At 40.5% G+C, this 144,179-nt stretch overlaps 3 protein-coding genes across 5 annotated transcripts; 1 reads left to right on the forward strand and 2 right to left on the reverse strand.

Moving 5' to 3' along the window:
• Window positions 1-1,817: 1,817 nt before the first annotated feature.
• Window positions 1,818-82,199, forward strand: LOC124147931 (unconventional myosin-Ia-like). 3 transcript variants are annotated; one of them, XM_048384272.1, is made up of 29 exons: window positions 1,818-2,011; window positions 20,030-20,169; window positions 22,765-22,830; window positions 23,311-23,449; window positions 24,008-24,111; window positions 24,667-24,778; window positions 24,972-25,113; window positions 26,150-26,267; window positions 27,169-27,310; window positions 33,183-33,254; window positions 38,469-38,616; window positions 39,250-39,472; window positions 44,233-44,397; window positions 45,497-45,624; window positions 46,653-46,713; window positions 47,822-47,877; window positions 50,640-50,789; window positions 51,768-51,885; window positions 57,534-57,785; window positions 60,409-60,491; window positions 61,084-61,156; window positions 63,432-63,586; window positions 66,920-66,992; window positions 68,748-68,906; window positions 71,574-71,766; window positions 72,516-72,610; window positions 74,622-74,766; window positions 76,684-76,773; window positions 80,059-82,199. In XM_048384272.1, the coding sequence occupies exons 2-29, from the start codon at window positions 20,044-20,046 to the stop codon at window positions 80,187-80,189; spliced, it is 3,519 nt and encodes a 1,172-aa protein (XP_048240229.1). In that variant the 5' UTR covers window positions 1,818-2,011; window positions 20,030-20,043; the 3' UTR covers window positions 80,190-82,199. The 3 variants fall into 3 exon arrangements, with proteins under 3 accessions (XP_048240229.1, XP_048240274.1, XP_048240185.1); XM_048384228.1 differs by lacking the exon at window positions 1,818-2,011 and adding an exon at window positions 2,066-2,612; XM_048384317.1 differs by lacking the exons at window positions 1,818-2,011; window positions 33,183-33,254 and adding an exon at window positions 2,064-2,612.
• Window positions 9,252-9,809, reverse strand: LOC124146766 (histidine-rich glycoprotein-like). The gene has a single exon (XM_046517223.2). The coding sequence runs from the start codon at window positions 9,807-9,809 to the stop codon at window positions 9,252-9,254; it is 558 nt and encodes a 185-aa protein (XP_046373179.2).
• A 4,434-nt stretch (window positions 82,200-86,633) lies between the features above and the next one.
• LOC124146776 (FMRFamide receptor-like) lies at window positions 86,634-92,463 on the reverse strand. Its single transcript, XM_048384374.1, has 2 exons — window positions 92,386-92,463; window positions 86,634-91,888 (listed from the first exon to the last, which is right to left on the reverse strand). The coding sequence occupies exon 2, from the start codon at window positions 91,841-91,843 to the stop codon at window positions 90,566-90,568; it is 1,278 nt and encodes a 425-aa protein (XP_048240331.1). The 5' UTR covers window positions 91,844-91,888; window positions 92,386-92,463; the 3' UTR covers window positions 86,634-90,565.
• Window positions 92,464-144,179: the final 51,716 nt, after the last annotated feature.

Genomic DNA, 144,179 nt, shown 5'->3' on the forward strand with positions numbered 1-144,179 from the left:
AGCTGGTCTAAATGTCTCATATTGAACGAATATTTTATCTGGCCATGTCACAGTGACACTATGTGAGTACACCTAACCTCAGTCATGTACTAGGTAATCTAAGATAACAAAAGCTATGTTGACTTAAATCCAACAAAACCAGTCTAAAAGTTCACATTGCAACTAAAGCATGTTTGAACTGTCACTGATACATTATATACTAGAGCAGGAGAGGTTTGCGTAACAATTTACTGATATGTTTTTGTTTTGCCTCTTTGGGGTTAAATAAATACAATGTCCATTTGCAAGTTAACCGGATATTTGTCCACACGAGAAAACAATATGGCTCAGGGGTGAAACCTCAGCATTTTGGTTGAAGCTAGACACTGGTGGAGCAATGATTGATATCTTAAATTTTATCTTCAGACATTTCTGAGACAAAATAACTCTTAGAACTAAATAGCAGTTGTTGATGCTGTTGGTGTACTAGCCGGTTTAGAACGTACACGGACAGTGTTGTTGATCCTGTTGGTGTACTAGCCGGTTTAGAACGTACACAGACAGTGTTGTTGATCCTGTTGGTGTACTAGCCAGTTAAGGACGGACACAGACAGTGATGTTGATCCTGTTGGTGTACTAGCCAGTTTAGAACGTACACAGACAGTGTTGGTGATCCTGTTGGTGTACTAGCCAGTTTAGAACGTACACAGACAGTGTTGTTGATCCTGTTGGTGGACTAGCCAGTTTAGAACGTACACAGGCAGTGTTGGTGATCCTGTTGGTGTACTAGCCAGTTTAGAACGTACACAGGCAGTGTTGTTGATCCTGTTGGTGTACTAGCCAGTTAAGGACGTACACAGGCAGTGAGTGATTTCAAACGATGTTCTTCAGTTCTAGAATAATGACATCTTGAAGATTATGAAGAGTGCCATTTGTGTATATACATATCTTCGAGTCTTTGAGTACACAGTCGTATTATCAAACGTTTCAGGTCAATCTACATTTTGGCTTGTTTAGCCAAATCCTAAATCGTTGATAAACCTTTTTGCAGACTAAACCCATTTAATATTTCAGTCATATGAAGTACCAATCAAGGACTAGTAATGGAGTGTGATGTTGATAATTAAATCTAGGTCTCCCAGCAACTTAACATGTAGGGCAAAAGAATGATATAAGATTGCAACCTGCCTGTTCCCGCTTTACTACATGCACTCGTGTAAGAGGTGACTAACGTGATCGGGTGGTCAGGCTAGCTGACTTTGTTGATGCATGTCCTCGTATCCCAGCTGCGTAGATCAATCAAGATGTCAATCACTGGAATGTCTGGTCCAAACTCGATTATTTACAGACCGCCGTCATACAGCTTGAATATTGCTGAGTGCAGCGTTAAAGCACAAACAAACATGTACATGTATCTGTAATCAAAATTAGCACAAAGGTCAGTGGTTCCAGGGTATCAATCGGAAACAACAAATACAATACCCTGTTACACCGAGGATGGTTACGCATATGTTACTGATGCACTGAGAAGACCTCATGGGCCATCGTTGAAAATCAGTGAATACTGGCGATAATAATGTTCAGTCACAATGAGTTTGTTCGTGCGTGGCGTTGCGACATATTACGTCTTGCATACGTAAACAACCACAGGCCATTAGACACGTTATCATGTATAGCTGATCTTACCACTGTAATTCTGATGCTGCATAAAAAATGGTACTTGGAGGTGATGTAAGGTGAAATTGGGTGCAACGTCGTGTCCCATATTACTTCACGAGTGTAGCGACGTGCATGTAAGTGTGTTTGTGGCTGCATGGGGCTGCTTGTACTAGTCCGGACTTTTGCAGTTTAACATGGATACCCCACTTACAGACATTACACTGGCCCCGAGCCGTGAAGACTTTGTTTTATCGCTTTAACCCAGGGTAACAGCAAATATCTTTCAACGTCTTTTGGTATGACGCGGGCAGGGGATCGAACCCCCGACCTACCGCTCTCCTGGAGGACACCACTTCACCACGGAGGCTGTTGGGTACGCAAGAATTTATGATTATCACTGGGGTGTGAGACGTCAGCAGCGACAAGGGAAGCGCTGAAGACTGGTATTATTCACGAAAAGGGTGTGGTCTGATACGAATATATTACAAGCTTGTATTAAAAGATGGTCAAATTGATACGGTTTAAAAAGTTACACGGCTGAAAGTGACGTTTACACTCTGCGAACCATGCCACTTGGAAAGATGATTATGTATCCCGAAGTGGTAAAAGAATACCCGATATAGCGCTAGTATTTGCCCCGGCGACAAAGCACTTCCTGGTTCATGAAGGTGTACGACGGAGGGGGGTACCCAGCCCTATGGATTTGTAACTCGATCGCGGTGACAGGCGATAAGCTACACCTGTATTCACATCAGTAATCTCGCACGAGTTGCCCTACCTGAGCAGCGCAGTAAATAATGACCCAGTTTGATAATAACATTACGTCTTCAAAAGATGGCATGTGTTGTCTGACATGATCGGAACGCTAGTGAATTGATTTTGTACAGGTCACCTATCTACATCTGTGCTGTGTGGATTTTGTGATACATTACTGGACGACATATCTCCTGCATGGCGGTGTATGGACCCGTGAGGTAGGAAGTGCGAATCAGGTGGTGTAGATTGCCTCCAAATATCTGCGACACTCGCGCAGTTAGTGAGACACGTGTCTTGTCGATTACTTTTGAAATCAATATTTTAAATCACCCTGACTGATGGTTATCCAGGTTAGAAAGACAGACACAGTCAGTGTAGCTGGGACTTAGTCCGTCACACAGACCCAGAAACCAATGTATCCAATGCAGGCCATGCAAGTCTATAATAGTTGGCAAGTCTAGATTACTATTGTTTTTGGAAAATGAAGAGAGACTGGGCCTCTATTTGTTATATTGTATTAAGATAATTTAACGTTGTTTTCTGTAAAATATTTACGTTTCAGAGACTTGATTTTAGTCTTGCTGGGACTACGCGACGGGTCTTTTGTTAAAGGCGTACTCACGTCCCAGCTACCACTAAATATGCACTAATTTGACTCGCTCTAAACCATCAGCCGGATGTCACGAGCCGCTAAAGTTCATCCAAAAGAAGGTTTATGATGTCTCTATGTTCATGGGGAGTTGATAGGTTTTCTTACGGCCCGTGATCAAGCTGTAAACCTAACAACGAGACCGAAACATCATCTAATACAGAGAATGCCTGAACATATTTTATTTCATAATTAGAATGTACTTTTCACACCTACTCAAAGGCAAACGGCATTTATTGATACCTGACAATTATTATTATTATGATGATATGGACTACATTGCTTTACATATTGATCTCCTAGTCGTGTACACTGCCATTTCTAAACTAGTGTCCAAAAGAAACGATACCACCTGTTTGCAACGACATAAAAGAAAAACTAACCAATGCAGAAGTTTAGGATTGGTGTTATGCTTTTGAGAAATCCTTTCACAACATCTGTACAAAAATTTCATTTCAATAAAATCTGTACAACCAATATGACAAGCCTTTAAAGATGGGTGGGGTCGAAAAATGAACATTTCGTTAGAGCACTGATCACAGAAACAACGGGAAATGTCACACCACACGTCTCAAAGTCAAGTCAGTAGCGGGTATGTCCACCGTGAGCATCAATACATGCCTGAACACGCCTACGGACTGATGACGGCACACGGCGACGTCGGATTTGCCGATCGAGGTGGTCCCATAAGTGCTCGATGGGATTCATGTCCGGTGAACATGCGGGCCATGGCAAAACCTGTACGTTGGCGTTGGCAAGGAAGTTCTGTGTCAATCTTGCTGTGTGTGGCCTTGCATTGTCATGTTGGAAAAGGAGTCCACGAGGCTGTTGCTGAATAAAGGGCACCACAACAGGCCGTAGGATGTCATTAAGATAACGCTGTGCATTCAGGTTTCCACGAATTACGACAAGCATCGTTTTGACGTCACCACATATGCCACCCCAAACCATTAACCCTCCACCTCCAAACGGCCGGACCTGTTGGATACAGTTAGGCGCCAAACGTTCACCAAATCGTCGGTATACAAGCTGCCGTCCATCGTTTCTGAAGATGAGGAATCTACTCTCATCAGAGAACATAACACGTGCCCAGTCCCGCCGTTGCCAACGTCGAACTCGCCTGGCCCAGATCAGTCTGTTGTTCCGGTGTCGAGGCGTCAGGAGCGGTCCGCGGTAGGGATGACGTGGCCGGATACCATACTGCCGTAGTCTCCTGTAGACGGTCTGTCGACTGATCCTGTGTCCCAGTGCTGTAGCTGCCGTGGACGTCGCTGTTACGGTGCGGTTCCTCAGGTGTAATACCCGGATGTAACGATCTTCACGGGACGTGGTTACTCGTGGTCTTCCACTCCTGGGCCTGTCTGACGTCTGACCTGCCTGACGTAACCGCTGCATCAACCTGGTGATAGTGATGCGTGCGCAGCCCAACCTTCTGGCGACGTCGACGTGTGACGCTCCTTGTTGGACCATTCCAACGGCTCTCTCTCTCTCGATGGCTGTCAAACGTGGCATATCTTGTGTTCTTTTTGTTGCTGTGATATCAACGTGTCTGATCAGCCGTTTTATACAGTTTTTCTGCACGTGCAGAACATGCTAGAGAGGGAAATGTCACTTTCACGAAATTTACGTTTTTTTCCGGAAGTGATCACGTGTTCCCGGTATTTTTTATCGACTACGCTGTGTTTGGGATGTGCAATACGAATTGGCATGTTTTCATACTTGACAATTCACTTAGTAAAAAACAATTTTGAAAATAAGTTGGTATCGTTTCTTTTGGACACTAGTTTATTTTCATAAGAAATCTCTTCTAAAGGCGGAGTGCATTGCACGATTCCGACTATATCATAAGCATGTTTTTATGAATCACTATCAAATAGTGATAATACCAGCTATTCGCGAAAAGGTGAGCTTATCCTGCCCCACCGGCCTCTCTCTGACATCCTTAAAAGGGAACGAAAATAACTAGACATTTCACTTTTAAAACAACTATAGAAGACTAGGTGACTAGCGTGTGTTACCACAATTACCCGTTGCTCTTGAGTATACACATTACTGGCTGGCTGGCCTTGGCTCAAATAACTCTGTGGAGTACAATGTTTGTTGTGAACTGGACCGCCTCCGTGATGCAGTGGTAGAGTGTCCGCCCGGAGAGCGGAAGGTCCGGGCCGCGTCATACCAAAAGACGTTAAAAGATGGTACTTGTTGTTACCCTGTTTGGCGCTCGGCATTAAGGGGTTAAAACAAGGACTGGTCGGCTCGTAGTCAGTGTACTGTGTCTGAGTGGGGTATTCATGTTAAACTGCGGTATGGTATCTCAGTGAGCTAGCACTATAAATCGGCATCAGTCCGGACCAGTACAAGCAGCCACACACACACACACGTGCATGCATGTCGCTATATAAGTGCAATAATCTTCACCTCACCTCACCACCTTGTTGTGAACTGCCTAAACTATTGGAATATAACTTAGAGGTGATTATTCTTAGAATTATTTTCTTACTTGTTTGCTTCCAATCGCCACAGACCCGTGAAGATCCGGGGTAGAATAGGTCTTCTGCAACCCACCCTTACCATAAAAATCGACTATGCTTGTCGTAAGAGGCGACTAACGGGATCGGGTGGCAAGGCTCGCTGACTTGGTTGATGCATCGTATCCCAATTGCACGGATCGATTCTCATGATGTCAATCACTGGATTGTCTGGTCCAGACTCGATTATTTACATACCGCCGTCATATAGCTGGAATATTGCTGAGTGTGGCGTTAAACAACAAACAAACAAATCCTATCGCCACAAACCTTTTTTGACGGTTAATTTCAAACCAGGATTGGGTTGATAAAGCTCAATATAAAAACATCGTCTTAACATAGAATACGATTTAAATGAAACTATCTATTTTAGTAATATATTTGAGTGCTAAGACTATTTATATCTCAAACCGGCGTGGTAGGTAGCCTACTGGACAAAGGTTTTGCCCTTCATGCTGAAGACCCGAGTTCGAATCCCCAAATACACGATATGTGAATCCCTTTCTTGTTGTTCCCCAAAGGATTATAGCTACAAGCGACATAAAACTATACTGCGTGATTTAAATACGTGTCCGGTATTAGGGTTCTGCAATCGGTATGCAGCTTGTCGAGTACAAAGTCTAGAAATATCTTTAAATATAACTGACACAATCACTACATGAGACCCCTACATTCACTATTGCACAGCTTATCGATAGGGCCCCAAGCATGGGTGTTGAACTACTTCGCTATGCCATAAATATGAGGATAAGAGCCCAAGTCCAAGTTACTCGTGCCAGGACTAACATAAGTAGGTGTGAGGGGCCTGAAGCCTGAAGCAGCGGGTTTGTTATTCGATATTTCTTTATTCAGTGAGTGAGTTGGGTTTAACGCCGCTTTTAACAGTATTCCAGTTATATCGCGGCATGTCAGCTTAATGTGGGAGGAAAGCCCGAAGTGATGCAGGTCTCAGACGTTTACCACTTCGGTGAAACCCACGAGCACGGGTATGGTGCTGACAAACCTAGAAACATAATTGGGGCGAACCGGGATTCGAACCCACAATCAAAGGTTTCTGGCGTGCCCAAGGGACGCAACTCTGCACAGCGAATCGCGACGCCTTAGACGACTGGGCCACCCGTGCCCCCTCTTTATTCAGAAGCACTTAATAAATAAACAGCTTTTGGATGATGATGTAAGACGAACCTGCTGTCATATATTAAATGAGTTTCAGTGTATTTGACCACATTACTGTAGCTGTTTAATAATTATGCAGCCTTTGAATAACGAACCCGGTGCTGGCTTGTTTTTCGTTATTCAAAAGTACTGAATAACTAAACAGCTTTTGGATGATGATATAAGACGAACCTGTTGTCATATATTAAATAAGTTTCAGTGTATTTGACCACATTACTGTAGTTGTTTAATATACAGCCTTTGAATAACGAACCCATTGCTTACTTCAGGCCCCTGTAGTTGTGTGCCTAGAAAATCGATATCTTTGTATCACTTGAATCGTGCCGTTTCCTGTGACTTGTGTGTGCTTATATACTGTGATTATCTTATGGCAAAATGGATTACATTATTTGATTACATGAGTAAACAAAAAATGTGCCTGAAATAGGCGAAGGTCAAGAGATAGTCAAACATTGCATATGCATGGATGGAAAATTAAAAAAATGAGTTTGGAAATATGTTACTCTATAACGTAAGGCCATATCAGGAATGTTTTTGAAACGTTAAATTATTATGACTTTATTGTCTTTTTTGTATCAGCTAGACATACAACCTCGTGTTATAAATATCAGTAAACATCTAGTAGGCGTATAATGCTCCTAATCCATCATGTCTGAAGGCCATACGGCAAATAAATTCTACATTACTCTTCATTAGACGAATAATCCGTTGAAATGAAGACGAAGATACGTCGTGGTATTTGTGCTGTCTGCAGGGTGTTCCTGTCGATGTGTGGGCGTTGAGGCAGTAGGTGGTGTTTAGAGGCGTTACGTAGTAATACGTACTAGGCGATTCGAGTTATGCGGCGTCACAAAACGTTATTTGGTTTGAGTGATGTTACGAAGCGTTGACTTGAAACTTGTAAACCCTTTTCTTTCCCACTAGGTCACCTACCTCCTCCCTTTTGTCTTGAACACGTGAACAATTAACCTGCCTTTGCATGTGTTTGTGACGGTGCAACCTGTGGGGCAGAATACGCTTACATTTTCGCGAACATCTGGTATCATTACTATTTGATAGTGATTTATAAACATATGCTCATGATATAATCATCGACTCTGCTTCATGCAGAGACTTTTATTGGATATGGAAAGGGTTTTGTCGTTTTATTTTCTTTCTTGTTTAACGCCGCTCATAGCTGGAATACGGCTGTCTGTTAATAATTGAGTCTGGACCAGACAATACAGCGATTGAGCATGGATCTACACAATTGGGATACAATGACATGCATCAACCAATCAGCAAGCCTGCATAACCACCCGATCCCGTTAGTCTCCAACCCAACCAAAGGTTGCTGAAGATCAATTCTAAACCGGATCTTCATGGCTCTCTTGAACATGTCAAGCGCTGGTTAAAGATAAGAAAAGACATCTTGGTCAGAATAAGGTTCCTCGTATCCCATTTTTTCTTCCCGAGGCAAGGAGTTAACAGACTTAAATTTTCAATTTCCACACTTGCCGAACTAGGCTTGAATTTCGGATTTATGTTTTGGCTGGTCTATGTATAATCCAATCAAAATCACGTAATCGACACCTTGTTCCTAAACTGCCGTGCAGATTTCGGTCGATTACAAGATTTGCAAAGCATGTGTACCGTCAACTGAGCGTCGATTGCTATTTTCCGAACCTTTTCATATTTTTAATCATGATGCTCAAGTAATTCCAGTGCTGCACTTCGCGAGGTAAGAACCGTTTTTGAACAATATAAATCTTAAGTAAGGATAAGATTTATTGATGCACAACTTCTTTATTACAATTAGGAGCGACGTTCTAACACCGTTATCAAGCAAGAGTACATAACAGGCTTCTCCACCTCAGTGTAACTACATCTCATATACTGCTCTATTGTATAAACACTGCCTCCTACCTGTATATGTACTTGTCAACCATACTCTGTACATCACTTGCTTGATAACGGTAAATCTTATCCTTACTTAGTACTCTGACTTCTAAATGCCTCTCAAAGAAATATAATTCTTGATAATCCATCAGATCGTCTTGACTGGGCGCTGTCATTTCTTTTCAGCAAACGCAAGACTAGTAATATGATAGGTCAATAGGAGGCATAAAAGTGACATAACTCGTAATAGCGACTGGTGGCGCTACTATCAAGCCACGAAATTCCAGCCTAGTTTATAGCCTTTTTATAGTCAGTTAAATACATTGCCTCGGGAACATGTGTTGTCTTAGGAACAACTTATTAGGGAATGCTTGGCCACAGTGACAGCAGAGTATAGGGCTACTGTGGCGTGTGACCATCTGGGATTACCAAATCCCAGCTGTGACCTGATGAGATTGAAACGGTGATTATTTGGTCAGAATGGTTGAATAGTCTGGACAACCTGACAACACCAAATCTCAGCTGTGCGCTTTTTATTCATCCCGTCATCGTGTCCCACGTCATGGATCAATTATGACAAAATCAACCAATTACAACTAATGTTCTGCTTGCTCTTGGCTGATTTATCAGTTTGAAATAAAATCAGGCGTTATAACTATCATTAAACGTCTCAGGCCGTTGAGGTAGAGGATGTGGTCATGGTGGAGGTTGCGGTCGTGGTCATTGTGCTGGTTGTTGTCGTGGTCGAGGTTGTGGTCGTGGTCATGGTCGAGGTTGTGATGGTGGTCGTGGTCATGGTCGAGGTGATGGTCAAGGTTGAGGTCATGGTGGTGGTTGTGTTCATGGTCATGGTGGAGGTTGTGGTCGTGGTCGTGGTCGAGGTTGTGGTCGTGGTCATGGTGGAGGTTGTGGACATGGTGGAGGATGTGGTCTAGGTTGAGGTCGTGGTCGTGGTCGTGGTTGTGGTCGAGGTTGTGGTCGTGGTCATGGTCATGGTCGAGGTTGTGATGGTGGTCGAGGTTGCGGTCGTGGTCAAGGTTGTGGTTGTGGTCGTGGTCGTGGTCGTGGTCGTGGTCGTGGTTGAAGTTGTGGTCGTGGTCATGGTCGAGGTTGTGGTCGTGCTCGAGGTTGTGGTCGTGGATGATTTTGACGTGCGGTATAAAGTAAAAAATATAAAGTTGCATCCTCGGGCTACTATCAAGCAAGGATGAATAAATATAAAAACGTGCATGTCTATATAGTACTAATATGCTCTCATGGTATTTCTAACTGGGGCGTATAACTTTGTATTTAAAGTACTTCATTTTTAAATTTTAAAGCAGACACCATAATCAACGTTGAACTGTTAGGAAACAATCCGGCTGTAGTGGCTTCTACGATAAAAGTTATCTGCAGTATCTGAATCATGACAGAATAATGCATTCTTAATAGCAGGACCAATCAGTAAGCGAGCAATGTTCCGGGACGGACGTCACCCCAGTGAAAGACCACTCCAAACCAGAATCTCGTTTAACAAGAACACTAACTGCTTAATTGATAACAGTCTAGTCTTGCATTTCAGCCATGATCCGATAAGAATGATATACGTGAATACGCGTGTCCACAACTGACATTTTAAAGAGAGCCCATTTCAAGTCTAGACGTAAGAAAGAAATGTATGTAGTTGGGTAATCATTAACCGCTATATCAATATGACTTGCGAATTTAAACAATTCAGTCAAATAGAGTGACTTTTGGGGACTTGAATCAAACATAACTGGACCAATTTGGCTCGAATATAATCCCTCTTTTATAATGAATGTTTGAATCATCGATATTTATTACCAGCAATGTAAGCGGAATAGGTAATAACTGTGCCTTTCGGCTGACAGCTCTTCATGTGTATTCAAAGATGCGTCATCCTTGGAGTATCATCACTTGCTATTATGCAGTCTCAGCAGCAGTCGGTCGGTCAAAACCCGTGTAACTACACATAGCATTAGATATACGGTGAGGTGAGGTGAGGTGAAATGGGGTTAATGTCGCGTCCAAGATTACCTAGGTACATAATAGAGAATTTAGAATGATAATAGAATAATTTAGATATATATCTTTTTCAATCTATTTAAGCCAGAAGGGGAAAATTTCAGGGGGACGCTTTCAGTTCTTCTTTTTCGTTTGTTATTATATCCTTTGACCACCACAGCACAGATCCCCAACACACTTTACTAATCTCCTTGACAAAGAGGAATCCAATTCCTGGGATCCGGTTGTCCTTGTCGAGTCCTTCTCTTGCATGTCCTTTCGACTTGACAAGTGCAATATTCTTCACCTAAAACGTGGCAAGGCAGTAAAAGGTGGTTCGGTTGAATTACAAGGGGTGTGATTGATTGATAGTATTTTGGAAGATCAGGCCTACGCGTATTTGGGAAGGCAAGTTCGAGACAAACTTCTGAATGTCCACATTCAAGAAAAGCTTAGGACAGAGTAATTATAAATCTGGTTTATAACAAACTCTGGAGATCAGAGTTCAATGCTCGAAATGAGGTCAAAGCCACAAATACCCATGCTGTGCTTGTTTTTTCGTATTCCTTTGGAGTGGTTGATTGGACGAAACGTGATTTCCCGAGTCTTGGCAGCCACACAAGAAGGGTCATGTCTGATGATATAAGTCACCACACTCGTTCCAATCGCAATCGTTACATATGCAAATTTAATTCTGGAAATTGGGTTTTCATTAGTGTTGATTTATCGGATGTACTTCTGGCGATGTATGTTGAGACTCAAGGAATTACTCAGCTATTTGTAGGAGAGAATCTGATCTTTGATATTGATATGGCCGATGGCACTGTACTGCTGGACGGAACTGGTTGGATCAGCCAGGTGACGTCCTTTTACAAACCTCTCATCATGAGATCTAGAGTTGGTTCTTCTGAGGAGAAGCCACTATGTAAATATTGTACATAGATTGTGCAATAAATTTAAATATTGATCCCTAGCCCAATTTTATAATTTATTGTTCCGAATAGTCACATTTTATATGGTAACATGCTAGTTTTAAATCTATATATGTGATAGTCAAGTGATTTAACTGTCCTTTGTCGACAGATTTTATAGTCCATATTTATATATTATTCCTGTACAACTTGATTTAGTCACGATATGGCTGAAATACTGCCGACGTGACTATACATTTTAACTCACTCAATTTAAATATTGTTCACCTTGTCAGTGGGTGAATTATCTTGCCACAAACATCATGTCTTAAACAGCGTGATGACTCTTATAAGGTAAGACAAGACTTATCCCAAGGGAAATTCATTTTTCACAGATGATTAGCACTAAAACATGAAAAGAAAATATAAGACATTAAAACATGTAATAAGAAATAAGAGACTTACTATTATAACCACAGGTTAACATTATCGTCTTCGCCAGGCTTTTAGGGAGTCATGGAATAGAAAAAATTCAATGTCTTTTTGAATAGGCCCGTGGTCAGCCTTCCAAATATTTCCCTAATCACCCGATCTTGTCCTCTTTGTTAAAGACAGTGAGAGTGTTTGAAGTAATTGACGTATCCGCCACTTTGACAGTAACGTGATTGCAATATTCAGAAAAATCGGGAAAAGTATGCGGACCTCGCTTTTGACTCCCCTTTGTGTTTGGTGCTCTCAGTTTGGTCGCCCCGGGCTTCATGGCGCAGATTAGGTAGGTATCCGGGAGAGGGTGGCTTGTGAGTGCAATGATAGAGGTAGGGTATAGACGGGGACAGGTGTGGGATCATACTAGTAGTCAATTATTAATACCGTATTCGACGTAATAAGCGCCCAGGGCCCTCTTAAAATTAGAAATAGGGGGCTCTTATTAAAATATTATTTTGTCGAAAAAAAAAGAGTTTAAAGATAAATTCCGTGGTTTATGCTGACAGCCTGAAATGTTTATATACGGGAGATATATTTTTCTAGATTTTAATTGCCCAAAATTAAGGGTGCATATAACACACGAGTGCGTATTATACGCGAATAAATAAGTCTTGTGTACATTGATCAATCGGAAAGGGTGCTAATTGGGATTGTTCACGAGCCAATATATTAGCAAATATCGCCGTGGGCGCTTATTAGAGCGGGGCACTTATTACGTCGAATACGGTAATACAAATCATGTCTGAGCCTTTGTGAATATTCATGGCCCTGACTCATATATTTTTCCAGCTCACTGTAAGTGGCAGTGAAGCATGTTGCTAGAAAGCCCTGTTTTACCATGAACACATACACATGTTTGTATATTGTAATCTATAAATAATTTTGCATTTGTTACACCTTGGTAAATGAATTATAATCGTACAGGAAAAGGTGCAGCAGCATCAATCAATCCGGTGATTGTGTTCTTGACTGATGCCATGGCAACGAAGAAGATAAAGTGTCATTGTGCTTTATAGGTTACCCGTCTCATCAGGTCACCCTGCACGGTTTTGTTACCACGGCGTGTAGTCGCGCGAATCACAGCATTGTGCTCTCCTCGTCCACGTGAAAGGAGATATGTTTGCCTCATTCGTATGCGCATTAGTACCCATCAATGCAGGACGCCACATGATCGTATGTCAACAATTAGATTCGACATTTCTGTCACGAAGGTAGACAGAATAACACGTATGTCCTTTCGTCTGAATGTATTATTTTACAAAGACGCCTTCTCTTAAATTAAAAATGTTGGAAAAATCATCCAATTTGTATGCGTAATGTTCCAGCGAGAGATTATTTTAATATTTCAAATCTAAGTAATGGATTATAGCCCAATGGACGCATGGGACGCAATTTGCTATGCAGGTTTGCGTCCTTAAACCTTTTAAGGATTCCTCAAATTCCTACCCCCCTCCCCTCCCCACCTAACCCCACACGTCGTGATAAACAAAATACTAAAGAACGTCATCCACCGCATGTTTGATGGCTAAACAGAGTGGCACAGTGAAGCAGGTATTGTCATGATCATTTTGTATTGGTTCACAGATACCAGACATTCAGCCTCTTAACGTTTTCATAAAGATTCTAATGTTGGGGTCTGATCCAATTTTCCATTGTTTGTCCGGCAGTATGTACAACTCAAAGCGCAGTAAAATGAAACGCCCACAGTTGCCCTATAGTATGTTTCTTCACGTATAACCCAATACCAGCACATCAAATACCACTACATTAATGGAAAATTGTACCCTCGACATGAGACAGATCTGATACTATCAGTCAGTACATCGTGACACGGTGGTGGTGTAAGCTTACAGAGCTCTGTGGTGATGGGGTCTTGGCGTGTCTGTCTCCGATTGTCGGGGTTACATATTGTAATGTTTTACTGCAAGGGCGTCAGTTAGAAACTGGGGTATTCTCATTTATAAACGAAACATATGGAACGTGAAAGGTCCCGTGGATGCATTTGAAGAAAATTATTTTGTTTTTTTGTCAACACACCGCTTCTGTAAATTGTCACATCGGGAATATTTATTTTACATTTTCACTCATGTTAAACATAAGAATAATGATACTACTAATGATGATGTTGATGATGACACTACTACTACTACTACTACTACTACTACTACTACTACTACTACCTCGCGGCGACAAACGGGATCGGTTGGTCAGGCTCGCTGACTTTGTTGATGCATGTCATTGCGTGGATCGATGCTCATGATATCAATCACTGGCTTGTCTGGTCGAGACTTGATTATTAACAGGCCGCCGTCATATAGCTGGAATATTACTGAGTGCGACGTTAAACAACAAACAGCAACTACTACTGCCACTACTACTGCTACTGCTGCTACCACCACCACCACCACCACCACCACCACCACCACTACAACTACTACTGACTATATGTATATCAGTAAGATGTTGATGCAAATGAACCTGCACATACATATTATAAAAGTACCGCCTACCGGTTACATCATCGCCCCAGGGCCTCGTTCCTCAAAGCGATCTCAGCGCTACAGTGATCGTAAGCCTATGTAAAGTATGGGACTTACGATCACCTTAGCGCTACAATTGTTTTGAGGAACGGGGCCACATACTGACTGACAATTCACCATAATTCAAGGTACTGACAGAATGAATCTCAAACCTTCCTTTTATCATTTTCGGCATCAATATGGCTAGCAACGACGAACACTCGTTAACACTGAGGTCTAACAGTGTGTTATAGTTCACTGTTCGTATTAAAATTGTATTAAGTGTTATTTATGTAGCACAAACGCTTATGAGTTTTATTAATAACTGTATAAAATAAATTGAGAAATTTACAGAAATTCCAAAATCTTATACTGCAATCCTTAAAAATCCTTTTGAATAGTGTTTGTGGAAACAGCTTACCAGTGATTACAACACATCTGCTTCAATAGTTGCATACAGAAATCAAACTAGTGACGTACCCACACAGATACCCCATTTGCACTTGTAGCACAGGAAAACAATTATCTTACATACCAGATACAGACAGTCAAACAACTCACTAAACGGAGATATTTTTGAGTAAATATTTTTGACAGACAGACATGCGATTAGGAGAAAATGTTCATAATTGGGTTCTTTGATGAAGTATGACAGGTATTGATTCATGACATTTGAAGAGCAGTTGCAGCTCTAATGATAAAAAATCATATACATTAGAACGCCGTCATGTCGATCCTAGTTGTGTGGGCCTGATTAACCGGTTCATTATTATTTTGACCTCTGATAAAGTCGAATCGGACTATCGAATTTCGGTTGTCTCGATCTTATCTTGTAGTGCCAAATGAAAATGCTAGCAGACAATTGATCTGATACGACGAACTGAAAATATATGAACATTCCGATTTGTACTGTAATTTACTTTAGTTCACTAACGTCACCATTCCTTAAGTGAGTGAGTGAGTTTGTTTTTACGCCGCTTTTAGCAATATTCCAGCAATATCACGGCGGGGGACACTTGAAATGGGCTTCACACATTGTACCCATGTCGGGAATCGAACCCGGGTCTTCGGCGTGACGAGCGAACGCTTTAACCACTAGGCTACCCGACCGCCCCCCATTCCTAAAGTGTTATGATGTCTTTGATAATATGTGTGTGGGCGTGTTGAATGCTCGGATAAGACGAATGTTTTCTCAGATTATTTCGAGTTCGACACAAAGGTGTATGAAAAAATCACTGACATAATACTTGAGTCTACAGATGATTCCTCCTTATACGTTTGATGTCATGATAAAACTGCAGATATAACATGTGACTTTGTTATCGCGATCCATGTGTATCAGTTTGGTCAAATCATGAACGAAGGGTGTCTTTTATGTTCGGTGTATTTTGTTCTTACAACTTGCGTTGCAAATTTTTTTTTCAACCAATCACTGATTGTGAATACCACCATAATGAAAGTACACGTACTGTGTGTTTCGCTTGTGACAAGATGCTCCTCAGACAAGTATCTACTACAAACACTAATAGACCCGTGAAGATCCGGGGTAGAATAGGTCTTCGGCAACCCATGCTTGCCGTAAAATGCGACTATGCTTGTCGTAAGAGGCGACTAACGGGATCGGATGGTCAGACTTGCTGACTTGGTTGATGCATGTCATCGTATCCCAATTGCGTGGTTCGATGTTCATGATATCAATCACTGGATTGTCTGGTCCAGACTCGATTATTTACAGACCGCCGTCATACAGCTCGTTTATTGCTAAGTGCGGCGTAAAACAACAAACCAACCAACCAACAAACACTAATACCTGGTTGACATTTAAATAAAGTTCGTAAATGCATCGTCAATAAAGACTTAACGATTGGTTGAAGTATCGATGGATTGAAAGTGTCCATGATCAGACAGCAAAAAATCAATGACAAACACTCCGAAAATGTCCATGGTTGACATTTACACAAGCCATAGTTTCGATAAATGAAATGTGTTAAACAACAAACATACAAACCAACAAAAAATATGAGTAAAATATTATGTGGGTAAGCTCACTTCATCTGCGTTGTGTTTCTGTTAATTTACACTGAATGAAGCGTCGTACAATCCTTCCTATCTATTCAGTACAATCACTTTGTATAATGATGCCTTTCAGCACTGTCAGATAGTTCGGACGCCTCTTTCAGTGACGTCTACAAAATGCTGCCATCTCTCTCCTTTGGTAGAGACTTCCACAGTTATATTTGTTTCAGGAAAATAGTGAAAGACACAGGTAGTATACAGGATTTTAGGTCACTGATTCGAGAATGTTATTGGTATGGTGTTACGCCCGTGTGTTCAGTATATTGATACTGTAACTGTGAAACTGTGAAACTTGACTGTAGCGTTCCCACTAGTCCTGCGCCATGACTGTGGAATATATATATATATTTTCTTTTCTAAAAGCCTAGGTAAGTCTAGATCAAACTAAACCAAGTCTAGTTTCCTTCATTCCACAACAGAAGAGGGAAGGTTCTTTTGTAGAAAAAAATAAATTTATTTTAAAGAAATGTTCCCACTGAAATCACTGATATTAACAAATGTGAGGTTTAACGAATCAGTGCGCAGGGTTGACTGAGTAATGTCACTGTCTATTCATATACGCGTTCCCGGTAGCAACTGTCCTGAAAGAAGGCTTTCCGAATTAGCGGCGTCCAGTATAAAGAGGGTTTCTCTGTCTCCCTGTCACATGACACTCTGTTTGGATGAATGAAACATTCATGATAATATCAGGGATAGAGTGTACCGAACTGTATGGGTGCTCACATACAGTATCGGGTTTTTGTGTCGCTGAGGCGTGACAGAAACCTATGACAGAGGGTTCGAATCCCAGATTTGCCCTGAATATGTTTCTGGGTTTGTCAGCACCAAACCCGTGAGTTCACCAAAGTTGTAAACGTCTAAGACCTGCACTTCGGACTTTCCTTCCACTCCGAACTGACACGATGTATTATAACTGAAATACCGTTCTGCAGTACAGCGTTAAACTCACTCACTCACTCACTGAATTACTTTTTCGCGGAAACAAAGCATAACTGTTCAACTGGCAATCATTCAATCAAGTTATCATATAAATGTATTCAAAATTTACTTTGAATTTGAGCCAAATCGTATTTGCATTCTAAAATATTTTATGGAAACAATTATATGAAAATATTGTGGCGTTCTTTACAATAATTTAATGAATAGTGTTTAGCAATGTAAAGCTTAAAAGGAAATTATGGGTGGATGGTAACCACTGACATTTATACTCACTCAAAAAGTATAAAATTCAATAAATATGCATCTATTCTGTACCAGTGAACATCCGGGTTAGAATAGGTTTTCAGCAACCCATGCTTGTCATAGGATACGATTATCTTGACGTTAGAGGCGACTAACGGGATTGGGTGGTCAGGATCGCTGACTTTACTGATGCAATTGCGTAGATCGATGTTCATGGTGTCAATCACTGGATTGTCTGGTCCAGACTCGATTATTTACAGACCGCCGTCATATAGCAGGAATATTGCTGAGTGCGGCGTTAAACAACAACCAACCAACAAACCACTTTCAGTTCTTTTGCGTTTGTGATTAAAATTCCTTTCACCACCACAGCACAGATCCCCAACACACTTTACTTGACAAAGAGGAATCCAATTCCTAAGATCAGAGTGTTCTGTTTGACTCGATTATTTACAGACCACCGTCACATACTGGACTATTGCTGAGTGCGACGTTAAACAACAAACACAACTTTTATTCTGAAATAAATGCATCTTATAATACATATTCATATCAAAGACATCTCAAATTTAAGGTTTAAGGTCGTACCATTTTATTTGTTGGGAGCATGATACTCACACACAATGATTGTTTAGTACTTTCGTTTAACCGTAAAAAGCGCTTTCGGAATGCCACGGCTCGCTGAACATCAATGTCTACTGGCCGTGGGTATGCTGCATTAGATGACGCAAAACGAAGTTCCCAGACATTTTAATGTTCATCGAGACACACTATCATCTCTGTGGAGACATCTCTGTGGAGACATCTCTGTGGAGACCTTATCCATAGCAGTGCAATACTTTTGGCCGGTCGTCCACGAGTGATGTCACTTCAAGAAGACAATTATATTCGGTTGGTGCATACACGGTATTGATATCAAACTACTACATTAACAGTTTGGAGAAGTTGAGATCAATTAGTGGCAGAACCGCACACAACCGGTCGGGGAAGCACAACATCTGGCCCCGACGTACAGCAATACGCCAAAGTTTGTTTCCACGTCACTGTCAGGCACGCCCGGGGGCACGGGTGGCCCAGTCGTCTAAAGCGCCGCGATTCGCTGTGAAGAGTTGCGTCCCTTGGGTACGCCAGAAACCTATGATTGTGGGTTCGAATCCCGGTTCGCCCCGATTATGTTTCTAGGTTTGTCAGCACCATACCCGTGCTCGTGGGTTTCACCAAAGTCGTAAACGTCTGGGACCTGCATCACTTCGGGCTTTCCTCCCACATTAAGCTGACACGCCGTGATATAACTGGAATACTGTTAAAAGCGGCGTTAAACACAACTTACTCACTCACTCACTCAGGCACGCCCAGCTTGGTGTAGACATCATCTGAGGTTCGGGAGACAAGACTGGGACGGTATACTGTTTACAGATGAGTCCAGGTTTCTCATGTACAGCTCTGATGGTCGTGCAGCGGTCTACAGGCGACGCTAGCCTTTACAGGTCTTTAGCGACGCTTGCGTTACTCAACGTCGTCAGCAGATTTTGATGGTGGAAGTGTAATGGTATGGTATGGGTGGCATCCCAACTTATGAGAGAACACTACTCATCATTGTAAATGGAAATTTGAATGGCGTTCGCTGCCGGGACGAATTCGTTCGAGATCATGTTCTATCCTTTGTACAAATGTAGGGTCGTAACGTCACGTTGCGGCAGGATAATGTCCGCCCGCACGTTGCACGTGTTGTAAGACTTCTTGAGGCAGCATAACATTGCTGTACTGTCATAGCCGACTGTTTCACCAGACCTCTCCCCCATAGAACATGTCTGGGATGAGATAGAATAACGCCTACGACAGGACCAGAACCACCCGGTATTGCTAGCTCAGTTAGACCAGTCTTTGGTTGACATTTGGAACCACATCCCCCAGGCTGTTTTCCATCATCTAGTATCTTCGCCTTTATCACACCTGTTTTTGACATTGTTAATTGAGTTGTTACACCCCCCCCCCCCCCCCCCCCCCCCCTCTCCGACCTTTTCTATGGCGTGTAACTCTCTCAACTGTTATGGGTTTTGTAAATGAATTTGTATGATAAAAGATTGATGAGACACACGACCAAATATTATGTTGTTATTTTCAATAACATAACATTTACAACGCTTTATATGAAGCACCGCTACGTTTTTTCAGCAGTATGTATTTACGTGTAACGTTAACAATGAAATACTTCCTTATCAACAGGTAGTGTGACCAGTATGGCTGGGCCAATGGCAGCGCAGTGGGGTCAACAACCCACTGATAACCTTTCAACCCTAGTTGACCCCGACCTTAATGAAGTGATAGGCATCCTACATCAACGTTTTCAAAATCAACATATATACGTAAGTATCAAAATCAGATTGCTTCTTGTATTAATTACCTTGGTATGTACCATCAACCCTGAGAGGGGCTTATTCTCGTACAGTTTCAGTGAGTGAGTATGGTTTTCACCGCTTTAAACCATATTTCAAATACCGTATTCGACGTAATAAGCGCCCATGGTCCTCTCAAAATTAGAAATAGGGGGCTCTTATTAGAATATTATTTTGGTGAAAAAAACAGAGTTGAAAAATCGTAAATTTCGTGGTTTATGCTGACAGCCTGAAACGTTTACATACGACAGATATATTTTTCCAGAATTTAATTGCCCATAATTGAGGGTGCATACAACACGAGTGCGCATTATACATGAATAAAGATGTCTTGTATACATTGATCAATCGGAAGGGGTCCTAACTGGGATCGCGCACCGTGGGCACTTATTAGAGCGGAGCGCTTATTACGTCGAATACGGTATATCACGGCGGGGGAACACTGGAAAATGGGCTTCACACATTGTACCCATGTGGGGAATCGAAACCGCGGCCCAATACAGTTTCAGATGAAAGCTGGTGGTCGTAGAGATGGAATCACGGTATCATAAAGCCGTTCTTAAATTCCACATCCTTCGTTGGTACAAATCCGCCATATTTACGATTGATTTACTCCTTATTGTTGGTCTGTTTCACAAAACAGCAATACAACTGACGTATCTTGATACAAGCCTGCAATATAAACGAGGAAAGCTATTTTCATTCCTGAGGTAGTGATATTACGTCTACATCTACCGTCACAGTAATCGGGTTCACTCGGAGTATTCCGATGCTTACCTATACTTGGAGCAGCAATGGAGGAGTGATATCGCATGGTTTCACTGCAAACCGTGTAACGCCATATCCGCCGCATGTGTTTCGCGTAACGCGACCCTGTTTTTGAAGACAGCTTAATCTAGTAATTTCTAGAAGTTAGGTATACACAGAAAACTGAAACAATTTGAACGTTTCCCGACTCCCTGCCGTTAGTCTTGAATCACGATATAGTCACGTGTCCAAAACTGGTTCCAATATGGATTCCTGCCTTTGCTGGCCGAGGTCATTATGGACTTTAGACGAGCCGAGTGCCTTGTAGGTAATTTCATTCGTCAAATCTCGCCCCTTTCCGAATTGACTCGGAATGACACGATTGCTGACTATCAACAAACGACTCCACAATTTTAAAACTCGCTATGTTGATCAATAATAATCTCGTGGAGGGACATTTATCTGCAATAGAGTTTGACACCCTACGAGAAAGTAACTGTGATATATATTTTTCACTGTTGCGATCTGCCTTCCAACAATCGGAAGAAGGAATTATTCACGGAGCGCCATCCCAACTTATCAGTAACCCCTTTTCGTAACCGCAAATTGACGATCGTTGTCAGATTGAATTTACCCCTGGCCTTAGGATTCTCATTACCCCCGTGGTTTAGATACAGGTCGTAAGATACTAAATCCGTACGTCACACGTGTTTCGTACACGGTTGACCTCGTTTTATTCGTTTTGATTGGATAACCATGACCTCTGTCTCACCGGAACTACTTTATTCATTCATAAAAAATCGCGAGACGTCATTCTATTTGCAACTACAATGCAGATCTGAAGCAATCCCATGAAAGCGAGAGACATTTACACACACTTTACTCAAGCAAACAAGATAGTCATACGCATCAACTTCGCACTGCATTCTGTATTAGTTGTGCACAGAACTACTACAGACATTATATAATCGAGCTGTATCAATTTGCAATGTACTACTCGCCATTGATAGATCGGGGGTCCCTATGAGCGCGACGCACCCAACCACTTTCTCGACTTTCAATTTGATTTAACATATAAGGATAAGCGTGGTGAAATGAAATCAGCTTTAACTATGTGGGTGTATATCTAGACCTACGTTGGATGCTCTGGTTGTGCCATCAGTGTCCCCTTCGACGCGTGTTTTGTAGCCTTGTGTCGTGAGGTGTTTGTTCATGACTAAACATACACGACTGCACACCAGATCACTCAAAACGAAGAGTTCCGATACAAATCATTAAAAAACTCCATTGCTGTAAATCTGACTTCTGAGTTTGTGGCCAAGAACATCCCAAATGCGAACAATAACATTCCCTAGCGTGAAACGCTGTGAGTAGATCACGGTTGTCTTTTCATATTCCGACGAATATTTATTCTTATATGTATAATATATATGTATGCTTTCGCTCGGTCAGATACCATAGAAAGTCCACTCGTGTCGTAAAGACGGTATCTAACGAGAATATTTGTAGTATCCTCTATATACTGTACCTACGAAATATAGTAAACAAGGTTAGTTTGGTGTTTGCAAGAAACCGACACTTACGGAAGTCTTACCATTGCTTTGCGAATTCGTTTTATATCCTGAAGGCGTTTCATTGTAGTGTTCAGGTATATTGGACTTATGTATGGTATTATGAAATATGTGCTATTTTAATTGAAGGAATATGTTCACAAATATGTTTATGAATTATGCAGCCAAGGGCCTTTTCCCGGCCTACGATAGAACACCGAGCACACAAGCTTTGAATAATTGATAAGCCTATTTTATATTCCCACAGACAACAATCGGAGATATCCTCTTGTCCGTGAACCCACAACAGACGATCCCTCTCTATGGCTCGCGGGTAGGTCCTGTTGGAAGGAAGGAGGTACACCATGTATTTAGGTTACTATAGATGCTGCAGCATGTTGCCTTGAAGACAAGTAAAAGGCAACTCATTGTTTATCGTACTGGGCTCCGTTCTACAAAGCGGCAAGGGCCCCGTTTCACAAAGCAATCTAAGCGTTACGATGATCTTAAGCCTAGTATGTTTAAGTATGGGAGTTAAGATCGCTTTCCACATAGCTATCGTAACGCGCATACTTAACATGCCTATTACGGAAGTCATTGCGCTAAGGTCGCTTTGTGGAACGAACTCCTGCTCAACAAGTGATAAACGATATCCACAGTCAATGAAGCGTCAATTTGTGATGTATTGAACGCATCTAATTCTCACCGAAACATCGGCGTTTCATGCTTACAATCGTTGGACTTTATTGTTTTGTGTGAATTGGAGTGATAATCTAATCCATGAATTCTGAAACATCAACGGTTGGTGCTACAGGTTGGAGATTTCTACAAAGATGTGCCGTCCGCCCTGTCTCAGCAGCCTCACATCTTCATGACAGCATGTCGCGCCCATCGCTACCTTCAGATACACAACACTGACCAGGCTATTGTTTTGTCAGGGGAAAACGGGTCAGGTGAGTCCATGTCGCGCCCACCGCTACCTTCAGAAACACAACACAGACCAGGCTATTGTTTTGTCAGGGGAAAACGGGTCAGGTGAGTCCATGTCGCGCCCACCGCTACCTTCAGAGACACAACACAGACCAGGCTATTGTTTTGTCAGGGGAAAACGGGTCAGGTGAGTCCATGTCGCGCCCATCGCTACCTTCAGATACACGACACAGACCAGGCTATTGTTTTGTCAGGGGAGAACGGGTCAGGTGAGTCCATGTCCCGCCCACCGCTACCTTCAGATACACAACGCAGACCAGGTTATTGTTTTGTCAGGGGAGAACGGGTCAGGTGAGTCCGTATCACACCCATCGCTTCCTTCAGATTCATAACAAAAACCAGATTAGTATCATTTCTGGGAAAAAAACGAGTCAGGTGTTCATGTAGTTTTCCAACGCCATCGTCTGTCATGTTCTTAAAATGCGCTAAACATGTTATTACACAAGTGAATCATAAACAAGCGTTGAAGAAGAAGTTGAAGAAATGAAATTATAATAATTCAATGTCTTAACCCATTCCAGGAAAAACAGAAGCTGTGAAAATCCTAGTTTCCCAATTCGGGCGCCTGTCGACAGTCGGGTCACAGGATCCTCCACAGAGCGATGTAGCCAGTCTCCTGACCGAGGTTCACATATTTCGTTTATATAAAGGTTAGGGCACGAGGACCTGGTGCCGAGGATGCAAACTAACCATTTCAACGATGAAATACCAGGGGTCCGAGTGCTCTAACCTATTTATTCATAAAAAATCGATGCTAGAAATAATGATGTATTCGCTTAATTCACTTTCAACCACACATGAGCCATCATGGTATATACTTTCTTGGCTTTGAAGGCTCTGTATTTGATTGCTCAAGGGTGAACGTATGGGGCACTTTTACTCGATACTGTCAACTCAGCTCTTGTTGGATTATTTGGAAAACCAGACATTTCACATCTTCCCGAGGCAAGAGAGTTAACTGACTATAAAAGTCCAGTGGAAACTGGACTTTTAAAGTCAGTTAACTCTCTTGCCTCGGAAAGATGGACATTTCACTGCATATGATTTGTTTTCAGTGGTGAACATATGTAAGAAATCTTTATTCTTTTAAATTTTATCTACGTTTTTGTCTTAAAACATTATAACATTTCAAAATGATTTTAACATTTATTTCAAATGACCGACTAATTAACATATGCAGGCAATGTCCTTGTTGGAAGAGTTTGGCAACGCGGACGTCGGTATCAACCGCAACTCCAGCAGACACGGCAAGATGGTGGAACTCGCGTGGGATGACGGGAAGCTAGTCGGAGGTATCACGTGATTTTAACGTTGAAACGTCTTTGAGGAAGGAAATATCCCTTTTACACAATTTGCAAGTTAAAGACGATACCACGCTGAACTCGGTGGTGATTGCGCAAGTGATACGTAAATTGAAGCATAACATCCCTCAAATTCCCATCCAAGTATTATGAAACAGTAATTATCTGCTCTTGTGTTTCATAGCCGAAATAATGGTTTTGGGTCTGGAAAAGAACCGGGTGATGTTCTCAGAAGACGGGGAAAAGAATTTCCATGTTTTCTACAGAATGTTGGTTGGATTTGATCAGGAAATGCGAACACGGCATAGACACAATCAGTCCTACAGGTGAGTGAGTGAGTGAGTGAGTTGGTGAGTGAGTGAGTGAGTGATCGGGTAGGTGTGTGGGTGTGTGGGGAGGAAAGTAATGCTTAATGGCGCATCAGGATCAACTCTTCACCGTGATAAATGTATATCATTGTTCTACGTTGAACTTGATAAGATTGAAAATGAAGTCCCACAGGTAAAGTAAATACCGTTCTGACCTTTGACTATGATGAATGACGTTTCCCATGCACACATGTTTTTTTCAAAAACAAGATTGGTTTCTCAAATCCTGTCAAATTGTAACACGATTCGCAACGTTCGGATGCTAACGATTACCAAGAGGACAAAGAAAAATACATTGTATGTCTATCACTTACATCTTGCCCAAAGAAAAAGCTTTTTTATTGTGCATCACACCCACAGTACGTCCACAGGAATATTCTGTATACCGCCCACCTTCTAATCAATGCGAAGGTTGCATCGAAAAAGGTTCATGACTTGCTTCTGATATCAAATCGATTTACAGTTTTAAATTCCAACCTTTCTTCGATAGACTAATATATATCTTTTCTTGGCAGATGTAAGCATCAGATAGTCGTTAGAATGTAGTTGTGATAGGTTTTATCCTTGGAAGAAATGTGCTTTCTCCTGGTCGTTCAGTATATAATTGCCATGGAAATCTTATATGAAGCAAATTACGCTGTTTTTCTGCAAAACATATGTTTCAACGACATGTATCTTATCCCTTGTGGCTGTTCTCGGGAGCACGTTGACTATAATTATAAAAAAGCTATAAAATTCGCTATGCAGAGTTTCGCGCCTTACGCATACCAGAAACCTATGATCCTGGGTTCGAATCCAAGATTCTCCTTAAGCATGTTTCTTTGATTGTCAGCACCATACCCGTGCTCGTGGGTTTCACCGAATTGGTAAACGTGTGAGACCTGCATCACTTCGGGCTTTCCTCCCACATCAAGCTGACACGCCGTGATAAAACTCAATGCAGCTTAAAACCAAACTCAGTCATTCTTAATTATTTTATAAATCTCCTATTCAGGATCCTCGAGCCCATTGATGGGGGGCAGATATACAGAGACATGGCTGATGCGGAAGACAACGAGGTCAAATACAGATACCTCCGCGAGTATCTCAACACACTCGGCATAGAACATCAGGTAACATAGAAGCGAAACGCTTCTAGATGTTTTAAACCACAATGGGACATCACTCGTCGTCAGTTCATGATGATATAAAATATTTTGTACTGTTTAAAGCGAAGCTTAATAAGTAAATATAGAATGTTGAATTATTGAGAACTTCAATTATTTGTTCCCTGGCCTTAGCTGGTAACCTATTCTAAAGAACCTACAGTGATTTCACCAACTAAATGTATTCAAAGTGGTCAGCCTTGTGTTATGTCTTCGAATATATACAGGTGGATAGAAATAAGAGTACACAAGGAATGACGGACTCAGTTACTCTATGTCACATAAGGTATAGATGTGTTCACAAAGGTACCTCGCAATCTCTGGATTTCATTGGGTACACTTATTATGAAAATTCCTTATGTAACCGTCCCATAGTTCTTTCTATGAGTATATATATGATAGAATCGATGTATAGAAACAAAGCTAATGGCTGATCTATTACCTCTTCTATTTCGAAACTCTCGATGTTTTTTCAATTCCCGCATCTTATTCGACATAAGGATGGTATGATACAGTTGATTAAAAAACGTAATACTACACTAGTGTGTGTGAAGGAACGTCTGCAACACATAGTTGTTTATAATACTCAGTGTCATATTGTATATTTATTTACTTTTTTTAATGTCATAAGTATCTCGCATTTCAGACCATTTTCAGAATTCCATGGAAGGATATATCCACAGTAGTTTGTAAAAGAGGCTATGATGAGGATCGATTAATACAGGCATGACTCGGCTTGGTGTGTGTTATCGTACTCAGTCGTTGGGTCGTTTCTTTTGCAATTAACCACCAGCTAAACTCGATTATTTACAGCCTTGTGGATATAATTGGGCATGAAATAATTCACTTACTTGATTCACCTGTTTAGACATTCCGATCTGGCCGACAGACAGCAGGGACCGCCATATTTGAAGTTTTGAGTGCATTGTTGCATCTTGGGAACATTCATTTCGCGCCAGATCCGGAATCAGATTCAGCTTTTGTGGCAAACCAGGCGGAAGTTGAGGCAGGTGAGACGTCAGAGAATGTTTGAAAAGTACAATAAATTACGTTTATAACGAACACGCTTATAACGAACTGGCGGATATAACAAACTGTTTTTTGTCCCAGCCATTTGCTGTATATATTTTTATCGCGAGTTACGGTTATAACGAACTAAAATAAGTGGACTCTTTGAGTTCGTTATAACCGTAGTTTACTGTAGTACAATTGAAAGCTGACGTTAAAACTGTCTACCAGTGTGATCTGTTAATTTGTTTTTTGATAGAAGTTATCCACGTTTCAACTATTTGTTTCCGACTGGAGAATATTAGAATATTAAGCTCATAAAGATATACATCTAGAATGTCATTGGAATGATGTTTTATATAGTTGTTGAAAATGTCGATTAATATATATATATATATATATATATATATATATATATATATATATATATATATATATATATATATATATATATATATATAAAATGTCGATTAATATATATATATATATATATAATGTCGATTTATATATATATATATATATATGGGGCGATCGGGTAGCCTAGTGGTTAAAGCGTTCGCTCGTCACGCCGAAGACCCGGGTTCGATTCCCAACATAGGTAAATTGTATGAAGCCCATTCCTGGTGTCCCCCGCCGTGATATTACTGGAACATTGCTAAAAGCGGCGTAAAACCAAACTCACTCACTCACTCTTCGGAGGAGACTTCAGATGCTTCCACTCCTATGACTGTTGAGTAGTCCCTGGCCGATAACGGTGAACCCAACACTCATCCATGGAGAAGATCAGTCGGTCAACAATCAGCTGAGCCTGCTTCGAAACAACGTGTATTTTCACGAGACACGCTGTACTTGTGTCGTTTCTGATCAGGAGTCGGAGGCCCTGGAACCTAGCATGCCCAGGTCATTCCTCAGAGTGTTCTCAACTCCTCGTGTCTTATTGTGGCTAGTCCTCGATCAGCCATTATCATATCGACTTTTTCTTAGTGAGGTCAGTTAAAGGTCTTCCTGGCTGTGTCATCTTCGAGGCGCTCTCTTCCACTCTAGAATTCCGCTGCCAACCTCTTAACAGTTGGAGAGGAAGGAGCATCATGACACATGTATAACAGCGCATTTGTCAAGTTTGTTCCTTTTCATCAACAGAAAATGGAATATCTTTTTGTTTGTTTGTTTGTTAAACGCCGCACTCAGCAATATTCCAGCTATATGACAGCGGTATGTAAATAAATCTAGTTTGGACCAGACAATCCAGAGATTGACATCACGAGCATTGATCGACGCATTTAGGATGCGTTGACATACATCAACCAATACGTGAGTCTGACCACCCGATCCCGTTAGTCGCCTTTTACGACAAGCATAGTGGCTTTTTTACGGCAAGCATGGGTGGCTGAAGACCTATTCTATCCCGGATCTTCACGGGTCTGTAATATGTTCAGAAGTCAGTTTTATGCATGCATACATATGCTGCCTGTATTTGGTAACAAATGCAGCCTTTAAGCAATGGATGTTTGGTTTGTTGTTTAACGCCACACTCGGCAATATTCCAGCTATATGACGGCGGTCTGTGAATAATCGAGTCTGGACCAGACAATCCAGTGATTAATGTCATGAGCATCGATCCACGCAATTGGGATCAATGACATGCATCAACCAAGTCAGCGAACCTGACCACCCGATCCCGTTAGTCGCCTTTTACGACAAGCATGGTCACCTTTTACGGCAAGCATGGGTTGCTGAAGACCTAAGCAATGGAAGTATTGTACTTAATATGTGCAAACTGTTACGTGTGCATTGTCCATCCTTCGTAGTTTGGCTCAAAACTTTTCAGCCTTCTCTCATACTATCTCCCCGAAGAACTTTAATTATCGAGTTGTACACACGCATGATAAGAACGTCTGCCGATGCCATTACCATCTAAACGTCGACTCTGTGATGTCGGCTTAGTAACAACCTAATCAACACGAAGGAGTCACTTCAAAACACATCCCTATGTCTACAGGCGATCACCTTCGCGCCCACATCATATATCATAATCACATTCGTCTGAAATTCCAAGGAATGAGGTGTCTCTTTTGAAGATTAGTTGTCCCCAGTAATAACACCAAGTGACGTCTCTCGGTTAGCGGTGCGTCAATTAACGCTTGGACTCGCGCGTTTCATGAGGAGATCTTTGAGTGACGTCACTGACGTCTTGCAGGATGTGTCCCAGACTGATATAACGTCCTTTATGTTGGAAGTGCCGAGTTAATTGAAAAAAGAAATAATACCATACTTTTTATCGTCATTTGATCGTCTAGCTTCACTGATCCCTGTAGGCAAGTATTTGGGTAATGGACAGATTTTTGAAACAAGGATGTATGTGTTGTGTATTTATGGATATTCTGAAGTTTATATCTAGCTGTCAAACATCTATTTTGTATACATTAATAGGGAACCTCACCCGAATGTCTTTTGATATCAAATATATCAACACGAGTTGATAAAAGTGGAAAACTCCGAGGCTTGCTGAATGTTGATATATTTCATATGATAAGACACGAGGGTGTCATTATTCCAACTTTTTCGGTTTGTAGACAGTAATAAGCAGTGTCTTAAGTGTAAAAGGTACTGCTAACAGTTTCAGTAGTTTCATTTGATTGTGACCTCATGGTAACCAATGACATCTCAATGGTCTGCAAAGCATTGTGATGTAATTTCATTGCAGCGATATCTACAATGTAGATATCGCTTGATCTCACCATAGCGATATCTCCTGTGGGAGCCAGTTTTGGATGATAAATCGCAGTTATTGCTGGTTTTTGGTGACTAACTTTAAATCAGGTCATTTTGTTAGCTGATAATTCTCTTTGCATAAGAATCGGATTTTTGACAAAATTAAATCCATAATCATAAGAATTTCGGCCAAAAGCAGAGTCGCTTGTACGATTGTACGATTCCGACTACATCACGAGCATTATGAATCACTATCAAATAGTGACGATACCAGGCGTTCTTGAGAAGGTGAGCGTATCCTGCCCCACCGATGGCACCAGTCACAAACACATGCAAAAGCAAGTCAAGTGTTCACACGTTGCCTCAGTTCAATCTCAGTTTCAGATATATAGATGACCCCATTTCTTTCCACAATGCCAAGACAAATGAGTTCACCTAGTGTATCCACCAAAGTTGAAACTAAAAACAATAACCGACATGCCACTTTTGGAGTCTTATCAGGATCCGTGCGTAGAAATTCAAAATAATGTCAGGCTGTACGACAAGAAGGAGGATTTCTATTTTCCAATCGTGAATTTTCTCTTCATGTTGCGCAACATCACATCAGCTCCAGCTTAAGGCGTCTACATCTCTCAATTGCTTAGAAACTTTAGAGCATGAGAAGTAGGTCTTCAGCAACCCATACTTGCCATAAAAGGCGACTATGCTTGTCGTAAGATACGACTAACGGGATCGGGTGGTCAGGTTCGCTGACTTGGTTGATGCATGTCATCGTATCCCAATTGCGTAGATCGATGCTCATGATGTCAATCACAGGACTGCGTGGTCCAGACTCGATTATTTACAGACCGTTGTCATATAGATGGGATGTTGCTGTGTGCGGCGCTAAACAACAAACGAACAAAATCATTTTATTCAAATTTCACGGACAAACTTACACCTTACTTCATACAAAATAGGCTTTTCCAAAAAAGGTTTCACCATCAAAATCTGGTTAAGTCATTCCACAATGTTTATGGTAGACATTCAGAGGAATTTACTTAACACTGATCCAATGTTATAACCCTACTTATGACGCAATTGCTATGAACCTTCGGTGACTGACGGTTGGTACGGGTAAAGTAGGACATGTTCCCTTTTCTCGAACACCTGGTGTTATCGCTCAACCATTCGTATTATTTTCCTCATTTTCTTGCCTCTCATACCCTATGGAATTTGATTCGGCAGATATTTGAGATTGATTATTCTTCGGCGTTGTCGTTTTGAATTAGCAAGATGTGCCTACATCTTAATAAAATACCATAATAATTGTATTCTGCAATTGAGAATTTCGGGTTTGCTAAGCGCTAAACATGTTACGACTCGTTTTAATTCTACTTAGAGCAAAAAAATGACTCAATTTCCATGTTTTGAAAATTCGGTTAAAAAGTGTGCATGTTTAAAGCCTTTCAGCGTTTCGTGTGATACAATCATTCACTTTTGATAATACGCCAGTCGTTTTAAAACTATGCCATATTTGCAAAATATTGTAAGGGTTCCATACAGATTGTTGGGAAGCATTTATATGAAATTGTCGAGTGAAATGCATTGATAAAATGCTTTAACATGTCAATGTTTACAAAAACATATTCCCTCAATTATGATCGCTGAAGGATGAACATAAGAATCAATATTCCATTTACGATCCAACACTTTTCGACATTCGCATTTACTTCATTTGTTATTTCTCCTTCTCGAGTTGGGTGCATGTGTGTCCTTATCATGGATACTATATATTGTACACTGGTTCGATAGGAAGCATATCATAAAAATATTAAAAAATATTCACTGTATATATGATAGTTTTATCGATACAAAGACCAATTGATACATTTAATATCACAATCCGATATGTATATGTAACCGATATAACATCGCAGGAACATCTTATAATAAAATCAACATATCGATCTATGCCTATTTGTTTCTGTTTATTTACATGGCTACAAACTATATCTATCTATCTATCTATCTGTCTATCTATCTATCTATATCTATATCTGTCTATCTATCTATCTATCTATCTATCTATCTATCTATCTATCTATCTATCTCTCTCTCTCTCTCTCTCTCTCTCTCTCTCTCTCTCTCTCTCTCTCTATATATATATATATATATAGTTTGTAGCCATGTAAATATATATTTTAGCAGAGTTCATTCAAGCTCTGTTTTCGTACAGTTAAATGCCGTCTCAACATTGATTATTTTAAGAATGACATTATATGGTAAAGATATTGCTGCATTTGTGTGTTGTGGTATCGGAAATATCCCTTATAAAGAATAAAAAGATGTATAATGTTGGTCATGTCTCGCACAATGCATGTTTTTATTCCTGATGAATTATATTTACGATACAGAGACACACTCGGCTTATAGGCTCTATTTCAGTTAGCAAATAGAAAACCAAAGTAGGTGACATAATAATAATAGGCTATTTATATTGCGAATATTTCCACACCACTCAGAGGCATGCTCAAAGCGCTATTTCTGAGGAAGTCATAATAACATTATCACTCACGTTCATACACATATATGACGCCGCCGTGGTCAATTGGATAGAGCGTCTGCCCTAGAAGGAGTGAGTGAGTGAGTGAGTATGGTTTTACGCCGCTTTTAGCAATATTCCAGCAATATCACGGCGGGGGACACCAGAAATGGGCTTCACACATTGTACCCATGTCGGGAATCGAACCCGGGTCTTCGGCGTGACGAGCGAACGCTTTAACCACTAGGCTACCCGACCGCCCCCTATAAGGAAGGAAGAGAGGAAGGACGATGGTTTGATTCCCTGGCAGCGTCATACCAAATGATGTTAAAAGATGGTACTTTGTACGTATGACGTAACTGAATTTTAAAGTGACGTCATTGCCGTTGTATCATCCTGAAGTGTGATTTCAGTTAATATTCATTCTCTTATATAATCAACAAAAACAGTTAGGGATCCCGAATATTTTTTGTGGATAGTTTTATGAAATTGGCTGCTCGGTCTTCACAACACAAAATATCCACAAGAATAATTATGACCCCTATCTTTTCGTGTCAAATATATTTAAACACACGACAATCACTTAATACAACCCTTATTATATTTATAAAAGTACATATGTGTAATTTATTTTTTAGCTGCCGAATTGTTGGGAGTTCAAGCGCAAGACATTTCCGGGATGTTGTTGACTCGCTATGGATATTCAGGAAGTAGGTGAAAATAATCATCATCATCATGACAATAGTCCATATACAAGCATACAGCTCGAGACCCAAAAAGCATGCTCAATGCACATGACATAACATTACCCATGTCAAGTGATCGGTGATGATGCATCCTTAGCTCCGAGGAGAATACAAGCTGATTTTTAGGAGCGAGGATATTTGCATTTACGTTGCCATCCCATCCTACCGGGTACCACCTGAGAGCGAGGTGAAGAGAAACGCATTGCGATAAGGTCGCTTACCTTAGGGGAATCAGGATGTTACATGGCCTGTGGTTCAGTGAGGTGTATCATCGAAGCCACGACATTTCATGAGACCAGGCAAGTTTGCCAAGAACGGTTACCCATCCAACTACTCTTCCCCGCCAGCGTTACTAAACTTCAACTGATTCGTGACCTTTGTGTTATTCACGGGACAACAATGCGTTTTAAAGTCTGAAGACAGCAAAAAACAAAATGTCTACCTGGTTTTCATGTATTACATAATGTGCCTTTTGGGGTGAATGTAAACTGACCACAGTCTAAATGTGCTTGCAAGTCATAAAAGCTAGTTCATGATCATTTGTTCGCTCATCCCATTTCCACCGTGATATGGCTGGAGTAATGCGAAAAACCGTGTAACTCACTCACTTCATCACTCACCAATTCATACGTGAACTACTCACTTACGAACCTTCATGAACTCATCCATGAACCCACTCACTCATGAGCATACTGAATCATGAACTCGCTCGCTCATGAACTTACTCATGAACTCACTCGCTCATGAACTTACTCATGAACTCACTCGCTCATGAACTTACTCATGAACTCACTCGCTCATGAACTTACGCATGAACTCACTTGCTCATGAACTTACTCATGAACTCACTCGCTCATGAACTTACGCATGAACACACTCGCTCATGCACTTACTCATGAACTCACTCGCTCATGAACTTACGCATGAACTCACTCGCTCATGAACTTACTCATGAACTCCCTCGCTCATGAACTTACTCATGAACTCACTCGCTCATGAACTTACTCATGAACTCACTCGCTCATGAACTTACTCATGAACTCACTTGCTCATGCACTTACTCATGAACTCACTCGCTCATGAACTTACTCATGAACTCCCTCGCTCATGAACTTACGCATGAACTCACTTGCTCATGAACTTACTCATGAACTCACTCGCTCATGAACTTACGCATGAACACACTCGCTCATGCACTTACTCATGAACTCACTCGCTCATGAACTTACGCATGAACTCACTTGCTCATGCACTTACTCATGAACTCACTCGCTCATGAACTTACTCATGAACTCCCTCGCTTATGAACTTACTCATGAACTCACTCGCTCATGAACTTACTCATGAACTCACTCGTACATGAACTAACACTCATGGAGTCATGAACACACTGACGCATGAACTCATTCATGAACCCGCCCACTTTTGAACTCAGTTTTCACCCATGAGGTCCCTTATCCCATGGTTGATCACGTATATCACCCGGAGGTTTTAGCCACGTGTTCCGGAAACCGTATATTACAAGGGTTAACTTAAGGTATCATACCAGCACGCACCTACAGGCATCTGTTATGTTGACGAATCCCACTTGTGACTCGAAAACAAATTAAAACTTAACATAAGTGAATAAATATACAAACACTTTTACAAATTTCAATTGCACTAACAATAATATTAGACGTTAGTGACATCTCCACCACAAGACGGGTGTACTGCAGCAACCTGCATATGTTTTATCTGGTTTAATTGACACAGTCGCTGCAATTAGCTGTGCAAAGTTGTGCCAGGGTGATCGTGCGTTCGAATACCATATTCGTGCTGATTCGTCCTTGATTTGTCAGCAACACACCGTTCGCGAGGGAAAACATGACTGGAAAAAGCCCATCACAGTTGTCACTTTGAACCTTTTTCTTTCTCAAAGCTGTTAGCTGTAAGCTGTAAAGAAAGAATGAATATTGTTTTACGCCGCATCTGCAATTTTCCAGCTAATTGCGGTGAGAAGTAGTGACATCTGGGAATCGAACCCCGCGACCAGCAGATCCTGTCAGCGATCATGCTGCACATAGATAGACGTCCAGCCGGGCCCTTGTAACCATATTGTGTACACTAAGTGCTGAGTCGTCCTTGATTTGTCAGCAACACACCGTTCGCGAGGGAAAACATGACTGGAGAACCTGCACCACAGGTGTCTCTTTGAGCCTGTTTCTTACATAAAGCTGTTATGCCCGGATATAACTAAAATATTGTCCGCTGGTAGGTTGCCGAGCAGTAAAGAATGAATGAATATTGTTTTTCGTCGCATCTGCAATTTTCCAGCTATTTGCGGTGAGAAGTACATGTAGAGACATCTGGGAATCAAACCCCGCGACCAGCAGATCCTGTCAGCGATCATGTTGCACATAGATAGACGTCCAGCCGGGCCCCTGTAACCATATTGTGTACACTAAGTGGATTTCGTCGCTGCTTATCAGTACGTGTGGTTATTTTTGTGTGCGCGCTATTATGTAATTGGTTGTGTAATTCGATTTTTATAATTTGTTGATATTGTCAGAGCAGTATCATTTTGTAAGCATTGAATTACATTAATAGACAATGTATATTAAAGTTGGAAAAATAGTAGGCCGAGATATTTACGCATGAGCTTTATGTGAGAGAATGATTTAGTTAACCTTTTATATCAGCAATACTGCAACCATATAGCGATACAAGAGAATAATTTGTAAATACATGTCGACAAAAAGGACTCACAGCAAAACAAACAAATATCTCCATGTTACTGGAAGGATTTTTTTAAATCAATATTTAAATATATAATAATTAAGACCTATAAATTAAAACCAGGCAATGACAACCAGCAACCAAAGCCAGACCGCATGACTGGGGACCTTGGGACTATTTTTCTACTTGTATGATTCCTCAAGTGATTTATGCCATCACGGCTACCAGTGGTCAGATGTCATCACGGCTACCAGTGGTCGGATGTCATCACGGCTACCAGTGGTCGGATGTCATCACGGCTACCAGTGGTCAGATGTCATCACGGCTACCAGTGGTCAGATGTCATCACGGCTACCAGTGGTCGGATGTCATTATAGCCAGATATTGTTACAACAAACATGACAACCAAGTGCTGAAACACTTGTCGACATCACGTACGTCCGAAGACCTTTATATACGAAGAAGCCGACCATTTCTAATTCTTCGCGAAGTCGTAGAACACACTCTGAAGTATCAGTGTTCTTATTAAACTTGACAACTGCTCAACACACTCGCTTTTTATATACAAACTCCGTCAACTGAAGAATTGTTTTACAACTGTTATTTCTGGTATAGAATGGTCACAACCAATACGTTTGATAACTCTCATTTTCCCAGTAGTGATATTTGTTTTGGAATTTTAAAAAAAGCTTGCTGTTGTTGATAGGCGTTTTTGGTATACGAATAGGAGAATTCCCATAGTATGGTATGAATAGGAACATCGCTGTCTCTCTTCCTTAAAATGAAGGTGTGCAAGCTGATCATGGTGCATGACCTCGATCGCTAAAGCAAGACCTATCCTTACCATTTACACATCAACCTCAACGTTAGATCCAATCGCAGTTCTATTATAAGGACGATGTCCTTTAAACCAGCTTGATGTAACCCATTGTGTCTAAACTCTCCCCAAAATCGCCTAAAATAAAAAAGCTAACATTTTATTGAAAATCGATTTGTCTACTGTAGACATATTTTCTAAAATAATTAGGAGATTGTGCTCGGGCACAGGGCTCTTGAGATTTGGTTAATTAGATGTGGAGTCCGTGCTCTCTTTCATCTGGTGGAAATATTCTATTGAAGTCTCAACTTTGACCGAGGTACACTACATTTCAAAAGTTCCTTCCCATATAACACAAAGTAGTGTCGTGATACGTTCATGCTAGTGCCGTGAAGATGCAGTGGCTCGAAAATGGCGCAACTGGTTGAATTGACGTTGTCAGTAAATGAGGTGTCGATAGACTTGAGTTATTCTATGTCCGAGATGTCTACGGCGTCAGTGACACTGGAATCCTGCATCAGTTACCACTCTGCTATCTGACGTGTTTTCAAGGTTGTTATTGTCCAGTTGCTGTAAACGTATAATACTGCAGAGCTCCAGATAAGCTGCGTATTTGCGTAAAATACGCATAAAAAATGCAGAAATACGCAGTAAAATCAAATCCAAGCGTATCAAATACGCAACGAACATTACAGATTCGCTACAAAAATAAAACTTGTGCGTATTATCAAAATATTGTGAAGTAACCCTGCGTATTCGATATACAAATCAGCATCTTATTTTGAAATTATAAACGGACATTCCGTCAACCTTGCCAAACTCCACGATGACAGTTACATCATGATCATTTGCCATCACACTTTCTTGTGGAAGTATCGTGGTATTTTTGAGTCCTATAAAGCTCTCGAACCCACACGACACCAATTTGCAGGGACTTGATGAATATTGTTTTTAAATATTTAACTTAAATACCCACATTGTGTAAAAACTAGTGGGTAACAGAAATTTGAATACCCAGATAGAATTACTGATACCCAATGATTTTAAAATGCATGGGTAAAATACCCACAGCACCAAAAGCTTATCTGGAGCTCTGAGTATACATTTGAAACCATGGCGGGTTCCTAATCTGTTATAGATAAGCTTATTCAAGGCAGAAATGTACTTACTATAACGTCATGCCGATAAGTGAGAGTCTTGGTGGCTGGTCAGCCATGATGACCTACAGATGCCCACTATATTTCCCTCTTACGACAACGTGAAGTTCTTTAGGATATCGTGAAGGTATCATATATGGTTACAGGTTATGATGGATCCTTGTCAGAGGTGATAGATGCATCTGGTATTGCTTAATATCACCCACCCAAGTAGCTATGGATTATAATCTCATACGACAAGCAATGGCTTTCTGGACCAATTCTACAACTGGACATATATGTTAACCCGCGATGCTTCTTCAGTGGGGATTGGATGATCCAAACGGCCGTGTATAAACATATTTTTTTAGGACCCTCTCTTGGTCGTGTTCCATATTCTCATACACATGATATATAATGACCATTGTGGTTATATATGAAGGAAATTAGACGCAATTATGTTGCTTGTGTGACCTTTCTCATTATTTCTGTTTGTACCTACTCCAGGTCAGCGGGTGATGTACCGGAGGGATACAAGCGGCGCCAGTCTTACCAGGAACAGTTTTGTTCGGCACATCTATTTCCAGCTCTTTGATTGGCTGGTTAAAACAATCAATAAGAGACTTGCTCCGACTGGACAGTACAGACACAATTCGTAAGCTACAATTTGTAGATTTACATGATAGGTCTTATGTTATCTCCTTTTAAAATGTATTCTCCCGATTCTGTATATAAATATATTCTAACTATGGAACTGATTGTTACGGCTAGAAGGAAATACGGTTTATTTACGTAATTCCTGGTTGTGAGTAGGTTATCCTGCATATTACACATTTTCTTGCAAAAGAGATCATGAAGAAAATATCTTAATTTTTATATTTAATTTGTTGCAAAATGCATTTTAGATACACTTACATATTAACATTATGTTATTTATATACTGATAATTGTATCGCTACCAAAGGTGATTGGTTAGTTGAGGCAATATGACGTTATACCTATATGACATGACACGATATGACGTCATCATTGCAGAGTAATAGTAGTTGGGCACGGTTGGCAGAGTCGTTTCATCGGGAAACTCTCCGTGAAGATGTGTGTCCCTTAGGCGTGCCATAATCCTGTGATCGTGGGTTCGATTCCCAGATTCGCCGTAATGATGATTCTTGGTTTGTCAGCACCATCTCCGTGTTCGTTGGTCTCACCAATACACGTCTGGGATTTAACAGTATGTACTGTGCTGTACAGTGCTGTACTGCGCCACTCACTCACTCACTTTGCTTCATAGGAAACAACTTAAAACAGTGGGAATTCTGGATCTTCCCGGGTTTGAGAATTTGATGACCAACAGTTTAGAGCAGCTTCATTTTAACCTAGCGGAGGAGAGGCTCCAAGATCACGTGACTGAACTTGTCTTCCGGCGAGAGTTCCATGACCTTCAAACTGATGACATCAAAGTTCCTGATACCAAATTCAGAGACAACTCAGAGGTTCTTGATGCTTTCTATGATGTAAGTAGCGTCAGGAATAAGTATAAGTATATGTTCAGTATATATTAAATACCTTCACCTATGTCAGGTGTGATGGGAAGTCCAGTTCACTGAGGCGCCATTTTCCCCCTTGCAGATCCGTTGGTCTTGTGTTCGAACCTCGAATACTGATCCTTGGTTTGTCCGCGCATTATCTTTGGTTTCACTAAACCGATCGATGATTACAACCTGTGTCTGGACCGACATTAAGATGACACGCCGTGATATAACTGGAATTATGTTTAAACGACGATTAATCACACCTGAATAGTAATAGCGACAAAACCATTTTAATATATAATCATAAGATTATATATATAAGAAGAGTCTATTTTACGATTCCGACTATAGCATAGTCATTTGTTTATGAATCACTTTAAAAAAGTGATGATGTGTGAAAAAGGTGTGCTTATCCTGCCCCATTGGTGGCACACGTCATAAACACATGCATGGGCAAGTAAATAGTCACCTGAAAAAGATGTAAGTAGTATAGGTACATTATGTCTGATGAAAACGGGCTCATTTCAATCTGTACAGCCCGAAATCTACTAATATGTCAATAGGATTTCAACATGGAAGTGAGGTGAGGTGAGGTGAGGTGAGGTGAGGTGAGGTGAGGTGAGGTGAGGTGAGGTGAGGTGAGGTGAGGTGAGGTGAGGTGGGGTTTAACCTCGCGTTCAAGATTATTTCACTTTTGTGTGCAGCCACTCGTACTTGTACATGATAGCGCTAGTCCACAAAGATACCATACCACAATTCAACATGGATAACCCACTCAGACAGAATATATTGAACAGACCAGTCCTTGTTTTACTCCCTTAACGCCGACTGCCGGGCAGCGTAACAATAAGTACCACATTGTAACGTCTTTGGGATTGACGCGGCCAGGGGATCGAACCCCGACCTGAACCGCAAAAGAAACGTCACCCCCAGTAACATTGCATGAAAAGTTGTCATTTAAATATCTTGGTAATTTTTGTAAAAGTTTCTAAAATTTAACATTACCGTGTCCGGAAAAATGAAATTTGATGATGAAAAACCCCAAAGCAGATGACAATAAAACCGATCGCCTAAACGCATCACGGCAACAGCCATGGTAACCCGAAGCACGTGAGTTCCGTGGAAATTGAAATGCAAATGCGTTCCCCAACTTCTTGCCTTATAAAAATCCAAGAATCCAAACAGATCTCCATACAGATCGGATAACATTCATTCGTTATTGAATTGTTATCACATGCCAAGATTGACAAGAAATCAGCGACACCAGGCCCTTGGACGATTGCAAGCTGTACAAACAGCCCGGCAAGTAGCCAATGCATTTCAAGTCCTCGTAAGGACCATATACAGGCTCCAACACTACAGATGACCGACCACGTAGTGGAAGACCAAGGGTCACCACCCGACGTCAGGATCGTCAGCTTGTGCAACAGCTTCTTCAAGATCGCTTTGTTACTGCTGCGGAAACTGCTCGACAGACCATGGGGACATTAGTGCAGACACCGTGCGTCGACGATTGACAAACAGACACCTCCACTGTCACAGGCCACACCGAGGACCCATTCTGACACCATGTCATTGCCGGGTCCGTCTTCAGTGGGCAACACAGCACCAGCATTCTCAGAGGAGAACCGTTACTGTATCTCAACAGCATGATGGCAGAGAGAGTCCGGCGACACCATGGGGGACTTTATTCAAATGCTTGTGTTGTTGAGAGGGACTCGTGGGTTGATCCGAGCATCATGGTGTGGGGTGGAATTGGTCTTGCACGCAGCGTCGGGCCTGTGGTCTTCCAGAAAATCTGTCCAGGGAGAGGCCATGGTGTCACAGCAGTTCGGTGCATTGATCATGTGTTGAGACCACACGCCATACCTCATTTGGTACGTCGCCGCAAGCCGTTTCAGCATGATAACGCCCGTGGCCACATTGCGAGAGCAACAAGGGACTTCCTCCAGCAGAATGGCATCAGAACCATGCAGTGGCCTGCCATCAGTCCCGATTTAAATCCCATTGAGCACCTGTGGGACGAGATTCAAAGTGGCGGCACGTGGTCCTGTGCACAGCGCACAAATCATTTGCAGTTAAGCAACGTCGGTCTCGAAGAGTAGTTGGATGGGTGACCACATTCAGCAGCTTGACTCCTGAGAGTTTCTAGGGCTTCGGTCCTGCCCCCACACTGAAGCACATGTACCACATGTGGTGTCCCCTTAGGCAAGTGACTTTGTTCGAAATGTGCCTCTGTTAACCTTCTAGCGCCTCACAGGCAGCTTGGGTTGTATACTCCCCAGGGAGCTGAGAATGAAAATCGAGTGCTCACTGATCCAATGACCGGGGTAATAATAGTGTAGCGCCATGAGCATCCACTTGGTAAATGGAATCTTGCGCATTATAAATGCACTTATTATTATCTTTATTAAAGACGGCTAAATGACATCCGACCAAGGCCGACAACTGCAGCTGAACTGCGTCAGGCGTTCTTAAGAGTGTGGGCTCAACCGCCTCATCAAATCCATGTATCGACGTTGCACGGAAGTCATCAATGCACATGACCGACACGCGAGACACTGACTTGTGATGTCATTTTCTCAGAGACAAGTGTTGTGTTTCACTTTAAGAACATTTGACACTTTAATTTCAGCCTTGATGATCAGTTTTCCCAAGTTTCATCTTTTTGATATGTCTCAAAATATGTTTACAGTGTTTGGAAAAATAAGGTTTCTCATATATCTATCCATGGTGACGTTTCTTTTGCGGTTCAGTATATGTGTTTCTTGAAACTGCCCCTCTCCAGCATCTATTGCCCCGCGTCAGTGGCCTGGTTATCTAAAACCTTCCAGTCGTTTTTTCTATCGATTCTACACATGGCGACCAAAGAAGATTTGTTAAGTCTTTTACCGTCCAAACAACCAACCGATACTCAAAACAGTAGTCCGTTCCCCTGTCACCATATTTCTTGTTAGAAAGCAATTTGTTCAAAACCGCCCTGAAATTGTCTTCTTAAAAAGTCGTGAATCAAATTGGTTTTGCATGAAAAGTGCAAATTTCCGAACCATTGTAGCAGGAACGTTACTCGAAGACAGCATTACCATGATTAAAGTATCTGTCTGAAGTTTTTTACTCCGGATCCAATTGACAAAGTCGTTTATTTCGTTTCTGATATCTGCGAAGTTTTACATGTTAAACGTGGTTTTGCATTTGCCGGTATTAGGGTATTTGTAAAACTTACATGGTACGTTTAAATTTGTTTTTGGACGACTTGTGTAAGGCTACATTAAGTGAGACACCCTAATATAAAACAATCTAACCCCAATGCTGAATGGAAGAACATATTCTTTTTAGAGAATTAACAAGTTTGTGTATAAAACGTGCTCTTCGCGGCCCCATCAAAGGGAAATAGTTCTATTTGCACGCGCATGTTTACCTATATCCGATTGAAAAAAAATGAAACGCATTAAGTTGTTCATCAAGGGTGATATAAACGAAATAGAGTGACTCCTGCTTCTTAGGAAATCTCATCTCCAACACAGGAGTAGTATTTGTTATTCTTGGGGAGGGTGGGGGCTTAGGGCCTTGGGGCCTGGGATTTGGTTTTGAGAACAGGTATTTAAGTACACCTGCACAATTAGAGGTGAGGTGAAATGGGGTTTAACGTCGCGTCCAAGATTATTGCACTTATAAAGCAACATGCATGTACGTGTGTGTGTCTGCTTGTACTAGTCCGGACTGATGCCGATTTATAGTGCTAGCACACTGAGATACCATGCCGCAGTTTAATACTTTAATAGTTTAAATACCCCACTCAGACACAGTATACTGACTCCGAGCCGACCAGTCCACGTTTTAGCCCCTTAATGCCGAGCGCCAGACAGGGTAACAACAAGTACCATCTTTTAACGTCTTTTGGTATGACGCGGCCGGGGATCGAACCCCAGACCTTCCGCTCTCCGGGCGGACGCTCTACCACTAGACCACGGAGGCGGTGGTATTTTTGTAATCAGATATTTTTGTAATTAAAACTATGAGTCAAAATATTTTCTCTCTAAAAAACATTGGAACAATGTCATTTTTGTGCCAGACATGTTTTCCCCAACAATATGAAGCATAATTATCTTTTTCGATGAAATCCCAGAGAATTGAAAGCAGGCATAGGATAATTTGACAAGAAACTTGCGTTCTTGTATAAACATGTTATTTAGATCACAATAATAAGGACATACAAAAGTAAAATAACTTTCATTTTCTATAGCGGAATGACATATTGGGCATAATCTTCTTCGATTTTTTAGTTGATATTTTTCTTCCTTTATCACGTGATCTAACAATCCAAGCTTAAATTGAATAAATGGACGTCTGAGGGTTTTTGAGTTTAATATAGATAAGTATTTGTTTCTGGTTGAATAAGACTGCGTTTTATTCATGTGGACATGTCTTGATATTTGATAACCCAAGATGTGAAACGCCGCGATATAACTGGAATACTGTTAAAAGCGGCGTTACACCCAACTCACTCACTCACCCAAGATGTGAAATCAGCCAGGAAACAGGTGAAGTAATTTTACGACATTCCACAATTCGTTTTGAGGATTTAAAAAAAATAATCTAGCCTTTGTATGGCTGCAGTACTGTGTTGTGTACTTTTCAAACCCTTCATAAATGGTGATAGTCTTCACACAAATCATACCTGTGACCACCATGACGTCTGTCGTGTTTAATAATGACACAAAACTCTTCACATTGCTTTACAGAGCAACATTGGCTTGCTACGTCTTATGGACGAGAACACCGACCCGAGTCCGAACGCCGACATGGATCTGCTGAACGACATCAAAAGGAGACATAGCAAGAAGTCCTCAGTGGTGAAGACGGATAACACTGGTCAAACGTTCATGGTCATTCACCATCGGGGCCAGGTGAGCTTGCTCTCGAATGTGTGTTCCGTGTATCGGAATCCCTTCAATCATTTGCAAAAAGAATACGGTTAACTGATGATTATGTCATCTCAAAATGGATACTTCCCGGGAGAGGCCTTTAATTTGGACACATCAGCACTAGTCATGCACGCTACGTCTACGTTAATTTTGAAAGAAACAAATCTTGCGCCAGAGAAAGAAGCTCGTGGGTGAGGTGAGGTTAAATGGGGCTTAACGTTACGTCCAAGATTATTGCATTATATAGCGACGTACATGCACGCGTGTGTGACTGCTTGTACTAGTTCGGACTAATGCCGGTTATATAGTGTTCCCACTCAGATACCATGCCGCAGTTTAACATGAAAACTCCACGCAGACACTGAATACTAACTCCGAGCCGACCAGTCCTTGCTTTAGCCCCTTCATGCCGAGCGCCAGACAGGGTTACAACAAGTACCAACTTTTCATGTCCTTTGGTTTGACGCGGCTGGGATCGAACCCCGGATCTTCCGCTCTCTATCCGTATATAGGTAAACGACAGGAAGATGAGAGAGTATGGTTTTACGCCGCTTCTAGCAATATTCCAGCAATATCAGGTCAGCGTACACCAGAAAAGTGCTTCACATATTGTAAACATGTGGGTCGTCTTCGGCGTAACGAGTGAACGCTTCAACCACAAGGCTACCCAATAGCCTCCTGATTGAGTGAGTGAGTGAGTTGGGTTTAACGCAGCTTTTAACAGTATTCCAGTTATATCACGGCGTGCCAGCTTATTGTGGGAGGAAAGCCCGAAGTGATGCAGGTCTCAGACGTTTACCTCTTTGGTGAAACCCACGAGCACGGGTATGGTGCTGACAAACCTAGAAACATAAATGGGGCGAACCGGGATTCGAACCCACAATCATAGGTTTCTGGCGTGTCCAAGGGACGCAACTCTTCACAGCGAATCGCGGCGCCTCAGACGACTAGGCCACCCGTGCCCCCATAGCCTCATGAAGGATGACGTGAGTTCTAAAGATAATAAGGGTTAGGTGTGCATATCCTGATTTTTGTATTATTACCGTTCACGTGTGCTTCAAAATATATGTTCTTCAAACAGGTTATATACAACATCGAGGTATTACTGACAAAGAACAGGCCGGTCAGAGTACGCAGCTTTGACGCTCTTCTGGAGTACAGCCAGAACCCTTTATTGCATGAACTCATGTCCACGCCACACGATGGAAGGTAAGCAGCCATTACCAGGACCCACCATCTGGAATCCAGATTTAGAGACTGAGAAGTTGACCATATAAATCCTCTCACACTGAAAACTTAACTGCGCTGGACGTTTTAAATTGTCATCAGTTAAGATATCCCGTCCACACCAGCTATATTCCGTTCAGGGTTAAATAGATACACGTAACTACATTCCTTCTTTATTTTGATATAAAAATATTTTATCAATAATGATGAAGAGTGTAAGTTATTAAAGATTCCTGAGACAGTTTCTCGAAAAGGTTTTAAATTATTTTTTTTAGTTAATTGTCAAAATGGATGAACAGTACTTCAAAAACTAATAGAACCAAATGAAGGATTCTTTGAACTCACATACATTATCCTCTGTTCCAAGTTCACAATTGTCAATAAAGAGTATTTCCTTGTGCGATGGGTAATTTTTTACTTGTATTCTTGTAATTTGTAAGATATGAATTTGTTTTGAAATCTCCGTTAATGTGTCTCTCAAAGACCTCAAAACTCCAGAGACCATTCGTCATACATTTCCATCATCTAATTGTGGTCCAGGGATTCCTGTTTTTCTGTTGCACATGGTTTCCGTTTCCTTGTAGTGAAGAACATCACCAATATCTGTTATAACGTCCTGGGCATTCAGATGTTTAGGCACACTCTGTATATTAATTTAAAAACCCTCAAATCTTACTGCGGTTAATGATACTTATTACATTTATGGACGAAAGAAAGCCAGTGCTCTCAGAATGTCATTGTTTGCCGTTGTGTAGAACATGTGAATGTATCATTGGTTTAGGAGGAGAATTGTCAAGTTCCACCTTTGTTAGGTTAATTCTTATGTTGTTTTTACAGGTACATAAATATGTTCTATGCTTCATAGCATTTATTCACATGATGGAGTAAGTATATACTCCGAAACGTTGTGTTCATCATATTAAATTTTTTTTGCATACATAAATCCTCTTCATTATTTGTATCACTTCTTGATGCCATTCAAAGACTTATCATTGGTTGTACTGTGGCAGTTCACATTCTCGTCATCCGGGCGACACATCTGATGACCTCACGTTAACACAGACATACGCGGTAAGTTTAGAGAGTCTTCATAGTAAAGCAATCTTCTTTGATTGCATTTGGTTTTATTAAGTGTCAACTGTGGGGATTCCGGGGCAGATTACGCCCTCATTACTCTATCCTTGTACATGTTATTCAGTAGGGGTCGACTAACATAATGAGAATCATTGCTCATAATAAAAATCACTTGGTTGTCTGGTCCAAAATCGATTGTTACAGGCCGCCGTCATATGGCAGGGGTACGGCTAAGTGCGGAGTAAGCCAACAAAAAACACACGCTTTCTTTTTTTAAGACAATTCTTTGATTTGACAGGGATACCATTTTCGCGAACACCTGGTGTCATCACTGATTTTCAGTGATCCGTTCGTACAATCTCCATCACCATTTTGCTTTTGATGCCACGTGAATCTATTTCGGCAGATAATCGACACTGTTCATTTTCTGGCGTTGATATTCGAATTTGCTGACCTAGCTTATAATATGTCATCGTGCCTCTAGACTTTGCTTGTTGCTTACTGTCAACCACTGTAGTGCCAGCCACAGACTCGATTATTTAAGTGCCGTCGTTGTATACATATGTTGCTGGAATAATGCTGGCCTCAGGGCAAAACAACATTCACTCACTCATATCAAACTATGCACGACAGTTGAATGCAATCGTTGGCGTTAAGGTCAGTTTAATCCACCATGTTAACACACACTCATTCTCGCATATCTCGGAAGAGCATTCACATAATTATATGAAAAGGAACAGCTAATGTTTTGGTTGGTAGATACAACACCTATATATGAATATTATTTCGGAGTAAAAAATGTTGTGCTTTAGATATACCAGCACGGCCCATTCTCGATGTGAAAAGGTAGGTCTTGACAATAAATGAAGCGGATATTCCAAGAAATCCAATTACGATTAAAATTGCAGGATAATCCCTCATGGCATGTTAATCCTTACAATGGCCCCGGAACCTGTCAATCATCAAATATCCGTTTCTTCAAGCAGTTATGTCTTCTACATCCGGCCAGAAGTCCCTAAGGGTGAAGTGATGGCCTTCGGAGCCTTTGCAGCTCTATCGGAGCTTCATGTCCATATTGACATCATGGTGTTTCTGACCTTTCCAGGCAGCTCTGAGAGGGATGTTCCGCCGGCTAGAAGGACGAGAAACACAGCATGTTTGGTACGTTGAAGTGGTCTCCTGTCACATACCTGGTTTTCACTCGGACAGCACTTCATGCACATATGCGTCTGTTTTCTTATATTGATTGATCTCGATGTCATTGTGGTCTTTCCGTCTAGTCACCTACGCTAGGCACGCATATTTCTTGCACAGCATCGTGGGTTCAGTATTTGAAATTCATCACTTATTTTCTTCAGGGCTAAATGAAAAACGGAACCTTCATTTGCGATATGGTCTTCATATAATTCAAGGCACTACGGTGAATGATTTTTTTCACATTTCAACAGAACTGTACACATACTGGTATTAATGTTTGATGTCCTCCCCCATAAAAGATTTTGAGTGAAACCTCTTTAACCCACAACACCGGCTTAACGGCTAAATGTACTGGACAGTGAATTCCGTTAGTCTGGGCAATCAAATAACTCGATCATCGAATCATGGTTTAGGGTATTGTCCTTTAAATTAAAGGCCGTCCAGAAGGATGTGCTAGATTGGATGTGCTACCGGACTAAAGGGTCCGCACTAACGAGGTTTCCTTGTACCTAAAGTGTCAATTCCCTAGTCAGATTCCCGCACCACTCGGTGTACATTCTGCGAAAGCATGGTAACAAAACCAATATACGTTTTAATCATTCCCCACAGCGGAGAGACATTTACACATGAGAAATTACTGCTAACCGATTGAGCATTGCAAAACTGTTCAAGGTTCTCAGGACAATGTACTTGAGCAAATACAAATCACGGAAGTCGTGGGGGACTCAGATTGGTCTATTTTGGTATATGAAATGAGAATTCACTGTATTTGTAATATTTGCATACGTTTTAGTGTGCGTAAATAGAGTGGAAGCAGAACAGGGAAGTGAAGAGTGTGTTTTATATCATCATTCTATTCACAGTGGAAGGGTCTGGATCTCATCTGGCCGACTCACTATACATGCAAATTGCAGATTTGGACAATCTATGAAGGCAATGTGTCACATGTTCTTTAATGTGCAAAAACTGAGTTATGGAGCGTGGGGAGATTCAGCCGATCGACAGTTGCAGATCGTGAGGAATTAATCTTGATTACAGTAGCGATTACCGAGGGGTCAGGCCAAAGGGCTGTATTGAATGTCTGTCTGTGGGAGATATTTAGAAGAGAATGGATTCAATTCACAATCAAAAGATCAATTCTTTCAAATTAGAGAAATACTGTCCGGTTCACCCCTTGCTATAATGATGGTTATTTATTATAATGTTAGATAGCACGGATTGCCAAGTCGTCTAATTTGCTGTGCAGAGTTGTGCTCCTTAGGGATGCGCGAATCCTATACAGTTTAACTATAAATCATGAGACGCCAGTAATACATGGAAGTGTGGTGTTCTGTTCCTATGAGATTGCCTCCGTAACTTGTTGTTACCCTGTCTGGCGCTCGGCATTAAGGGGCTCAAACAAGGACTGGTCGGCTCGGAGTCAGTATACTGTGTCTGAGTGGGGTATTCATGTTAAACTGCGGCATGGTATCTCAGTGTGCTAGCACTATAAATCGGCATCAGTCCGCACACACACACACACACACACACACACACACACACACACACACACACACACACACACACACACACACACACACACACACACACACACACACACACACACACACACACACACACACACACACGTTATATAAGTGCAATAATCTTTGACGCGACGTTAAACCTCATTTCACCTCACCTCTGTTCGTATGACAACATCCCCAGCATCAAATATTGAGTCTCCATAGGACTCTATCAAACGCTTATAGTAGTCTTCAATCTGAATGGACGTCTGGAGTACTGTTATAACGGCGTTAAACCACTCACTTACTCCATCTGTCCATAGATTAGTTACCAGACACCGTGAATTTCCGGGAAGTATGGGCCCCTGTACATTATGCTTGTCGGAAGAGCCGACGTACCTGCGTGACGTATGGTTATACAGGATGGGCTGACTCGCAGGGGCATTGTACCCCGACGTGGAACGTTGCTTATGATGTCAACAAGTTAACAGGCCACTATTGTATTATATGTTGTATGTAGTTGTTATACATCCGAACAAGCTTTACTCTTGACGATGTTCGTCGACGCTACTGTTCGAACTAATTCCACTGTCGATAAATAAAAGTCGTGAAAAACATAACAGAAGAGCTTCATGGTCCTGCTGAAACATTAAACATTTAAAAATAATTAATTAACAGTTCCCATTATTTTTTATTTAAATAGATCAAGAAATCACGTCAATCCGGACTGTACCATGACCTTTGACATCATCCGGATTAACATTTTCTTTGTTTCTTGTTAAACGCCGCAATGGTCCAACTATATGACGGCGGTCTGTAAATAATCGAATCTGGATCCCACAGTCCAGTGATTGACATCATGAACAACGATCTACGCAACTGAGATACGATGACATGCATCAACCAAGTCAGAGAGCCTGACCACTCGATCCCGTTACTCGCCAAGCATGGGTTGCTGAAGACCTATTGTAATCCGGATCTTCCGGGCTCGGATTAACAAATGCAGTATTAACATATGAGGTTACGTCGTAGTAACCCTTTAATTATGCGTAGATATAAACATTAATTCGGATTATGAATTTCAAATTGCGGACGAACGACTAGTTAGGATCGGCTATTCTGACATACATCTTCAACAGTAATTGTCCGGTAAGGGGAGGTTTTGGACTAACGAGGTTTCACTGAGGTTAGTTGATGAACTAGTTTACTGTTGCGGTGTAGGTGCATCCGTCCCAATATGACGTTACAACCTGGTGTGTTTGACGTCGACGTCGTCGCAAGACAGTTGACTGCCATGAACGTCGTTGAAGCTGCTCGCATCAGGTCCATGGGCTATCCCGTCAGGATCTCCACCAGAGACTTCATTGATCGGTTTGTGCCTTTCGCTCTTCCCAGCACACTAGGTAATGTAACGAAATGAACTTTTCTTAGAACCCTAAACACTGGTTATTTAACGTTACATAACGATGGGGACGAGAGCCCTGTGATGAAACAGTGCTACAGTCGGGGCCGTAAAGAACCTATCAATTTTTTACCGGCCATTAAAGTGATTCGGAAACAGACATGCAGCTTGATTAGATTAATCCGAATCCCGTGTCCAGGTTTAGGGCTGGTAGTGGAGACAGGGTATACTTCCATATAATTCTGCAAACTCCAGTTCAGATTGTTTCTGAAAACTTTCAGGACTTAATTAGGCGAAAGAGTGGGCGGGGATCCCATGTAACGAATACTGATTGTTGTGTATGTTTATTAACCGAAAGACTTTGAGCTTTTGCCCTCATAACACAACATAAGTGTCACGGTTTTATTACAGAGAGAGTTCCCCAACCTCGGTAAGCGATACATCGCCCCCAACGGGAGCCTACGTAATATGTTGCGTGGCATGACGCCTCCCATGCGTTGACTAGTTTCTGGAATGTCATTTGGATGAAACAATATTCACTTCACTATCCATTCTATTTAATATAGTGAAATCGATACCCATGCTGGGGTTGTCCCTTTGTGTAACATCATCTTTCCACAACGAAGGGTTTCATAGCTTTAAATCAGTTTTCTCATAATAGAAACCAGATTAGAAATCGAAAAAAACAACCCAAGGTTGCTCATATAATCTTTTTTTTAATTTGTTGACAGCTCTACCCTTTTAAAATGGACCTTAGTTTTGGGTTTTCCAATATGTATTTTTTGGGTATTGATTATCTGCCTCGTGAGACCAATCATGCCTCCTACACGTGTTTTACGTTTTTGCAAGTCTTTGATTACAAAACACATATGTCTGGAATCAATGGACAGATGGGAAGACACAATCTGGTAATATGTCTAAATTAAAACTTCAGTTTAATCTTCCAGCTATAGATTTGTCGGCCTCCCGCTATCTGCCCACATCGACTCACCACAGGGGGCGTGCCACCGGATAATTAGAAAAGCCGGAATCCCTGACGGAGGGTGGCAGGTCAGACAAAGGAAGGTCAGTATGTCAGAGTCTGCATGTGTGAGGAGTGAGTATGGTTTTACGCCGCTTTTAGCAATATTCCAGCAATATCACGCGGCGGACACCAGAAATGAGCTTCACACATTGTACCCATGTCGGGAATCGAACCCGGGCCCTCGGCGTGACGAGCGAACGCTTAAACCACTAGGCTACCCGACCGCCCCTTAAGGGAAGTAGCTCACAAAGCATGTGTGAGGAAAGCGCGAAGTTATGTTTGTCGAAGATATTTATTACTATGGTGGAACTGTAGGGCGCGAGTATGGTGCTGACAATACATGATTACAACCAGGACGAATCGAGGTTTTGAAACCACGATAATAGGATCCTTGCACGCCCAAGGGATTTTACTCTGCACGGCGAATTGCGCACTCGAGTCCACAGCATTTGCCGAAATGCATTCACTTAACTGTTCTGTTGTGAAGATTAAAACAGACTTCTAGTTGTCATCACTTCTACCGAGTAACGTCATTAAAGGACCGTCTCTGTGGTCTTGGTGGATAGAGCGACTGCCCGGAAGGACAATATTCTTGAAGACGACGTTAAACCCCATTTCTCCTCTACTTACCTCATTTAAATAGCCCATAACATCATACTTTCTTTGCGTGAGTGAGTGAGTGAGTGAGTGAATTTAGTAGAAACGAAGCCTTAAACAGTATTACAGGTATATCACGATATGTGAGCATCAGAGAAACATTAGAATATGAGACAAGATGGTAAAATTTGTGTTAAAATGATAACCTTCAGTAATATTATCGTGTGTACTGTGACGAATGAAATCGACATGACCTTAGTAAACAAAAATGCCGTCGCTATATGGCTGAAATAATGCCGATGCAACGTTAAATTTTAACTCACTCAGCCAAACAAACACGACAAAGCTCTATCCATTATCTCTCTAAATACATTGTGCGAGTCCAACTACATCAAAAGCATATGTTTTATTATTCACTAAAAATAACGATCATACCAGGTGTTCGCGATAAGATGAGCGTAAGAAATTGATACCCTATTAATACCACAACGCAATAAATCTTATAGTGTACAGCTCATAAATGATACGGACCAGTGAAGATCCGGGCTAGAATAGGTCTTCAGCAACCCATGCTTGCCGTAAAAAGCGACTATGCTTGTCGTAAGAGGCGACTTACGGGAACGCGTGGTCAGGCTCGCTGACTTGGTTGATGCACGTCATCGATCCCAATTGCGTGGATCGATGCTCATGATATTAATCACTGGATTGCCTGGTCCAGAAGCGATTATTGACAGATCGCCGTCATATAGCTGGAATATTGCTGAGTGCGGCGTTAAACAACAAACAAACAAACATAAATGATACGATGTATGAAATCCGACCAAGCCAGATAGTGAGCTAACGAAGGTTAGACTCTAGATTGTCGTAAGAGGTTCACAAAGACTCGCAGAGTAACAGACAGCGTGAAGTCGGAGGAGCATATCATGTCTCGTAGTAGAGGGAAGTAAGTGGGTGTTGTTCGGCTTACCATGTCGGGTAGTATTACAGGGAAGTAAGTGGGTGTTGTTTGTCTTACCATGTCGGGTAGTATTACAGGGAAGTGAGTGGGTGTTATTTGGCTTACCATGTCGTGTAGTATTACAGGGAAGTAAGTGGATGTTATTTGGCTTACCATGTCGTGTAGTATTACAGGGAAGTAAGTGGATGTTGTTTGGCTTACAATGTCGTGTAGTATTACAGGGAAGTAAGTGGGTGTTATTTGGCTTACCATGTCGTGTAGTATTACAGGGAAGTAAGTGGATGTTATTTGGCTTACCATGTCGTGTAGTATTACAGGGAAGTGAGTGGGTGTTGTTTGGCTTACCATGTCGTGTAGTATTACAGGGAAGTGAGTGGGTGTTGTTTGGCTTACCATGTCGTGTAGTATTACAGGGAAGTAAGTGTGTGTTGTTTGGCTTACCATGTCGTGTAGTATTACAGGGAAGTGAGTGGGTGTTGTTTGGCTTACCATGTCGTGTAGTATTACAGGGAAGTAAGTGGGTGTTATTTGGCTTACCATGTCGTGTAGTATTACAGGGAAGTAAGTGGGTGTTGTTTGGCTTACCATGTCGTGTAGTATTACAGGGAAGTGAGTGGGTGTTGTTTGGCTTACCATGTCGTGTAGTATTACAGGGAAGTAAGTGTGTGTTGTTTGGCTTACCATGTCGTGTAGTATTACAGGGAAGTCAGTGGGTGTTATTTGGCTTACCATGTCGTGTAGTATTACAGGGAAGTAAGTGGGTGTTGTTTGGCTTACCATGTCGTGTAGTATTACAGGGAAGTAAGTGGGTGTTGTGTGGCTTGAAGTCGAGTTATTTATAATGAATTGAGTGAGTGAGTGAGTTGGATTTAACGCCGTTTCTAACAATATTCCAGTTATATCACGGCGTGTCAGTTTGATGTGGGAGGAAAACCCGAAGTAATGCATGTCTCAGACGTTTCCCACTTCGGTGAAACCCACGAGCACGGGTATGGCGCTGACAAACCTAGAAACATAATCGGGGCGAACCGGGATTCAAACACACAATCATAGGTTTCTGGCGTGCCCAAGGGACGGAATTCGGCACAGCGAATCGCGGCGCGTTTGACGACTGGGCCACCCGTGTCCCCTATTCATAATGAAAGAGTGAGTGAGTATGGTTTTACGCCGCTTTTAGCAATATTCCAGCAAAAGCACGGCGGGGACACCAGAAATGGGTTCACACATTGTACCCATGTCAGGAATCGAACCCGGGTCTTCGGCGTGACGAGCGAACGCTTCAACCACTAGGCTATCACTAGGAGTTCACAGCGGCCAAACGATGCAAGAGCTACAGTTACCAGCTTGAAATTCACACATCTGTGGGCCGTTGTACAAAACAACCTTAGCGCTATGACCGTCGTAAGCCTATGTTAAGGTATGGGAGTTACGATCACCATAGCTCTAAGACCGCTCTGTACAACGGCACCCTGGAGCAGCAATGATCATGATAAGCATCAGTGTAAATCATGGATTTAAACCTTCTTATACGTATGAGCTGTGAAAAAGTCAGGGACAGGGAAAATCAAACAGAAAAATATTTCTAAAATTCTTCATCGATTGAATAAATACCCATTTTGTTATGAGCATATTCTACTTTTCAAAATGAAATCGTGTGGGCATTTCAATAAATTGGTTTCAACCATTGTGCTAGAACAATCCCTATTGATCTTGACTAACAGTATATCTTTTTTCTAGTGTATTGACGATGCTACTATGTTTAGTATGTTTCTTGGTCATGATTCTTTATAACAGCGTCCTGCAGCGTTGCAATCTTATGATCGACCTAATTATAATAAGCTTCTTGAAGTGTTGATCTTTTCATAAGAAAAAAATTCTGCGTTTTATTTATTTGTTATTTTTGCAATGTGCGTTGACTTACACATTAGTCAGTTAATACACCGTCTTATAAGAAAAGGCACCCGCGATAATTTAAAACGATGTCGACACGTAAACGGAAATGCAAAGATACAGGATACAATACCGTGAATAAATGATTCTTTTGGATGAAGAGCTAGTGGGCAAACACGCATGTGCGTGGGCTCAATCAGGGTATTTTGCTGTTGGCGAAAACAATATTTACTTAATATTTTAATAAGTTAAAAACACATGTTCTCTAAGATAAAAACTAAAGTTGCAATTGGATCATCGTTGCCTCCTTTGATCAAAACAATTTCTTTGGACCGGTATCCTTGGGCGAAGCATTATCAAGTATCCGCGATTTTCTAGGCATCTAAATCTTTTTAATCCAATCTGTTTGTTCACAGTATTAAGATTCTATTTATATTGCTGTACATATCAGGTGGAACCGCAGGCCGATCTGGGAGGTAATAAGCTGTGATACATGCACTTTTACTTTTGACGATATATGATTTACTTTGTTTGTTTGTTTGTTTGTTTGTTGTTAAACGTCGCACGCAGCAATATTCCAGCTATTTGACGTCGGTCTGTAAATAATCGAGTCTGGGCCAGACAACCCAGTGATTGACATCATGAGGATCGATCCACAATTGGGATACGATGATATGCATCAACCAAGTCAGTGAGCCTGAACACCCGATCCCGTTAGTCGCCTTTTACGACAAGCATAGTCGCCTCTTACGACGAGCATAGTTGCCTATTACGACAAGCATAGTCGCCTTTTACGACAAGCATAGTCGCCTTTTACGATATACACCAGATTTATCAGTGTAGTAGTCCTTCCTGTTAAAACTGCACACTTTTGTTATACCTTATATACCGATTGTGTATCATCAACCAAGCTATTCATAATCAATCATCTACCTACCGATTGTGTATCATCAACCAACATATTCATAATCAATCAACTACCTACCGATTGTGTATCATCAACCAACATATTCATAATCAATCATCTACCTACCGATTGTGTATCATCAACCAATCTATTCATTATCAGTCATCTACCTACCGATTGTGTATCATCAACCAATCTATTCATAATCAATCATCTACCTACCGATTGTGTATCATCAACCAAGCTATTCATAATCAATCATCTACCTACCGATTGTGTATCATCAGCCAAGCTATTCATAATCAATCATCTACCTACCGATTGTGTATCATCAGCCAAGCTATTCATAATCAATCATCAACCTACCGATTGTGTATCATCAACCAACATATTCATAATCAATCAACTACCTACCGATTGTGTATCATCAACCAAGCTATTCATAATCAATCAACTACCTACCAATTGTGTATCATCAACCAATCTATTCATAATCAATCATCTACCTACCGATTGTGTATCATCAACCAATCTATTCATTATCAATCATCTACCTACCGATTGTGTATCATAAACCAACATATTCATAATCAATCATCTACCTACCGATTCAGTATCATCAACCAATCTATTCATTATCAATCATCTACCTACCGATTCAGTATCATCAACCAACCTATTCATTATCAATCATCAACCTACCGATTGTGTATCATCCACAGATATATCTATAATAAATAATCTACCTACCGATTGTGAACCATCTACCACCCTATTCATAATCAGTCATCTACCTTCCGATTGTGTATCATCCACCAATCTAGTCATAATGAGTCTTCTACCATCTACTCTATCTATAAAGCCATCCAATACCCGTTCATCTACCACCACCCGTTCCTCTTCCTACTATCTCACGTATTGGGGGCACGGGTGGCCCAGTCGTCTAAGGCGCCGTGATTCGCGGTGCAGAGTTGCGTCCCTTGGGCACACCAGAAACCTATGGTTGTGGGTTCGAATCCCGGTTCGCCCCGATTATGTTTCTAGGTTTGTCAGCACCATACCCGTGCTCGTGGGTTTCACCGAAGTGGTAAACGTCTGAGACCTGCATCACTTCGGGCTTTCCTCCCACATTAAGCTGACACGCCGCGATATAACTGGAATACTGTTTAAAGCGGCGTTAAACCAGACTCACTCACTCACTCACTATCCCACGTGTTGCCCATCAACTAATTGTATCAATAACCCTGCGTGCAATCCTCCGAAATGCATCATCAAGGCCCGGGGGTGTTTATGTTCGTGTTGGCAACAGTATTCTTTATATTTTAATGAATTTTCAGGTAATGTTAGCTTGGTGGCACCAGGACTATTTGGACACAGCACTAGAACGGGCTTTGCGTCACGTGATCTTTGTACAGAGTCGGCTGCGAGGCTACGTTGCTAGGCGAAAGTTTTACAGAATGAGACGATACTTCCGAGAGGACAGGGACGAGTTGTCGAACTTTCTTGATGACGTCAGTAGTCATGGCCTGAGAACGTACCACGCATGTCAAGCCCAAAGCGACCATAACACCAGGGAGATTGAGAGACAGGTAGGATTAATATAATCGGCAAGTGGTATTCAGGATACAACAGGCCTACAGTACATCACACATCCAATCATTGATTTACGCTTTTTGTTTGTATATTGTTTGACGCCGCAGTTAGCGGTTTAAATAAATCACGATGGCATGTAACTTATCGAGCCAAACATTTGGTCGATAGCATGATCAACGCCCCAGAACGTCGGCCAAGTCACAGAAACTGGCCATCAGATCCCCACCCTGCATTTACGACAAGCATGAGACACCAGGGATCTATGACCTGCAATCTCCACAGTGAACTGTATCTACTAACCTGTGTGGTGATCCTAGGAAACGATTGTTATGTGGAATTGTGTCTTTAAAATGGTTCGTGACTTAACTGATAGCGAAAGTCGTGGGTTAAGACAAGTGATGATGTTTTTCGCCGCGTCCGCCCAAGTCAAATACTCTGTCTTCATTGAACCTAGAAGGAGAATTACTGATTCTTAGAAGTTCCAGCAAAACAGATTTGCTTCAAAAAAAAGAAAGAGCAGAGAGTGATGTTTACCACAACGACAGTGAGACCCTTCTAATTATATCAGCGTGCTAAAGAAACAGTTGTAGTAGTTTAAAAATGCATTCTTCTGATTATTGAAAGGGTTTTGTTGCTTGTGTTCTTTACGTCTTTCGACAGGGCTTTTTTATGGCAGTGCCTGCACGTCAAGGTATACTTTCTCTCTGTATGTGAGCGATATGTTGTTAGATTGTGTGATATCATATTTTTGTTTTCATCTATTAAGGTTCCGCTTTGATCTTTTGGAATTGATATCATCGCATGCATGAGATGAAGACTTATGAATAGGAGATGGTTGGGAGGTGTGGGATGAATGGCGATGTGATGGTGGCAATGATTATAATTAGGTAGTATTGTCAAAACTAAGTGAATAATTCCAAAAGAATTATCAGTAGTTCAATACTGAAGAACCCGATCATTGTCCAAAGAAGGATTCTATCACGGCTTCCGGTCAGACTACGATGTTTTTCACAAGAGCCGTTTTGAAAAAGGATAGGGTGTTTATTGTTTTCTGGCTTAATTTGGATATCGTACCATGATGGTGTGTATTGTATACACGTTGTTTGTCTCGCGTTTACGATTCATCGTGATATAGCTGTTAATATTACTGACTGCGGCGTAAAACAGCATTAACTCATATCACATCATGGCCTTGGGGGAGTTCACATACACGGAGCACAGAATGTAAACATGTCAACCCAGATATCACATCATGTCCTTGGGGGAGTTGATACACGGAGCACAGAATGTAAACATGTCAACCCAGATATCACATCATGTCCTTGGGGGTGTTCACATACACGGAGCACAGAATGTAAACATGTGAACCCAGATATCACATCATGTCCTTGGGGGAGTTCACATACACGGAGCACAGAATGTAAACATGTGAACCCAGATATCACATCATGTCCTTGGGGGTGTTCACATACACGGAGTACAAAATGTAAACATGTCACCCCAGATATCACATCATGTCCTTGGGGGTGTTCACATTCACGGAGCACAGAATGTTAACATGTGAACCCAGATATCACATCATGTCCTTGGGGGAGTTCACATACACGGAGCACAGAATGTAAACATGTCACCCCAGATATCACATCATGTCCTTGGGGGTGTTCACATACACGGAGCACAGAATGTAATCATGTCACCCCAGATATCACATCATGTCCTTGGTGGAGTTCACATACACGGAGCACAGCATGTAAACATGTGAACCCAGATATCACATCATGTCCTTGGGGGTGTTCACATACACGGAGCACAGAATGTAAACATGTCACCCCAGATATCACATCATGTCCTTGGGGGAGTTCACATACACGGAGCATAGAATGTAAACATGTCACCCCAGATATCACATCATGTCCTTGGGGGTGTTCACATACACGGAGCACAGAATGTAAACATGTCAACCCAGATATCACATCATGTCCTTGGGGGAGTTCACATACACGGAGCACAGCATGTAAACATGTCAACCATGATATCACATCATGTCCTTGGGGGAGTTCACATACACGGAGCACAGAATGTAAACATGTCAACCCAGATATCACATCATGTCCTTAGGGGTGTTCACACGAACGGAGCACAGAATGTAAACATGTCAACCCAGATATCACATCATGTCCTTGGGGGAGTTCACATACACGGAGCACAGAATGTAAACATGTGAACCCAGATATCACATCATGTCCGCGCCCTGCCAATGTTCTAATTATGTACTGGCGTATGTGCTATGGCTTTGTCTACTCGTTGATCTGCTGAGTGAACCAAGTGTTTGAATTCAGGAGAAATACAAGAGCGATATATGCTTAATTATATTATAATCTAGCGAAGTGGTTTCAGCTCTGAGATCCGTTTCCAAACAAAACGCCTTTCCAGTACCTAGAACGTGGTTTTGTAAAGTTTACGTTGACGGTGAGATTTGAACCACAATAGATTAGCGGAAATAAATGTTTGTATGGGCTATTAAGATCGCATGATGTCAATGCCCCAGGGGAGACTTCATTAGAACGCGACTGCCAAAGTGTCCGAAGATGTTAACCTCATCTGCTCTTATCTGTTCAGTACACCGGTCGAGACGGCGGACGGAGACAGGCACGCCACCACAGCGACCGCTCAGAGCGCGACTCCTACTACAGCAGATCTGGGTATGTGTTCTAGCAGGCATCGCCTGCTTGGCGTGAAACTGCTGCTCTCTACCGTCTTCTCGTTCCTTGAACTACTACTACTAAACTACTACTACTACTACTACTACTACTACTACTACTACTACTACTACTATTACAATTACTACTGTTGCTGCTGCTTCTACCCTTGCTCTTACTACTGCTACTGTTGTTTCTACTACTACTACTACTACTACCACTAATAATAATAATACTGACACTACTTCTACTGCTGTTACTACTGCTACCACTACTACTACCACTGCTGTTACAACAGAGTAGGACTAGATCTAGTAGTAGTAGTAGCAGTAGCAGTAGCAGTAGCAGTAGCTGTAGCAGTAGTAGTAGCAGTAGCAGTAGCAATAGCAGCAGTAGTAGTAGTAGCGACAGGTAGAATGGTATCGGGTAAAGTGGGAACACATGGAGCAGTAGCAGTTCTCTTCCTCCGCCCCTTCTCCCCTTCTCCTCCACCCCTCTTCCTCCCCACGTCTCCTACATACAACGTGTTTGTGAAATGTATCCAATAGTTTCCATGGCTTCCATGTAGTTGAACACCACCATGTTGGGTTTCCAGGTACAGAGGCCAGTCGGAAGTATACAACGGCCATATCGACCAAACGTTGGACGATTTCACTACATTCAAGCAGGTACCAATCAGCTTCTTCCTTGTGTATTGGTACAGGTGAACCACTGTATCTTTGAACAGGTTAACGTGTCAGATTAATTAGTAGTCATCTGACCGTTTCATTGTATATATGCATCGGTAATTCAAATTGTAGTCAATCCGTCCAATGAAATTGGAATCAGAACGTTATCGTTTCTGGTACACAGACTACATGAAGTTGGTTGGTTGTTTAACGCCGTTATCAGCAATATTCCAACTATATGACGGCGGTCTGTAAATAATCGAGTCTGGAACAGACAACCCAGTGATTAATATCATGAGCATCGATCCACACAATTGGGATCGATGACATGCATCAACCAAATCAGCGAGTCTGACCACCCGATCCCGTTTGTCGCCTCTTACGACAAGTATATGCGGCGTTAAACAACAAACAAACAAACAAACCTTCCTAATCCCGACACGGTTCATTGGTAAAGAACACCTTCTGTATATGTCAAAGTTAACGTTTCTGTATGTCAAGAAAGGTGAATTTATCCTTATTTTTGTGTGCCACATGTCTGGGTGTACGCAATGCAATATATTATCCCCCGCCACGAAATGGAAGAGGGATATAGGAATGGGTGCCGTCCGTCTGTCTTTCCGTCCTTCCGTCACATTTCGTTTCCGGAGCAGAACACAACATCCATTAGAGATATCTTAACCAAACTTGGCACATAGATAGGTCTAGTGGTGAACTGGTTCCTTTTGATAGTTTAGGAGTTTTTTTACGAATGTTTCCTTAGCAAGAGAATAACTCGGAAACCGTTTACATATTCTACAAACACATCTACGTAGGGTTGTCTGAGAACCGTTACCATATTGAGATGTATATGGTGAATTATTGTGGAAACACAATTTACAAGTGGCATCGCAGTGCATGGTGGTAACATGGTATGTACAGTAGGTACCGGTAACATGAACAGGGCACCCGAACCTGCCTACTTCCTCGCAGTGCATGCCGGTAACGTGAACAGTGGCACCTGAACCAGGGTACCAGTAACATGAATCGTGTCGCCCGAACTAGCCTACTTCCTCGCAGTGCATACTGGTAACATGAACAGGGGCACCCGAACCAGCCTCCTTCCCCGCAGTGTAAGTTTGTTGGTGTGCTTGATGTTTTGTGTTTCACAGAAACACACATCAATGATTACAGTGAAAGAGACCTGCAAGGATATCAGGTCTACCAAGGAAACACTACACATGGTATTGCTGTGTATGTTACAACAATTTTCAAGTGTCCAGCTATGTGATGTAATGTTATCTCGCAGTATTGAACAACTTCCTTTCTTGTTGGCAAGTTGTGCATTGCTTGTGTGTATGTTCCTCCAAAAGTGTCATGGACACGGTTGTCACGTTCACTCATTTCATGCAGAAACATCAGGATCTCTACAAGCAGCATGAATGTAAACATGTCCTAGTTACTGGGGATTTCAACTGTGCTCTGAGTGAAAAGCTGAAAATTGAAGATTAATGTGCGGAGAATGACTCAACTCATTCACTCTCCAACTCACTGTCTTGTAGCTACACTGAACTTGTTGCTTACTGATCATGTCAGTGCTGTAGCATTCCAGACTCCAATCTACTACTCAGAGCATCAGCTGACTGGTGCTGTTCTTCTCAGTACACCTCATGGTGATCCTTGCTCTCATTTATCTCTAAGTAAAGTAAGAACTCCCTTACTTCTCTGATTATTGTTTAAGTAATAACACAACTCCTTACAAATACAGTTACGTATTATATCATAAACTGCATATGGCAAAACAACACCAGCAATAACTTTGTTAGTGCTGCAATTACGCCATTTACAAAAAGGTCCAGTGAAAAAAGTTCACAGGAGCTAATGCATTGCACACAACGCGACATGTCAAATTGGCGGGGAATATGAGTATTTCATGCTTGTTTAGACTTGTGTTTGGTTTCTTTTGTACGGCGTGTTCTCACGGATTAGTAGCGGTAGAATCTCTTTTTTGAGCCGATGACCTTCTTGCTATGATCTTTTTCACCCATTATCAAAAATCAAAATGTTTTTGTTAACTTTGGAAATATGGTATTCCAATTGTCGGGGCCACACTTACGATTATTCTCTTTTAGCCATTTTTTTCTCCATTCGCCGTTACATGGTCATCGTCACCCAAGGCATCCATTTCTTTCCACATAGACATTCATGATAAAGATAGCACGACCATTCGTTATATTTATACGACACATGCCATACATTATGTATGCCAGACATTGTACACTTCTGCTTATTCTAGACGGTGCTACATGACGTCACCACCAAACGTGACCTTGACCCTACTTCGTGGTGTAAGGTCATCTGTATGGAGTATGATCGCCCAGTTGGCAAGTTCTACGTACAGAACAGAGACGTACAAATCGACGGTACCTACGACCCCTTCGATGGAGATAGGTACGTTGTTGTATAAATTACACAAGTGTAACGATGTGTGAAATATCAATCACATGTGATGTAATTGTTCAAACTTCTAGTAATAGAAATTAAACGTGTTTGTAAGGATCCCGATCGTTTAAATGTTCAGTGATGTTTAAGTGCCTCATCACTGTCATCACGTAAAGAAACAATGGCCAAGTTCACAAATCACATCTATTCTAGGGTCAGTTACGAGCAATGTGTCGGTTTGCAGAAGATAACTTTCTATCTAAATCCCATGCGTCGTCAATTCCTTCAAGATGGTACTTGAAACTACGGAAGCCTTTTAGGGACATTTGTTTTTTATATTCATAAAATTTCAAGATAGCAGGTTGAAATTTCAGGATACATAGGTTGGAATTTCAAGTTAAAATCTTAAAATTTCAGCTTATTGTCTTAAGATTTCAAGATCATTGTCTTGAAATGTCAACTAAGTATCTTGAAATTTCAACATAGTATCTTGAAATTTCAACTTAGTATAAATTTCACCTTTGCATCTTGAAATTTCAACTTAGCATCTTAAAATTGCAACTTCATTATCTTGCAATTTCAGGATCATTATCTTGAAATTTCAACTAAGTATGTATCTTGAAATTTCAACTTAGTATAAATTTCACCTTGGCATCTTGAAATTTCAACTTAGCATCTTAAAATTGCAACTTATTATCTTGCAATTTCAGGATCATTATCTAGAAATTTCAACTTAGTATGTATCTTGAAATTTCAATATAGCATCTTGAAATTTCAACTTTAGTTACTATCTTGAAATCTTAAGAAATAAATAAAAGAAAACAAATGGCCCTAAAAGGCTTTCGTATGAAACTGTCGTTGGATTCTTTAATTTCAGGAGATGCTTTCACAACTATACATTGCAATCAAATGATATTTTATGTTTTAAAAGAGAAATTGGATCAAAGGTGTTTCTCAAGATCATTTACTACCGATCGGCTTCAAAGTTGGAGGACGACATGAAACCAATTGAAATACCAAATACATTGTCACCGATCCGTCTTACCAACTTCCTGGTTATAAAAAAAACATTCTTTGTATTTGTATTGTGATTGTGTTAATTTTGAGGGTTATTGAGGTCATGGCTACCTTTACAAGATTATGATAAGTGAATATATTACTCATAAGGATTAATTATTGAGTCATAACTGTCAAAATGTTCTCATTTCATCGTTTCTCATTTTGACTGGTCAGTTGAAACACCATGGTTCATGTTCTTGCACTGTTGAAAACAGCACGAAGTTCTATTGTGTATTTGACATTTGACAAGAATGTGTATGGCGGCATGAGAAACTGATAGCGTTACGTTATAAGAACAGCAGGTTTATTTCAATGTAATTTCATACGATTTGCTTCATGTGTTGTTTTTTAAAAGAGCTCATTATGCTCCATTTATAGAGCCATGTTAATCAATGCCTGTCGTTACACTGAAAACATTTTTTTCACGAGAGCAAATGTGGCTGAAACATGTAACTTTCCACTACTTTATATGCTCGCCCCAAAAAATAACGCACAGGTGATCTTCTTTAGACAAAATCTGCTTATTTCGCCCAAAGTGTTTGATAACGTTACTTTACAGTGATTTCTGATTGGGTTACATCGCCCATTTGCATTGTTTGGTAATTTATTAGAAATTGTCACAAAATAAGCGTGAAATGCATGCACTTCGCACGTGGTTTTCGAGGAAATAGAGGGTAGTGTGGTATTCGTTCGGTAAGGTGTCTTCTGTTGCTTGAACTGAGAGTAAGTTTCGATATGCCATGAACTGAGAGTAAGTTTCGATATGCCATGAACTGAGAGTAAGTTTCGATATGCCATAAACTGAGAGTAAGTTTCGATATGCCATGAACTGAGAGTAAGTTTCGATATGCCATGAACAGAGAGTAAGTTTCGATATGCCATGAACAGAGAGTAAGTTTCGATATACCATGAACTGAGAGTAAGTTTTGATATGCCATGAACAGAGAGTAAGTTTCGATATGCCATGAACTGAGAGTAAGTTTCGATATGCCATGAACTGAGAGTAAGTTTCGATATGCCATGAACAGAGAGTAAGTTTCGATATGCCATGAACAGAGAGTAAGTTTCTATATGCCATGAACAGAGAGTAAGTTTCGATATGCCATGAACTGAGAGTAAGTTTCGATATACCATGAACTGAGAGTAAGTTTCGATATGCCATGAACTGAGAGTAAGTTTCGATATGCCATGAACAGAGAGTAAGTTTCGATATGCCATGAACTGAGAGTAAGTTTCGATATGCCATGAACTGAGAGTAAGTTTCGATATGCCATGAACTGAGAGTAAGTTTCGATATGCCATGAACTGAGAGTAAGTTTCGATATGCCATGAACTGAGAGTAAGTTTCGATATGCCATGAACTGAGAGTAAGTTTCGATATGCCACGACTTGACCCTGCAACTCGACTTAATTCCATCGGACGTATAGAGGCTGGAGAGTCCCAGTCGTCAGTTGCCCGTCATGTTAACGTTCACCACACTACAACACTTTGGGACTGATACCAATGGTAAGAGTCTTCAAGAGTCTGCGTAGGGTGCAAACAATACATAATCGTCTTTGGGAGTTTGGACTTCGACCCCGAAGGCCGCTTTGTCGTGCTATTCTACGACGTGAGCACAGACGTTGTCGTGTTCGATGGAACAGGCATACAATCTGAGAAACTGGACAAGAGTTTGGTTCAGTGACGAATCTCATTTTTTTACTGCAACGTCCAGATGGGCGAACCCGTGTCCACAGAGGTTGAAATGAACTTTTTGCTCCAAATTGTGTTGTCGAAGTGGATAGATTCGGAGGTGGCAGTGTCATGATGTGGGCGGCAATATCCTACGCCCGTAGGACAAACCTGGTGCACGTTTGACAGCATTACGTTACCGAGATGAAATTTGTCCAACGTCCCCTACTTTCCGTCATCGACCCTCAACAAGAGATTCTTCAGCAGGACACGTCCGACCACATGTTGCACGTGTCACTATGGTTTTCCAACTGAATCAAAACATTACTGTGCTTCCACGACCATCAAGATCGCCCGACTTCAACCCTAATGAACATCTATGGGATGAACTCGCAATGTCCGACAACGTCAACCGCCGCCTCAAACGCTTCAGCAACTTCGCTAGGCATTGCAGGGTGGATGCAGAATATCATTTCACAAATTGTAATAAAGACGACGTGTGTACATATATTCAACTGTGCGTTCTAATTTTAGGTAGTATATTACCTTTCATGAATTAGTGAATTGGTTATGATAACCAAACAATACTAACTACAGTTATTTGTTTACAGGTTAGGAATTGGAGTGTTTCGAAATCCAGAGCGATCTAGGAAGACGGAGACAATTAGGGCCTACCTTGGACAGGTGAGACCACAGTAGTCAACTTCATATCCTTACTCACTGACAAATATATGGTATGGCCTATTAGGTAACTGAACGCCAGTTTATGCTGATCTAGCTTTTTGTAGTCTGGCCATTAATCTGTGGAAAACACATTGCCAATGTCCCTTGCATCGAGTCGTGCGTTAATCCTGCTGCCTGTTATATAGACGTGTCATCACTAGTGCCGTGATGGTAACACTGCTTGTTCAAAGTATGAATACATGTCGCTTTTTATGGATAACAATTTCTTTATTTTTTTGTCACGACGTTTTAGGGCTACTTCTTTCCCCTTCAGTAGGTGAATACTGAGTGAACACTTGGTATTCACCCGATGAAGGGGCAAGAAGTATCTCTGAAATTATCTTCCATAGAACGTGTCACGTGTTCATGTTCTTCCAACTTCTAAATGCCTATGAAAGACTTGTTTAAAGTACTATTATACGTTCAATGCTGCTTGCAATTACACTGCTATATCCATGTTAAATGCTGTATTGCAGTTGTCAAATGTAATGTTCATTTAATCTCTATGTTAACTGTAATGTTCATTTGATCTCTATGTTAAATGCTTGAAGTGCGTATTCGTGTTCGTTCTTGTGTTTTCTCGCAAACACCTGGCATCGCTATTTGATAGTGATTCACAGACACAGGCTTACGATAAGTCCGAGTCGCACATATACAGTGCATATAGCTGAGATTTCTTATGAATATTGGAACGGGCTTGGCGTTTCTATTGATTATTAGTACACTATAGTATTCAATATCAATGATTATTGCGCTTTACTCTTCATTTTCAATGCTTTTCACACTATAATCTTCCTCAGTCTACAATTATATGGTATTGAAACTGTATTGATTTCAGTGTTTATTACACAGTTATCTTTGTCAGTGCTTTTTCACTATGATCGTCATGTTCAATGATAATTGTACCGTTTCTTCGTGGCAAATGCCGCAGAGATATTGCCAGAATATTACCGAAAGCGGACTCAGAGTAACATCTTATGCACTAACTCATATGACATTTTTATTGTTCTGTGTTATTTATGTTGAATGTTTATTGTACAATAATGTTCATGTTCAATACTGAACTGTATATCCATGGACCGTTATCATTGTACCACTGTCTATGCTGAATAATTATGAAAATGTAGTACCTTGCTTATAAGTATCACATCTTATACCTACACAGTGCACGTTTGTTTGTTGCTTAACGCCGCACTCAGCAATATTCCAGCTATATGACGGCGATCTGTCATAAACAAGTCTGGATCAGACAATCCAGTGATTGACATCATGAACATCGATCCATGCAATTGGGATACGATGACATGCATCAACCAAGTCAGCGAGCTGACCACCTTATCCCGTTAGTCGCCTCTTACGACAAACATAGTCGCCTTTTACGGCAAGCATGGGTTGCTGAAGACCCATTTTACCCCGGATCTTCACGGGTCCAGTGCACGTAGATGCGTACGTAATGAATAGAAACAATATCATTATATCTGGGGAACGTTTTGTCTTGTTTTAAATTAAATATATTCAACTCTACACTCAAATTATAGGCACTTACATGTATATATCTGTATCAATATTTATATGTATTACGAGTAAAAAAATTTCACTCGAAAATAACAGGAAAGATAAATTCACGACACAACGCTCCCAGATTGTTATTACTTAGAACATTGTTTTTTGGCGTGATTTTAAGTCTCGGTAGTGATCGTCTTCTCCTATTTCCAGGGCCTAGTCCTCCATCATGACACCGAGGGGAATATATGGGCAAAGCGACTATCCAACAATGACGTCATAGTTCAAGGTTATGATGACCCAGGCAATCACTCTTTGTCCGCTGACGTAATTCTGAACAAGGGAAGTCTTCCTCACGGCCATTCGATGAAGGTACATGTAGTATGCAGTGAATTCATTTGGACATGTTTCATTTGAACTTCATTGATGTTGGCATGAAGACAACGTCTTTAAGTTGATGTTCATGAACTTTTTAAAAAGACTCTATGATTAAGTTGGATCTTCTTACAAGACATTTAGTATTGCCTTACTTTAGTGATGACTTTTCGCGAACACCTGGTATAATCACTATTTGATTTTGACTCATAAACACATGCTAACGATATAGTCGGAATCGTACAATCGACACTGCTTTTAGCAGAGATTTCTATTGAATATGGAAAGGGTTTTGTCGCTTTTAATGATATAACCTATGCCCTTCAAGCAGGTCGTGTTATCTTCTTTCATTAAGGTTAATAATGATATATACCAAGTGTGTCCTTAAACCGGATCATATCATCTAACGTGAACACTTTTAAGTCTTTGAAAGGCGTGATACACATGCAAAGGCAAGTCAATTGTTCACATAAATAAATCACTGGAACATACGGTACAAGTCAAAATAGGGAACTGCGCCGGACAACAGTTTTCTGACTGATGCGTCATATTTGGAAATGTCCTCCACGTGTCAACCATAAACTGTTTTGAAAGCTTCAAGACGTACATTACTTTCATCTTGTCGTTGCTCTCTTCCAAAATTGAGCGGACACTTCATAATGTAACTGAAATACTGCTAAAAGCAGCGTAAACCTCTTCGCGAAACCTGGTGTCATCACTGATTTTCAGCAATCCATTCATATAATTTCCATCACTGTTTTGCCTTTTACGCCCAGTGGAATCTGTTTCGGCGGATAATTGAGACTGGTTATTCTGGCGTTGACGTTCCATATTAAACCCAACTCACTCACTTCTGTGTGAACAATGATTAGTGTCACAGTTTGGTTCAGCGTTGATCAGATTGATATGAAGGACACCTCGGTTATTTAGGTCAGTAATAGTCCTACACGTTGATTTCATGTTATAACTTGACCCACGGGTTGGTCATTCTATGTTTGGACCGAAATCTACATATGGTATGTATGTATGTATGTATGTATGTATGTATGTATGTATGTATGTATGTATGTATGTATGTATGTATGTATATGTGTGTGTGTGTGTGATTGTGTGTGTGTGTTGTGTGTGTGATTGTGTGTGTGTGTGTGATTGTGTGTGTGTGTGTGTGTGTGTGTGTGTGTGTGTGTGCGTGCGTGCGTGCGTGCGTGCGTGTGTGCGTGCGTAAGGTCAACATCGAAACCTGAAAGGTTATTGGACACAAATGTTCACAGCGCATGCGTTAAATTAGGCCATCCGTGTCCCCACATTGTACTACATTGGACGAATATCCAAACCGAATTTTCCAATATAGAATAAACGGTTTTGGATACGTATCCCACAGCCTACATAAATTAATCTTTATTCCGTACTCAAATATCACTTATGAATGAAAAAAGATTGTCCTGTTCAAGCAGACGTAATTTAAGTTATAATATCCGAAAGCCATCTCTCATACCGTATCAACTTTTGTAGCAACACGAAACGTATTTTTGTCCATTCACATTAAAATATATATGTACAGCATGCTAAAAAACGAATCAGTCTTACATGTAAATATGACTGTGTTCTAAATATGAAACCATGGATCACTATATGAGTATCCACTTGCATGTGTGGCAGTTAATGATGTCTTGTAGTGGTTCCGATTGAACACTTCGACGTACCAACGCGAGGCTTCATTCTGCCAGTGATAAGACCGACGTTGCCTTCCGAGTGGCCTTGTGGCTTTTCATGCTCTTGGCTTGGAGGGATTAGTGTCAGCACGATGCGACATTATGCTGCCAGAGTGGTCAACAAGTACCTTATATTATCTCCTCAAGACACTCTTGTTCACAAAAACAGGTACTTATATATGTAGTTGAACGCTGACCTAGTAACCTATGCTGTCAAGCTCAGACAGATGTTCTTTGTTTGAAAAAAGTAATGACACCGGTCTACATGTGTTTGAACCTTGCATCTCTGTGTGTCAGTAAGACCTTCAGACACATACATTGAAAGACGCACTGTACAAATACAGTTAAAGGATTTACGATGACACTGATCGGCATAAATTGTCAACGAAACGCACATTTACGTGTGTCGACAAGACGAGTACATAGAGGTTATCACGCGAGTGTGTTTGGGGATGGTAAATAACCTGCTTTAGGAATAAACAGTGTATTTAGCGAGCCTTGGCGACCCAACTCACTCAGTAAGGATTGGCTGTCAAGCACGGTAACTTGGTTGATTGCATGTTATCGTATCCCGACAGCTTGGGGCGTTGCTCATAATATCATTCACTAGTTAGGTCCAAACTCGATTATTTATGGGGCACTGTCTGATTGGTGGAATAATAATATGTGGTCCTTTAGCATTCAAACACTCGCCGACCAAAACGAAGATTAATATACGTTTGGCCAACATAACACGTGTATGTTGAGAACTGTCAGGATATGAGATATAATAATGCATGGTATGTTGGAATACGTTTGTTTGTTGTACCATGTGCATAAAGTAACCTGGGCAGGCAATTCTTTGATTGATATTACGAACAATGATCCACGCTGTCGGGGTACGATGACACATAAACCATGTTGCTAGGGACCAATTCTTACCCGGAATTCCCTTGATAATGTTATGTTGTAGGTTTTTGACATGAAAGAGTTGCGCAGCCGTATTGGCCTGGAGTTGAAGTCGCATACGTTCAACAGGACTCGTCTTCGTCATCAGACCATTGTCTGCTTCAGCTTACTGGAAGAAGAGAAGACAATTCTGGACACTCCATGTTGGCTTTGTGTGGTCAACATCCACGCGCTCAATGCCCTGGAGACGCCGGATGGTAAGTTGGTGAGTGAGTTGGTGAGTGGGTGGGTGAGTGGGTGAGTGAGTGGGTGGGTGAGTGAGTGGGTGAGTGGGTGGGTGAGTGGGTGAGTGAGTGGGTTAGTGAGTGAGTGGGTGAGTGGGTGAGTGAGTGGGTGGGTGAGTGGGTATATGGGTGGGTGAGTGAGTGGGTGAGTGAGTGAGTGGGTGAGTGGGTGGGTGAGTGAGTGGGTGAGTGGGTGAGTTGGTGAGTGAGTGGTGGAGTGGCTGAGTGAGTGGCTGAGTGGGTTAGTGGGTATGTGAGAGGGTAAGTGGGTGGATGAGTGGGTAAAAGGGTGAGTGAGTGGGTTAGTGGGTGAGTGAGTGGGTAAGTGGGTGAGTGAGTTGGTGAGTGGGTGAGGTTGTGTGTTGGTGGGTCAACATGCCAGCAATATCATTATCACGACAGTGAACATCAAAAATTGGCTTCACACAAGTGTATCCACGTGAGAATCGAACTCGTTTTGACGAGCAAACACCTTAACCAATAGGCTACTGTACGACCTTGCATATATATTGTATTTAGTATAAAGAATCATGTCAGTAGCTATTTAAGTTTATGATTTGTCCCTGGCACTCACTTGGTTAATACCGCTCAATCATTCCAAGGTAAATAACACAATGAATAACGCTGGATTCTGAAACAGACAAGTCAGATGTTTGAAATCGAGTCATGGTGCAAATTTACTATTTCTTTTCATTAAACAATACCTTAATATTCTTCTTCAGTGCTGTCCCAGGTAGAGAAAATGATGGCCCAGGCAGAGCTCCGTACTGAGGACGAAGACCTGAAAGACGAGAAGTCCCATGATGCCAAGGCCAGGGTATGTAGCTATGATATCGATGAACATATCTGCTCCAAACCCTATATAGCTCCGGGGGCACGGGTGGCCCAGTCGTCTAAGGCGCCGCGATTCGCTGTGCAGAGTTGCGTCCCTTAGGCACGCCAGAAACCAATGATTGTGGGTTCGAATCCCGGTTCGCCCCGATTATGTTTCTAGGTTTGTCAGCACCATACCCGTGCTCGTGGGTTTCACCGAAGTGGTAAACGTCTGAGACCTGCATCACTTAGGGCTTTCCTCCCACATTAAGCTGACACGCCGCGATATAACTGGAATACTGTTAAAAGCTGCGTCAAACCCAACTCACTCACTCTCTCACTCACTCACTATATAGCTCCACCTCGTTGGTAGTGTTTCCTACTCTTGAAGTTAAAACCCATACTAACTGTTTTACTCGCTTGCCTTGTGGTATCTTTGTCCGTTGTACAGCGTCCATGTAAACATCTTTATCACGGGACCGACGTAGCTGAAACTTAACATACTTGTTCCAACCAATGTTGACACTCCAATTTGTTCAAGAGGTGTTCGAATCCGATTTCATATCGGTGAACCTATGTATGGTCATTAATTACCAATTGGAATGAAATTTTGTAAATGTGTAGTTAGTTGTAGGGCTCAACATATGTGCTCTTTTCACGATGTTATACATTTAACCTTTGCACTTTCATCATGCTCCTAAATTCTTCGGGTGGCCCAGTTGTCTAGGGCCCGCAAGTCGATGTGCAGAGTTGTGATTGAGGGTTCGAATCTTGATTCGCCCCAATTATATGTGTCTAGGTTTCACCAAAGTGATCAACATCTGAGACTTGCGTCACTTGGGGCTTTCCTCCCACATTGAGCGGACACGCCTTGATATAACTGAAATACTGTTCAAAGCGGCGGTAAATCAACCTCGCTCACTCCTAAACTCTTTCAAAGTTTTCGCGAACTATACACATGATCTCATCATAAACCAGTGAACCAGTGAATTTGAGACTAGTTTGATTACATTTGATTTCTCTCCATTTTGTAAAAAGACATCCCCGTCAATATAGCCACTTCCAACCATATTAAAATGTGTCGTCAAAATGGAATGCCATGGTTAGCAGTAGGGCTGAACATATTTGTAGCGTTTTTGTGGTATTGTAAATGCTTACCTTGTTTTGACTATGCTCTGTAATATAACCACTTAAGAGGCACAATTATATTGTCTCTGTTAACATCTTCTTCCCTGAAATACAGACTGAGGGAGCTGAAATGTCTTTGTCATTTATGTTTCTAAATTAAATTTTGTTCAAATCATTTGATTTTCGTATTAATTTTATACTTCAGTATTTGTGGTTAATTATTTTTGAATATGAATGCTGATATCAACATGTTTTCAATGTTTGACACATAAATCTGTTGACTACATATCCAGGTGGGCTACACTGCCTCGCGGCACTGTTGAATAAATGTTGCAAATAATATAATTATAAACAGCTTGGAAGCTCAAACGTATACATGGCAGAAAATAAAAGTAACTATACTTTTCGTAAAGCCAACTGGTTGTCCAGCTTAGAGTGGTGTAACACATATCCCTGTGATATTCATGTGAGGAGAGGTGAGGTGAAATGGGGTTAAACGTCGTGTAAGAGATTATTACACTTAAATAGGAACGTGCATGCACGTGTGTGTGTGTGTCTGCTTTTACTAGTCCGGACTGATGCCGATTTACAGTGTTAGCTCACTGAGATACCATGCCGCAGTCTTAACATGAATACCCCACTCAGCACACAGTATACTGACCCCGAGCCGACCAGTCCTTGTTTTAGCCCTTTAATGCCGAGCGCCAGACAGGGTAACAAGAAGTACCATCTTTTGGTATGACGTGGCCGGGGGTCGAACCCTTGACCTTCCGCTCTCCGGGCGGCCCGTCTACCACTAAACCACGGAGGCGGTCTTATATTCATGTACATGTTATACCTGTTGTGTTACGACCGCCAATACACCCACACACCCTTTGTTTGCACAGCGTCTCAGGACACAGTGGTCGAGGACAGATCAGAGAGAGGGTTTTACTCAAGGAGAATCATCAAGGAAGCTTCGGATCGCCCTGAGGAAGAGAGGGGAAGACATAAAGAATCACATGGACTACAGCTGGAACACAGATAGACGAGGTGTGTACAGAATACCAGTAAATATCCAAATCCTGAAGTATTGGGGACAAAAAGGTCATAAAGAATCAAAGGTTGGGTAAAAATCATATGATACCTGACTGAATATCAGTTATGTCATTAATTAATCTGTTTTGTTGTTTCGAAACGCAACCTTCATAATGTAATTTAAGTTTTCGTCGATCATCATTGAATCTTTCAATGTCTGATTTGATCACACCGATAACTAGATCAGTAGACATATTAAACATTCTCAAGTGTTGAATTATCTGTTAAGTATTCGTAAGCATATACATATATTAAACAAACTTAAGTATTAAAGTTGTAAAAGAAAGATGATAAGCACATGTGCTTATCTCAACACCTAAATGATCTTAAACGTAAGGTACATGTATGTTGGACATGATTAAAAGCAATGAATCATGTCACGCGTTCTTTAGCGATGACGTTGTAAGGAAATATCAGTATGTGAACAAGACGTTGAGTATAAGATCGGTTCTACTGTGGACTTTGCATACACATTTTGTTGTTTTCCCCACAAATCAAGCTGTCTGGCCTAATGTGAAAGGAAGGGTGATTATAAATATCAGTTTGTAAACGAAAAGGTAACAGCGGTTTCCACACGGATGTTGAGTTCATGGGGTAAATAGACCAGTTTCTTTCAGTTGTATTGCGACCTTAAAATCTTAAAATCTTTCAAAACAAGCAGGTGTATGAGTGAGTGAGTGAGTGAATGAATGAGTGAATGAGTGAGCGTGTTTGGGTAAATACCACTCTCAGCATTTATATCGCGGTGTGCCAGCTTGATGTGGGAAGAAAGCCCCACGTGACGTTTACCAGTTTGGTGAAACCCACGAGCACGGATATGGTGCTGACAAACCTAGAAACATAATCGGGGCAAACCTGTATTCGAACCCACAGCCATAGGTTTCTGGCAAAGAAAACATAGAAACCAAACTGGAATAGAAACAACGATCAAAGGTTCCTGGAAATCAATGCTTTATGAAAATAATAAATGAGAAAAAATATTTCAATCAGTGTCAAAATGAAGTTGTGATGATGCCAGGTGTTCGCGAACAAGTGAACTTATCCTGCCCGTCGGTGGCAAAACGGGTTTAACATGCACGTGGCGCATCAAAGAGTTCATACTGCCCTTTAGGAAACTCGGGTTTTGATAGGGATTCATGCGTGGCTTGCTAAGAAGGTGTTTGATCAAGGTTACAACATTCAAGGCTTCAGTAAAGTTTTCAAAACGTTTTATGAAATACTTGTGGAGGGCATTTCCAAATATGACGCATCACTCCCAAAAAATTATGTCCGATGCAATTCCCTATTTTGACTGTTCCCGAGTTTCTTAAAGTGGACAATTGACTTGCCTTTGCCTGTGTTTGTGACGGGTGCCATCGGTAGGGCAGGATACGCTCACCTTTTCGCAAAAACCTGGTGTCATCACTATTTGATAGTGATTCGTGATCCATAAACACATGCTCCTGATATAATCGGAATCGTACAATCGACTTCTGATGAATATGGAAAGTGTTTTGTCGCTTTTTTCACAACTTGACATAGCAGGGTTATCTAGACTATATATATATCCAGTTGTGGATACTGTTAAACAATTAACAATATTTAAACATGTGTAAATTCCAATCCTCCTGCGACAAAGGACGACAAACTGAGATAGATAACTAAGGAAAACGTGTCCATCTGTTTCTGTGAAATCGAATAATAATACCAGGTGTAAAGGACATCTTAATGCTTGACTATACTCATTTGGTCCTGAAAGACAGATTGCACAATACGACGGTAGTACCATTTTACATCTTAATGTCCACTTTATTTTCACTCAGAACCATTAGTAAAGACACCGTGATGCTTTCGTGACATTGCCAATGTTGAGACATTTGGACTTCATTTCAGGAAGCTCCTCACAAAAACAAATGACTGTAGACTCTCTCCAAGAACAAGTACTAAGAGACCCTGACGGTGGATTGGATGGCAGAAGATCAGGTAACTCACTTAAATAATAACTCAGTGACCGGATATACTGCGAAAGGGTAATCGTTTTACTGAAATTGTAACTTCATTCTCATAGAGAAAATATTCAGCTGTGAAGTTTTTCGACAGGTGTTCAAGTTCATTTGTTTCAGAGCAGTTTATTTTTCCAGAAGCATTTAGAATAGTCATATATCATGAAAATGTATACATTATTAAACACAATACACTATCATACTGATTGTCTTACATATAAAACGATCCGTACATAGCACGTAAGTGATGAAATCGATTTTGATACAAACTGATTATACTTTAAAGTAGTGCATTCATTACATGTTTAAGATCTATGTTTATAAAGTACTCAAGCATTTCAATAAATACTAATTGTAGAATATTAGCGGAAAAAAGTATTGCCGTGGATGTATTCCTTGATATATCTCAATTTGAGGAACACTTTCGCATTACAGCCGATGGTTCAACTACAATATACTCTAAGGTCACGTGTACCTAATTATTGTATATGATGCTTTATATCCAAATGTGATACCTAAAACGACATGGCACTCATTCTTCGTGAATTTAGTTCCGATACAAGCATCGACGATTCAGAGTCTTACTCATATGAACAAACACACACTGAAAATATTTTTGTTTTGATAAGTTATCCCAAGCATTGTAATTGGTCTGATATTGGTGATTTAGACATATACTACGAAAAAGGGTTGACGACTACCCGATTCTTTCATCGGGTCTGATTAACTTTAGTAATATGAATGAATCGGGCGGTCCTTATCTTTTTTGAGTAGTATATGTCAATACAGTAAAAAGTGACAAAATGTCCTGTGCATTACCAACCATATTCTATATATATGAAAAAAGTGTACAAATTGTTATTCTATGCACATAGTATATTGCATTATATACACTGGTAACTTGTACCTCTGTCACACCGACAGGTGCACACGCCAGCAACTAGTTAGCATACTGGAGTACAGGAATGTTAACCCAGCTCGAAATCTCAATTATGACGAGAAGATGGTTAAGCTCATTCATTTTCACAGAATGAGGTGAAAGTGCACGAGACCCACGTGGTTGTTACGACATGCCACATGTCAGTTGACACGAGAGAACATATTGCCTTTTTGAATGTTAATATTGTCCACTGAGTTCAAGGCAAACGTTCCTTTTGATCGGGTATACGACACATTTCACCACCCGGAGAAATTGGTCTGTCCCGCCAAACATTTTCAGAGGGGTCATATGTCAGGTCTGGTTCTTCTCTTCTTTGTCTACCGGTAGAGTGCGCTTGGAGAATTGGTTCTTCATTTTGGGCCGAAGAAACATGGTCTGAAACCAGGGCCTGACAAGCCGTCTACCTTCCAGATACTCAATCACTTCTGTAATTCCACCACAGTCTTGTAAATTAAATCCAGCCGATTAAGATGACAATTTGACCCACTAATGCGAGCAGTCGTTATTTAACTAACCACTGCACCTGAGCAGTTTTCGACTACTAGATCATTTTACCACACAGTGATTTGGGCCGTGAGCATTCAGAAAGGAAATTGCACGTCCTTTGTGCCCCTGGGAGCCGACTCGGTGGACAGGTGTCACTCTGTCAGTGTCTGCAAGATCCCCCTCCCCCAAAACACACATCTGGTTTTCCAGCACACTGGGCCAAAAGGCTGTATCGTACAGGATCAGATACTACCTACTTAGCACTGGAGGCACAGAAGTCTTCACTGGATGTTTGGCGTTGGCTGGAGACTGTCAGGTCAAGCAAAAGCTGTAATAAAAAATGACCTCCGGACATTACGTTATTCTACGTCGCAGTTATATCTATTATTCATGTATTTCTAATCGCATTTGAATCGTAACTCCCAAGGGTTCCTGACAGTTTGCTTGTTGGTGGGGAATTGTTTGCCGTAAGACACATGTATCTCACAGAGAGTTTTTGTTGGGCTCATTAATCCCTCGAAATGTTTTTGGTACGAAGCTAACCGCAACTCTCAAATAATGAAATGTGTGCATTCAGATACCAAAACGTGGCAGCTAGTCCACTATATATGAAAAAGGTGGCCATTGGGAGAGCCCAATCATAACTAACCTTGAGAAGCCAAATGTTATATACACACCTGCAATGAAATCCTGCAATGTCAGTGTTACATACCGGCATACCCGTGAAGATCCGTTGTAAAATAGGTCTTCAGCATCCCATACTTGCCGTAAAAGGCGACCAACGGGATCGCGTGGCGAGGCTCGCTGACTTGGTTGATGTATGTCATCGATCCCAATTGCGTGGATTGATGCTCATGAAATCAATCACTGGATTGTCTGGTCCAGACTCAACTATTTACAGACCGCTGTCATACAGCTGGAATATTGCTGAGTGCGGCGTTAAACAACAACAACAACAACAACAACCAACCAACCAATTATATCCGGCAACAGAGCGTAGTGGGTAACACTACAACAACTGTACATTTGCGCAACATGATCTGTTTAGAGTTTATGAACGAGTGGCAATACTGGTGTACGTCATGGAAATGAGATCATCACACCTATTAGCATTCCTCTAGGCACTCATAGGTATATCCTGATGGACGACTATTCCCGTCCACATTGAGCACACATCCAAACAATTGAATATGTTACGCAGGGCCTCGTTTATGGTCGCCATGTTAAGATCCTGACTCGTGAACATCTTGGTCAGGACGTTAGTGTAGGGTGGTAAAAAGTCCCCAGTAGCTACTTGATCGTCTCATTTGGTCAATGCCACGACGTGTACAAGCTTCCATTCGCGCCAATGTTTGGCAGTCGCATTACTGAATCTTGTACGGCCATCGTACAATGATTGATTTGAAATGAATGTGGCGGTTTTCCCGACCCATGCATGGACACCTTTTTGCAGGATGTTCTCAAAGTTGGTTTCGTTATGGTTCTACTTTTCAACTACTTTGGGGTATTTGAAAGGATACATTCAGTTTTTGTAAGTAAGTCAGCACATTACTGGTTTTATTTGGTTCAGATATATCCATCGGCTCCACAAAACAAATACTGTAAGAATCCGAATGTTAGTCGCGGTTTCATCAAGCCATGTGCTTGACAGGCTTAGACCCAGGTTGAACCTTCACATGTCACTGTGATCAGATGTGTGAACACATATCTACATGTTATCAAGGTGCACTCTCTCTTTACACTGGAAGTTAGCCTCGGATGGCCAGGCTCAACCCATCAGACATTACGTTGTTGGCATTTTTTCGATGACAAAATGAAATCATGTTTCCCTTGATTTAGGTCCGACGTCGCCTATCGGTACCGGTAAAACACGTGAGTGGGCCAAGGTCAAGGTGACAGTAAAGACGTCAATGGCTAAAGAAGAAAGCGAGATGGATGCAATGATGAAATCCAGAATGTCAAGATATTAAAAAGAAATTGTATGTGAAAGATCAATTGAATGTCAAAACGTGAGTAAGTTATAAGCAGCGATGGTTCCTGTAGTTCAAACTGTCAAAAGTAAGGCACTTTTTATGATGGCTTGTTGATCTGTGAAGAAACGCGGGCCCAGGAAGAATATTTTAGGTTCTCACTGGATATCTCTCATTTGATGTTATTGAGTATTACAATACCAACATTACCGTATGCAGTATACAAATATGTACAACATTCAAATGTTTAGGATCAGTTACGCCGATCGCTTAACATTCATACACGTGAAGCATCGTAGACATGTTCCGCATCTCTTTCTATCTGTCTGTTGACATTGCACATGTGGCTTCTTGTCGTGGTATTTGTGACAATACCATTGTTCATTATAGGTATGACAATCTCCCTCATGTTCATCATATATGTCAATATCTTTAAATGTAAATCATATGATGTCAATCTCTTTAAATGTAATCATGTATGTCAATATCTTTATATGTTCTTCGTGGGTCGGTCGGGTAGCCTAGAGGTTAAAGCGTTCGCCCGTCACGCCGAAGACCCGGGTTCGATTCCCGACATGGGTACATTGTGTGAAGCCCATTTCTGGTGTCCCCCGCCGTGATATTGCTGGAATATTGCTAAAAGCGGCGTAAAACCATACTCACTCACATTATATGTTCTTCGTCTGTATGTCAGTCTCCTTAAATGTTCATCATATATGTCAATCTTTAAATTGTACATCGTAAATGTCCCTCTCTTTAAATATACATCGATCTCTTGAAATTGAAGTTTGTCAATTATTTGAAATGTGCATCATCTATATGTCCATGTCTTTAATGTGTTTCACATATATGTTCATATCTTTAATGTGCATCAATGTATGTCTATATGTTTAAATGTACATCGTATGTAGGTTTGGGGTATTTTAGGTACATGTACGTCCATATCTTTTCTGCACGATTTCGTCACGGTTCCCAGTACGTGGTCCGAGGGATACTTTTACACAAAGATTGAATCGATTCCCCTTAATCCACGTGACTGCTTTGAGCAAGGTGGCTCAATTGTCTGCCATCCGACGTTCACTCTGTATCTCTTCTGCCCGCCTGCCCGGAGAGACATAGCCATCTTGGGGTTAGAGGCCCAGAGGGCCACATGCAGGTCTATGTATAGAGGATATCACTGATAGTGTGGTCTTGAATCTGTAGAGGAGTCAAGTATTGCTTTAACCTCTACCAGTGCGGTTGTATTGTTATGTGGAAACCCCTTAAAATGACTTTATGTCGATCATTGATCTTTACTGAAGACAGTAACATGTCCTTAAATCAGTGTGAATGAACATCTCGGCTTTCGTATTACAGTTTAGCGAAATGTCTAATATGTGGCAAATACCTCTACAACTGGCAAATAGTCTCGTCACAAAATGACTCTTAACAACGAGCCCACTATTTGTATTGATTGTGTTCCAAAGCAGACGGCTTCAAAGAAGCCAAGCCAATATTTGATTTCCTGTTATAGAGGTTCCGAAATCTGCCCCATACATAATAGCCGTTCCTTTGCAATGAAGCATTGTAGTGAATATGGAATATTACATGCGTAACATGCATCGCGTGTGAGGTGGAATTAGAGCAATATTTCGTGCGTATTATCTTCTTTACTTTACTAATTTGCAAAATATGATAACTGACAATTGGTTCAGTATTGGCAATGTGACGAGGGACACAAATACAAATGGGAGTTTTACAGACCTATGCAATAATGTTCAGATATCTATTAATCTGTCCATCTATTCAGACAAATGTTTATACATATACACGTCGGCCATTATGTTCATGATGTATTCATACAGTAGCCGCAGCACAACCATGTCTATTGACATCTATTCAGAATGTGTTGAAACATTTAGTTTTATGTCATATGACTGACTGGATAAATTAATGGATATTCTCATCGCATGACGAATTCATATATATATATATATATATATATGGTTTAAAAATAAACGATTTACACACTGTGATGCGTATCTTACATTATTATAAAAATGCTATGTCATGTACTGTTCACATTTTCTCTACGTTTGCACCATAAATCTTGATAAAACACACTATGTCGACCATCAATTCATCGTCCGTGCCGATGTCGATTGGAAACTGTTATCCTTGATAAATGGAACAACGTATGTTTGGAAGGGTAACACACATGTAAAAAAGGTAGAGTTAAAGTCGTCCTGTTCAAAAGAAGAATAAAAAACCACCAGTCGTCTAAGACCTCATGAATCTTTTGACATTCATGATGGAAGCAATATGCGGTCAAGGTTAAAGTGATCCAAGATCAGGTAAACACTGATCACAATTATCACTATCTGCGCGTGGAAATCGAGGTATGAACACATTGTTTCAAACCTCATCAACAGCAGCAGATGAAACGTTGGCACGTTGAAACAATGCGATTCTGATCACTCAGTGTTTGTTCCGTTAACTTTGCTCAAAGACCCTGATGGCTCTTGGGCGACAGGCAAGGAAGGTACAGTGTTACCTTGAATTGAGTAACAGGGTGATGGTGTCACGCCACTCACGAGAGGATCCCTTTATTGCCTTATACGTTCGCAATAGCATGTCTAACAAGAGGCAGCCGTTCCTGACGTCCAACAATTTGTATACCAGTCACAACTCATCGTGAACAAGATCGTTTGCAATACTGAAGACGACATCAGCCTGATTTAGAAATGTGGTCAATGCCTTTATTCAGCAACAAGGCATAAGCCGATGTCCGCTCCTGACTTTAGCCCTATTGTATATTTCTGGGCTGAACTTGCGACAGACGTCACACAGTGGCACATGGGATTCTGCAAAGAACGTCATACGTGAGTATATAATTATGAACCTAGTGAGGAGAGTGAGTGAGTGAGTAAATTTTTACGCCGCTTTTAGCAATATTCCAGCAATATCACGGCGGGGGACACCAGAAATGGGCTTCACACATTGTACCCATGTCGGGAATCGAACCCGGGTCTTCGGCGTGACGAGCGAACGCTTTAACCACTAGGCTACCCGACCGCCCCCTAGTGAGGAGAATGTCAAACCGTATTTCCGTAAGTCAGACTATATCATAAGTATGTGTTTATTAATCACTATCAATTAGAGATGAAAGCAGGTGTTTGCGAGAAGGTGGGCGTATCCTGCCCTACCGGTAGCACCTGTCACACATGCAAATGCAAGTAAATTCACGTATGGTACAAGTGAAAATAGGAATTGCATCGGACATGATTTTGGTCACTGATGCGTCAGATGTGTAAATGTCCACATGTCTAGTATTAAACGTTTTGAAATCCTTACTAAAACGTGGATTAACTACAGGGGCACGAGTCGCTTTTCGGCTTGTCCCGGAATATATATAACACGAGTTGGTCACGAATGCTTTTCATACGGTCTTGTGGATGCAGTCTTTATTATTACTCTGAACCTTCATGTCCAGATCTAAATATGGAACAGATGAGTCGGTCACTTTTATTTCTAGTTCAGGTTGGTAAATCAGTGGGACAATTATTGAACGATATCAGATGCTTGAATTGAACTCATTGGCCAAATTGCCAATTCCGATTCATATCATGCATACAGAAACATGATCAGCAAGGAGGGGAACGTAATTGATGCCCATGGAGATGCCTACTTCTTGCCTAAATGTTCTATCCCCAAATTTCACATGGATGTTACCTGTGAGGACGTTCAGCTATGGGATCAGAGTGAGTGAGTTGGGTTTAACGCCGCTTTTAACAGTATTCCAGTTATATAACTACGTGTCAGCTTAATTTTGGAGGAAAGCCCGAAGTTATGCAGGTCTCAGACGTTTACCACTTCGGCGAAACCCACGAGCACGGGTATGGTGCTGACAAACCTAGAAACATCATCGGGTCGAACCGGGATTCGAACCCACAATCACAGGTTTCTGGCGTGCCCAAGGGACGCAACTCTGCACAGCGAATCGCGGCGCCTTAGACGACTGGGCCTTCCGTGCCCCATATGGGATAAAAAATAGGACAGGCTACACAACACACAGACTATCTACAACGCCCTAAAATCTCGGTTCCATACTCATCTTTTGCAGATGAGGCATCTCATACACGGAGTCTCAAAGCGTAAACTAATTATTGTAAAGGATCACCCTGAATAACTGTGATTACTACATATTTTACTGTATGATATTTTCACCTTTCACAGTTCTTGTCGTGTTGCAAGGGAGCGTTATCGGTTCAAATCACGGGCTCGCCTCGATTATCTTGTCACAGGATTTCTGGTCTATCGATCACTGATTGTCTGGTTTGTTTACAGGCCGCCCTCGCATGGTAGGAGTACTGTATGGCGTCAGGCAATAAATTGGTACTTTTTATGCATATTGTGTGAGTGGCGCGCTACCGGTAAGGCAGGGCGTGCTTATCCTTTTCGCGAACATTTGGTGTCATTGATTTTCAGTGGTCCGTTCATATGATTTTCACGCCAAATGGAATCTGTTTCGTCGGATAATCTAGACTGGTTATTTTCGTGCATTGTCAATTTAAATATATATGATGTGTCAAAACCACGTGATCCTGGTTCACTAAAGAAAACGACTACAACCTACTTTTGCGTGTTCTTCAACATCCAGCTGGAATAAAACTGAAATAACCAATTTGTTCAAAGCGAAAGTAAAGTACTTACAGAGCAGATAAGGTATACTGGCCTCCTAAGGTCCCTAGGGCGTCGAAATTCGATTCTTAGAGTTGTGTCCCTTTAGCGTGCCAGGAAACCATGATCGTTGGTTAGAATTATTGCTCAGATCTGTCAGCACCGTACCATTGCTTGTGGTTTCTCAAAGGTAGTAAGCGTCTTCAACCTGCATCCCTACGGGCTTTAGCCTCAAGCTAACACGCCATGATATAATTGAGTGAAGGAGTATGGCTTTAGATCGCTTTTAGGAAATCTCAGCAATACTGCTGCGGGGGACAGCAGAAAAGGGCTTTGCATAGTGTAGTCATGTGGAGAATCGAAACCGGGACTTCGGTGTGACGAGCGAACACTTTAACTACAAGGCGACCCGACCGCCCCTGATATATTTGAAATACAACTCACTATTAGAACACAGATAATGAATCACAATGGACGTTGTGGGCTTAATGGTGTTGTAATAGAAGATGGGAGATGACCTGCTGGTCCTAGACCTCCCTTTCTTTGATCTGTGACCAGACCTGGAACCTGTCAGAGAATAAGTGTCTGATCTGTCTTCGCCCAAACCGGATTTATGCCATAATGGCTACGAAAACACCTGACCCAGCCCACTGAAATAGCAGTCGGTTTGAGAATCGATACCCTTCCTAGACTCCATTAGAGGTACACATTTGGACACTTCCTGGGATAAAACGATCCTGTATAATAAAGATGAGCGGTGATGCACACGGTATGCTAAAAAAGTGAAGGTACATCCACGTCAAATCCATAAATTGTTCCTCAGATACGTTGCTACTTTATGTTCCGCTCCTTATGGTGAGTGTGTTGTTTTTTAACCCCGCACTCACCCATATCTGGCATGGCGCAGAAACGCAACTCTCAACTTCAAATTGCAGCACATTTGACGAATCGGGCTTCCTTGCACCACCTTTTCACGATAGACCAGGATAGTTCAACTGACAATAAAAACGTCAGACCAAAGAAACCATATCTCTACAAAAGGACACTTTAAAAAGGAAGTCTTTCTCGAGCGGTTAATAGTTTCAGATACCAATGGATGCTACATAATTCCGAGTTGTGTTTCCAAGACATTTGAAAGAAATTTGCCCCATCTTAACCGATATGGAGAGCGTACACCAACTTCAGGGGACTTACCAGTGACGGTTCTTTATCACAGACTGTTTAGTCACGTTGTTGTGTCACAGTGCTAGCACGCCAGCGCCACTTTCCCCAAAGCGATCTTAGCGCTACGACTATCGTAAGTTTAAGTGTGGGAGTTACGATCATCATCGCGCTAAGATCACTTTGTGCAAGTGACCCCAGGTCTGTGGTGGCACGTTTTACCATGTATTGTTTGAGTACAATAGTGTAACACGGATATCGTTTATCCCTTAATTCTGATCAGTAGTCTACTCAATACATTTGACAAATTAGTTCCAATAATAAAATAGAATGGTACACTGGATGTGTCTTAAAATAATTCTAATTTTCATTTTTTTAAATTATTCATTCAAAAAACCCCGACAAAGCCCTTTCCATAATCATAATAAATCTCTGTAGAAAAGCGGGCTTCATTGTATACTTTCGTTGACTCAAACATTTAGAGTTTAAAATAACCATTTGGTACATTAATCTTATTAAAATCTTATAAACCATTGACGTACGTGGCACTGTAAGCATAATAAATATTGTAATCGCAGAAAACACCATTGACTTGGACGAGAAGTTTTATATGACATATGCATGTGTTCAAACCACATGTGTTTATTTCACAATTACATTCAAATTGACAAGTAAATCACTGGTAAACAAAACGTGAAAATATAGACAACACTTCATCATAATGCAGTATGAGAAAATATAGAATGTTCAAAATGTTAACGGTAAATCTTTAAAACACATTGTGCAATATAAATCATATGATCTGTATCAAATCTTATTATAAATAATTGAAAAGCATTTGGTGATATTCACACAACAACCTAAATGAAAAACTCATCATCTACGCCAAGAGCGGGAGTGAATGTCAAGTTGACTCCATCTGGCTACTGGGATCTGACCCAATTCACACTTTGAGAGAAAGTGTACAGTTGGTACACTTTAGTCTTTTATAACGTCCATTAATCATCGAAAATGAACTTCACGTGACCTTAATGAGTTCTGGGGCGGTCGGGTAGCCTAGTGGTTAAAGCGTTGAACTTCGCTCGTCACGCCGAAGACCCGGGTTCGATTCCCGACATGGGTACAATGTGTGAAGCCCATTTCTGGTGTCCCCCGCCGTGATATTGCTGGAATATTGCTAAAAGCGGCGTAAAATCATACTCACTCACTCACTCACTCACTTAATGAGTTCTGGCTAATATTTGTTTGAAATCCTGTCTTTAATGTCCAGCCAGGTAGGTGACTTTGAAAACTAGTTTTGTTGTGAAGATGCTTACCCGTAGCTTTCCCTTTCGTAATGGTGTTACGAGAAACAATACCAATAGAGTAGAATATATACTCTTACAAAGACATGGGGATCATGGAGTATAAACGTTAATACCAAGTATTAGAACAAAGATAATTGTTGACAACAAACATCCTACGCAAGAACGTTTATATGTGTTAACACCAAAACTCATCCCATAGTTTGCACATGCCGCACGCTGAAGGGTGTAATTCAAAGTCAAAAGAAGTTTATTGTACAAAAGGCTTCCGGCCTATGAACGAGAGATTATACAATTCCTGATTTTGACATTTTCAAGGAAGGTCGTTGAATCTCTGTGGATCATTATTTCTCTCAATCTGATTGATTTTGCTTCTCATATAGTTATGGTTTACTTGATTTCATTAATTGTTAATTAATTATGAACGAGCGATGCGGCGTCTGCGGGCTCTTGGCATGCTGGAGACTGGCAGGAGATAGTGTGCAGTGGCCAATACGTTCAACGTTTCACAGTCTGCGATTGGCAGGCTATGGAACAGGTACCAACAAATCCAAAATGTTGTCGATTGATCCCGTTCAGGGCCTCTCGGGTCAACAACAGGAGTACATGATCGATTGATCCGAAATTAGGCTCAACGAAGTCGAGCTCAAACGGCGAATCAAAGCACTGAAAACTTTCACTAGACTACTGAAGTACGAGTTACATGGCAGTCGACTAGAAATCGACTACATGCAGCTCAACTCCATGCTTGACGGCCACGTGCTGTCCCGCCCCTTACAAATCGTCATGTTGCCAACAGACGTCAATGGTGACACAGCGTCAATACGGGTAATCGTGGTCATATTTTCAGATGGGTCCCGATTCACTTTGCACTTCCTTGATAGGCGTGGTCGTATTTTGCGACGTCGAACTGAGCGTAAACCCATTGCTAACCTGAGACCACATGACATATTTCGCTCGGTTATGGTGTGGGGTGGCATCAGCATGACAGGGCGAACCCCACTCCATATTGTGCACGGAAGGGTCACTGGACAATACTATCGGGACAACATATTGTCACCCTTTGTTATCCCGTTTGCAAGGCGTGGGGAAGACGTTTTGTCATCCAGGACGACAACGCCCGGGCTCACCGTGCTCAAATGGTCAATTGTCACCAGCACAACCTGCACAGAATGTCATGCCCAGCAATGAGCCAAGATTCCCGTGTGCGTTAACGTCATAGGCCGCCGACCATGTTGGCTGAACGTGGCTAGGAGCGGCGAGAGGCGTGAGTGAGTAAGTTTCGACACCAGAAATGGGCTTCACATATTGTATCGGGAATCGAACCCGTTTTCGGCGTGACGAGCGAACGCTTTAACCACTAGGCTACCCGACCGCCCCCCAAGAAGAGTGGGAGAGCAACACGCAGTGTGCCTCGTCAAGTGAACTGTTATTAGAAACTAATATCTCTTACAATTTTGGAATTTTTTAGGTATTTCCGATTCCCTACCGATGAGTATATGGTACATTCGACTTTTCCAGAAGTGGTCATATGGTCATAGAACATTTTCTTAGATCATAAATTATTCCCTCAAAGGATTCATTATTCCCTAATATCATTGTGGTTAGATTCAAATTACCCCTTGTCTTCTTTGGAAAAACATGTCATGTGACTGGATTCAAAATGCCCCTTGTCTTCTTCAATGGAAAGACATGCATGATATGTTCCAGACCAATAATTAACATAGTGTATAAATACATTTTATGTAAACAAGTTACAAAAGAGTTTACAAAAGGGGACATTTAATATGTATAACATGCCCTCAAAATCAACCACTTGTTGAATGGAACGAAGCCATTCGGATCAGTTTGGGTTCAGCTTCACAATTGTCCAAAATCAACATCCCAGCGATGGCGAACAGGACGCGTCATTTTCGTGCCACAGTCGCGATAGTGTGAAAGGGTGTTGATGAACAACACACATAACAAATGTTTCCATGATATCGACAGTGCTGCGAAATGTTCGCGAGACTATCGCGATATGTAGGACGTACATTACGGATATAGCCATAAAGCATAATAAAACTCTGTGATATGCAAATGTGTTTTAAGGTTAGTCAGTTCTGAACTTTGGAACGTAATGACACCTAATCAAATTATCAATTTGATTATCGATTTTCAACGAAATTCCACGGATGTTTACTTTAGTATCTGAACAAACATTCTTCCAAAAAACAACTTCCTTCAATTTGATGTTTTCGCTGACCAACAACATGTAACAACACGTAACAATATTCTAAGTAACTGTACAGCCTCTACTTTTGTCTCGAAGGCATAACTGCCAGAATACGTTGTTGATAGAAACCCGACACACTTAAGTTATTTACTGGTATCTTACACAATTACTTTACCGATTTAAACACACGGCTATTTGGCAGGAAGGAAACCACTTCAGGAATTATAACCATCAACATAAACTTGGGGGTTTATATGTTAGACGCTACTGCATTGTGATGTGTATGTTCCACTGATATGTGACACCGTGTGATGATATGTCTGGAGGTGTGTGTCGTTGTCCTCCTCCTGGCAGTACAACAAGTTTGAAATTGAGCAAACATATTTAGGGTAATTTTGAAAAAAACCCTCAGACATCCGAACCAAGATCTGGAACATCACAGTTCGCTTCAGGGTAAATAATGGTTTTATCTGAAACCTCACACACAAATATATATATTCTGTGAAGACAAGATTATCATACATCACCTTCCAATGGATGTGGTCAACATTGTATGGCATATTGATTGATGGTGTGTTGATAAAATCGACATTCCCGGCTGCTGTTTCAAATATCAGGGATCTTAGTCAGGGATTTGCCCAAAGCAGATGAATAATTTGAATAAACTGTCAAGCTCAATAATTAACTCTAACACGCCGTCAACCAAATCTGAAGTTCGAGGTGTACAGGCCCTCGTAGACCATGTTAATTGTCTGGGATCAGGATATGCGTCGCCACAGGTCGTCATCATGTTTTTCCACTACAAACTGATCAAAGACTTCCAGGACAGGAATAACAAAAGTATTAAAAAATTCTACTAGACGTCATACGCTACACATCAAAACCACGAGAGCTTCACGTTCAAATAAAAGAAGTGTACATTGAAATGACAAAACATCTTGTGAAATTTGGACTCAACATTTACACAAAGATTAGTATAGAAAAGGCAGGTGGCATTCGATAAAATTAAACCCTTTGATCTGATATAAGGATCTGTTTTACATATTGGATGTCTGTCTGATATCCTGAAGACTGTCATCCTCATATTGAGTGAGACCTTGCTGACACATTGAACTGGCGTCTCCGATCTTTCTAGACCCAGCAAGATGATAGGCAGGTTCTCGCACTGAATGAAGTGATGCTAATCTGTACGTGGTCATCGCACTGAATTCGGAATTCTTGCTGTATGCTTTAGACGCATATTTCTTTGATTTTGTACATACTGTTCTGTAGAAAACACGTCTGAATTTGGTACTGATGAGGGAGTATAAGATGAAATTGATAGAAGCATTTATCTGTATGAGAAAGTTGGTAAAATTTGCAGCAATCTTTAGGTCGTTGCTCATTGATTTAGACAGATTGACATCAGCCAGTTCAAGGTAGGTGCTATACATCATCAGGACAGCACCAGGAATCTGACATAACAGGAACACTAACACAACAGTGATGAGCATCTTCGTGATTTTCTGTTGCTCACCGCTGTGACGTGAGTTGGAAATGCGGTGAGGGGAGAGTGACGTCATACGGCGTCTGATTTCAACGGCTTTCACAACAGATGATATGAGAATTCCATTAAAAACGCAGAGCAACAGCAATGGTAGAAAAGTGAAAATTGTTACAAAAAACCAGTAGTATCCAATCTTGTAGCTATATGTCTTGGAAAAGTCCGTGTACATGACCTTCGGCACAGTGACGTTATTGTGTATTTCTTTAGTCACTCTCATTTCGAAAAACTCCGGCGTCGTACAGGCAATGGCCACCAAAGCCACTAGGATGATGATGACTTTTGCCCGCTGAACTGTGCACAACGTTCTTCCCCGCATGGGATGACAGACTCCGATGTAACGTTCCACGGTAAAGGTGACGGTAAGAAACACAGACACGTTAGCAGACATGTCGCTGAGAACACGACACACACGATACCAGTGCATATATGAAAGCATGTGGCGGAATGGTTCGTAGTGTTTGAAGCTGAGAGTTAAGCTGAACACAAGATAAAGAGAATCAAAAGCGGCGAGAGCTGTCAGATAGCAGTTGGTGGAGGACTTCATGCTACGTCTGGTGAGCACCATCATGTTGAGCACATTGCCCAGGAAGCCGAGGGCAACGACCACAGGCACACATAACTTCTGGATAATAGAACGGGTTATTTCCAAGGCTGTCTCGTTTGCTGGATCTGTGCTTTGAAGGATGTTAGCGGTGGCGTTGGCATCATCGTAATAGAGGAACTCGTCGACGAGTGATTTGTTGAAGGGAAGATGTGTTATATTATCCATTGGTACTGAAGCTGTGTGAAGCAGTTGTAATGATCAGACCAGCGCCTAGAACAGATACAGCAATTGGTAAATCTACATGAAAGATTTCGATATTCTTTCAGGTATATTGTTTTTATGATAACAAAACATGAACCATTCTAGACGGTGACAATATTTTTCGTTATTCCATTCTAAAAAGGTAGATACAGTGACAAGGACATTATTTGATGCTGAAATGGTCGAAAAAGAGCAATTGAGACTAGTTTGAACAATCTAAAGAATTGCAGGACAAGAGTAAATATAGTCTACATTGGTTTACAAAGTAGATGCTGAAATTAATGAAAATGACAGTAAGAACATCGGTGGACGCTTCATGATCGACGAATTTTAGAAAATCGTTTGTTTGTGGCTTATTTTAGATAACTAAAAATATACAAGTTTGAAGCTGAAACAGTAAACAATCACACAATCATACTCTCACATAACGATAGACGGTTCACGTATGGAAGTAATAACTTCTAAAAAGTGACATTGAAGCTCCCGATTGTTGTTTGACTACTTACGGCGTAGATGGTTGGTATGCAAGTTTACAGCTTTAGGAAACACTGCATATCCCCGGCTGTGACAAGCTACACTGATCTGCTCACAGATGGAAATGAACAAGAGAAGAATCTGTTAGAAGAGAAACAATTGTAATATCAATGAAATATTCATATTTATCATAGTTCGATTGGCATAAATTAACGCATACAAAGATGGCAATGGAAAACTGCAACAGAGAATACAATAGTGAAGTAGGGCAGACTGGGGAACAGATGTTTATTCATGTGTTTGTACGACGGTTAAGTCTGGCAGTCATTTTGAGGGTAAGGAATATCAACAATACTTTGATCGATACTACCATATCCTTAGTGTCGCCTTGAATTGTCATTCAAATATCAAAGAAATATATTGCCTTGGGCGTCTTGGTGCTTGTATTCTTAGTTCCAATCGGGACAAATATTGTATCAAACATGTTTTATCACCTTTGATCGAGTTATTAGTTCGGGTTAAAAGATAAATTCTACGTCAAATTAGTTCAACTGATTAATGTTTTTGACATACAAAGCAATTTTCTTATATGGGAAATGAAATGGGAAATGTAGTTTTATAATTAATAGCACATTACCATGATTTATTTAGATATTTTCATAGGCCACCTCACATCTAGACTTACTAATGGCCTTAACTGAATTTTTTAAACACTACGTGGCTGATCGAACATATAAAATAGGTCATATGAAGGTTGTTCAGATCTTTGATAGGCATCTGGGGTGAGTGAGTGCGTGAGCGACGGACACAGACAACGACGACCCATATATAACTGCAAACGCGAAAGCGTCGTTTTTTTGGTATATGGTCATTGGACGAAAAACGACTTCTTTGAACGACGCTTTGATGCTTGTTATTTCACACCGGAATTTTCTGCGATCGAGAAAACGATGTTATCAAACTCCTCCCTTTTTTGATTGTCATTGTCAATCAAGCAACATCATATACCGGTATTTCTTTTTCTAAGATTTCATTGGTCAGCTCTCGTGTGTCAGGATACAGGCCTGGGTTTGACGCAGTGCTCGTAGCGCTTAGCGGAAGTGCTAAATTCAACCCTTTTACGCATGCGGATTATTTAATGCCTTGTCCAAATTTTCCGGTCTGCGCATGCGCGATTTCGCGGATTGATTACTAGATTTAGTATCATCACTAGTAGATAGTAATTCATAAACACATGCTCATAGTATGGTCGGAATCGTACAGTCGACTGTGGTTTTGGAATCGGTTTTGTCGCTTTTATTTACAGCACGTAGGTGATCTAACACTGCTGTAAGCTGTAATGAGCATTTCATTTCTCATTACCTGACACAATGATAACGGTGAAAATGTCAGTCTAAATAATTGGGAATGCTCACCGCTCAGGAACGACTATAAGAAACGAACATAGAAAATGGATTCTTACTTTCGTAAACCTTGATGTATATTGCCAGAGCATATACTTTTTCGAATTGAGGAAACTACGTTTATTATAATGTTAAGACTCTTCCGCCCTCTTTTTGTCATGTAACCTGAGTATATTGACTCGGGATTCCCCTTTCTCATTTGAACGTGGATCTTACCTTCTACCTTAAACAGTGATCTGCGTAATATGATAATGTACTCGACTATGTTCTGTTATTGTAAGCAGATTACTTGTCAAATTCCGAGCTGATGGTGTCTATTCTATAGATATCTATAGGCTACCACCCACAGCGATCCAAACAGGGAGCCGAGTGCGTATTGTATGCGTATATAGTCATTTGGCAGTGTACCAGAATTCTGCATTGGAACGATTGTGTACTTACGTTTACTTTGAAGTCAGTTTACTTAGTTTTACAACTTATTATGTATACTTACAGAGAAAAAGTTAAGTGGTGTTAATGTTATGTTGAAAATAACAACATCATAATAGGTCATCCGTCTGATCATTGGTTTATTGAAACAGATTTTGTTTGTTTGTTGTTTAACGCCGCAATCAGCAATATTCCAGCTATATGATGGTGGTCTGTATATAATCGAGTCTGGACCAGACAATCCAGTGATTGACATCATGAGCATCGATCCATACAATGAGGATCGATGATCATATGCATTAAACAAATCAGCGAGCCTGATCACCCGATCCCGTTAGTCGCCTCTTACAACAAGCATAGTCGCCTTTTACGGCATTGTAACAAATCCTTTGACAAAACAACCAAGATTTTTGGTAACACGAGACAGAGCAACACGTCCTTCAAGAGAGGTGGTGTAACAACTCAGTCAATATTTTGTGGGGCCATTAGGACGGCAGCGCATCAAAGACATCAACTGATTGAAAACAGTCTGGGGCACGTCATCCAGAGATTGTCCCAACTGAGCTAAGTTCACCACCTGGTTCTGGCCCTGTCTTGGGCGTCATTACATCTCATCCCAGACATGTTCTATCGGGGAGGGGTCTGGAGAAACAGCCGGCCATGGCAGTAAAGTAATGTTATGCTGCCTCAAAAAGTCTGTTAGCACACGGGCAACGTTTGGGAGGACATTATCCTGCTGCAACGTGACGTTACGTCACTGCATTTGCACAAAGGGTAGAAAAACGATCTCGAACCATATCGTCCCGTAATATGCGCCATTCCAAATGCCATTTTCAATGATGATTTCACCCATGATTTGTGATGCCACCCCATACTATTACACTTCCACCTCAAGGGGCGGTCGGGTAGCCTAGTGGTTAAAGCGTTCGCTTGTCACCCCGAAGACCCGGGTTCGATTCCCGACATGGGTACAATGTGTGAAGCCCATTTCTGGTGTCCCCCGCCTTGATATTGCTGAATTAGGGCTAAAAGCGGCGTAAAACCATACTCACTCACTCACTTCCACCTAAAAATGACGACGTTCTCCTTAACGCCTGTATACTCTTGCACGACCATCAGTTCTGTCCAAACCTGGACTCAGATGTGATCAGTATAATATCCCACTTTACTGAACCTCAGGTGCTGTCTACACCAGTGACGTGGAAGCAAAACTGGGCGTATCACTGAACGTCGGGCGGATGTCATGCTCCCTCAACTGGTTGCGCACGGTTCTGCCACTGATTGGTCTCAACACATCAATTGTTCGAGCTGCTAATGTCGCAGTTTGGATTCGATTCCGAAGATGCAGCCGAATATGGTTGTCTTTTTGAAGGTACGTGACACATGGATGACTGGTCCGTGGCAAGTCATTAATGTTCCCCTGCTACAGGTTACGTTTCAAAAGAGATGTTTATGGTAATTAAACACTAATGACGTCTTCATATAAAATGGAAACCGCCAAATAAGGTTAGAAATAGAGAATAACTTGAAACCAAATGGTTTTGAAAGATACAGGTGAACTGAAAATGAATCTTTCTGAGACTGGTATCTGACAATAGATCCGATTGATATGATAAAATGTTCTTCGAGATTTAGAAGTGAATTTAAACATAACAATTCACCTAAGCCACATAAATATCCTAAATATATCGAATTGCACTTTCGGTACATCGGAAATGATCTTACTAAAATATATAACAGCGGAAAATGCATTCCATTTAATTTAGTAAAGTGACACAAACAGATAATCCAATGCAGACTATAAATCCTGAGACTCGCGTACAATACATTCGACATGAGAACAGGAACCAACTCAACCAGTGCGACAGAAGAGCCTTTTACGAGCATCTGCCTGGATGTAATTACAATAATTAGCCTCAGCAACAGCATTAAAGTCTTTCCTGTATTTTGGGATTCACTACAGGGACCACGGAAGTCGATTAAATTCACGTACCAATCTTTGGGTCGCCAATATTGAAGATGATATCGGGGACAGTACAGAGATATCAACTACACTGAAAACATAGTGGAACGGTGTATATATTAACATACATGTATGAGGGAAACACATAGAAGAGAATAGTATTCCTGAAAATGAATAACACATATCGCCCTAATACCGTATTTAGTTTTAAAAAAATCACGAAATGCGCTATCGGCTGCAGAACAAGATATTATGACTACAGTAGACAACGGTTAAAACGAACACGCTTACAACGAACTGACGGATATAACGAACTTACTTTTTGGTCCCGACTATTTGCTGTAGCTATGCTGTATGTATGCTTATAACGAACGACAGTTATAACGAACTAAAATTAGTAGTCCCGTTGAGTTCGTGAAGCGTAATCATTTTTTTCGAGATTCCCTGGGACAATTTACTTTTTACGATAAAATCCAAGGTTTGGAGGATCAGCAATCTCCTGGACGAAAAAGCAAGAAACTAATTATCATTATCTCATTATCTGTAGTATAATGAGTGTAATAATGATTTGACATCATCGAGTCATTGATGTCGCGTTTGACATCACATGCATTGTAAACTTCACCGCAAGATCCACACTCGTAACCGACACGTCACATGTTACTATTATGCAACTACAGGGTTTTGTTTTGAAATTGACTGCCCCTTTAAGAAACACGACCACACTTACATCCATCAACTCGAGCTCGAGGGTCATGTTTAAGATTGACGTGTTGGTTAAACGCTTGTCAGATTGTCTGAAAATCGAAGAGTTCGAATTTCCTTCGGTAAACCTGGCTCCAAGCTTTATATTATTTTCGATGTATCTTCCATGTAGATCAATATTCGCAGTTTGGATTTAGATTGGCTGTGGAAAAGATTCAAAGAAGAAGTTGACGTCCTGACGTTTCAATATTACAAGTTCATCAGTAGTGATGTGTTTCTTCGATGCCAAAAGATGGTATGTTTGTGTATGAACAGTGTATTGATAAAACCCGGTGACAATTCCATAGGCATGGTATCAACGATTACGAATATTTGATGAACACCTTTGCGAACAGATACTTATTAGCAGCATGGTACGCTATATTATGTATATTATCTGTATGTATATTATCGCAGTAGTTTATAATGGATCGTAATGACGTATGTTTACTATGTCATGCGCAAAATGATTCTAGTTTTTTATTCAATTTTTATGACACATCAGTTAGGATTGACCAACGCTGATTTTCTTTACCGAGTTCGGTAAACAAAGTACCTGTCATTGGCGAATCAAGGGCGGGCAACTCTATATTATCCTGGTATCACTATTTGTGTGTGATACGTGTTGATTATGTGGTTCACATCACTTCCTGTTTGGATTATGCATAATATGTATTCATTCGTCCTATGTTGGGTCAAAGGACATCGTAAAAAAAAGTGGATTATTTTCTAACCAATTTCGAAAGGAGGTAACGTTCCATAAACTGTCATAAACACGTTAACGTGTCAACGATTAGCCGTCACATAACGCATGAGTCCTGTATTCGATCATGCGATGAAATATTGTACTTAGTTTTGGAAAAGTAAACAGTCGACTGTAGATTACGAGTTTTACCGATACCGTGATAATATAGAGCCCGCGATAATTTTGAGTCATACTAATACAATTCGCAATAATCATATCAATGATCCTTTGTTCTGAAAAGTTTGAGGCATTTTTTTTATCAGTGACATCCCTTTACAATATGTATATGTAAATGATTTCACATTTATACATCAGTTGTATTGACTTTTACAGATAAATTGAATTAGGGACCATGAAAGTTTCAGCAAGATCGTAATCAGAAATGATTTAATCTTCTCCGCAACATATAGGGTGGCATTCGGTTGCATGCGCAAGTACATATAGGTTATGCGAATATTATCACCACCGAGGGACCAATTAAACAGTAATTTGGCAACATTAAATCTGACAACGCGTCAATTTGCATAATAAAAGCTCCAGTGACTGTTTGGATATTCAGTGATTCAGTCCTCAATACTTTCCGAATTGACTTGACTTAACATCATAAGATGCACTGCCAAACGATTGCCAAAATTCTTAGTGATATATCTGGATATGTAACAAGATTCACGAATTGCGGGTGGTGCGTCAATCAATATTCACTCACACTCGGATATGGCAAAAATATTGGAACTAATATACTGAATAGTGAACTACTTGTAGTTGTAAATGTAGTTTATTATATATTATGTATCTCATGTATGATTTTGAAACCTTCAATGGGATTTGTTTTTCTCTCAAATATATATGGAGTTTTCACATGCACGAATATCTGGACTCTGGTTTTTCTATATTTAATACTTATACACCTGACGAAATCACTTGTTTATATATATATATATATATATATATATATATATATATATATATATATATAATAAGGGTCTTAGATTTTGTATTGCACTATAGAATCAAATGAATGGTATCCTTGAAATCACATTTTACATAATTACGTTCAATTATTGCTTGTTGACAATATGATTAGATCTGAGTCAAATCTTTATAAAACTTAACTCACTTATTGAAGAAAGGTTAATACAGTCATCTATCGGGAACTTTTTCTTTGAATCAATACTTGATGCTTAAGCTTCTGGATATGAATGCAGCATAACTATTTCCCCCACTTGACGTTTCCGCTGCAAGCAGTACATGCGGTATCATTAACATGTGCATTATATCTTTTAAAGTCGATTACAGAATCAGTGACAATGGATAACACAGACCCAATTACAAAACAAGTACGTATCAGCCAGACACATTAACACAGCTTGGGGAATGTGCATCTTATGATACAAATGGGTGGGACCATCGGAGAAGAACACTGTGATAGTTTTGTTTGACGACTGTCTTCATTACAGGGGCGGTAGGATAGCTTAGTGGTGATAGCGTCGACTGGTCACGCCGAAAATCCGGGTACAATGTGTGAAGCCTATTTCTGGTGTTCCTCGACGTGATGAAGATGGAATATTGCTAACGCATATGTTGAATATGTTTAACTTAACATTGACCTGGAGATTTGCTTTCGTTCACCTTCACTGAATAAGGACCAAAATTAACATGTATGTGCCGAAACTGATCTTTTTGTATACAGATTACCTGAACACAACATCACTACAATTTTTCACGGACTTAAGAATTTAAGTATTTTGTTTCATGAAACTAATCCTTCCGCCGACCTTCCAAATGTCAAAATCAGTACATAGACATATTTGTCCAGATTATGTTTGAGTTTGAGTCAATTACATACATTGACGTATCTGGGGTTAAATGGCTAAATGAATTGTGTTTAACGCCGCTTTGAAAGTATTTCAGTGATATCTTGATGTGTCAGCCTCATGTAGAAGAACGATCCTAAGCGATGCATGTAGACATCTACCACTTTAGCGAAGTAACGGACAAAGCCAGGATCATGATGGGGGCTACTTGAACCCATCATCAATGAATCCTGGCACGATTTAAGGATGTGGATGGAAACACCTCGCGGTAGACCACTTGATCATCTGTCACCTCGTACCTTAAAGCACAGATTCTTGAATAGCAAATGATTTTACGTTAGATGCTTCCAGCAGGAATAGAACGAAATAGCTTCAGAGGGAATATATGGTTCAAATCCTACACCGTGTATACAACAAAATGAAAATATGACACACAAACAAATCACAGGGTAGGTTAATTTCCTGTTGCTTAAGTACATTGTCATGATCATCGATAATTTTGGAGGGTATCAATTAGGGCGCACCGGATATACTAATAACTTATACACAATAGTAAGACGAAATAACTATAGTCACATACTTGCATACTGTTTGTTCCAGCGAATGATAATTCTTTCTTCAAGGTGTGTCCATTTTGAGATTCTTTGGGTAACTATCCGTAGATATGAAAGTTGTTTGAAAATAAATTAGATCTTTTCTTGAGATCAACGGATTAGTTATACAATATTAAACGTTTTTTTACACAATTACATTATTGTAAAAATGTCACTGTATGATAATGAGATGCTGGTATGTCTGTGATTATTTATAACATAATGTTTACAATCATAAATCCAAAAACACCTGCTTAATCTGAGAAACAGCGTCATTAATGCATCACGGGAATTGCACATGGAGATTAGAGACTGTTGCTTCAGCGGTAATTTCATTCAGTGAGGGGCATTGCATGTAGTGAGTGGACAAAAATGAGGAAGGGCAAATGAACGTTTATCGTAAGCAGCGTAATATTAGCTTTTTCCTAAACTATAATTGTTACTTACGAACCAACAGGTTACATGAACACGCGTACAGACACCGTAAGCATGATGCCAACAGATCTAAACTGAGGGGCAAAAGAAACCATGCCTCTCGATCATTTAAACATATCATATGTTTGATTTTCTATTGAAAATACCTTGCGTTAGAGATATTTGGTCCAAACTGTACTGGCACTTAGTCAGCCCTGACAGAATACTTCTGCATGGTTATATATTTACAAATATAATTTGATTTAAAACTTTAAAAAATGCCCCAAAACGTTTCCGCATGTTACACATTTACAACTCTTGATGGGTGTAGTAGACATGTTCTATGTGAATTGAAATACATTTACCTTTTTCGGCACAAACATTTCAAACATGGTATGGGTCATGTATTGCAAAATTATACGTTACCCCGGTCTTCATTGAACCAATTTATTTTTACACAAAACTGCCAAGTCACAGATAACTTTTCACATAATGTCGTGGAAATGAGTGATGGTTAAATACTAGTAGACAAGATCTATGGAAGCGTATTAGTGCCACAGTCGAAATCCTTTTTGTCATCCACGTAGAAAATACTTTAATATACGTAGATGAAACTTACATCTACCTAGGTGATATTATAAGCGTACGTATCGTTACACAGACAGTGATATTGTCTAGTGAAGTTGCGACTCTAGTTGGACACAAATTTATACGAACATATATATTCTACAAAAGGTTATTACTTAAGTACTGTACTTTATTAATTTGATTAAATGAGTGGGAGCATGCTGGTCGTTTATTTTAATTCGGTCTTTCCATATTTTCAAAACACACTGAGATCAATTCAAATTGTCAAACTAAATAAAACACAAACTGCATACGTGCACCTTCAGTTCTTTATAGGTGGAGGACGAGTATTGTTTTGATATAGTTTTATAATGATTCTTACCCTTTCATATTTACGTTTTACCTCTTAAACCAAATCTCCGTAATGGAGAGATCATGAGAATAAACATATTCGAGAGATTTCTCCGGCTTAAACAATTTTATGGTTTTTATATAATTTCGCTAAAATAATGAATAATGACCGGTGTTTGTTTGTTTGTAGTTTGTATCCCCTCTCTTTTTTACTGTTGAAAGAGAGTGAGGCGTGTGTCATTCTTCAGTAACTTCGACACATTGAAATGAAGATTTACTTAATTTAATGTTTAAATAGTACCTCAAAATTAAAACACGTTAAGGCAAAAGGTAAAACACGCTAAGGCAAAAGGTCAGACAAATCGGTCATTATTAATTAAGCCAGAGGTTAAATATAACTGACCCGGAACTATTGCTATTCGATAAAGAATTGTTGTAAAAGTCGACAACAATATTTGAATGTTCATTCAATGTAGATGTAAGTAGTATCATCTACGTACATATAAGTATCATTTACGTAGATAATTGTGGCACAAATACGCTTCCATAAAATTCAAGTTATGCAATTTTTAACTACATAAAAACAAACCTAGTATACATTCTTTTGCCCCCCAGTTTATTTACACATAACTACGGTTTAAACAGTATAACATTCAATGATCTACGTATTCAAAATGGCTATACGAACGACGGTATCACCATCTAAGACTAATGATCAGTCTTTTAAGGAGAATTATTTTATCTAAAAAAGAAATGTTAAAAATATTAATTTCCGTAGTTATGTAATGAGCTTGCTATAAACAAACGCGTCATAACCCTTTCCGTGCCAGGACCCAGGTGCGGCACCTTGTCCCTCGTAGGCAAATCATTTTTCTGTAGGGGCTATAATATTATTCTGTTTGTTAACTGAACAAAGAAGATATCTTCTGTCATCTTAATCATTTATGTAAGAAAATTTCACCAGAATAGCCAGGGGATATTTACGCCTAACCTGAATTTAAAAAGGATACACTTGAGGTTCTCTTTGATGAAAGAAAAGCTTTGACATGTCTCCTAATCCAAGTATCCTTGTGTTTCTGATTTGTACTAAGATGGACGCCTTCCGCCGGTATCAAACATAAACCTCCCTCCGCCCAGATGTTATTGACTTCATGTCAGAAAGAAACAGTGTTAAACCAGAGGCAAGAAAGTGATAAAGGAGTATTGGTACAAATTAATCTTGTGCCTTAGAATAGGCAATGTGACGTATGTGTGAATAAGTGGGATTATATGTTTCGAGATATTGTTATTAACATACACATTAATAATTTTGTTTTGATCTTATACGTCTACTATACTCGTGTGTGAGGCGGAAGAAATTACTATTGATCAGATGGGATATGCACTGGAATCCTCGAACTTGAGCTATGTTAAGATAGTATATTTTACTGAATGGCTAGGAAACGATTTATTTCTTTGGAACGGATTGCCTGAAAATATTTGATTTGCATATTGGTTATTGAATTGCATTTCAAAATCAATTCTTGTGATCAGCGAGTGATTGTCGATTGCATTAAAACACCTTCAGGGAAAAAACCCCGAGGATAACTGTCACCATTTTTATGATGCAAATGAGATTACTGGTATCACTTATACTGTCATTCATGATGATCGTTAAGAGATTTCTGTGTCTGCGTAATATCAGTGATCATAAAATTGTTAGGGTTTTTCTTTAAACAAAATTCAGAGTGCTCTATCTCAAGAATTAATCATCTTATCTGAAATTTATAAAAGAAATTGGCAATGATTCTGGGACATCAATGTTCATATCTAAATCTCTGAATCAAGCAAAACGGAACGACGAACGAACTTCACCTTTCAGCTATTATTCTTTGTTACGAATGTCTGTATTACAAGGAAAGTAAGACGGATCCACTCTTACAGAATATCAATTTCGTTCACGACATTACTGTTTGATGAATTCCGTGGAGATTCCGCGTTAGAAAGGGTCCAAAGCAACTTAAACTTGTCGTACGAGTCGACTTAATGGATCAGATGCACATGGCCAATGACCTGGTTGATTGTACGGCTTTGCAGCTAGACGGCGTTGATCGTTGTTCATAGTATAAATATGGTATATTTAAATGCGTCGTTACGCAGGAGTCATTCGGGAGAAAAGCTTATGTTACATCTGATGCGTTCTGTGCGTTAGGGTACATTTCTGTTTAGAGTTGTGCCTAGTGCACGTTTATGAACTTCTAGAGAGAGTATCTCTGTCAATAAGTTAACTAAATCATCTAATTAATCATTGTCACTACGTCATAAACAGTAATCTGCATGACAATGTTTCAGCAAACATCAGTATATAATCTTGGTTCAGTCATGATAATGCGCATGATCTTCGAGAAAATATCACACGAATTGTTTGTCCAGTACTTCGAACAAAAAGGGCCTTGCATATATCAAGAATAGAAATATTGGACCAAACATCAATCATATCTTAGTTCTTTCTACCACTAAACAAAGGTCTGAGGACATCTCATTGCGGGCCATGTCAGAACGACCTTTCATCTGACCAATCAGAGCATCGCTTTTCAGATCATGAAAGTGACAGTTGGAATGTGGCGTTTAAACGTGCAACCTCGAAAAGACACACACAGGGTATTCCGAACGAAGGTTATGGGCTTTTGTTTTGTATTCATACAATTTAGACCATCTATGAGAATGTTCCTTTTGATAAGTTTTTAATTCTTTAATCGAGTATATGTCCAAATATATTTCGAAGCGTAGTCGCCAGTTTCAATCTCATTAAAATCAGATCTTTGCTCTCGTTATCGCTGAACAAAGATCTGAGGACATCCCATTTCGGGTCACGTAAGAACGACCTCTCATCCGACCAATCAAAGCATCGCTTACCAGATCATGAAAGTGACAGTTGGAATGTGTTTTCTAATCAGCAACCTCGGAAACGTTAAAACGGGGTATTCCGAACGACGGTTACTCGAATTATCACTCGCTTCCGTGGGATATAAACATTTGAACGGAGGAGGCGTTGCACAGTACGTGGGAAGCACTGCCATATAATCGCAACCATATAATAGACATTCCGGAATGTTCGTTTGTTCAGTTTTCGAAATTTTAATCGAGAACTGTGTAAACATATTTCTCAAGCGTAGTCTGAAATGGAAACGAAGGTTGAAACGAGTGCCGTAAAGCTCGAGAAAGCTGCTTTCTCATTGGCTGATATCGACTTCTTGTTAGTCATTTCAGTGGTCAGTCAAAGTTCGCGAAAGGTCGTTCTGACGTGACCCGTAATGGGATGTCCTCAGATCTTTGTTTAGCGGAAGCGAGAACTTAGATCTGATTTTAATGAGATAGTCGCCAGTTTGAAATTTTTGCCGTAAAGCTCGATTAAACTGCCTTCTGATTGGCTGTTGTCGACTTCTTGTTAGTCATTCAATTGATCGGTCAAAGTTCGCGAAAGGTCGGTCTGACGTGACCCGTAATGGGATGTCATCAGATCTTTGTTTAACAGTAGCGAGCACTTAGATCTGATTTTAATGAGATAGTCGCCAGTTTGATATTTGAGCCGTAAAGCTCGATTAAACCGCCTTCTGATTGGCTGTTGTCGACTTCTTGTTAGTCATTCAATTGATCGGTCAAAGTTCGCAAAAGGTCGGTCTGACGTGACCCGTAATGGTATGTCCTCAGATCTTTGTTTAGCGGAAGCGAGAACTTAGATCTGATTTTAATGAGATAGTCGCCAGTTTGAAACTTGAGCCGTAAAGCTCGATTAAACTGCCTTCTGATTGGCTGTTGTCGACTTCTTGTTAGTCATTCAATTGATCGGTCAAAGTTCGCGAAAGGTCGGTCTGACGTGGCCCGTAATGGGATGTCCTCAGATCTTTGTTTAACAGTAGCGAGAACTTAGATCTGATTTTAATGAGATTGGGCCAAACATAATATTACCAATGTTAATGAATACAGATTAGCCGCCATATAGCTGACATATTGCTGAGTGCAGCGTTAAACAACAAACAAAGAAACAAACGAATACAGATTAGAAACTATGATGTTTTGAAATACCATTGACACTTAATACCGAGGGGGGCATGGGATATTGCACCCCTTTCTGTATGCCGCTCTGAGAACGGGATCTACAAATTGTCATGCATAATACGGAAAGGATGGCCGCCCACGCCCTGAATGGGAATTGCATGCAATCAATCAGTAATAAGTGAAATACATATCAGGTGGGAAAGAGTTGATCTTTAAGGTCTTAGTTCTCTTTCGGGCAGAACGTTGAAGGGTCAAAGTAGTTCATGTTATCCATAAATATGTGAACGTGCACCCAAAGCCTACCTAAAAATAGACTGCAACAGCTGGTGACATGAGGATGTAAGTTACCTGTCAGTAAGGATGACAGACGTATCGTACTCAGAGTGTTCTCCAGAGATTTTCTAGACCATTTAAAGAAATGGCTGCGGCTGACAGGGATTATCGGACAAAAACAACGGCAACGTGTTTCTGCAGTGGTTCAAGGACAAACTCATCACTTGCCAACCCGTTAAGAATCTCATCGTGATGGACAATTCGCCCTATCGTGGTGTGTAAGACTCAAACAGAAACGTTCTCACGTGAGGATGAAATTCTGTTCTGGTTGTAGCATAAGAACAGTGCTGAAGAACATTAAGATTTACCTGCAAAGCCACCATTTCTATGAGATAGTTAGTGGTAATATGGCGATTCCTACAACAGCGAATTAGAAGGTGATGTTGGCTTTCGATCTGACTAGAGGTTTAAGATGATCCCACCAAGGCGATGGCAATTCTCTCCATAGCCGTGCCTCCAATCGTCTAAAGCAACAGTTTCAAAACATCTATTTCCCAGTGACTGTTCAACAAAACACAATTCAAATGTGACTGGGTGAAATGTATTCACTAACATCTGTTGCAGTATTAATTTTACCAGATATTTCTCTTCTTTTAGAATAAATGGCACTTTATTTTCATTTGAAGGCACACGGACAACACAAACACAAGCAAACTTTCTCCGGTGAAAGGAACTTTATCAATCAGTCTCTTTATGCAAAAAAAGACACTTCAGACTAACCGAATTATTTTTATACGAGACACCTTAAGAGAAAATAACAAAAACATCAAAGAACGATCCACTGTAACTATAAAGTTGTTTTCATGTTTGCATGGAAGACACGAAAGTGAACAAAATTGTCAATTAGAAAAATTCTTATAAGTGTTTTTATCACAAGACCCCACGCTTGGTTAATCTAAACTTGTAAAAGAACTGAGTCAGCCGCAGGGAAAATAATACTGTCGTAGATTTCTGTTTTCTTGCCAAAGTTGACTCGAGAAAGTCCCCTGTAACTAGGCTTTAGGAAGAACGTTTTATCATCCAAAATCAATAAAAGTAAAGGATTGGAGAATAAAATCCCCCCCCCCCCCCTCCAATCTGCTATGAGTTAATTGGGTTTAGATCATTGCAGAAATCTTGGATTCGAACCCAGGGTCATAGCATTCTGGCACGCCTAAGGACCATAATTCTCCACAGCTAATTCTGCTGGCTCAGTCGCAAGGACATGCACACAACATTCATATAGTAACGCGAATAGCTGTAATACATTAAATGAATTCCTGAACATATACATGAACATACATTTCCTTTTCACTTATGAAAGAGATAAACGTCAACAGAGGTCCTTTGCGTTGAGTACGAACAATCACCACTTTCCATGGTAATGCCAACTGTAACGTGGAGCTATGGTTTCAAACTAGACGCACAGGCGTGAGGAGACGTAGAGGAGACATGCGTTGTGTGATTGTGATGCCTCACATGGCACTCAGCACCTATTGGACACTCAAACGTCCATTTACGAAGCCAGCCAAGACGACCTAATGATTTTTATCTCCAGCTGATTCTAAGGCGGCCTTATCAGAATGCAGATGTCATGCAGCTGGGAAGAATCGCCCGTTAGGTATCACGTAGTTCCTTGAGTATGTGCCGATGGAATTCCTTATACCCTAAGTAAATCATTATTGGCCTTCACATTGTACTACATAAACGGTGTCATGGTGAAAAAAGAAGCCCCCAGCAGCTATTATCCATTCCCATCTTCATCGGCATGGTAGGGGTTCAGTACCAATTAAAGAGAATCAGCAGTGTCATCAGGAATCAGAGGCGCGTACTATCCACGAGGGATATGCGCTAATGACACCCATTTATCTTACGTGTGAAGCGTTGATCAGTCTCTTTAGTCCATTGTGTACGTAATACTCACTGGTAGTCTGATAAAATTAGGTTAGTAGCGAGATGCATTCGAGAAGCTTGATTGAAACATGCTTCTGTTTGAGTTGATGACAAAATACATGTACGTTTTCGCTACGGAACAGTCGTTATTGATCTGGGTGTTTGATCTGATTTCCTTTAAGAGTTTAATAAAATTCAATACGTGTGAAAATCTGTATAATGAATTTGATCATTTTTTTTATGTTTTAACCTATAGAGCAATGGATGAAACTTTGTGTCATTATGATGTTTCCGTTTTACCAAGACCGAAGAGGTACTACACATGCGTGGATTGGAACAAGTGTTTTGAGAAATATTAATAAACACAAGCTGTCCTTTCGACCAGCGAATGTAGCATTACTTGAAAACACGTATTGTAAATTATATTTCGAGAGGTGTAAGGATAAGCCTTGCACCCCGCATGACCTAATAAGTAAACTTTGAGGTGAGATTGATTCAGTTCGGAGTTGTGAAAGGGTAATTACCTATCGCTAATAACACGGCTGTTTGTGTATGGATGAAATCCGCGTAATGGGTCGAATTAGTGAAATGTGGCACTCGATTCACACGCAAGGATAGGATTTTAAGAACCCACGTAATCATTATTCAACCCCGCAGATCTAGGTCAGTAATTTCTTATTACAAAGAAGAAAAATTTGATTATTAGGATGATCTTAAAATAATTGTCAGTTGATACATACATGTGAATTTCGTGATTATTTGAAGTCCTGTATTTCCATGACGGAATACGTAGTGCAAGCTATGGTAAAGGCTCTTTTTGATTTATGGACATAGCAAAGAAGCCCCTGTGCAACAAGCAGCACTATGGGCACTACCCTGTTGAATGTAAAATATTCCAGAGCCTGAAATCCAGCTTTATTTGTATACTGTCAAGGGAGTTGTACTTGTCATAACGGGGGTAATAATTGTGTAGCACTATGAACACACTTCAGGGGATGGACAAGCGAAATAAAACTATGCATTTTCATTATTATTATGTACAGATTAAAATACAAACTGAAGCAAAGAGGGTGTGGGTGATCCTGGCACAGTCAGGCTGGTTAATCTCATCAGCTCAGGGCCCTTGCCCCCTCTACCCACAGCCTTGACAGCGAATGGAAACACTGACTAGTCGAACCCACCGATAACTTTTCGGAAAATGTGAAGACTCCCCAACACTGCAGCCTTCTGCATTACCCAGATTGTGAGAAGGGCTGTATTCCTGGCAGCAAACCCGGGTACTCTCCCAATGTCAGTCAACAGATTGGGAGGTACCAAACCATCTTCCCGAGGCAAGGGAGTTAACTGACTTTTAAAGTCCAGTTTCCACTGAACTCACGCAGTCAGTTAACTCTCTTGCCTCGGGAAGGTTGTACCAAACCTAAGGCAGCGAGAACAATCGGGTACTTGGGACTTGGGATGCAAGCCTGATATTTCGTAGGTGAGATTTAATCGTTCTTCATTTGGTGTTGTGATATGTTAAACACAGGCAAATTTAAAAAGAAGAAGAAGTTAATTATCAGTAAAATTAACACCTTTGATTACATTCCTAACAATTATTTAGGATTTTCACGAATTCTTCAATATGGAAATGTAATCGGCTAAAGGCCCGAGGGCCCAATCATATCTGGTTCTGTGGATACCACATCATGCTTCAGAAAACAGTTTCGATGGTAATGATGGTGATCAGTGTGGGTCGTCCCGTGCCATACACAAGATGTGTCTCAATTCGGACGTAAATAGTTCATCGAAACTGATGAACTACTATATATCAATGGCAGAAACACGTGTCCGGTGTTATCAGCATACTTGCTATCAAGTAACACAGGGAGGTGTAGGATGACACTAGGTAATGTCAGTCTGTGTCTCGCAAACGCGTATATTTTCATTTATCAGCATACAGGTGTAACACAACGACTGGTGGCGTGTCCTGCGCAATTAAACGGTTATTTGTGGCTTCCAGAGGATGTGAAATATACTTAGTTAATATAGTCTACGTGGTTAACGCCTATGGATGCTGGGACAATGACGATGCAAATTGAACCATAAGCCCAGCTCTATTTAATGTGTATGAAGAAACATTTACAAACGTTCCATGAAGAAACATTTACAAATGTTCCATGAAAAAACTTTTACAAACGTTCCATGAAGAAACATTTACAAACGTTCCATGAAGAAACATTTACAAACGTTCCACGAAGAAAAGTAGTGAGTGATTATGAAATCTCCACTTTACTTTGCCTACGACTGAGTGAGTGAGTTTGATCTACATTTCTGTTGTTAGTTCATGATGTATTTTAATATTAGAATTAAAAATGTATAACTTATACATTTAGATAGAAAATGTACATACATACTTCTGGAAAAAGTATAGGATAGCCCTTCTTTATTTTCAATAATCACGAACTTTGAAATATCTAGAAAAGACATTGATCTCATTTTGATATGTGTCTAAGGCAAGAGCAATGATTTGTTTGTTTGTTTGCTGTTTAACGCCGCACTCAGCAGTGTTCCAGCTATATAACGGCGGTCGGTCAAGAATCGTGTCTGGACCAGACAATCCAGTGATTGACATCATAAGCATCGATCCACGCAATTGGAATACAATGACATGCATCAACCAAGTCAGCAACCTGACCACCCGAGCTCGTTTGTCACCTTTAACGACAAGCATGGGTTACTGAAGACCTATTCCACGCCGGATCTTCCCGGGTCTACTTTGCCTACGACTGAGTGAGTGAGTGAGTGAGTGAGTTTGATCTACATTTCTATTGTTAGTTCATGATGTATTTTAATGTTAGAATTGAAAATGTATATCCATTTAGATAGAAAAGGTAATATATACTTATGGAAAAAGTAAAGGATAGCCCTTCTTTGTTTTCAATAATCATGAACTTGGAAATATCTAGAAAAGACATTGATCTCATCTTGATATGTGTCTAAGAGGCTACCACCAAAGTGGTACAAGAGCAATGTTTTGTTTGTTTGTTTGCTGTTTAACGTCGCCCTCAGCAATATTCAAGCTATATGACGATGTCAATAATCGATGTCAATAATCGATGTCAATAATCGAGTCTGGACCAGACAATCCAGTTATTGACATCATGAGCATCGATCCACGCAATTGGGCTACGATGACATGCATCAACCAAGTCAGCGAGCCTGGCCACCCGATCCCGTTAGTCACCTCTTACGACAAGCATAGACGCCTTTTACGGCAAGCATGGGTTGCTGAAGACCTATTCTACCCCGGATCTTCACGGATCGGTACAAATAACCACTGCCATGAAACAGTACAAAACGTGTTATTTCAATCGATTTCAGTTTCTGTATGTCAATATGAAAATGTCAGTTTATATAAAAAAAAGAAATTTTATTGTCAGAATATATATTTTATATGGGGTGAGGGTATTAAAGATATATGGCATTTGTAGTATATTGAGATAAACGGTGCTTAACCTTTTCTCCACGGTGGCTAACGGTAGGGCAGGACATACGCACCCTGTTCCCGAACACTAGGCGTCATGACGGGTTTTTTAGATATCCATCCATGTAGTGTTCACGCTATTTTTTTCCTTTTACGCCCAACAGAAACTGTTTCAGCGGATAATCGAAACTGGTTATTCTCTAGCGTTGACGTTTTGCATGATAAAAATATTGTACGGATGTGCTGTACTTTTTCTGCTCGAACTGATTTAATGGAGAACCAAATACGTTACTGTAAAGACATGTAGATCTAAGGATATGTCGCACGTGTAGCCATCAGCAGCATCAACACTTACTGGGTTCCGAATTCATAATCACATCAAAGGGAATTTGCCCGACCTGGGAAACATCATTCTTTTATGCCATACCCGTGCTCGCGGCTCGATGATCTGATATCGTTCAATATTGGTCAAATATGGAATTCCCGTCCACTGATTAACCCATGCCACCCCAACAAGAAATAAAAGAGGCCAGTGAAAACCTCATCATCTGTTTCATATTTCGATCTATGCTTTCCTTCATGTCGAGCAATATTTCAGCAGCCCCAGCCTTTGGTGTCTACATTTCACAACTTTTAAAGTACAATTGAGCATGCCCTTCAAAGAATTCAAAAGTTTGATCAGGGTTACAACATGCAAGGCCTCAGAAAAGCTTTCAAAAAGTTTATGGTAGACACATGGTGAATATTTCAAAATTTTACGCATCAGTGCTAAATTTGACGTTCGTTAATTTTTTTATTATAACTTGTACCATTTGTTCCCGTGTTTTTTTCAGATGAACAATTGACTTGAGTTTGCATGTGTTTGTGACAGGTGCCACGGGCGGGCAGGATACGCACACCTGGTCTGATCATTAATTGATAGTGATTCATAATCACATGGTTATGATATAGTCGGAATCGTATAATGGTCTCTGCTTTAAGTAGACATTGCTTATGATTATGGAAACGATTTTTGTCCCCTTTCTTTTTATTGTGCTAGACGTGTAAGACCTCCGACACAGCCTTTCTCCTCATCCAAGCTGGAACGCCGTGATAAAACTCAAATAACGTTCAAAGCAGCGTTACTCCCACCCTACAAACTCATTATTTCTACATGTGGGTGTACAACTGCGTAAATTGATCAAATTGCCGCTTCTAGGTAATGGCGTGACCGTTTAGACCATTATCCGGAAGCGGTAATTTAGGTGTCCAGCTAATGGCATAAACGTTTATGGTTTACTTCGCTTGAGGCGTCGTATATGACTGGGTTATATGTGACCTCTTTCATAATAGTAATACCACTTCCCACAAAGTTTGTGTATTGCCTCGTAGTGTAGTGGATAGAGCGTCTGCTCGCAAAGCGGTGGTTCGATTCCCTGGCAGCGCCAAACCTAAAGACGTTAAAATATGATACTGGTGTTACCCTGCCTGACATTTGGCATTAATGAGATAATACGACCACTGGTCGTCTCTGAGTCAATATAAGGTGTTTGAGTGGGGTATCCATGTTAAACTGCGGCATGGGGTAGCACTATGAAACGGGCAAGTACATGGTTGACGCTGCGGTGAACATATATTTTGAATCCAAGGTATTCACAAGACAACGTTACTTAATTTATATAAGGTCATTTGTTTTGCAAATAGTTTAGATGCTCATATTACAAAAAGAGTTCTGATCTCGTTTCTCAATTACAAATCCTTAAGCTCTATAAGATAGACCTTTATAGACACAAATATGAAACCTGATCACTGTTTCTCAATAATACATCCTTATGCGTTTATTTGACCTTTAAACATTATAATAACAAATCTAATCAATGTTTCTCATATACAAAATTTAATCCTAATTCGCTTTTATTTCATAGATATACCAAATTCTAAAGAAACAAATACGTTTTGCAGCAGAAAAGAGATAAAGTTCACTTTAAACATTCAAAGGAGCATCAAATAACTTATTATTAAGATACCAAAATATGCATCGGTGTATGCGTCAGGAGGAAATTACATTGGATAAAGTTTAACTTCTTCGAAATCCAACAAATGTAGTATTCAACATGCCCAAAGAAACCGTGAAGACGCTACAAATTAATCCGTAAATAACCACATGCAATTGGCTTCCGTTTTTGGTCAAATCTCTGTTTGAGAAGTTGTTCGAATTACAATAAAAATGAATCGATAAAAACCAAACACAAATGTAATTGCATGTCATTATCTGTAATAAGAGTTTCCGGTGAAATATTTGTCCTTTTCGGTTCTAAAAGAATCAATATCAGTCAATACATTTCAAAACTACCACGGTACTAAAACTCATGTGGTTGTTCTTAAATATACAACAGCTTGAAATGACAACCTAGTGATGTATTCTTAACGGTACCGCCTACCTCTTCACGTACCTCTTCCGTGGTGTAGTGGATAGAGCGTCTGCCTGGAGAACGGTGCGATGGTTCGATCACCGGCCGCGTCATGCCGAAAGTCGTTAAAAGATGGTACTCGGTATTTATGGGATAAAACAAGGACCGGTCGGCTCGGAGTCGGTAATCCGTGTCTGACTGGCAAGTCCATGTTAACCTGCGTCTTTGTATCTCAGTGGGGTAGCATTATTTAACCGGTATTAGTCCGGACTGGTACAAGCAGCCACACGCACGCAGGCACGCACGCACAGACACACCACCTCTTGATCTACAAATGTATTTTAAGATACATTGACTCTAAATCACATGTCAGTGGTCATACATCCAAATAGATCAGACACAGCAAAATTCGATTATGAAAAGCTCGACAACATTTTGCCTGAGTAAGTTTGGTTTTACATTACTTCAGGTATGCGATAACCCACTTGCAGGTTGTGAGTACACCACTATGAAGCTCTACAACGTGTGTTCGAGGAAAGGGTAGAATATCCTGCCCCACCGGTGGCACGCGTCACAAACACAGGCAAAGGCAAATCAGTTCTTCATCTCCATATAAACCCATATAAATATGGTACAAATCTAAATAGGAAATTCTCTAGGACAAATTATTGTCATTGATGCGTCAAATTTGGAAATGTTATCCACATGTCTACCATAAAAAAAATTCAAAGCTTTAATGAGGCCTTGAATGTTGTAGCCTTGATCAAATAACAAGAGCCGTATTGCTCACAAAACATTCACATATCATCGGAACACAGACAGGTTCATGTATTTGTAATAAAGGAGTATGTCGTCTAACACATAAGACAATCTCATTTGCAAACACATAAATTATATATTTTAACTTACGTATACATGTAAGTTTTAATTAAAATTTAATGTACCTTCATACAAACTGTAAATTCGAATACTGAAATTGGTGGTTAAATGAATGTAAAATCGTATTGAAAAAGCATCATCCGCGTCGGCCTTCCTAATTCTAGATTCTAGTATACACTCTTCTGCGATGTCAGTGATCTTCTTAAAAAGATCAATGATGGCAAATGACAACATCCTAAGGGTAAACTGGTTAGTAAGTACTTAGCCGTTACATGAAAAATCACTTTTTCGTTTCTGTGTCAAATCCTTGCGTGTGTTGCGTCCGGACGGATCTGGCTTAACAAAAGGACCGGTAATTACTGGCATATTTCTTAACACTTGCAATCTCAGATTCCTCCATTTTGCGAATGACTGATGTTTTAACGATTAGTTCATTCTGTGGATATTCTCATTCAGGTAAAATGCACATTAATTAATTTGTTCTTCAGTTTGATCAAAGGTATAAATCATGATTGTTTAAAATTCTGTTTGATGTCAAGAAAGATCTCATATTGTCAACACAATTCTCTTCTTCCTTTCTTCAATGCACGAAGCTCATTTGCCCATTTCAGGGACATTCAAAACGACTTTGCATCGTTAACAGAATGGATAATCATATTGCAGCTTCGATTGTCTTTTGTTGGAGGAAGGTAGAAAATTGTTCATTGCACGCCATGAAAGATAATAATTATCCATTCTGCATTGTCCCTGTAGTTGAATTTGACGTTTTGTCTGGCATGTATTATGCTGGTGTCATCACTAATTGTAAGGATATTGTGCTTACGCAAATGGAATCTGTTTGAAAAAAAAATCAGTAAAAGCGCTCTCGTGTCACTGGACGTTTGTTCCATCACTTGATTGTCCGGTCAAGACTAGATTGGTTACAGGCCGCCGTCGTATGGCCGGAGCACTGATACGTCAGGCAACAAGCGTTCGTTGTACAAATTGTGTGAGTGGCGGGTGGGCAGGGCATGCTCATCCAGTTCGAGAGCACCAGGCACCATATACTGGGTGTCATGCTTTTCCAGATATCTATTCATGTAGTGTTCATCGCTATTTTGCCTTTTACGCCTAATGGAATCTGGTTTGGGGGATAATCCTTACTGATTATTCTCTAGCGTTGGTGTTGATAGTCGTGAAAGCTTATGTCGCTGATCTATTTTCAAAAGGTAATTGCTGTTAATGCTTATAATTATAGTATAATACAGTAGATATTGTAATATAGTGATTTCTTTATGTATGCCTCTATAGTGCAAATTTGACGCGGTAGTTTTGAAGAATGCGTCATCGACATGCCTTTCTCGGAAAACGTGAAGTACTTTGAAAACAGATCTGCGGACAATACGATAAACTAGAAGCATATATATTTCTGTTTCTATGACATTTATCCAATAGCCAAGACGAAAGTCAATGGCTTTATGGCTGCGGCTTGCTACCCTTGTGCTAGCGGATGTATTAGGACACTCGAAGGTTAGTTTTCTAGTTTGAACATATTTTAATGTCCCAATAGACAATAGGATTGGGCACACTTACAACAGTTATACAGTTAAGCTTAAGAGTACGTAATGGAAATGAGTGAGTATGATTGAGTTAGGTTTTATGCCGCTTTTAGCAATATTTCAGCAATATCATGACGGGGGACGCCAGAAATGGGCTTCACACATTGTACCCGTGTTGGGAATCGAACCCGGGTCTTCGGAGTGACGAGCGAACACTTTAACCGTTAGGTTATCCCAGCATGGAAATGAACAATTTACAACTGAAGAATGATTTTGAGTTAACAGTGCACAATATACTGATGTAAAGGCATTTGTACAATGTGCTGGAAAGTGAAAATAATATACATCTTATACATGGGCAAGGGGCGGTCGGGTAGCCTAGTGGTTAACCTAGTGGTAAAACCAAACTCACTCACTTACTCATACATGGGCAAATATTATGGAGCTTAACGTTTAAATATAGATTGAACTATATTAATCAATTACTATTTGGAAACAATAATATGCTAACTATTGAATCTGTTATTTTTTACTGTATATTTGTGTACAGACAAGAATATCTATAAAAACATATATCCACTATATGTAAACATTTAGGTCTCCAAATAAAATACGTTGCTTGTCCTCTAAGATTATCTCATAATTTTTTTCCTAAAGTCATCATTCAAGTGAACTCGAAAAAGAAATGGTATGAACTTTCACAATGAGCGTCGCATTTACAAGAAATAGTATCAGATAATTTAACACGAAACAGGTCGTAATTTAGTGTGCTACAGTTGTGTCTCAGTCTAGAGTGCAATATGTTTGTAGATCTCTTGTCGTAATGGTAGAATATAGGTAGTGATCCAGACAGCTCCGATACGACAGCTTTAAAAGAATATTACAGAACTATCCCCTACCTTTGATGGTAGATTATTCCATTTGCCTAATGTTTCTATGAAATAAGATATTTTAGACGAAGGTTCAAACCCTACTTTGATCATACTGATCGTAATACAAAAAGCTCCTGGAGGCTCCTATGCAGCTGAAGATGGTCACGACATATGTGTGAAAAAAATCATATGAAAGCGTATTGATATCCCCTTTGAGAGATATAAACAATCTAAAAGATTAAAACGAATAAATCATAAGTAGCTTCTTGCGTGTTTATGTATTGGTGCTCATTGTTCTTTTTTGTTGTCTCTGCGAGTTAAACATGTTTTTTGACAAGAGCTTCCGAATATCTCAAGTGATGCTTTAGGAACAGTCAGATATATTTGTTTCATGCAGTCATCAAAATATTACTTTTTGTAAAATAAGAACGAATGATAAAAATGAATAATGCTGCTAAGCATGCGTAGACGTAATAATTTGTTGGACACAACTTTCATTTTGGCTCGTTTTATATTGCACTTTTTCCAAGGTACCATGAGCTCGCGTACGTGTCAGATCTGATGAAAATATGTTGTGTTCACAGAAACAAATAAGTTGACTTGGCGATTAGAAACACGAAAATAGATTTACTACTTGATCGTCGAGATTTGAAGTCAATGATAAAATAAAACCACACCGAATTTAAGACAGATCACATCTTTTAGAACAACGTGAGCGGTACAATGTAGAGCAAAATGTGGAAAATAATGGTTTTAATTGCTGAAGTAGGATAATTGAATCTTAAGCATTTTCTGAAGTTAATGGTTCTATTTTCAGCCAAGTTCATACCCAAAATTCTAATATATTTTCCTTTATAGCATTTCTTATCGAAGTAATATATGTGCGTCATTGAGTCTGGATGGTAATTGGAGGCCACTGTTCACTGTTTGATGATTCGTCTTATTCTGAAGACACGTGTGCCAGAAACATAATTGTCATCCTATATCAACGTAATGTTCGTCATATAAGAGCATTAAATGCTGAAAGTGCCACTTAATCTTCACCAGATTACCACCACACGGCTGTACACTATTAACGTTATTTAAACCCCTGGGATGAAATAAACAATGGCATTGTGGTTTATCTTTCAAATCATATTTTACGACTGTCGTAAACTTGCGTCAATTAATGGGGTCTGTCGCTTGTTTACTGCCGGCATAACGAATCACCGTGTGCACTTCTAGCATTAGATAAGGACGCTGTTAGAAATACTTCGTGAATACACTTCGATCATGGTGGAAGTTGCTGCTTCTTAAGATGAATGTAAATAAGTATTGACGAAATGAAGAACGGTTTCTCAGATAGATCAACCATGGCAAACATAAATGTCTCCGCGAAGGTAATCACAATGCGAGACATAATACTCAGCCTAATCTGGTTGATCAGATCTAAGAACTTCATTAAATGAAATCAAATTGTGCCTGGCACACAAAGGCTACAGTAGCGACAATAAAAGCCAAACAAAATCCATTGTGCAAGAGATCCCGACACATCGTATTCCATTTTAATAGTCTTACGTCATTGCACCAAAGCCCAAATGACTTGCTGCATTCAGAACGCCCGAAACAAGCGTAACTGACTATCTATATTGGAACTACTACCCTCGCGCATGTATTAAAAGCGAAATGACAGACTTCAAACAAAAATTCAACGGCCTATGCCTCACAAGTCCCGTGGCGCTGCATCCTACAAAAGGGCACTTTCGAGAAGGGTATTCATATCATGTTTTGGCCCTAACGCGACCACAAATCTTTACTCGTGTCCAAGAAGGTCAGGTTGTACGTAGTAGCATGTTCACAGCTCAGCTGAATCACAAACTGAATGAGAACCTTGATAACACAATGTGTATTTGTACGTGGAGCTTTGTTCAAGGCAACGAATAAATATTATAATCAGCGTTTGCACTGGGCAATGATAAGGTACTACAATATACGCGCAAGCCTGCATAATACCTATGCACAATGCATGATATGATATGGTCGGAAACGTACGATGGACTCTGCTTTCAGAGGTTTCTTTTTCTTAGTGTTGAAATGGTTATGTTGCTTTTATTACCATAACATGACATGACCCGACACACATTTGATGCATGTATTTACTCCCCCTAAAACTACCCGTGAAGATCCGGGTTCGAATAGGTCTTCAGCAACCCATGCTTGCAGTACAAGGCGACTATGCTTGTCTTGGCGACTAACGGGCGACTAACGGGATCGGGTGGTCAGGCTCGCTCACTGTAGCTGGAATATTGCTGAGGGCGGCGTTAAACAACAAACTAACAAACATAATTTTATAATTTACCCATTTTGCTGAAGGTTTTCTTATAATTCATTTTCTGAAGCTAAAGGAGCACAATCCCATTGAAGCACAGCTGATGTTATATTTGAAAGTAAAGGGAATGTTATTATATGTCAAGGCATATACCTGTAGTACCACCAATGAATGCTGGTTATCGTAAAGACATTGAACTTGTGAGTGACACCAAGACCTTCTCGTGTCATCTCGTTTTACTCTTCCCTATGTGTTAATGTGACCATCAATGTCGCCAGCAATTTCGAAATAAATCCAACATAGAGGACATCAGGCGTCGGCTATTCATTTGGAGGTGAGAACGAACGATTGTCTTCATCGATTACACTAATTATATATTTCGTACCAAGCAAGCATAGACACATCATGGAAATAATTATTTTTAGTAATATTGGCAACCAGAAAGTATTTTTCCATTCACACATTGCTGACATATACAGTTATATATGTTACAAATTGCAGCAGTCGCACTCATGTCTTGTACTGAAGCTAGTGCACGTTAAACGCTTCATAAACCATAAGGATAGCCATTTGCAAATCGTCTCAGCTACTGGTCAAGTCTCCTTTTAGATAAAAGGTTATTATTCATATGACTGACTGACTTGATGAAAATTCTCATCGCATGAAAGATTGATACATCTGGTTTGAAAATAAATTGTGATGCATATGTTACATTGTTATGGAAATGTTATATTATGTACTGTTCACATGTTTCTACTATTGTAATATAAAAACTTGATCCGTGTCGGTTGCAAACAGTTATCCTTGATAAATGCAATTAGGGATATATACTAACGGAGAAAAGTGACTGTGCTTCATATAAGTTTATCATAACACATTCAATGACAAAACCCATACCTGGTAAGAGGTAGAGCGACACACAATAGTGGTGTGACAACTCAAATAGCAATATCAATATCGGGTGTAACCGCCATTTGCGTTGATACAGGCGACGCATTGAAGAGATTAGATGATGGAAAACAGCCTGGGGGATGTTGTGCACAGGTCAGGCAAAGATTGGCCCAACTGAGCTAGCGTTACCGGCTGGTTCTGGTCCTGTCCTAGGCGTCGTTGCATCTTATCACAGACATGTTCTATGGGGGAGAGGTCTGGAGAAACAGCCGGTGTGGAAGGAGTATTAAGGAGTATTTAGATTGTGTATATATCCAATTTAAAGGTTTGGATAAGTAATTAATTAGGGTAGGGCACTGCTTCTCACCAATACAGTATGGAGAAATTAAAGGAGGAAGGGGTGTGGGGTGGGGTGTGTGTGTGTGTGTGTGTGTGTGTGAGTGTGAGTGTGTGTGTGTGTGTGTGTGTGTTTATCTTGAGGAGTGTTTTTATCCTGTAAAGGGGAGTGTTGTGATCCTAAGGTATAATCACTCTGGAGTGATTACATCCTGGGGAGTGACTTGATCCTCTTTCACCGGCCATGGCAGTACAGCAATGTTATGCTTTCTCCAAAATATGTTGCAATGTGACGTTACGTCCCTGCAACTGCATAAAGTAAGAACGTGGTCTTGAACGATGTCGTCCCGGTAGCTCACGTCATTCAAATATTCAATTAACAATGATGACTTGTGTTCTCCCATGACTTGTGACGCCGCCTCATGCCATTAGACTTTCCACCTCAAAACTGACGACGTTGAGTAACGCAAGCGTCGCTAAAACGTTCTCCTTGACGCCTGTAGACCCTCGCATGACCATCAGAGATGTCCAGGCGAAACCTAGACTCATTTGTGAACACTATACTCTCCGAGTCTTGTCTTGTGATCCTCAGATGCTGTCTACACCAAGCTATGGGCGTCTGACAGTGACGTGGAAGCAGATTTTGGCGTATAGCTAGACATCGGGGCCGGATGTTGTGTTCCCTTGACCGGTCGTGTACGGTTCTTCTACCCTTGTGGTGAAGATACAAGTGGTAAGATCCGTATGTCACACGCGTGTCGTATAAGGTTGACCTCGTTTTATTCGTTTTGATTGGATAACGTGACCTCTGTCACACCGGAACGAGTTTTTGTTATTCATAAAAAAAATCACGAGACGTCATTCACTTTTACAACTACAAGGAAGAACTGAAGGAATCTCATGAAAGTGAGAGACATTTATAAACTTATTAATAAACCAAACAAGATAGTCACACGCATCAAATTCACCTTGCATTCTATATTAGTTATAGCTACTTCAGACATTATATAATTGACCTATATTCATTTGCAACGTACTACTACCGATAGATCGAGGGTCCCTATGAGCGTGACACACCCGATCACTTTCGCGACTTTCAAGTTGATTTAACGTAAAAGTTTGAGGGTTGTGAAATGAAGACACTTTAAACTATACTGAACAACAAAAGTTCCTGTGACATTGAATAAGATTTGATGCAACACATCTTCGTCTCATGGAATGGACCAGGCGTCGCACAAAGTCCTGTGGGATATCTGTCCATATCTGCTGGAGCATGTTTCGAAGTTCCCGGAGTGTCTGTGGAACACGTGGTTGACGTCGAAGGCGCCGATCCATCTCATCCCACATGTGCTCGATTGGTGAGAGATCAGGGGAGCGAGCCGGCCAGGGGATGACATTCACGTTGTTTTGTTGAAGAGAATCCTGAACAAGTCGAGCAATATGAGGACGGGCGTTGTCATGTTGAAAGGTAATGCCTGGGCTATGACGACGCAAAAACGGTAGAACAACAGGGCCAATGATCTCGTCGCGGTAGCGCTGTCCATTGAGATTTGCCTCTACCACTATCAAACGGGTCCTCTGCCTTGCTGTCATCCTTCCCCATACCATAACGCTGCCGCCCCCGAACCGATCTTCTTCCATCATGACACAAGGATTGACGTAACGTTCACCTCGACGTCGGTAGACTCGAATCCGTCCATCGCTGTGGCTGAGGTGAAAACGAGACTCGTCAGTGAATAGAACTTGTCCCCACTGCATGGCCGTCCAGAGAAGACCCTGTCTGCACCACTGTAGACGTGCTTGGCGGTGGTTTCCTGTCAAAATGGGACGTCTGGCGGGTCTTCTGGCGACAACCCCTGCACATCTGAGGCCGCGACGTACGGTTTGTGAAGATATTCGTCGAAGGCCAGGGATGCTTCTTGCAGTCACTGTTGCTGGCTGGAATCGATTTCGTGGGTGTGTTGTTCGAATCCAGTTGTCTTGTCGATTATTGGTTACGCGTGGCCTGCCACTCCGAGGATGGTCTCTGACTGCATTCGTCTGTTGCCAACGTTGCCATAAACACCAAATGGTGTTTCTGTGGACGTTAAATTGTCTTGCAACATAACGTTGACTCGATCCTGCTTCAAGCATACCAATGGCTCGCAGACGCTCATTTTCGGACAGGCGTGGCATTTCGTAATGTTGAATAATTGCGTAATTTTGTTGTTTTTCTGACTGGTTGTTGTCAGCACGATGCTAAACAATGCACATGGAATCCCGTTAACGCACATGTTTTTATACCCATTCTTGGGTAGTGAAATGCATTGGGCTTGCATAAAAGGTGCATATGTTTCAGTCATTTGTAGGTTTCTTTTATCAGTGGAACATATCAATTTTTACTTGAAAATAGAAATCTGATTAAAGGTGACATGTGGTAAACAAATTTACGATATCTGGGTTGTTAAGCTGAAACGGGATCGAATGAGGTAGAAAACAAAATAAGAGTGGCAAGGCCTGACAGATGATTCCATTAAGATTTTCACAGTCTTTGGAAAACGTTTTTCTTTGAAATGAATAAATAATAGGAATACGACTTCAGGGCCTTCAGATTGTTGGCTTGAGTGAATGTTAAATCAATAAACTAGTGAAGTCTGAAAATAAAAAAAACACTGTCTTGTAGAAGATAATAAACTAAAATAAATGAAAACATCACATTTACGGCACGTTGTAAGGACTCAAGTTTACAAGAAAATCTTTTCAATTCCTACACTGCAGTTTCGAGGAACAGGTGTTCTCTATAATAATATTTTCTCTGTAGCATTTGTTTCTTCTGTTTTTCCTTAGAAAATAATGTTTGCCTTGGCAGACATGAAACATTCAGCCTTCGCCAACACCCGGAAGCAATACTGGTGAACCTTTCCTATAAGACTCTGTAATGAGCACTCGATGTGACCCTTTAAGCATCTGACTTGTGAAGGGTGACATGAGAAGTTAATCAGAAGATGATATGATGGGTCCAAAGATGCAGTTGTCCTTTATCAAGACAAGAGTCTCCCCAAAGTGGTATGCTTAATGCATCGGAGATTGTTTTTATCAAAATACTGGCGCGCCTTGGTGCAAAGATAAAAGAATGTGTCAAGGCCCCTGAATTAGTCTGCAGATATAAGAGAAATGTGACATATCAAACAAATCCTATAGATGCTTCAAATGTATCATTTAGCATAACTCCGAATAACTCCCATGAGGTGTGATAATTATTTAGCCACAAGGGAATTCCTACCGAATTTACATATTAGTAATATCATTGGTCGATGTCGAAACCTTCCCAGCTGCAGCATTGACCATATTGCTTATTGCTATGATATTTGTTCATTATACGGACCAGACGAGACATATTCGTTTCATTAATTTATTTTGAAAACCAAATATCAGTTGTTTGAAACAGCTGGATGAGATTGCTATTCCATTCTTCCATAGTCGTCTCATGTGATACACAAACGTGTTGTCAAATATCCCCAAACGTTTAATAAATACAGTGTCCTAGTCATAAATAACATATACGCTGAACATTGATAACTAATCATACGTTTTATCGAAAAGTTCTCAAACGATGTCTAGCTAGTCAGCACTAACACCATCACCATCGCCATCGCCATGAGAAGCCGAACAGTGCATTTGTTTTATTAAATCCATAAAATTATCCATTATTATCACATTTTCTGCCAAAAAACCCAAACCTATTAACTTTAAGAAATTATTAGGTTGCCACCTAAAGGTTGGACTTGTCACGTGTAAACTCCTTTTTCGAAACAGAAACAGATGCTTGGCATCACAGTAACTTACATTGCATATGTGTCATCATTTGGTAACTAGTTTGTTAACAAACACATTTTAAACATAATAATAAAATACTGACGACACTAATATATCTCAGAACAAAGTATTTAGTAATATTATTTCGACCGATTTCCCCAAATAATTATGTTAGTTGCCGAGTATGTGTTGATGAGTGAGTGAGTGAGTATGGTTTTACGCCGCTTTTAGCAATATTCCAGCAATATCACGGCGGGGGACACCAGAAATGGGCTTCACACAATGTACCCATGTCGGGAATCGAACCCGGGTCTTCGGCGTGACGAGCGAACGCTTTAACCACTAGGCTACCCGACCGCCCCGTATGTGGTGATGAACAAGGCGACATCTGTATATGAGCATCACTACATGTATGCATTTAACGTCCCGTGTCTTAATCCGAGTTTCTTGTTGATCAGTGTGGAACACGTAAGGTGTATTGTGCTTTGATATTTCGAAGAGTCTTTATAATTCATTGTAAACAAAGAATGTCAGAAAATATACCAATGGTTAAGTAGACGAATTATTTAGTTCGAATTCATTCATCATTCAAACTCCTTCCGAGGATTAATTATTTGACAAAGAATGTCCAATATGTGATTGCATCAGAGATGAAAGATATCCCTTTTGGGGATTAATTGAAAACATCCGTGAGAAACATGATGACGGTTGATATCCAACAAGCATGATACCAAACAATACTTCTTAATTTTAATATCTAAAAGTACCGCGCATGTATCATTGGGTAACGCTGTGGATTATTTGGTCGGACCAAGGATGAATCTGGTTCAAATACGAAAACAAAATCCCTTTTCTGACAGTGGTTAAATGTTACAATCAACAATAACACATACAACTTTATTCCCTTTCATCACTATAGATATCGCATCCCTTTGTTAAACGACAATACTACGACGTGAATAAGTCATATCTCTGTCAGGAATGCATTGATTTTCTTTGGACGAAAACAATAAATACCATCACAAATAAATCATAGTGATAGTTCCACGTATTAGCGAAACGAAGGATTTTATCATTATAAATCTATAATAATGACGCCCACTTAACAGCTGTTGATTCCCTTTTCCGAATACTTTGCGTCGGCAGTATTAAAGTAATACCTTCATAACGACAGTAATTACCTGCTCCCAGTTTATCATTTTATCAGCTCCATTCTTCAAGCCACCCATATGATCACAGCCATCCCACAGGACCAGCCTAAATAGTCGCTAATGAAGACTTGTCAGCACGGTTTAAAGGATTAATATACACATACAGTAGTTTCTGCAGCCAAGAAAAATATAGAATTACCCTTGTTACTAGGTGGAAGTACACAACTGAGTGAGTTTCGTGACGTTGACTATTGAACATCGAGAAATGTACATCGATGGTCAGTCACCGTATGAAGTGGCTTGACTCCACATTTCCATTTCCATTTCCACGTTCACTAAGGTTATGAAAACAGACGCGAAAATAGGCAATATTTTTGTGTACCTATTTCGAATGCAAAATTTCCGGTGTCATCACTCATTTTCAGTGGTCCATTTATAATCACAACTATCTTGCCCTTTATGCCAAATGGAATCTGGTTCCATTTTGTTCAATCTGGACTGGTTATTCTCTTGCATTGAATGTGTCCCGATGTTGATAACACTTTAGTTTAGGAACTATGTATGTATGTGTGAGTGTGTGAGTGTGAGTGTGAGTGTGTGTGTGTGTGTGTGTGTGTGTGTGTGTGAGTGTGTGTGTGTGTGTGTGTGTGTGTGTGTGTGTGTGAGTGTGAGTGTATGTATGTGTGAGTGTGTGTGTGAGTGTGTGTATGTATGTGTGAGTGTGAGTGTGTGTGAGTGTGTGTGTGAGTGTGTGTATGTATGTGTGAGTGTGTGAGTGTGAGTGTGAGTGTGTGTGTGTTCTGTGTGTTAACTGAACGACTGGCCTGGCATCAAAGTTTGCAATAGGAATACACAACATTAACTGCATATATACTTGGTAAAATTGTCACAAGATATATAAATAGGGAATTGCATCGGACATCATTTTTGTCACTGATGCCTTCATATTTGGAAATGTCCTCCACATGTCTACGATAAAACGTTTTGAAAGCTTTACTGAGGCCTTGAATGGTGTAACCTTGATAAAAAAACTGAGCAAGAGACAGTTTCATGTTGTTTAACGCCGCACTCAGCAATGTTCCAGCTATATGACTGCTGACCATAAATAATCGAGTCTGGACCAGACATTCCAGTGATTAACATCATGAACATCAATCCACGCAATTGGGATACGATGACATCCACTCACTCGTTCAATATAGGATGCCTTTTTGATATTGCGTTAAATAATTCAAAATTAGGAATTACGTTTTCTGAAAAATATACATTCGTGTCAGATGAGAACAGTACACATTTCATTAAATCAACTTATTATTCAAATCATGCAATGTTGCCTCTAATATAATAATCTATTCATGTGAAGTAGATTCAAAACCAATTTCGAAGAAGTAATTGCCGATACTACAATGTGTAATCAAATTAATGTATTTTAAAATTTCATATTAACTCGAATATCGGTGGTTAAAAATAAAATTTGTATGTTATTTCCTTAATTTGATTTGATTTGATTTTTTTGTTTAACGCCGCACTCAGCAATGTTCCGGCTATATGGCGGCAGTCTGTAAATAATGGACTCTGGACCAGACAATCCAGTGATTGACATGACCATCGATCTACGCATTTGGGATACGATGACATGCATCAATCAAGTAAGCGATCCTGACCACCCGATCCCGTTAGTCGCCACTTACGACAAGCAAAGTTGCCTTTTACGGCAACCATGGATTCCTGAAGACCTATTCGACCCCGGATCCTCACGGGTAGTTTTAGGTGGAATAAATATATGCATCAAATGTGTGTCGGGTCATGTCATGTTTTGGTAATGAAAGCAACATAACCATTTCCACACTAGGAATAAGAAACCTCTGAAAGCAGAGTCCATCATAAGGATTGTGCATAGGTATTGTGCGGGCTTTCGTGTATAATGTAGTATCTTTATTAATTCTTGTAAACTTAATTAAGTATCTCATTGCCCAGTGCAAAAGCTGTATTCCATGTGACGAGTATACTGGTACATGAGCCAGGTTAGGATGTCAAATAGTGACCTCAGGCCATGTCACATGTTTTCTGGTACAGGAACCAGGTTAGGATTTCAAATAGGGACCTCAGGCCATGTCACATGTTTTCTGGTACAGGAACCAGGTTAGGATTTCAAATAGTGACCTCAGGCCATGTGACGTGTATACTGGTACAGGAACCAGGTTAGGATGTCAAATAGTGACCTAAGGCCATGTCACATGTTTTCTGGTACATGAACCAGGTTAGGATTTCAAATAGTGACCTCAGGCCATGTCACATGTTTTCTGATACACGAACCAGGTTAGGATGTCAAATAGTGACCTCAGGCCATGTGACGTGTATACTGGTACATAAACCAGGTTAGGATGTCAAATAGTGACCTCAGGCCATGTGACGTGTATACTGGTACAGGAACCAGGTTAGGATGTCAAATAGTGACCTCAGGCCATGTCACATGTTTTCTGGTACAGGAACCAGGTTAGGATGTCAAATAGTGACCTCAGGCCATGTGACGTGTATACTGGTACATGAGCCAGGTGAGGATGTCAAATAGTGACCTCAGGCCATGTCACATGTTTTCTGGTACAGGAACCAGATAAGGATTTCAAATAGTGACCTCAGGCCATGTGACGTGTATACTGGTACATGAGCCAGGTTAGGATGTCAAATAGGGACCTCAGGCCATGTCACATGTTTTCTGGTACAGGAACCAGGTTAGGATTTCAAATAGTGACCTCAGGCCATGTGACGTGTATACTGGTACAGGAACCAGGTTAGGATGTCAAATAGTGACCTAAGGCCATGTCACATGTTTTCTGGTACATGAACCAGGTTAGGATTTCAAATAGTGACCTCAGGCCATGTCACATGTTTTCTGATACATGAACCAGGTTAGGATTTCAAATAGTGACCTCAGGCCATGTGACGTGTATACTTGTACATGAACCAGGTAAGGATGTCAAATAGTGACCTCAGGCCATGTCACATGTTTTCTGGTACAGGAACAAGGTTAGGATGTCAAATAGTGACCTAAGGCCATGTCACATGTATACTGGTACAGGAACCAGGTTAGGATTTCAAATAGTGACCTCAGGCCATGCGACGTGTATACTGGTACATGAACCAGGTGAGGATGTCAAATAGTGACCTCAGGCCATGTCACATGTATACTGGTACAGGAACTATGTTAGGATGTCAAATAGTGACCACAGGCCATGTCACATGTTTTCTGATACAGGAACCAGATAAGGATTTCAAATAGTGACCTCAGGCCATGTGACGTGTATACTGGTACAAGAACCATTTAAGCATGTCACATAATCACTACACGTCATATTTTACTGGTGTAGCAATCAAGAACCCATTTAACAAAGAGACCGTAGCTCTTCGACAGTCGTTCGTCATAAAGTAGGTGAGTAAATAAGAATCAAATCATACAAATTTATGGATAACAACTTCTGGTTTATTGCATTAAACGAACTTTCGATGCAGATTCTTCCACGTTATCAAGCTTCAGTGACTACATTCAAGATATTAAGTAATATCATGTATATGTGCAAACAAACAAACAAACAAGTTCACCAAAGTTCATGGACGTTCTGTGAATGTTAGAAATAATATTCAACCCACATCTCTATTTTAGACTGAGTGAAAGTGCCTATTCCAGTGGCACATGCTTATGAAGCAGAAGATAAGGAGACTGAAGCAGTCGTTATGTACAGCTACAGGCAACAGCGATAAAGGTGCGTCGGTTGTGCCGCGACATCAGCAATGTTCTCTACTCTTCGGGAAACATAGGTAACAATTGCCACGTTTTTATCTACGAGACTTAAGATAAGTCTTAACGATAAAGCAGAAAAACGATAAATGAATAAGTACACGTTACACGATGGGAATCAGAAGGACTTTAACGTCTTCGTTTAAGCCTCAGAGGGAATGAGTGTCTTATTTTCTGTACTTTCTCAATCACTGCATTTCACACTGAAGTGAAAACGTCTGGCGTTGAATGAACCCGGTAGTCTTGTACACTAATTGTCCCCATCGTCTCACTGTACGGCTGTGACTGCGAGCCATAAGGTCACTGAAAGCGTATTAACTATGCACTAATCAGATTTCAGCTATGCATGGCAAAGCACGCTTAGGGTTTCGACTAGACAGGCGTAAAGAAGAGGCCTGTTCCTTTTATGGAACATGTTATTGCTATTTGATTTTATGAAATTATATTCGGTGAAGTTGAGCATAAAACTTGCTTCTGTTTAACCATGCATCAATATCATCATCGAACGCATTATCATAATGTAGCCATTCATTCTGCTTTTAGAATGGAAGATGCTTACTGAAGTCTTCCCAGTGTGTGTGCAGTGCTGCAAAGTTTGTTTGTGTTAAGTTTTCGGTGGTCTAGTTATGGGGAAAACGTATTGATACTTAAATGAGTAGAATATGATTTGTATTTATATCATTCTTAACATGGCAGGCAAGACCAAGGCAGTGTCTGGATATAGACCTAACTGCACGGCGAATTGTGGCTCTTAAACATGCTTTTGCATGTGTTTGTGACGGGTTCCACCTGTAAGGCAGGGTACGCTCATGTTTTCGCAAACACCTGGCATCATCACTGTTTGACAGTGATTCATAAACACAAGCATATGATAAAGTCGGAATCGTACAATGGAGATTTCTAATGACTGTGGAAAGAGTTTTGTCGCGTGTATTTAGACAATCGGACAATCGTCAATAGGTATGAGTATGTTATTAATATGAAGTACAACAGTTGAAGAACATATTGTTTATGCATATGGCACACTGGGTATTTTCATTAATCTTGAAAAATGGACAATAGCTATTAAAAACAATGAAAGAAAAGTGCAAGACTAAAGGCGATGGAAAAAGCTACATAACACACTCCTGAACGAAACCAGTGGTTTAGCCCATACACGTGCAATACATGCCAATTAAAAATGTGGGTATAAAAAGGTTCATTCCAGATGAAACTTAACTGCACTCCTGTAAGTTGAAAATGCAACGCTTTTTGCATATTATCTGCGTGACCCCCCCCCGCCCCCCCTCCCCACCAATAATGACGTTGAGCATAATACAGACATGGTTGCATAGTTTCTTTTCCTAAATGTATCAATATAATCCAAATTAAGGAAAATCCCGTGAACATCCGGGGTAGAATAGGTCTTTAGCGACCCATGCTTCTATAAAGGCGACTATGCTTGTCGTAAGAGGCGACTAACGGGATCGGGTGGTCAGGCTCGCTGACTTTGTTGATGTATGTCATCGATCCAAACTGCGTGGATCGATGGTCATGATGTCAATCACTGGATTGTCTGGTCCAGAGTCCATTATTTACAGACTGCCGCCATAAAGCTGGAACATTGCTGAGTGCGGCGTTAAACAAAAAAAAATCAAATCAAATCAAATTAAGGAAATAACATACAAATTTTATTTTTAACCACCGATATTCGAGTTAATATGAAATTTTAAAATACATTAATTTGATTACACATTGTAGTATCGGCAATTACTTCTTCGGAATTGGTTTTGAATCTACTTCACATGAATAGACTATTAGATTAGAGGCAACATTGCATGATTTGAATAATAAGTTGATTTAATGAAATGTGTACTGTTCTCATCGGACACGAATGTATATTTTTCAGAAAACGTAATTCGACATTAAGAATTATTTAACGCAATATCCTGCGCAAATACAAATAGGCATCCTATATTGAACGAGTGAGTGGATTTACACCGCGTTTAGCATACGAGTATATGAGTGAGTCGCTTCACACTCAGTTGTTCGGTGTAATCACAAGACTACCCACCAATCCTTGGTGTTTTCTGCTTGACGTAAGAGGCGACTAAAGGGATCGGGTGGTCAGGCTCGCTGACTTGGTTGATGCATGTCATCGTATCCCAATTGCGTGGATCGATGCTCATGATGTCAATTACTGGATTGTCTGGTCCAGACTCGATTATTTACAGACTGTCGTCATATAGCTGGAATATTGCTGAGTGGGGCGTTAAACAATAAACAAACAAACAAACAAACAAACTTGGTGTTTTGAGTGAGTGAGTTAGGTTTTATGCCCATTTGTGTCAATCCATGCACTGTTACGGCGGGGGACACGAGGAATGGGCTTCGCACACCCATGTGGGGAATCGAACCCTTGCCTAAGGCGTGACGAACGAACGGTGTAATCTTTAAGCTGCCCCAACACCACCTTATGTTTTGAGCTGTGGTATCATAGCGTTAATTTGAGTTTAACCCATCTGACTGGCTAAAAGATCTGAAACTTTATCAGATAAGTAGGTGGAGAAACTGTTTTGTGCCATTGAAGCACGTACAACTTACGTTTTTATCTATATAATTGATAGTTATTGTTCATCTGTAGCGCTTTGAGCATGCACCGAGTGTATGGAGGCCAGCGCAAATTACACATTTTCATCATTATTATTAAGGTGTAGAGTACTACATTGTACCTATGTAATCGTTATTATAGTTTTGAAACATTTATGTATGTGGTGTACTGTATAGAGATACCTGTAGATGAGAATATGATTGAATTGAACCGCAATACATTTAACTGTTGTGCGGACTTTAAATACATATTCATAAGTAAAACATTGCAAAATCATATTGTTATTTTAACAAATCATTATGAAAATGTAAAATCGAACATGAAATAGTTTTCTACTTTTTGAAAAGAAATGCATGGTAGAGATATTCCAGTTACATATTGCTTGTCATACATGGACATATCAACCAAATAAAAATGCTGCTTCTTCATTCTCAGTACTAAATTAAACATTTCATTTGACTGTGAGGTAAACATCAAAATCTTATTAAACACCAAGCGCTGTGAAAGGCGAAAGAAACTCCGACTTACCTTAAATCTCTCTCTATAACGGCATATTTCAGAAATTTTCAAAATATTTAATCCACGAGGGTCGAACTAACTTTAAAAAGCGGACGTTGTTCGCGTCGATGTTAATCCCGTATCACGACCCGGAGACAGTGTTCACCAGAAGACATGAATGAACCGCCAGGTACCGCTAGTCGTCGATGTGATCGATGGCGGTCACGTGGCACACTGCTGGAGGTAGTGGAGTGGTATTTAGCATACTATTACCCCCAGCGGTGGGAACACGGATTGACGCTATCCTATGGTTCATATTTTTTGGGTCCTTCTTTCATTTGTTAATTAACTCGATTTCAAAATCCGGTATTGGAACGGTAACATCTGCAGTCATAATTTTGTATTGATTTGCGTATACTTTTGCGGCTCTTGACTATCAATCGCGATGGGAAATGGAGGCGTAGCACGTAAATGCATTTACTAGACATTAACGATCTCAGTCGTGCTTAAAGAAAATGATAGTTACACCATTGGATGCCTGTGTGGGTGGTTAACATTTTGATATTAATGTAATTGATAGTGTAGGGTCATAATTATCCATACACACAGCAGAGATCTGGCATCTATATATGTATCAAAAGTACTGATAATGTGAGGAGACTGGCGTGTAGGTCAAGGGATCGGGAATTGTACAGTGAGTGAGTGAGCGAGTTTGGCTTAACGCCGCTTTGAACAATATTCCCGTCAAATCACGGTGAGAAAACCCGATCTTAGACATTCACCACTTTGGTGAAATTCACGAGCACGGGAATGGTGCTGACAAACGTAGAATTATCATAAGAACGAGCCGGGATTCGAACCAACAATCATAGGTTTATGGCGTCTCCAAGGGACTAGTGAGTGAGGGAGTTTGTATGTATGCTATTTAACGCCGCACTTAGCAATTTTCCAGCTGTATGACGGCGGCCTGTAAATAATCGAGTCTGAAGCAGACAATGCAATTATTGACATCATGAACGTCGATCAACGCAATTCGGATACGATGACATGCATCAACAAAGTCAGCGAGTCTGACCACCCGATCCCGTTTGTCGCTAACGACAAGCTTGGTTGCTGAAGACCTGTTCTCACCCGGATCTTCACGGGTCCACGCAATGGTGAGTGGTGTAAGGTGATGTGAGGCGGTGTGACATGAGTTGAGGTATGACGCGATGAGTGAGTGAGTGAGTGGCTGAGTTTGTGAGCATTAAACGTTTACATCGCATCGGTAATATTTCAGTCATGCATCAACGTGAACATGTTTTTATGATTAAATACCAGTCAGGACAATAACACAGTATGGTGAGTGAGTGAGTGAGTGAGTGAGTGAGTGAGTGAGTATGGTTTTACGCCGCGTTGAGCAATATTCCAGCAATATCACGGCGGGGGACACCAGAAATGGGCTTCACACATTGTACCCATGTCGGGAATCGAACCCGAGTCTTTGGCGTGACGAGCGAACGCTTTAACCACTAGCTACCCGACCGCCCCTAACACAGTATGGTCAATATCACAATTGTATATTAAAATTAAAAGCAAAAGTGTCATGAATACCTTCAGGAATTGCTATCTTAACGTTTATACACCACCAGCAACCAACGCCTGACCACCTTCCTGGGACCGTAGGGGCGCCAACAGTACCTCTGCTTTCTGCGCGATATGGCTGAAATATTGCCGATGTGACGTAAAGCATAAACTCACTCACTCACTCACTCGCTTTCTGCTTGATTCCTCAGCAGGATATACATCGTCACTTTGTGCTACCCTATGATAAATATGAAAAACATTTTTTCAAATCAATTCTGATTTACATTAATAACTGTAATAACTATACAGGAAATGGTACATATGTCAGCTGATCATTGTATGATACACGGAGATTGTGCTTAGTGGTACAGCTAAAATGAAATCCTAATGAAGTGAATATGCAGACATAGCCTGGTGATCCTTAAATAACCACAAGGGCGTTTGAGTCGCCTAGAATAGCTAATATTGGTGATGCGGTGTTAATATAATTACTATGCATCAAATCAGTAGGGTTATCTAATAAAGATATATAGCATACTACAGAGTTCGATAAGGTTCTATAAAGCGTTACCGGATCTGTCTAGCCATATGGGCTTGTGGTACAAATGTGACCTAACTGTTGATAATTTTGTTGATACATCAGGGACCGACCATTTGATATTCTGGCAGGGGCCTAGGATTTTATCGACTGAAATAAAATATCCCCCAAAATGCTTGAAAAAAACCTTGTCAGCCACAAAATATACATTGTTGCAAGCTGGTTTTTAGCATTGCTTATCAATTTGTTGTTCAACACCGCACTCAGCCATATTCCAGCTATGACGGCGGTCTGTAAATAATCGAGTCTTGGCCAGAAAACCCACTGATTGACATCATGAGCATCGATCTACGCAACTTGGATACAATGACATGCATCAACCAAGTCAGCGAGCCAGACTTAGTCGCCTCTTACGACAAGTTTAATCACTTTTTATGGCAAGCAGGGTTTGCTGAAGACCTGTGCTAACACGGATCTTCAAGCGTGTTTTTTCATAATTTATTAAGTAGTCGGTCCCTAACGAATCCTGATGGTACAGGTGTAGGCTAATCATGATGATTTACATATAGATGAAACTTATTAAACCACAAACACTCAGAAATAGCCAGTACAGAAGTACATGTGACGTTATTTGGTGATGGAGAAATCTTTGAGACACAGATGTAACATACGCATAATGTCCTCAGATGAAAATGAAACCTCGTGATATAGTTGTCACATAACCGTTAGTCCTTCATGTACACATGTAATCTGATCAGTATTATGCAGATGTAATCAAAGCATTGAATCCGGATTGTAATGTCTTCTGTAAATGCTCAACTCTTCATGGGATCAGATCTACCTAAAGCTTCGTGTGGAGGTGTATGTTCTTATAGCAGTGCTCCTGTATATGATTTTCTTGCAAGGCCAGAATATTATACAGCTAATGACAGAGCAGCTAGCGTGCTTCGCTATTCGGCTCAAGGGCAGATGGAAGTATAACCGACAGTCCTCACAGTCGGTGAAGCAATCTCAGACAGAGTCCAACCATTGTACAATGATAACACTGTTTACTCCTAGCGTTTGAATGCTGATAACCCATGAGAAATCCAACCATATTAGTGCAATATCATGCCAATCGAAACAGATGCTTCATTAGCAAGTGCAAAACACGCTTTTATCCAACGTTTAAAGTTGCCAGCATTTGCGGATTTGTCTTTCTGGGTGAGAAAACATTCTAGGTGGATAATAGTTATTAACTAGCTTGGACCAGTTGCTCGTGGGTGTTCACCGTTTGAATAATGGGAAGAACAATTGGCGAAATGTGTCCTTGACCCAAACATGGCATCACGCATAGGTGACATTTGCTATCGATGCCACATTGGGGCCATTTCCTCGATACAACAATTATATTTGATCAGATCTTGTAACTCGAACGGAAGCATTGCAATACCGCCATTATATCAATTCCCTTGAGAAATCAATGTCATCGTGCTTCGTGTACAATGAGACGTCCCGATTATAAGTAAATATCAAGGCCTTTCTCTGGACTATAGCCCATGCAAATCTTAAGATGACGCGGGCGGCTCATTCTTCTGGGACGTCGCAAGTCTCAGAAAGAGGCCTGCCAGAATCCTATGACCGGTGGTTCGAATCCCAGACTAGCTATTATCATGTTTCTGGGTTTGTATGCACCATGACTATACTTGTGCGATTCACCCGACAACTGAGGCCTGCATTGCCTCTGGTTTTCCTCCCACATGAATTGACAATACAGATATTATTCAAAACGGCGTTAAATCAAATTCACTCACTCATTACATATACATAATGGTACGAAGATATTAATATCAAAATATCCTTAAATTAAAATTAGAATGTATGTACCGCATTGCTTTCAAGTATATTATGTAATTTTGTTTTTTTGCATTTTTTCTTTAAAGCAGAATAATCCGTATACCAAAAACTTTTTATCGTTGCATATACGTCCACATTCAATTTTCGCTTCAGCTGGCGATAAGCTTTTGCGAAGACACACTGCAGCTTTCAAGAGCCCTTCCAACGTTATTTCACACATGGAAGCATCGATCGATTTCCCCTCTACGTGACTACAAGGGTAGAATCACGAATGCCGAGTCCCTATCTAACTTCACTCTGAAGTATGATCATTGTTATGATACCAAATCATCATTGTTATTGATTGTGGTAATTTCACTTCAGGAAAGACCAATTGAGACCGTTATACTTCAATCGCACAGATCCTAGCATTAGATTAACTGGAGCAAAGCCTTGCATGCGATGAGACACTTCCAATCTCCAACAGTGGACGATGTAATTGGACCAGCCCTTCATCTCTTGCACACCCAAACGCTGAAACCTTGTGGTAACTGGTAGGCGTACAGTTGTAACTTTCGCTATTACTAAATCGTTGGGTTTCCGTTGTTGACACGATGCTTGTTGAATTACTAATTCTTACAAATAATAAATAATATGTTAAATAAAACAAACAAACTTAATTTTCTGAATAGAGGATGCTGCAATCTTGCTTGAAGTAGATGTTTGCAGCTGAATAGCTTCTTTGTCAAACACAGGGTTCATTGCAATATGAAAAGGCCGCTTTCTTAAGACTTTAAATATCTCTTAGCTGCAAATGTGGTTCGCGGCAGTAGTGGAGGGCTACCTCAAAGTGTGTGTTGATGTCTGGAAGTGCCCAACACAACTCCCATACTGACATTCCTTCAATTCCAAGAACGTCACTATTAAACCAATATGCAACGAGACAGGAGAAACGTGTTCAATACTGGATTACGCGTCGTCCGAGGTATTTGGCATGGCAATCTTTCCGAAAGCCCACGAGGCGAACGATTTTGTTATTTCGAAAGCGGAAATTCAGCTGTATGTGCCCCGTGGCAGACGGATTGCGAAAAACGATTGTTTTTCTACCATGCCACTTTATGTAGGGTATTTCATTTTTCAATATAACTATACACTTGGGAAAAGGCTTAGCACCGCTTAATATATACTAGTATGTCATATAAAATAGCCATTTAAAAAAATAGAACTGACGAAAAACATTTGATTTTTTATTGCGCTTATTATATACTAGTATGTCATATAAAATAGCCATTTAAAAAAATAGAACTGACGAAAAACATTTGATTTTTTATTGCGCTTAATATATTCTAGTATGTCATATAAAATAGCCATTTAAAAAAATAGAACTGACGAAAAACATTTGATTTTGTATTTAAAGTGACATAATCATATAGAAATACATAAAACGAAATCGATAACGTATTGTTATGAGCCATGGAACATAACTGATCAATATATGTTATAACCATTACAAACATCATTTTATTCTTCAAATTCTGAAAGGTCTTGGATCAATATTTTACAAAAAAATACGTGTATTGAAGGAGGAGGAGATACACTTATCATAGATGTTCATCGTGCAGGTTCCTCTACCCTTAAGACCTTTCAGATCTCACAAGCAGTACTCAGTAGCAGCTTAGAAGGGCATGCATTCTCCTAAGTTTTGATACCAAAGTCAGACCTTTCTTTGACCAGATATTCATATATGCACATCGGAATCTGTAGGCTGAATGAACCTTTATTTATCGCCAGGTTACTGTAACACCAGGGCGTGGGTGATAAAAGAAGTTCAACAGTATCGTGAATGTGCATTTCATACCCTGGTGGTACTTAACAAAGTACAAACAAATCACGACCATTGAAGTGATTTGTTGTTTCCCTTTCACATCCTCGAGTTGTCCAATCACATGTACATACACTTCAACTCGATTAACCGCAAGGCATCGATTCTCAGCAGTTGAATTCCAGTTGAAGAACGTTTTCTTGTAGCCTATCGGTTTTCAATCGGAAGCGGACTTCGGAGCAGCTGGGGATCGAGCAAATTAGGACAACATGGAGTGAGTGAGAGAGTGAGTTGGGTTTTAAAGCCGCTTTGAATATGTGTTCTACCACGAAACCGAAACTTAGCGTAAAAACAGCATTGTCATTGGGTAGTCATACAGGTACATACAGCTCAATAATTCTCAAAGCCAATAACGTTAAATTTGACCCAGCTACCGTATATGTATGAATGAATTATGGTCAATGTGTTACTCTTTTCACCATCATATAATAAGGCGGACTGTGCATCACTGCTGTCTATATCGATATGCAACGGTGAGACGTATGACAAGACCGTCTGTGAACATGGAACATTGCCGTTATACGTATCACGTTCCGCATTAAGATTTGATGGAGTGAGTGAGTTGAGTTCAAGCTGCTTTGGACAATATTTCACTTCTGTCATAGCATGACAGACAATGTGACGCAGGTCGTAGACGTTTACCATTTTGTTGAAACAGAAGAGGACGCGTACACCTTTTCGGTCACTGCTTCGGGAAGCAAAAAGACAAAGAATTTGTTCTCAAAGGGATACAGCGAGTTTTGTTGTTAAAAGAGATGTTGCCTTGTAAATAAGATTAGAATATGTAAACCAGTAGTATATATATACTCAACAACAAAAGTTCCTGTGACACCAATATTTTAGTGTATTTTTCAAACAAGTAAAGTTTGGTTTTCAATATTGTAGTACATGTATGGAATCAAGTCACACAAAACGCAACTGCTACAGAAAAGCATTCCATGCAAAAGTTGACTTTTATGCAAGCCCCATGCATTTCACTACCCAAGAATGGGTATAAAAACATGTGCGTTAACGGGATTCCATATGCATTGTTTAGCATCGTGCTGACAACCACTCAGAAAAACAACAAAATTACGCTATTATTCAACATTACGAAATGCCACGCCTGTCCGAAAATGAGCGTCTGCGAGCCATTGGTATGCTTGAAGCAGAATCGAGTCAACGTAATGTTGCAAGACAATTTAACGTCCGTAGAAATACCATTTGGTGTTTAGGGCAACGTTGGCAACAGACGAATGCAGTCAGAGACCATCCTCGGAGTGGTAGGCCACGCGTAACCAATAATCGACAAGACAACTGGATTGGAACAACACACCTACGGAATCGATTCCAGACAGCAACAGTGACTGCAAGAAGCATCCCTGGCCTTCGACGAATATCTTCACAAACCGTACGTCGTCGCCTCAGATGTGCAGGGATTGTCGCCAGAAGACCGCCAGACGTCGTATTTGACAGGAAACCACCACCAAGCACGTCTACAGTGGTGCAGACAGCGTCTACGCTGGACGGCCATGCAGTGGGGGCAAGTTCTATTCACAGACGAGTCTCGTTTTTTACCTCAGCCACAGCGATGGACGGATTCGAGTGTACCGACGTCGAGGTGAACGTTACGTCAATCATTGTGTCATGATGGAAGAAGATCGGTTCGGGGGCGGCAGCGTTATGGTATGGGGTGGCATTACAGCAAGACAGAGGACCCGTTTGATAGTGGTAGAGGCAAATCTCAATGGACAGCGCTACCGCGACGAGATCATTGGCCCTGTTGTTCTACCGTTTTTGCGTCGTCATGGCCCAGGCATTACCTTTAAACATGACAACGCCCGGCCTCATATTGCTCGACTTGTTCAGGATTCTCTTCAACAAAACAACGTGAATGTCATCCCCTGGCCGGCTCGCTCCCCTGATCTCTCACCAATCGAGCACATGTGGGATGAGATGGATCGGCGCCTTGTTTCAAATTTGGTATAAAACATAACTTTGCATTAAATCTTATTCAATGTCACAGGAACTTTTGTTGTTCAGTATACATTGTATCAAATACTTATAGCATGTGGTAACACACTCATACATATTTACTTTATTAAACAGTAGTAGTCAGAATGTTCAATATATCAAACACGCTTAGCATTTTGTAAAAATATCATCTCGAATATCTATTTTATAAAAGCATGTGGCTATTGACATGAAAAACGATGAAACAGTACACACGTTGTCATGTTACCTCGTAATCAACCGATCCCCACTTTAAGTAGTTTCTTACGACACGCATATTTTGCCCCCGAATCTAGGAATGGTTTTGCCAACACTGGTGATGAACTGATATTAGAGACTGCTTTGACAGCATAGAATAACACGACCTTTGTCATCTGCTAGGTCCACACAGAAACGCCTAATAAGTGTCATGAAAGCGTCATTACCGCTGACATCCACAAGAATAGATGTTAACATTTGAGGACAAACAGAAAATAGTGATTATAATCTTTCTGTCGATGGAAAGCCTTCAGAAATACGACATTATATTGGTTATCTTCCTGAACAGGATAAAATGACAAATGTGAAAATGACAAGTAAAACACATATCTGTCCCGTTCTGTGTCTTCAACTATTTCACATTATTTTAAGGGAAATGCATTTTTAATGTTCATAATTATTGTTTGGTTATATTTCCGCGCATTAACAAAAAAAGACTTAAAGAAGAACAATAGATACTGACAGTTTCCGAACATGAAAGAAGTCAATAAAATATTTATGTTTTACACAAAACAGTAGGTTAAAAACGTTTTTGATATTAACATTCAAAAAAAAAATTTCATAGCTCAAATTTCTGCAATAGCGATTATGTATAAACCTGACCTCGTTCTGGGGTTTTAGCTTGTGACATTAGAGATGCCTACGGTCGGCGGTTTGTAAGCAGACAATGCACTGGGTAACAAAGTGGACTGACCTTTCGCTAACTTATCATCGCGAAAATGACTTATTGTTTAGTATAGTGATATACGAGGCTTGTTGATAGGTTCTCGGCCTAGTTACATGGAAATAGAAACGTCAAAACCCTTTTCATATTCATAAGGAATGTCTGCTGAAAGCCTAAAAGCACGTACGAATCCGACTATATCCTGAGGATTTGTTTATGAATCACTTTCAAATAGTGATGATGCCAGGCGTTCGCGAAGACGTGAGCGTATCCTGCCCCGAGGGTGACACACGTCACGAACACATGTTCACCTGTAAAAACACGGGAATATATGGTAGGGAATTGCATCGGACAAATTTTGGTCACTGATGCTTTGATACTGAGGTCTTGAATATTATTATCTTGAACACACTTTTGAGCAAGAGTCGTAAGACGCTATGCTTCGACAGCAGCAACAGTGATGTTAAAGTTATGATTCCAATTGCGTAAAAGTGCGTAATATTGAAATCGTTTATTGAAGAAAATACATGATGTCATAGAGGTATATCCACAAAAACACTTGAGGCAATTGAACCAATTGTTTCGCTGTGATAAGTCAGTATAACAAGCAGGGATCTGTGACCTTCGTAAAATGGACAAACTTGGGGAAAGTGCAGTGATCAAGTACTTGCAGAAAAAACAATCCATGAAGATATGAGTACAGCACTACGAGGGAAGGAGTCCTTTCTATGCCACCTTAGGGGCGGTCGTGTAGCCTAGTTGTTAAAGCGTTCGCTCGTCAAGCCGAAGACCCGGGTTCGATTCCCGACATGGGTACATTGTGTGAAGCCCATTTCTGGTGTCCCCCGCCGTGATATTGCTGGAATATTGCTAAAAGCGGCGTAAAACAATACTCACTCACTCACTCACTCTATGCCACCTTAAAGAGGTGGGCAGTAGAGTCTAAACGTGGCAGAGCCTTGAAAACGACCCCCGTCTGGAAGGCCTGTCAACAATATCTGAAATAATCCATAGCATCCATGATATGGTGATGACGGATCGGGGAATGACTGAGCGTCATGCTACTTGTTCTGTAGGCGTTTCTCGGGAGAGTACATACCATTTTCTCAAAGCTGCTGATATCTGATAAAAAACCCGATAACATCATGTCTCGCGATAATGTAGACTGTCCCGTCTAGATTGACCATCTTCAAAAGGCCAGACAATAAACGGAGAATATTATGTTGTACGTTTGAGGCAATTTCAGGATGAAATTAAGACTGAGAGACGCGGGAAGCTGAGAAAAGGTGTGCTCTTTCATCAGAACAATGTGCCAGTGGATCCCTCGTACAAAGTCCTTCACCAATGATTTCCAACGTGACTCTTACAAGAAAAACGATACAGCGAGACGAAACTTGTGAATTTAACGATATCAGCACCAATCGACAATTTAAGCACCTGACTATACTTGTCCACGATTGTGGAAGTCCATCTAAATAAATGGACACACCTATCCATTTCGTTGTATTGTAAACATTAACAAGTCACCATTATTCTTTTAGACTTGTGGCAAATGGAGCAACGTTTCATCACCAATCACTAATCATTACTCAAACTCATCACTAATTTATACTCAGAGCTATTACTGAAGTGAGTGAGTGAGTGAGTGGGTGAGTGAGTTTGGTTTCACGCCGCTTTTAACAGTATTCCAGTTATATCACGGCGTGTCAGCTTAATGTGGGAGGAAAGCCCGAAGTGATGCAGGTCTCAGACGTTTACCACTTCGGTGAAACCCACGAGCACGGGTATGGTGCTGACATACCTAGAAACATAATCGGGGCGAACCGGGATTCGAACCCACAATCATAGGTTTCTGGCATGCCCAAGGGACGCAACTCTGCACAGCGAATCGCGGCGCCTTAGACGACTGGGCCACCCGTGCCACTTTATTACTGAAGGGTCACCTAAGTACATGTTATAGGGTGTTAAACATGAACGCATGCCAACAAGCGTCAATAGGTCTGAATATGTAGACAATGTCCTTAACAGTTTAAGAACTTGTTGTTTATGCCTATGTCACATTGACTGATGCTTTTGTGAAACCGGGAAAAACGGTAAATAAACCGGTGCGATAAACTTGTGCTGAGCATGAACGATTATATTAATTGTTGTGACCAGGATGACACTGCAATTTTGAACTGTTTGTTTGGAGGAGATCACAACACTTTATGTCGTGTTGATTTTAGCACCTGGATACAATTTTTGTTGGTTGTCTCAAAGTTTGTACATATTTGCAGGCTACACATCAAACAAAACATGTTATAACCGTTACTGTTCACTAGCACCTACCTAGAAGGGCCTTGTATGTATTTTTGTTATCTGCTTTGGTTCATTACAGGTCATTTATGAATGTACTTTCATATGTACTCTTCAATGATTGCAGGAAATAAAGGATGTCTGTCTGTCTGTCACATTGACTGATGCTTGTGAAACCGCGATTAAAAAGAAAGAAAAGTGCATGATTGAAGGTGATGGAAAAATTTATCTGAAACACACGCCTGAACGCTACCAGTTGGTTTAGCCCATGCACGTGCAGCAATACATGACACGTAACGGGTAATGTGGGATACAATGGTTCATTCTATATGCAACTGAACTGCACTCTTCCAAATGAGACGTTTTATCTCTTATGATCTGCGTTACCTCTTTAATAATGACTTATGCATGTTCATGACAGTGTCTTGACGTTTTAAGAATGCGCTTTTACCTATTACTGTCGCCCTTCTGAAGTATACGATTGTCAAGGTAACCTACAGGTTTTGACCAAGACACAACATAATTTGGCTCCAGCACAGAAACCATTCTACACCCAATAATGGCGTTTTCGTGTCATTCTCTTAACGTTGACTGATGACCAAAACGTACCTCATATGCGATAACAAGTTATTGTTTTATCTGCGGCAAAGGTTATTGGATTCATATCAAAACGGAAAACCCTATTAACCCGCAAGAGATAGAAAGGACATTAAACTTGTACATGTAGCATGCAAGCACGTCCTCGGTTGGCTGTTGCCAGACACATGTACATTGAATAAAGAAATCCATTGAGCCGATTGTCCGAGAAGTCATCCTTAGTTTCTTAATAAGAAATTGCAAATCAAACATTATTGTGTTACATAATTATATATATAAAAGCCAGAAAACCCTTTCCATATTCTATGGTTGATGCATGTCATCATGCCCCAATTGCGTGGATCGATGCTCATGATATCAATCACTGGATTGTCTGGTCCAGAGTCGTTAAATTACAGACCGCCGTCATTATAGCGGGAATATTGCTGAGTGCGGCGTGAAAT

This window comes from Haliotis rufescens, unplaced genomic scaffold (assembly GCF_023055435.1).
Source record: "Haliotis rufescens isolate VD_foot unplaced genomic scaffold, xgHalRufe1.0.p SCAF_1, whole genome shotgun sequence".
NCBI lineage: Eukaryota > Metazoa > Mollusca > Gastropoda > Lepetellida > Haliotidae > Haliotis > Haliotis rufescens.

Excerpts from the sequence above, each read along its gene's own strand:
- LOC124146766 (XM_046517223.2), bottom strand. The coding sequence starts at position 9,809 with ATGCAACTTTATATTTTTTACTTTATACCGCACGTCAAAATCATCCAC.
- LOC124147931 (XM_048384272.1), top strand. The coding sequence starts at position 20,044 with ATGGCTGGGCCAATGGCAGCGCAGTGGGGTCAACAACCCACTGATAAC. Across the intron at positions 33,255-38,468 it reads TCGCTATGGATATTCAGGAA|GTCAGCGGGTGATGTACCGG; the intron begins GTAGGTGAAAAT and ends TACCTACTCCAG. Across the intron at positions 72,611-74,621 it reads CCCATGATGCCAAGGCCAGG|CGTCTCAGGACACAGTGGTC; the intron begins GTATGTAGCTAT and ends TTGTTTGCACAG.
- LOC124146776 (XM_048384374.1), bottom strand. The coding sequence starts at position 91,843 with ATGGATAATATAACACATCTTCCCTTCAACAAATCACTCGTCGACGAG.